Here is a 144,179-nt window from a genome sequence, read left to right as displayed (position 1 = left end):
TGTTCAAAACCTTGAAATTTATGTTTTATATATTCAAGAAAGTAACCAATCAATCAATCAATCAATCAATCAATACTGATCTGTATTTAGGGCAGTCGCCCAGGTGGCAGATTCCCTATCTGTTGTTTTCCTAGCTTTTTCAGAAATGATTTCAAAGAAATTGGAAATTTATTGAACATCTCCCTTGGTAAGTTATTCCAATCCCTAACTCCCCTTCCTATAAATGAATATTTGCCCCAGTTTGTCCTCTTGAATTCCAACTTTATCTTCATATTGTGATCTTTCCTACTTTTAAAAACGCCATTCAAACTTATTAGTCTACTAATGTCATTCCACGCCATCTCTCCGCTGACAGCTCGGAACATACCACTTAGTCGAGCAGCTCTCCTTCTTTCTCCCAATTCTTCCCAGCCCAAACTTTGCAACATTTTTGTAACGCTACTCTTTTGTCGGAACAAATCGAGCTGCCTTTCTTTGGATTTTTTCCAGTTCTTGAATCAGGTAATCCTGGTGAGGGTCCCATACACTGGAACCATACTCTAGTTGGGGTCTTACCAGAGACTTATATGCACTCTCCTTTGCATCCTTACTACAACCCCTAAACACCCTCATAACCATGTGCAAAGATCGGTACCCTTTATTTACAATCCCATTTATGTGATTACCCCAGTGAAGATCTTTCCTTATATTAACACCTAGATACTTACAATGATCCCCAAAAGGAACTTTCACCCCATCAACGCAGTAATTAAAACTGAGAGGACATTTCCTATTTGTGAAACTCACAACCTGACTTTTAGCGCCGTTTATCAACATACCATTGCCTGCTGTCCATCTCACAATATTTTCGAGGTCATGTTGCAGTTGCTCACAATCTTGTAACTTATTTATCACTCTATAGAGAATAACATCATCCGCAAAAAGCCTTACCTCCGATTCAACTCCTTTACTCATATCATTTATATATATAAGAAAACATTAAGGTCCGATATCACTGCCCTGAGGAACTCCCCTCTCAACTATTACAGGGTCAGACAAAGCTTCACCTACTCTAACTCTTTGAGATCTATTTTCTAGAAATATAGCAACCCATTCAGTCACTCTTTCGTCTAGTCCAATTGCACTCATTTTTGCCAGTAGTCTCCCATGATCCACCCTATCAAATGTCTTAGACAGGTCAATCGCGATACAGTCCATTTGACCTCCTGAATCCAAGATATCTGCTATACCTTGCTGGAATCCTACAAGTTGGGCTTCAGTGGAATAACCTTTCCTAAAACCAAACTGCCTTCTATCGAACCAGTTATTAGTTTCACAAACATGTCTAATATGTTAAAAAAGAATCCCTTCCCAAAGCTTACATAGAATGCGTGTCAAACTGACTTACCTGTAATTTTCAGCTTTATGTCTCTCACCCTTTCCTTTATACACAGGGGCTACTATAGCAACTCTCCATTCATCTGGTATAGCTCCTCCGACCAAACAATAATCAAATAAGTACTTCAGATATAGTACTATATCCCAACACATTGCCTTTAGTGTATCCCCAGAAATCTGATCAATTCCAGCCGCTTTTCTAGTTTTCAACTTTTGTATCTTATTGTAAATGTCATTGTTATCATATGTAAATTTCAATACTTCTTTAGTATTAGTCTCCTCCTCTATCTGGACACTACCCTTGTAACCAACAATCTTTACATACTGCTGACTGAATACTTCTGCCTTTTGAAGATCCTAACATACACACTCCCATTGTTCAATAATCATTCCAGGAATGTCTTTCTTGGAACCTGTTCTGCCTTAAAATACCTATACATACCCTTCCATTTTTCACTAAAATTTGTATGACTGCCAATTATGCTTGCCATCATGTTATCCTTAGCTGCCTTCTTTGCTAGATTCAATTTTGTAGTAAGTTCCTTCAATTTCTCCTTACTTCCACAGCCATTTCTAACTCTATTTCTTTCCAGTCTGCACCTCCTTCTTAGTCTCTTTATTTCTCTATTATAATAAGGTGGATCTTTACCATTCCTTACCACCCTTAAAGGTACAAACCTGTTTTCGCATTCCTCGACAATTTCTTTAAACCCATCCCAGAGTCTGTTTACATTTTTATTTACCGTTTTCCACCGATCATAGTTACTTTTTAGAAACTGCCTCATGCCTGCTTTATCAGCCATATGGTACTGCCTAACAGCCGTACTTTTAAGACCTTCCTTTCTACCACATTTAATTTTAACTACCACAAAAACAGCTTCATGATCTCCAATACCATCTATTACTTCAGTTTCATTATAGAGCTCATCTGGTTTTATCAGCACGATATCCAGGATATTTTTCCCTCTGGTTGGTTCCATCACTTTCTGAATCAGCTGTCTTTCCCATATTAACTTATTTGCCATTTGTTGATCATGCCTCCCGTTGTTCGCATTTTCTTCCCAATTTACATCTGGCAAATTCAGATCTCCCGCTACAATCACATTTCTTTCCATGTCGTTTCCCACATAGCTGACTATCCTATCAAATAATTCCGAATCCGCATCAGTGGTACCCTTTCCCGATCTGTACACTCCAAATATATCAAGTTGCCTGTTATCTTTAGAAATGAGCCTTACACCTAGAATTTCATGTGTCTCATCTTTAACTTTTTCGTAGCTTACAAATTCTTCTTTCACCAGAATGAACACTCCCCCTCCCACCTTTCCTATCCTATCTCTACGATACACACTCCAGTGCCGTGAGAAAATTTCTGCATCCATTATATCATTTCTCAGCCATGATTCAACTCCTATTACAATATCTGGTAAATATATATCTATTAAATTACTTAATTCTATTCCTTTCTTTACAATACTTCTACAGTTCAACACTAACAATTTTATGTCATCCCTACTTGATTTCCAGTTCCCTGTTCCCTTATCACCACTCCCTAGGCCATCCCGTTTCCCTGAATGTACCTCCCTATTACCCTTCCAAACAAATTTCCTAACTTATACGTACCACTGCGGTTTAAATGAAGGCCATCCGAGCGCAGATCCCTATCTCCTACCCACCCATTAGGATCTAGAAATTTCACTCCCAGTTTGCCACATACCCACTCCATAGTCTCATTTAAATCCCCAATCACCCTCCAGTCAGTATCCCTCCTACACAGTATTCCACTAATAACAATCTCCGCTTTCTTAAACTTCACCCGTGCTGCATTTACCAGATCCCACACATCTCCAACTATGTTGGTACTTATATCAGCTTGCCTTTCTGTCCTAATATTGGTCTATCATTCAGACTGGAGCCTACTCTTTTAAAATTATTGACATTTGTCAATATTAAATTGCTACTAAGTCTCATAAATTTGTAAAAATCGCATGGCTCAACAGCCCTGAAAGGCTTGGCCTTGGCCCTGCTCAGCCCAAAGGCCTGCAGATTACGATGCGTCTTTTGTTCGGCAGGACGAATCCTCTCAGCCGTTATTGTTGGCTTTCTATACCTGGGCCGCTATCTCAGCGTCAGATAGCTCGCAAATGTAATCACGCAAGCTGAGTGGACCTCGAACCAGCCATCAGATCTAGGTAAAAATCCCTGACTTGGCCGGGAATCGAACCCGGGACCTCCGGGTAAGAGGCAGGCATTATATCTCTTCACCACGGGGTCGGCCATAAATTTGTAAACATGAGGAGGTATCAGAAAGAAGGTTCAACAAATAACAAGAAAATCATACACATACCCCTTTGTGAAATAATAAATGTTTTAACTATTACTATCATCCTCGGTGTTCAAATCACCAACTAGGACTAGAATTAACTTATTTCTTGAATCTGTCTACACATTGTTACACTCATCCCTCGTGATGCAGCTATGATGTTTTGTAACTAAAGAATATACCGCATTTATATTAATAATTTTGTCCACATATACATTAGAAAATAATATTTTATACTTTAATAGAACTAGTTTAAAATAAACGCCATGTCCTATAAGATGATTACATATGCTATTATAACGTGCTCCAAATTTTTCAACTGTTCTACGTGATTCTACGTCTGCTACGCTTGACATGCTGCTACTAACCTGTGTGTGTGTGCTCTCTTCGCCCGTCCAGTTTGTACTGTTCGTGCTGCTTACCCTCCCCCCTTTCTTCCCCTACCGCCTCGCTGTGCAATGTGTACCGTCTGCTCTCGCCTTTTCTGGACGTTTCCATCGGAATATAAATAAGGCCTGCTCTGGGCTTGATCGGCGAGTTGGATGAAGACGACGACTTGTGTGGAGGGAGGACTTTATTTTACTTACGCTAACTGCTGGTCCGTGTGCAATGTTTCTTTTAAATGGTGTTTTATGTTCATGATTGAAGCTCAAGGACTGCTGCACGGGTGAGCGAACTTTAAATTTATTTTCCCTTGCCATACTTCACTTTCTTTTTAATGCTGCACTTCCTGATTTCATCATGCCATACTGGCTACAAATGACTGTTCACGCTAATAATATTGCTAGTCTGAGCTGTTGACAGTGGTGTTTTTTTTTTTTTTTTTTTTGCAACTGCATTACGATCTCTTTTCAAAATTTGACGTTCAATTACGTCAAGTGATTACTGTGATATGAACCACTGGATTCCAATAGACTTGGTGAACAAACGCAAGAATAGGACTAATTGTAATTTTATTAACGCCTAGCTTCTGTTTGAAAATTTGAATTTCATCAATGCTTGTAGGTTCTATTTTTCCTAATCCCTGTTGCCAGCCTTAGGTACTGTTCTCTTTCACGTCCTTCCCGTTTTCCCCACGTTCCTGTCCCGGGTTTTATCTTTTCTTCTACTTTTGCTATCGTACAGTGGCTTAATGCCTTTCAAAACTTTCTTAAAATTTTCGTATTAATGGGTAATATCTGTTTACCGTTTTGTAGGATACTCCCAATGTAAACTATTGTAAAATTCATCTTGCCTTGAGTCTGTTTTCTTTAAATTGAAATTAGTGTTGTTAAATGGTCGTCCCATATGTTTTTTGGAAATCAGAAGTATCTAATGTTTAAAATATTGTTGGATTCTTTATTATCTGTTTCACTTTCTTTGGCTTGTAAAAATCCTTCTTGGTGTTTGTGCTAATATATTATTGTTATGAAAAAACTGTTCCTTCTTTTTCCATGATTTTTATCACGCGCATTTCCATGTCCTATAATTATCTGTACTTACCTCGGGTTCCTCTGAAAAAATGGACACAGTAAAATGCTTCCCTATGCGCTCTGCTGAAATCCTTCACTTTGAAAATTGAAATCTGAGTACTTGTGCATGTATGGATTTTTCTGGAGAGTTGTAAATCTTTTTCCTGGCATGCCATCACTTGCATAGGTTGGTGTTTATGTTACTGCGTTAGTCGGACTAGTGTCCAAGTTCATGACTTAGTTCTATTCTTCTATGATCGTGTTTGTTTTGTTGGTATTTCGACTTACCATTTCCACTCTGGCGTATTGCGAGATTATTCTGAGTGTACCCAAATACGACATACACACCCATCCCCAAGCTACCCCATAAATAACGTCACATTATGCAGTATGGTTGCCTTGATGTATCAACGTATAGAAATATTACTTACGTTCCCTTCATCACAGTACAACAACATGTTAATTGTACTGTACTATTCAGCTGTGTAAGATTGTGGATTGAAATTCTGTGTATGAGATATGTACTCAATCAATCAATCAATCAACCAATCAATCAATCAATACTGATCTGCATTTAGGGCAGTCGCCCAGGTGGCAGATTCCCTATCTGTTGCTTTCCTAGCCTTTTCCGAAATGATTTCAAAGAAATTGGAAATTTATTGAACATCTCCCTTGGTAAGTTATTCCAATCCCTAACTCCCCTTCCTATAAATGAATATTTCCCCAGTTTGTCCTCTTGAATTCCAACTTTATCTTCATATTGTGATCTTTCTTACTTTTATAGACGCCGTTCAAACCTATTCGTCTACTAATGTCATTCCACGCCATCTCTCCGCTGACAGCTCGGAACATACCACTGAGTCGAGCAGCTCTTCTTCTTTCTCTCAATTCTTCCCAACCCAAACATTGCAACATTTTTGTAACGCTACTCTTTTGTCGGAAATCACCCAGAACAAATCGAGCTGCTTTTCTTTGGATTTTTTCCAGTTCTTGAATCAGGTAATCCTGGTGAGGGTCCCATACACTGGAACCATACTCTAGTTGGGGGTCTTACCAGAGACTTATATGCACTCTCCTTTACATCCTTACTACAACCCCTAAACACCCTCATAACCATGTGCAGAGATCGGTACCCTTTATTTACAATCCCATTTATGTGATTACCCCAATGAAGATCTTTCCTTATATTAACACCTAGATACTTACAATGATCCCCAAAAGGAACTTTCACCCCATCAACGCAGTAATTAAAACTGAGAGGACTTTTCCTATTTGTAAAACTCACAACCTGACTTTTAGCCCCGTTTATCAACATACCATTGCCTGCTGTCCATCTCACAATATTTTCGAGGTCACGTTGCAGTTGCTCACAATCTTGTAACTTATTTATCACTCTATAGAGAATAACATCATCCGCAAAAAGCCTTACCTCCGATTCCACTCCTTTACTCATATCATTTATATATATAAGAAAACATAAAGGTCCGATAACACTGCCCTGAGGAACTCCCCTCTCAACTATTACAGGGTCAGACAAAGCTTCAGTTACTCTAACTCTCTGAGATCTATTTTCTAGAAATATAGCAACCCATTCAGTCACTCTTTTGTCTAGTCCAATTGCACTCATTTTTGCCAGTAGTCTCGCATGATCCACCCTATCAAATGCTTTAGACATGTCAATCGCGATACAGTCCATTTGACCTCCAGAATCCAAGATATCTGCTATATCTTGCTGGAATCCTACAAGTTGAGTTTCAGTGGAATAACCTTTCCTAAAACCGAATTGCCTTCTATCGAACCAGTTATTAATTTCACAAACATGTCTAATATAATCAGAAAGAATGCCTTCCCAAAGCTTACATACAATGCATGTCAAACTTACTGGCCTGTAATTTTCAGCTTTATGTCTATCACCCTTTCCTTTATACACAGGGGCTACTATAGCAACTCTCCATTCATCTGGTATAGCTCCTTCGGCCAAACAATAATCAAATAAGTACTTCAGATATGGTACTATATCCCAACCCATTTTCTTTAGTATATCCCCAGAAATCTGATCAATTCCAGCCGCTTTTCTAGTTTTCAACTTTTGTATCATTGTAAATGTCATTGTTATCATACGCAAATTTTATTACTTCTTTGGCCTTAGTCTCTTCCTCTATCTCGACATTATCCTTGTAACCAACAATCTTTACATACTGCTGACTGAATACTTCTGCCTTTTGAAGATCCTCACATACACACTCCCCTTGTTCATTAATTATTCCTGGAATGTCCTTCTTGGAACCTGTTTCTGCCTTAAAATACCTGTACATACCCTTCCATTTTTCACAATTACATGGCCTCCAAAATACCAACTTGAGAGGAGGCGAAACTGCACTCCTAATACATTTCTTTAAAACCTACTCTCTTCAGTGGCTCTGTTTATTGCTCCTCTTTCTATTCTACATTTTTGCCTGGTTCTTCTCCTCACCAGCCAGAATGTGACTATAAATATGATGGGTAGTTGGGAAAGATTTAAACTACTGCAGTCTCTGACAGACATGGTATTGGAAGAGGAGTAGTTAAAAGTTTTTCCTGATGATCAGTACCAGTTACTTCCTTTAAAATATCACCGACTTTGAAATGTTTGTGGCATACCTGAAAAATAATGTATCACCGTGAGCGAAATTCGTGCATTTACAGAGTGATTCGGCCTACGCCAGCAGCTCTTGTAGGTGGTATGTTTTAATGCGTATAATAATAATAATAATAATAATAATAATAATAATAATAATAATAATAATAATAATAATAATAATAATAATAATAATAATAATAATAATTGTTACCGAGGTTTGGTGGATCAGCAGAGGTGAAAGAAGGTGCTGGGATGAATAGGTCTCGATATACGAAATTAAAGTTAATTTAAAATTTAACAAGGTTATATTTTCTTTTCAAGGTCAAGAAATAACAAATATAACAGGTACTTAGTAGCCTAGCAACAAATCGAGATTGTACAATTACAGTTGTTACAGGATTTGGGCTCCGAGAGCCAGACACATAATTCTTGAGCAATTAGCCCAACATTAGCCAAATACCAGGTTTGACAAAGGGGCAGAAAACCCCAATCATGCCCAGGAGCACTTGCTCCCTATTACTCAGTAAAGCCTGCTCGAGGCACACATAAACCGATTTAAGAAAGAGCAACCCGCTCTCAAAGTTCAAGCCTATCAAAGGCCACACCAAACTCCACCTTCAAGCTGACCTCCAAGCACATGAAAACAGGGGTAAAAATACCCAACCTACTGAGGCCTACTCAATAAAGAAACAGGACAATTACATGGCCTCCAAAATACCAACTTGAGAGGAGGCGAAACTGCACTCCTAATACATTTCTTTAAAACCTATTTGGCACTAGGCCGCTTATGCGAGGGCTAATCCCATACTAAAGAGGTGACTTACATAAGAAAATAATTTATATTACATTAGGAAGGGAAGAAACGGTTGTGAAATTACGTTCTCCTCAAAGCAATAGGAGTGGGAGCTCGAGAGGGTTAAGCACTCTCTATCCCAATATGTAGTTTAAAGAGATAGAATCTATACCAAGTGTCTTTTACATTTTAGAGGAAAGTTACATGGTAAAAGGTATCGAACCTGCCCCGAGAGTTAAACTGCTGAGCTAGCAAGAAAATAATTTATTAAAAGGCCATTGCCTTATTGATGAACTGCTGCCCGACGAAAGAGGCGCTTCCCGCCCCCTGCTACATAATTTACACAATGATATATGTTACTGAAGTGGCCCGGAGACCCAAAAATCAGCAGTTTATATACCCTCGTGGAACATTCGAGACCTTTCATGAATGATAACACCCGCCCACGAGCTTTTATTGGTTACCGAACACAGTTACAGATTAGGTTGGGGAAGAAAGCCCCGATTGGTCGAAAATTAATTTAAGAAATTCGGGATTGGCTAATTTCAAAACTGGCGGAACGAACGGATTAACATTGCCAACTCAAACAATGACAGAAAGAAATTTAACAAAGAGCAAACTTATGACTACAAAATTTCTTCAAAGAAAAGTTCCTTCACTTTGCACTAGGGTGCACAATTGTAGTTCTTAAATGGTGCCATCTAGAAGAGAATGTTCACACTTCTTGCTACAGAGAAAACAAATATAAATCGAAAAAGACACAGTTCAGAACACTTCAAAATTTATAGTAATGACATCTTCTGATAAACTTTAGAATTAACATGGTTGTTAGAGTTCAGGCTTCCTCCAGTAGAGGAGTTTATACTGGCGCAAAGTTTGAATTAGCGGAGCGGAGTTGTACCGCCCGGTATAATAATAATAATAATAATAATAATAATAATAATAATAATAATAATAATAATAATAATAATAATAATAATAATAATAATAATAATAATAATAATAATAATAATAATACCGTTTAAATAATGTATCCCATGATTGTGAGCTAACATAACCTTATATCATGGAATAGTATATATGCCTACATATCACCAGCTGTTGCGTCTAGTTAAATACGTCATAGGCCTATACTCATTATGATTGTGTGAGAATGTAATAATAATAATAGTTACTCACCATTGAGTTATTAGTAAATCTGTAGTCTTGTCATGGAATCGCACGTAAACATATCTGTCGCATAACCTCGTCTTTCGTAAACTGAATGCAGCACTTCGTTATCACTGTCGGAATTCTCCTTACAATTGAGTACGCAACACATCAGTACCATTACGTACAACGGTATTAGCAATTGACACCATTAAACGAATTAAAACTCTTCTAATTTCAGCGTTACATGGTCAAACTTATTGCTGTGTTATTACTGAAAAGATTCAAGCTTGCCTCCCTATGCTGACGTCACAGTATATTCCCACAACAGTTGTGAGGCCTTATATCTAGGAGGTGTTGCTTGGACACTATGAATGTCAAACACCTAGAGACCACCATTCGAGTAAGTCGAACAGCATACTCAATTGCGAAAAGAATCGTCGCCATAAGACCTATCTCTGTCGGTACGACGTAAAGCCCCTAGCAAAAAAAAATTGCGAAAAGAAATAGACCCTTCGTTGACCTACAGACTTATGTTGAACTTCAACAATTAAATGGTTTAAATATGGGACGAGTTCTTCATACAAATTTTAGTTTTGCTGATATTATTGAACACATATCACAAGAAATAAGAAATCAAATAGCAAAATCTATAACAGAAAATCAGAGGAGAATCAGTATTATGATTGACGAATCAACAAAAGTTAGTGCAAAATCTGTTTTAGTATTGTGTTTTTTCAAGATGGCGTCAGCGAAGGACTTAAGTGAAGATAGCTCACAGTTCTCTTGCGCAATAATCAGGAATAAGTGTGGCGTAAATAAGAAGCGAATGAAGGATTGTATCTATCACAAATAAATTCGGGCACAACTCTCAATAATATAATTGATTAGAAAAAATTTATTAAAACATTCTGTCTCAACTCAACTCTACACTCAACAACACATCGCGCCATTACTCAGCACATGCAAGAAAACGAAAAAACACTGTTTTAGTCACAGAGTAAATATAAATTTAGCACGGTTTCGATGTGAGAAGGTTGGCAACACAATCTCCGAATAAAACCATTGAATAATCAAAAACACTACCAGATATGAAAAATACTACACACACTACGAACTATTTTTCTCATCATGTCAAATTTTAAATGACACTCAATACAGAAGATAAAATTATTAATTCCAATACCTCACCTTGTCATAAAAATTTGACCACAAACACAAATAGGAAAAAATAAGCAACATACATAGATAAACATGTGGACACTAATCAACAAGTCCTAACAACTTCCTAAATTTAGAAATTCCCTCCCCTGACAATGCCTTTGTAAAAATGTCTGCCACGTTTTCATCTGATCGTACATACACAAACTTAACCAATCCCTTGACCACAATGTCCTTTACAAATAAATAGCAAACATCCATATGTTTAGTTTTTTCAGACACAACATGAGTTGAGCTCACATGTATAGCACCTTGATTATCACAAAGAATTAGAATTGGCACTTTAACGTAATTACAATCATCAAATTCATTGAAAAAATTATGCAACCACAACATTTCCTTTGTGCACATCACCATTGATACAAACTCAGCCTCCACAGTTGAAGTAGCAACAATCTGTTGTTTCTTACTAGACCATATAACTGGACAACCAGCAAATTTGCACACATATCCAGAAATAGATGTCCTGTCCTCAGAGTTAGCATAATCAGCATCACAATAAACACTCATTGAATCATCGCTAGCTCTGTAGCATAATTTCACACCTCTTGTTTTCTTCAGATATCTAAACCCCTTCTTTATTCTTTGCCAATCTTTTACGCTAGGGTTTTGAGAGTACTGGCTCAACTTGCAGACCGCAAACGATATGTCCGGTCTTGTATTGTTGGCTATATAAAGTAGATTGCCTACAGCCTTTTGATACAAAGTCTGATTACAACTATCAGCCTCCCCTGAAATCCTCTTGTCTCCTACATCCAACGGAGCAACACATCCTTTGGCATTTTCTAGGTTATACTCGTGTATCAGATTATCAATGTATTTGCACTGATCAACATACACCGCATCTTTGGTTACAGTCATAGACATTGATAAAAAAACTCTTAATTTGCCCCAGATCCTTGAAGTCTAGATAGCGACACAACTCTGACTTAAACCACTCCAAAACTTCAACAATACCAATAGCTATCATATCATCAACATACACTCCAACTAGTATATTTTTACCGAAGTACACACATGGTTCACAAACAGATCTTTTAAGACCGACTGACTTCAAAACACCATCAAAACAAATGTTCCAGTCCTTTGAACTTTGGTGTAAACCATACATGCTTTTCTTTAACTTGTAGACACAGTTGGGTTTTCTTTCAAAACCACTTGGTTGCTCCACAAACACTTCCTCCTTAATGTTACTCTTTAGAAATGCCGCATCTACATCATAATGTTCAATATTCCAACTTTTGATAACCGCAAGAGCAATCAAGATTCTGACAGTCTGACGCCTCAAAACAGGACTGTAAGTATCATTATAATCAACACCTTCTACCTGCTTATAACCTAAAGCTACAAGCCTAGCCCTGTAAATGTTCTCATTACAATCAAGTCCTTCTTTGATTCTGAACACCCATTTTGTCCCAATAATATTCTTTCCCTTTGGTCTCTCTACCAATTCCCAACACTTATTTTTCTCAAAATTACTTAGTTCCTTCTCCATTGCTGATTTCCATTTTTCACATTCAGGACCAGTCAAAGCTTCCTTGGCACTCTTTGGTAAACTGTCAGTTACAGCAGACACAACATGCAAATTACATCCCATGCAATCCACACACTCTTTTCTGTTTCTGATTCTCTGTGACCTACGTAGTTCAGGACTTATGGGTTCTCCCTGCACTTCAGTATTGATGTTATTCACACTGATTTCAGGACCTATCTCTGGCTCATCTATTACTTGCTCATCAGTTCTGCGTACCAAGTCAGATTCATTATCAGAGTCAAACAAACTTAAATCTACAACCAATGGTTTCTCACACGACTTAACAGGTAACACAATAGCAGGTCCTTCCTTAGTTTTCATGGGAAACACTCTTTCCTCAAATACTACATTTCTGGACAAAACAACACACTTGTTTTCCAAGTCCCACAGCCTATAACCTCTTCTATTGTCAGGATAGCCCAAAAAGACACATTCCTTTGCTCTAGACTCTAATTTCTCAGCTTTGTTATGATCCTCATATGCCCAGGCACGACATCCAAATACTCTCATTCTACAAATTTCCTCATCAGACAATTTTTTGTTAAACCACAACTCATAGGGCACACTGTTTTCAATAGCAGATGCTTTACACCTATTCTTAATGTAACAGGCAGTATATATCGCCTCACCCCAAAAATTCAAAGGCATGCCTGCATTTAATAACATGCACCGAACTAAAGTCAGACGCTGTTGATTCAGCCTCTCTGCCACTCCCATTTGCTGGTGTTCGCCTGGTAAAGACAGCCTGTGAACAATACCATTGTCAACAAAGAACTGTTTCAAGTCATTATTACAATATTCTCCTCCCCCATCTGTTTGAACACTTTTCAGTTTTTTATCTTGAATATTCTCAGCTCTTTTCTTGAATGTAATTATTTTTTCAGAAGCCTCACTTTTGTGCTTTAACACACTCACTTCACTGTATCTGGAATAGTCATCTGTCAAGGTTAGGAAATATTTCCCCCCTCCCAAGGTTTCAGGCTTTACATAACAAACATCAGAGTAAACAAGATCTAAGGGAGCTGGTGATTTTACTAGTCTATCTGGGAAATGAGCCCTTTTAGCTTTGCCTTTCATGCACACTTCACACTTCTCACTACCTTTCTGTTTGCTAATCAAATCACTGCCAGGCAAATTTTCAGCATGCCCAAAACGGCCATGCCATATTTCTCTTGTTACCATCTTGCAAGCAACTGCACACACAGATTCCTGTTCACCATCACTATCTTGACAGTCAGATTTCTCTAGTTCATACCAATCACATTTGATGATATACATGTCATCTTCTTCTCTTGCATAGGCACTGAACAATTCTTCATCTCCATTCACTTTGTCATAAGCAGTCAGCTTTCCATTGTCTATCTCAAAACGCACATTAGTTTTTTCAAGTTGCCTCACTGACAAGATATTATCAGATGCATCTGGAACCCACAGCACTTTGGTTAGTTTCAAAGTCCATCCACCACACTGATCACTTATTTTCAGTACTATGGACCCACTGCCTTTCACATCACATACGACACTTTTCTTTCCCACCTGCACTGAACCTGACACATTTCTTGTAAACTTGTTCAACAACTCACGGTGAGGTGTAATGTGATGGTTGCAACCATTGTCCACAATCCAAGTGTTTGCATCACTTGACTTTTCGTCCTGTTTACATTCTTTGTCCTCAGGTCCTCTCATCAAATGCACAGCATATTTCACTTTCACAGTGCTATTTCCAATCTTCTTTTCTTCTGTCTCTGGTTCTTTCTTCTCTTCATAAGTGGCAACTTTATTCTTGAATTCTCTCTGTGGCTTATTGTTGTCATGGGCATTCCCGTCTGAGCCCCTATTGTCACTTGTACTAGCTTCAGAGTTTCTACACTTAAACGAAGGATGTCCCTCCTTGCCGCAAGAGTAACAAATCACATTTCCTCTTGACTTGGCTTCTCTTACTTTTGGACACTCTCTTGCAAAATGCCCAAGTTGACCACAACAGTGACAGGATCTATCAGAAGAGCTGAATTTTTCACCAGAAAAATTGTGTTTCTTCTCAAAACCATGGAATTTTCCTTTGTTCTTCATAACATAGCTTCTCAATTCTTGATTTTTCTTCTCACGTTCATCCTTCTCTCTCTCTAGTCTATCTTCTTCCAGCAGCAATTTACTCTTCACATTTTCTGACGATAGTTTTTCTTCATTTAACTCCATCACATGGGCAATGTGTTTGTAATTTTTCTGCTTCAAACCTCTCAGCATGTAGGCCGCCAAGTCTTGATCATTGATGTTGGATCCATGATTTCTCAGTTTTTCCACCAATTGCTCAACTCGATTCAGATATTCCAAAACAGGTTCATCATGTTTCTTGATGCAGCTTGCCAGTTCGTCCATGGTACTCACAAATTGAAAAGGAGAAATCTTGAAATGGATTGCTTTAAGTCTGTTCCAGGCATGCTTTGCTCGTTCATGTCTGGTTACATAATTCAAGTAATAGTCCTCTACTAACTCCGTCAAGTAACTAAGTGCAGTGGCATTTAGGTCCTCTTCGTCTGCAGTTAAATCTTCATCATCATCATAACCAGGATCGATGGCAGTCCAGCATTTCTTTCTTATTAGGAAAGCCTTCACTCGCTTGCACCACACCACATAGTTTTTCGGCCCAAGTCTCTCAATCTTCGGCGTATCCGCAACTGATGCCATTTTTACTCACGACTTACTGACGCACTGGGCCCATAACCTATCAGAAATAAATTCGGGCACAACTCTCAATAATATAATTGATTAGAAAAAATTTATTAAAACATTCTGTCTCAACTCAACTCTACACTCAACAACACATCGCGCCATTACTCAGCACAAGCAAAAAAACAAAAAAAACACAGTTTTAGTCACAGAGTAAATATAAATTTAGCACGGTTTCGATGTGAGAAGGTTGGCAACACAATCTCCGAATAAAACAATTGAATAATCACAAACACTACCAGATATGAAAAATACTACACACACTACGAACTATTTTTCTCATCATGTCAAATTTTAAATGACACTCAATACAGAAGATAAAATTATTAATTCCAATAGTATCCAGTGTGAAAAGTGTTTAATTTGGTACCATTTTGAGTGTATATGTACTGCTGGTTTCGCTAAAAATGAAAATAATTGAACCTGTCTTAGCTGAGGTGAGAGCAATTTGAATAGCGGTAACAAACCTAGGCCTACAACGGTCAACCAATCGCTGGCGTCTCATTGCTTGGAGGATGGAGGTAATGATAATGTACTTGTAATTCTCTCTTTATTACAACAGTATTTACAAGCATTAAAATTGGAGAATGAGATTTTAAAGGAGAAGGTACGTTTACTGGAATCGAAAGTACCAGTACTAGTAATCACTCAGAACACAGGTGGCTCCGTGAATTCTAGCGCGTGGTGTCAAGTTGCTTCAGATTCTAGGAGGAAAAGTGTACAGTTAAATAAGGTCAACTTTGTAATTGACACCAAAAATAGATTTTCAGCCCTGAGGGAAGAAAGCGATACGCAAGGACTTAACCGTATGGTAAGCAGTCAAGCGTATAGCGCAAAATCCGTTACGAGAAGCGGCAAAGTTAGGCCTAAAATCCCACACAGTGCACCGGCGAAAGTGTCGAACATTCTTATATTTGGTGATAGCCAGGTGTGGGGAATTGCGGAGAAAATGAACAATAAAGATATTGCAGCATCGGCCGTCATCTATCCTGGGCCCCAATCAAGAAGGTATTGGAAAACACGGTACAGACAGCAAGAAATCTCAGACGTCGTGATGCAGTAATTATCATCGGCGGGACGAACGACGTAGCTCACAACGACGCTAAGTATGTCATTTCTCAACTTAAATGTACACATGGTAACCTGACTCACACTAACATCTTTGTAGTGAACGTGCCCCACAGGCAGGATTTGATTAGAGACTTGTGTGGGACCATTGAAGTGGACAAAGTTAATACAGATATGGTTAAAATTTGTAAACATTTTCGTAATACACAGATAATTGATAGCAGCAGTTTCGAGAGACACTGTTACATAAAGCATGGCCTTCGTCTAAACAATTCAGGTAAACGAGAGATAGCAAATATTGTTCTAGATTTTATTAATCTTAAGATATGTACTGTAAAAAAGGGAACTCCATTGAGTTATAATACTGACCAGGAAAACTAGTAGAAAGAGCCAGCGGTACTTCAAGCTGGCTCAGTCAACTAGAAAATGAAACCCAGAAAAGTAAGGAATTTCAAGTTACCCAATTGCAACAGTCAATTTGATATTGCTCTTGGTAAACTGTCAGAGTGTAGTAAATAAACAATTAAAATTCCGTACATTGATGGGATCTTACGAGACTAATGTGGTGATAGGAGTGGAATCGTGGTAGAGAGAAGGGGTGGGTGATAGAGAAGTATTTCCCGAAGGGTACACAGTCTACCGTAGAGACCGAGGAGATAAAAAGGGAGGGGTGTTTATTCTGGTGAAGGAAACTTATTGTTCACATGAATGGTATACCGATGAAAGAGATGAAATATTAGGGATAAAATTAGTTTGTGATAATATGAAGGAGGTGGGAATTATAGGAACATACAGGCATGGAAGAGAGGAAAGAGACATGAAAATATTTGAGAAAATAATAGATTATACTCATAAAAACAATAATAATGATATGGTAATAATTGGGGGAGATCTAAATTTGCCTGAAATTGAATGGAATGGAGCTGCAAGTGAAGCCCATGAACAGAAACTGGCAAATAAGTTAATTTGGGAGGGAGGATTTACACAGGAAGTACAAGAACCGACCCGTCTCAATAACTTACTAGATGTATTCTTTGTTAAACTGGGAAATTCTTGATAAAACTGAGGTAATTGAAGGAATAGGTGACAATAAGGCTGTAATAATGGATGAAGGACTGGTACCAAAAATGCTTAATAAGATGGTCACGCAACACAAGAAATAGTACAGAAAAAGTAAAGTAAAGTGAAAAAGAAACCAAAAGAGAATTATATGAATGGCATAATTTAAGAGGATAATGACCACAAAGGGAAATGGAAAAAGCTGTATTCATATATCAGGGATCAAACAGGAAAAGGAATCCAAATTCCTACAATGGTGGGAGAAGGGGGTGAACACTATTTAACAGATACTGAGAAAGCAAACCTATTTAGTGGGGAATTAGGAGATTCAGTAGATGATTGTCAGGAGTTGGAAACCGAAACAGAAGATAGACAGGGAGAGATACAGAGGGAAACAAGAAGCTTCTCATTCACAAATGAAGGTATTTTTAGAGAAATCCAACTGCATCAGCAAGGAAAAGCAGCAGGAAGTGATCAAATTACTGGGGAGGTGTTAAAGAAAATGGGGTGGTACATAGTGCCTTATTTAAAATTTCTCTTTGACTATGTCATAAATTATAGTGTAATACCAAAGGAATGGAAGGAATCTATAATAGTACCAATTTATAAAGGAAAGGGTGTTAAAAGGGAACCAGAGAACTACAGACCAATCAGCCTGACCAGTATAGTTTGTAAAATACTGGAGAGTTTAATATCAAAGTACATGAGAGGAATATGTGATGATAAAAATTGGTTCATGAGGAGCCAGTATGGATTTAGAAAGAAATTTTCTTGTGAGGCACAACTGGTGGGATTTCAGCAGGAGATATAAGATCAATTGGATTCAGGAGGCCAGTTAGATGGCATAGCCATAGATCTTTCCAAAGCCTTTGATAGAGTGGAACATGGAATATTATTAAAGAAATTGGAGGGAATAGGATTGGACGTGAGGGTTACACGTTGGATAAAACATTTCTAAATTCGAGGGTTCAGAAAGTCAAAGTAGGAAGTAATGTATCGCAGAAAGAGAAAGTTTGTAACGGAATTGCACAGGGTAGTATAATCGGTCCGTTACTTTTCTTAATATACGCAAATGATTTAGGGAATAATGTAACTTCAAAAATCAGATTGTATGCAGATGACATAATTGTTTATTGCGAAATAAATAACATTGAGGATTGTTCAGAATTACAAGGGGACCTTGACAGAATTCAACAATGACTTGAAGAGAATAATATGAAGGTTAGTGGAGGCAAATCAACTGTTACAACATTTACAAACAGGAGTTTTAAAACTGATTTTAAATATACTTTGGATGAGGTAGTTATCCCAAAAGATGGCAAGTGCAAATAATTAGGTGTGAGATTTGAAAGTAATTTGCACTGGAAGGGTCATGTTGATGACATTGTTGGGAAAGCATACAGATCGTTACATGTCATAATGAGGCTACTTAAAGGATGCAACAAAGAATTAAAAAGAAAAAGTTACTTAAGTATGGTTCGTCCATTATTGGAATCTGCAAACAATGTTTGGGATCCTCACCAAGAATACCTAATAATAGAAATATTATAAGTAGAATTTTGTAAACTATATAAAGCAGCAAGATTTGTAACAGGGGATTTCAGGGTTGTATCAAAAATGTTAAAGGAACCTGGGTGGGAAACTTTAAGTAAGAGAAGGGAGAAAACTAGACTTATAGGATTATATAGAGCCTATTCAGGAGAAGAAGCATGGGGAGATATCCGTGAGAGTCTTCGTTGGAAAATAATTATATCGGCAGGACTGACCACTAATATAAAATTAGAAGGAATTTTAGCAGAAGCGATTGGGGTAAATATTCATTCACTGGGAAGGGTGTGAAGGAGTGGAACAGTTTACAGGGGAGTGTTTGATCCTTTTCGAAAATCTGTACAGATATTCAATAAGAGAATAAACAGGAACAGAGAAATTAAATGAAATATTAGAGGGCATTCGACCAATGCAGGTTAATATAAATAAAAATTATGTGTGAATAAATTAATTCCATGCCCTGGTCTAAGGAGTTTGGACAGCCAAAGTAGGTGATTGCCTGTAGGGGTGAAGTACAGTGGGGACTTCGAGGGTCCTGGGACCGCTACGGTAGCTGTGAAGGCCCTTCAGGTACTCTGAGAAGTGGTGGCAAAAGGGGCTCTGGTTAAGGCGCAGCAGGTCGTTATGCTACTTAGGTTCCAGAATGGGTAAAAGAAAGTAAATAAATGCAATGTAAATTTTAATCTTGTACCAGTTGTATAGTATCATTTGAAGTAATTCCACATACTGTATATCAGTTGACTATATTTGTAAGTAGTACAGGAGATATTATAAGTAGAATTTTGTAAAATATATAAATTTATTAAGGATGAGTTGTGTGTTTAATAGAAAAATTTTTAGCGTAAATTGCATAATATCGTATTATAGGAAATTTTCTTCTTGTTAATTTAATATTTAGTGCTTGGCAATAATGTATTTTAGCGTACCATTGCCACCGAGGTGGACACCTCATTTAAAAATAAAGAGTTTTTGATTTTGATGTGCTCTTTCAGATAATTCTGAAGTTATTTCCTTTTTCTGGGTTTTGACAGAACTTGAATCAACTACAGCCAATGTTATTAATCGAGAAATATTGGAGAATCTTTCTTCATATGGGACGAATGAAAACTTTATGGCAGAACAAGTAGTTGGTCTAGCATGTAATGTAATGTTAGGTAGAAAAAATGGAGTTGTAGCACAAATTTTAAAGTTAATTCCAGATATAGTAATCTGGCACTGTTTAAACCATCGCTTGGAATTGGCCGTTTCTGATACAAGAAATGAAGTTAGAGGTGTTAACAATTTCCATTCTTTCTTTGACAAATTGTATTCTTTATACATAACGTCTCCCAAAAATCAAAGGGACCTCAACATTTGTGCTGCTTCACTGGAACAAAGAGTTAAGAAGATTGGAAAATTATTTGCAATAAGATGGGTAGCATCAAGCTGGAGAACTCTAAAAGCTGTCTGGGAAAACTATAGTGCACTAGTGAAACGTTTTAGTGAGGCCAAAAATGACCACCAGAGAGACTCCAAAGAAAGGGCAAAATTCCAAAGTCTAGAAAATATGTTAACATGTGTAGAATTTCTAGAAAATATTGCAATTATGTATGATGCTCTTGTTGAGTTAGCTGATTTGTCATCAGAGTTGCAGAAAAGAGAGACAAGTCTGACAGGGCCTCAAAATGCAATCACGCGCACTATGAAAGCGTTTGAATCTATGTGTAACTCAGTTTCTGGAGAATACAACAGAAAAGTTCTTAAAGCAGCAGAAAACTAAACGTTTAGAAACATAGGATTACATGGTTCTAAAAAATTTGTAAAATTTGACAGAAAGCAGTTTTTCAGAATTCTTGTGAATAATTTAAATAACAGGCTTATGGAAAATGTGTCCACATCATCTCATCTTGGTTCCAGCTCTAGTCAGTAGAGACATGAGAGAATTGCAAACGTTGGCCCTCCACTTCTACTTTGGATACCTGGTATGGTGATGAGAGTGTTGGCAAACTTTGTGACTTTTTTCATGTGTCAGACAAGAGGAGGTACATTAAGGCTTTTAGAAAGTATGTCGAGAACAAGGAAATTCCAGTGGAGCTGATGCCTTTAATCAAAACTGTACAGAGCATTCTCATTTCTTCAGCAGAAGCTGAAAGAGCTTTCAGTACCATGAATGAGATCCACGCCGAAAAGGGAAATAGGCTGCTGGTTGCACGATCAAGCGGACTTATTTTCATAGGCAGCGTTGGACTTCCTGTGCATATATTTAACCCACAACCATATGTCAAGTCATGGCTAAGAAAGGGGAGACGTTCAGCTGATGAAACAACTTGTCGGAAACATGAGGCCGCTGATTTGACACCCAATACGAGTCCATTTGAAAATTTCTGAATTAATCAGGTGAGTTCCTGTAAGTATATTGTCCCAACTAAATCACTGAAGATAGGTATTGAAGATAAGAAAAATCATAACAACATTTACGAAGCAATAACAATGATATAAAGAGCAATGGTAATAACTGGTAGCAAAATGGTTGTAAAAAAGAGAAAGGGTTATAAATAAAGTATTTCATACAACCATGATTGTAAAAAAAAGGAAATTTAAAGTGGTAACGGCACTTAAAAGTACAGAAATGAGGGATCACAGGAATCGTTGGTAGAATTCTAGGGAACGGAGGAAGTACAAAGCGAGGACGAAGTGAATATATAAAGAATTGCCAAGCCACCCCATTATAGTTATTGAACAGAAATGGTAAAGACAATGAATCCCTAGAATAAGGATTAGAATGAGCAACATTTGTTAAGATAATAATAAGAGTAACAGCTATGTAAACATAAATAATGAAGAATAGATAGACTATATCAATGGATTATTAGGGGTTCCGGATGAATGAAAAGTTAAAGAAAACATGGGATTGGTGCACTTAGACGTACGGAGAACACTGTACCCTTACTAGATGATGCAATATCTACGGGCGAAATACCGGGTAGTTAAAACTGGCCCGAGAAATATTTATTTATAAGACTGACGGAGAATTGACGCTTGTTAATAAAAAGGAGAAGTACCCATCATAGGAAATGCTGGAAACCATGATTACGTTGTACCAATCGGTTGCTGTCACATGTCTGTGCATGGGCATCTCATAATTTTTCAGTTGTTAGTAAGTTGCAGAAAACTGAAGGAGAACCAAAGAAACATTCACAGATTACTCAGGTATAGAAACAATTTGTAAGTTATAGATGGAGATATGAACATAGTGACAAATTTAAGATTTATTTCAGACAGGAGACGTTGGAAATTTTGAAGATAGGTACGAAAATAAGAAAAAGCATAACAACATTGTTGAAGCAATAACAATGGTAGGAAGAGCAATGTTAATAACTGGTCTTTGAGCTACGTGAAGGTAGGGGTTCCTTCCGCGATATTGCAGGAAGACTTGGCAGGGATATATCTACAGTGCATCGCTGATGGCAAAAACCTTCACGGAAAAGCACTATCTCAAGAAGATTGGAGTCGGCCGCACACGGGCCATTACAGAGTGTTAAGACCGCCGTATTAACCGCATTCCTGTGTTGGATGGTACAGCAACTACAGCAGCCATTACAGCTTCAGTTGGCCCCAGACTGATACAGCAAACTGTGTCACGAGTAGGTCGCTGTGTCATTACGTATGAGTGAGTGAGAAGATCAGACGGGTTTAGTAATCAGTTGAATGCAAGCCAAAGTGGTGCACACGATAAAACAGCGCGTTTTCATTGTCAAGTGTTATGCGAAGCACTATTCGTGGAAAACCTGTGCGGAACTGTTTACGCAAGAGTTTAAGACTGGAAATGTTTTGGCAAAACCTTCAGCCAAGTCTGCATTGAAAACGTATTGGCAAAATGGCACAAAACGGGCTAAGTAGTGAATAAAAACATTAACTATCCGAGAAACGTTCGAAAACTAGATATAATTGTTCGAGTCAAGAAACAAGGAATGCCTGGAACGGAGTCCGATGTAATCTCAACGCCGTTTATCTCTGCAAGTGGCAGTTAAGAGATCATCATGTCGTAACATTATAAAAAGGACTTGCATCTCTATCCTTACAAATGTACTGTTGTCCATGCGTTAGAGCGGCAAAACGAACCGTCGTCTGTTTAGTTCTGCCGGTGGCTTAAAGTCAAGTCTTTTAGATCCTCAGTTTTCATTCCTTCAGATGAGGTCTAGTACAGACTATCAGGGTATGAAAACTCACAGAACACGTGCCATTATGCATCAGAAAATCCCCAATATTACGTCGAAAAGCCGTTACATAATCCCAAGATTGGTGTGTGGTGCACAATGTGTGATATTAGCATCGTAACACGATTCTTTTACGAATCTGTTAATGCTGACCAGTATGACCAGACACCGTTTAGTTCATATTTGAATCACTTCACAGAATATGAACGACTGTATGGATATTTTCAGTGGGTCCGATGACCTTAGATATTAGGCCCTTTTGTACTCCAATACTCCTTACACAATGAAAGTGCTACAGAACATTGAAAACGCTACTGCTGTTATCCCTCAATCAGAGCTGCTACGCGTGTATCACAGTTTGCAGGCGTGCCAACTCCCACCCTTTAAGCGGGAGACCCTCTACGTTTGGTCCTTCCTCCCTCTCTCGTGATCGCAGAGACGAGAGAGCAGATTTAGTATTTCTGTATTTTTTAAATCCAAGGTTTTCCTCGTTCTTTAAGTAGCTGGAGAGAATTGATTTTCAGTGATAGGGTTGCCATACGTCCCGGAAAACCGGGATTGTCCCGGATTAGAGTGGTATAAATAATGTCCCGTCCGGCTGACTAAAAGTCCCGGATTTTTAAATAGTAATCCCTTAACTCCTAAAGGAAATACAATTCAAATGCCCGTCCAATCTCTTAAAACTTCGAGTAAATTGAATGGTCGAGACTCAAGAAGTATCCATTAAAATTTACCTTATCGATCTTATCCATGAAGTAGTCAAAGTAAACTATCTAATTATCGCTTCTTTCTACGTACTTCCGGTGTTACAGATTGTTTTCCATTAGAATACTGGAAAGAATCTTGTTCTATTCTATGTTCGAAGAAGAAGAATCTGTAGGAATCGATTAAATTCAGTGTGATATTCTGAGTGAGTGAATATTTAAAATTTTTAAGCATGGCATCGAAACGGAAAACAAAATTTAAAGATGAATACGCCAAAGATTTTCCTTTAATAAAACGAGGTAGAAGTGAATATGAGGCGGAATGTAAACTATGCAAGTAAGTTTCTTTTACTTTTTATATAACAAATAGAACAAATGATTGATGAAATAATTGTGTTTACGGTTTACCGTTTACCTGAAGTCAGACTTGGTAATTTAAAAATAATATTTTTATTTACAGTTGCTTTTTCGATTGCACATGGTTTCCCATTTTCACACCAGGCAAATGTGGGGGGCGGTACCTTAATTAAGGCCACGGCCGCTTCCTTCCAACTCCTAAGCCTTTCCTATCCCATCGTCGCCATAAGACCTATCTGTGTCGGTGCGACGTAAAGCCCCTAGAAAAAAAAATTGCACATGGGGGAAAAGTTACATCAAAGATCACGTAGGTACAGTGAAGCACAGGAATTATTTGCTAATATGTATTTGTCCGGTTTTGTGGCAGACAATTAAGGCAACCCTAGTTCGGTGAGCACTGGCAAGGCAGATGCAATAAGCTGGTGGTGTTCTTAAATATGGCAGAATTTCTAAAGTAATGCTTTTTATTTTGTCATTTCCACATAACAGTGCTGATTATGACTATTTTAGCACATTTACAAGGACAAAAACTCAATTCGGATCAAATCTTCCTGAAATAGGAATTCTGTAAAAAATTTAACCTTAAAATTAATTCAGCAAGGTCAGATCATTGAGCATAATTGTAGTTCAGACATTTATGAAGAGGCCTAAGTCAGTTTCAATGAAGAATCATGTGTTCTAAAGCGAAGATACATGCAGCATTTCAGTATTTATAAATTCATATGTAAATAAATAAGAGAAATTACGTAGCTGAGTAGTATAATATGTTAAATATGCTTCAAAGTTACGAAAATGATGTGTCGTAACTTGTCGGAATATGCAGTACAAATTTCTTGGTTTTTTGCTTTTGATAGTTGGCACATCTGAGTTTGATAAAACGAGCACAGTGCAGCATCATCGTCAACGGTGGCCATTCCCAGCATCATCTGTGATGTTCATTAACAAGGTTCAATCCCGCATCAGTCCTATGTAAATATTCTCCCTTCCAGTGTTAATTCGCCTACCTGTATTGGAAGCAATGAAAGACGGATAGAGGGGATAAATCAGGTGCTAGTAATGGAATAACTTTCTAATTTTGGAAAGAGCTATGTACTAACATGTAAATATTGGGAATTATAACAAAAATATTTAACATAATTTTTGACGGTGGAAGAAACCCCAGACTTTGGCAAGAAAGGGTAATATATCCCATATACCAAAGGAAGAGGGAGACATATAATACAAACAAATATATAGGCATTACTCTATTGGACACGTCCTGCAAAGGGGGATATTAGCGAAAGTGTTATAAAATGGGCGGAGGATTTCTCTGTACGCTCTGTAGACGGGTTTAGCAAAGGAATGAGAACTTCAGACAATCTATTTATCATCAAAATAATAATATATAAATACTTAAAGCTAAAACGTTGTAAACTCTATATTGCAGCTATACATTGACAGAAAGGTTTGATTCTGATAGCACAGATGCTGTCTTTACGAAATCAGAAAAAAGGGGTGCCAGTTAAAATGATTAATGTAATAAAAGAACTGTATTCAGAGGTTAAGTGCACGATTAAAGTGAAAGAAAGCATTGGGAGAGATATATTCCAACAGTGGATTAACGCAGAGTGTAAATTATCACATATATTGTTCATATTATTAATTATATTTGCGAAAATGAAAGAAATGAGGACTTGTCAAGCCCATAAATAAAAAAATGAACAATAGTTAAATTTCTGTCCGAATTTTCGCAGATATCCTTCACTTATTTTAAACATCACTTGGTATGCAAAGCTCACCAAAACTGCTGAATATTCTACAAAATAGAATTTGAAAATTAATATTAAGGAAACGAAAGTTATGTTATGTAAACCATCAATCACCACTGATCTGCATTTAGGTCAGTCGCCCAAGTGGCAGGCTTCCTACCTGTTGTTTACCTTGTACTTTCTTAATGGCAAATAATTCGTAAATTTATGGAACATTTATTGAAATAAAGTAGTAATAATACTGTAACTACATGATTTTGGTGTAAAAGTGAATCAAATTCAGGTACCTTCATATACAAGCAAGGGATAATATCTGGATATCCTTGGTCAGTATATTTCTTCCAATAGTTAATCTGATAAAAACATAGTTGATTTTTGTGTACATTATAATATTTCTTCCCAAAATTTGCGATAAGAACCTCCATTTGACCTGAAAGTAAGTTCAAAATTTAATGTAATTTATTATTCTCACTTCAAAATGAGTAGCTGGATCAAACTGGAAGTATAAAATTTTCAGTTTATTATTTTATTAATACAACTTCACCTATGAGGTCACGCCCGCCTAGGCGGGGACATGTTGGATGGTTGTGGCAAATGACGCCGAGTCTACTTCTTCACCGCATGAACCATGGCCCTGTACTCCAGGCAGCAGTGATGAGAGGCCGGATGGTCCCCCGCGCAATTGGCGCATATTAGCGCCTCCCAAGGTGCCCTCAGGCTGTGTGGCGTTGATCAGAACAGCGGCTGCAGCGTACCTAGAGCCCACAGCTACACTGTCGGTGGTCCCACTTCATACAGCTGAAACACTGAAAGAGCTGCAGAAGGTGACGTTTGGATCTCGCCTGATTGCCGCTTCATGTCGAGGTCCTCTCTTGATTGGCTCCTCGTTCGACTGCCCTCCTGGGAGCATTCCTGAATTGAGGCTTGGTGCCTTCCGCTTGTCGGCATTTGTCTTCTCCTTCCTGGTGCGGGGGCGACTTCTGTTTCCTGTCGGTGATCTCTTCTCGGCGGGGGGGTAGGCCTAGTCCTGGCTGTGGCCATCCTGCTAGCTTGGGGACCGTGTTGCAGAGGGTGACACCGCTGCATTGCCGGCTACTCCTTCCTGGCAGGCATCAGTTGCGTGCGTGGGCGTCTTATTGTCGTTCTTGTTCTGTGGGGCATATTGAGACATCTGCATGGTGAAAGAGACGCTGACAGGCTAGGGGGCGTAATTTTTCCATCGCCGTGCTGTCGTTCTTGGTCCTGGGTTTCGTCCTGGATAGCGCCAGGGTGATGGCCTTGTCTGGGTGGCCCGCGGCGGTGGCGGACTTTTCTGGTTGGTGGCCTTAGCCGTCTGCGTCCACTTCAAAATGCAGTGAAGTACGACCTGTGTCGAGCCATCGCGGCGCTCGGGTGCTTCGCTGTCCGCATCGGTTCTCGCAGTCATGGGTTCCAGGGCATCTGGGGGACAAGAAACCGTGCCCACGTGCTTATGCCTCTGTCTCCTGGTGGTCTGCGGGCGATGGTGGTCTTCGCCTTCTCCTCCAGCAGCGTCTAGGTAGCTGCCTCCTGTCTGCCAGTGTCTGCTTAGATTTCTCTCAATCCTGGTAGCTGGATGACCTGAAAGTAAGTAGAGAGGCTCCCCTCGTAGAAGCCGATGCGCCCTAGGTCCTGGGGCCGTATGATAATCGCCCAAACTAGAACGACCTCCATGAGATCCCACGGGTTCTCTCCTCCCCAATCCTCCTGTAGCGTATGTTGACGACCGCGGGACTCTTAGGTGAATCCTGGAATTGCTTTCACTTGCTTGTGCCAGGCTCCTCACTTCCATCTGTCCTAGCCGACCTCTCTTGGTCAACTGTTTTTTAAACTCCGATGGTATTACGTATGAAGGTCTTTCATTTATATGCCCTTCGTCATTCAAGTCTTTCTTTGGCCGCTGGTATTGCTCTATGTTCTTGCAATTCCACTAGAGTCCAGCGCCTGTCCACATATAAACACTGATCGATCACCATTATCCGTACATCTTTGTCCATGGACACTGGACGGCCTGGGCGAGGCAAATCGGCAGTTGATACTCTACCACGTTTGAACGTCACCGGCACGTCTCCACCCACCTTGCCACTGTTCTATAGGGCATGGCATGCACACCTAATGTTTCCCGCATTGGCGTTGGCGTGCATTACTGCCGCGGAGAACTGGTATTTTAATATACGATCTTTGCTCCTGCTTGTTAATTTCCATTTTGTGGCGCTCTCACTTACACACTGAACTTGGAGACATGCTTAGACCCACACTGTTGTGTACATACACCATCTAGTGGCATCATACGCAAATACATACCGTACGTTTCCAAATGTTCATCTTAGATTTTCCGTGTTGTCTCCTGTTCGCGAGAAAAAAATAGTTATGACTATGACTCGACCTACGTATATATATTTTATTGTATTCGCTCTATACCTGCAATTATACGCACAACACGAGGTAGGCATCCTTGGCTTGTTGACAACCAACAGCTGATGAGTACCTTAAGAAAACATGGCGGAAGTGTTGCAACTTTCCTCGGTCAGGAGTGCTGTATACACCTATCCAGCCAATTTATACTGTAGTATTGAGATCATCCCAAAAATTTTGTAACGTGACGCGACAAAATGTGTGACGGAAGTGTAACCATAACAACCGTGCAGACAGTAATGTAAGGTATGGACGATGGATGTTCAGGCAGTGTTACCTAGCTACCATGCAGGCTATGTCTTATACTATCATGGCTGGTTGCCATCTGAAATTAGCAGCTGTTGATGGATGGCCATTACCGAAAGATATATTTATGACCTTTTGATTTTCGCAAAGGGCAAAGTGGTTCCATTTTTTGTTATCCTCCCTTTCTCCTGTAAGTATTTTGCTTCCTGACATATTCTTGAGGTCAATTCGGGGCAACTATCCTCTGTTAACACAAATAAGCGGAAAGAATGGAAGGGGTTCCGAGACTTCAGAAATGGAGTTATCGGCCAAACAAAGTCATTGTCCACTAAGGGTGTGAAAATGAAAGACTCCTCAGGCCTCAATACTTAATACCGTCTGGGACGAAAAAGAACAAGAGTTGACCAAGGGGAGGTCAGATAGGATAGATGAAACCGAGGTTCCTGGCACAGATAATGGGAAGTAATGTCTGGACTCAGCTAAGGGCCCCGTGTTCGCCAACCGACTCTTCCAAGCTAAGAGTTCCTGGGGCTCCTTTCAGTCACCTCTTATGAACGGCAGGGAATACAACGGATGTTATTATTCCGCCCCCACCCACAGGCTTTTTTCCCCTGAACTCCTTTAAAGTTTGCCACTTATTTTTTACCTAATTGATATTCTATGTTTTACATGGTTGTTTTATAACATATCCTCTAAAAATCCGTCGACTCTTCATTAATTTCAGTTAGGGGTTAGTATCCATATACACCTGGGTGGCTGGTTCATGTTTTAACGGGCGAGTTGGCCGTGCAGTTAGCGGCACGGAGCTGTGAGCTCGCATCCGGGAGATAGTGAGTTCGAATCCCACTGTCGGCAACCCTGAAGATGATTTTCTGTAGTTTCCCATTTTCACACCAGGCAAATGCTGGGGCTCTGCCTTAATTAATGCCACGGCCGCTTCCTTCCCATTCCTAGGCCTTTCCTGTCCCATCGCCGTCATAAGACCTATCTGTGTCGGTGCGACGTAAAAGCAAATAGCGTTCATGTTTTATCCATCCATGTACTGAACACGGTGTGATCGAACAAGAACCGGTGTACTTTAAAACAATAATCACCACCACCACCATCACTTTCATGTTTTATCTTGGTTACGAATTGCACTGACTGACAGAGCAAATGCAACACCAAGAAGGAGGGGTCAGAACTTTATGCCAATTGCAGGGTAGACTGACGTCACTGAGGTATGCTCATGATGTGAAATGCGCCGCTGTGCTGCGCACGTAGCGAAAGATAAATGGGACACGGCGTTGGCGAATGGCCCACTTCGTACCGTGATTTCTCAGCCGACAGTCATTGTAGAACGTGTTATCGTGTGCCACAGGACACGTGTATAGCTAAGAATGCCAGGCCGCCGTCAACGGAGGCATTTCCAGCAGACAGACGACTTTACGAGGGGTATGGTGATCGGGCTGAGAAGGGCAGGTTGATCGCTTCGTCAAATCGCAGCCGATACCCATAGGGATGTGTCCACGGTGCAGCGCCTGTGGCGAAGATGGTTGGCGCAGGGACATGTGGCACGTGCGAGGGGTCCAGGCGCAGCCCGAGTGACGTCAGCACGCGAGGATTGGCGCATCCGCCGCCAAGCGGTGGCAGCCCCGCACCCCACGTCAACCGCCATTCTTCAGCATGTGCAAGACACCCTGGCTGTTCCAATATCGACCAGAACAATTTCCCGTCGATTGGTTGAAGGAGGCCTGCACTCCCGGTGTCCGCTCAGAAGACTACCATTGACTCCACAGCATAGACGTGTACGCCTGGCATGATGCCGGGCTAGAGCGACTTGGATGAGGGAATGGCGGAACGTCGTGTTCTCCGATGAGTCACGCTTCTGTTCTGTCAGTGATAGTCACCGCAGACGAGTGTGGCGTCGGCGTGGAGAAAGGTCAAATCCGGCAGTAACTGTGGAGCGCCCTACCGCTAGACAACGCGGCATCATGGTTTGGGGCGCTATTGCGTATGATTCCACGGCACCTCTAGTGCGTATTCAAGGCACGTTAAATGCCCACCGCTACGTGCAGCATGTGCTGCGGCCGGTGGCACTCCCGTACCTTCAGGGGCTGCCCAATGCTCTGTTTCAGCAGGATAATACCCGCCCACACACTGCTCGCATCTCCCAACAGGCTCTACGAGGTGTACAGATGCTTCCGTGGCCAGCGTACTCTCCGGATCTCTCACCAATCGAACACGTGTGGGATCTCATTGGACGCCGTTTACAAACTCTGCCCCAGCCTCGTACGGACGACCAACTGTGGCAAATGGTTGACAGAGAATGGAGAACCATCCCTCAGGACACCATCCGCACTCTTATTGACTCTGTACCTCGACGTGTTTCTGCGTGCATCGCCGCTCGCGGTGGTCCTACATCCTACTGAGTCGATGCCGTGCGCATTGTGTAACCTGCATATCGGTTTGAAATAAACATCAATTATTCGTCCGTGCCGTCTCTGTTTTTTCCCCAACTTTCATCCCTTTCGAACCACTCCTTCTTGGTGTAGCATTTGCTCTGTCAGTCAGTGTACGATAGCTGTCTGTTATCATTATGGAAAGGATTTTAAGGTGGAAAGTAGGGTCAGAAAGGGGGGGGGGGAGGAAATGTCTCTGAAAATTCATTCAAAAAGATGTTGATGAAATCACGTTATTAAGGTTTAAATCGGATACATGGATTGTCCCATTTACTGGGTTCTAATAATAAACTTGTTATACTGAATTACAACCGTTGTTGCCATTTCTTGATGGATGCAGTATTTTTGTATCCGTCTCTTGGCACAGGCTAGAGATGGGAGCGGAGCGAGTAATACCGATGAGTAATCCGGTTGTAGCGGTAGAGCGCACCACTGATCCCCTCCGCTTACAACTGCAAGTACTCGCGGAGGACCAGAGCATAGTGTAGCGCACGACACATGTTTAACAAGTGGAGACCACGACGTTAGGATCACGGATTATCTTCAAACTTTGTACACTTTTAGTAGTCCATTAGGGCAAATTAATGTTCAAATAGTAAGGCGTACTTAGACGTTTTCAAGAAAATGGCAAGGTAATTTTCTCGTCGATATGTACCGGTGCGTTGCGGTCACGAGCACGAGATGGTGACGGTCGAGCGATTAGCATTCAAGCTCCGTAATCGCTGGTTCACTGGATCGAGTCCCGCTCATCGCTTTTTTGTTTTTCAACACTGGTCATATTCTTTCATATATATTGCAGATCAGACCGTCCAGGTGCAAGCAGTTCCAGGTACCTTACCCGATTTCACTGTCAGGTATGAGGGATTTCGCAAATCACGACAAGCATACATTTTCAGGAAAACTTTATGCATTTAATCGTTTACTTGTTGATAATTATAAATGATATATATTTTTTGTAGTCCGCCCCTGTGGTGGAGTGGTTAGTGTGATTAGCTGCCACCCCCGGAGGCCCGAGTTCGATTCCTGGCTCTGCCACGAAATTTGAAAAGTGGTACGAGGGCTGGAACGGGTCCCACTCAGCCTCGGGAGGTCAACTGAGTAGAGGGGGTTCGATTCCCTCCTCAGCCATCCTGGAAGTTGTTTTCCGTGGTTTCCCATTTCTCCTTCGGGCAAATACCGGGATGTAGGCCCCTACCTAACGTAAGGCCACGGTCGCTTCCTTCCCTCTTCCGTGCCTATCGCTTCCAATCTTACCATCCCTCCACAAGGCCCCTGTTCGGCAAAGCAGGAGAGGCCGCCTGGGCGAAGTACTGGTCATCCTTCCCAGTAGTATCCCCGACCCAAAGTCTCGCGCTCCAGGACAATGCACTTGAGGCGGTAGAGGTGGGATCTCTCGCTGAGTCCGAGGGAAAACCGACCCTGGAGGGTAAACAGATTAAGAAAGGAGAAAGAAAGACAATTTTTGTAATGATAAACATTAGTAAAGAGCCAAATAACATTGGAAATCCAATAAAAGTTTATGCAAATACACCTTTTTTCATTATATTACCTTTGAATTGTAATATATATGAAAGAAAGAAAAAAACGACAAGCGGGACTCGAACCAGCGATTACGGATCTTGAACGCTAACCACTCGACCACCGCCGTTTCGTGCTGATGATCGCAACACACCGATAAATATTCGACGCGAAAACTTCTCTGCGATTTTCTCCAGAACGCCTTACAACTTACTACTTGCACATTATCTTGTCCTAATGGACTACTAAATGCGTACAACGTTTGAACTTGCTCCGTGATCCCAACGTCGTAGCCTCCCCGTGTAAGATTATTGCACTTGTATTCAGTCTATGCTTCTTAATTTGCGTCTATATCTCCTCCGCTTGTTGTGTTTTGTAGATAATGCAAAGTATATTAGAATATAATTGTGGTATTAGTTTTTAATTAATCCCATTTTACACGGTATTCATGTTTTAGAATATTTAAGGAACCGAATAAGTTTCTACAGAAATTAGTACCACAAATGCCACGAAAACCGTCTGATGCATGGCAGTTCTTGGAAATTACTGAAGATAAAACTCAGCAAAATGCAAATTTTGTGGCCACATTTACGCGACAGGTGGTGGCGTATCATATTTGTGGGATCATATCAAGAGGCATCACAACGATGAAATGAGCAGGTCGACTTCTCCAGCAGAAAACAACATTACTGTATTCAGCAAATAATTAGGTTTGTGAGAAAAGGGCAATGAATTTACGTTGTCATACCAATAACGTGTTTAAACGTGCCGCCACATTACATTCACTCGGTATTTCACTCGGCACAACCGGGTGATGACGTCACAACAACTGCTCCGGTCCGCACCGCTTCGTCACCACCTCTAACACAGGCCAGAGCAAAGTGTAGCTTCCATCAAAGTCCCAGTCTCTTCCATGGCTGTGGCAATATGGAAGCTGCTGGGGGTACGGGTGGTGCTGAGTAATGACATTTGGAGCACAACTAGTGTCGAGTGTTATGAAAGGTGTTGCTCATAGGATCAGTCGTGCTGCAATAGCACCTTCTGGCCCAGTGAGGAAAGCAATGGCAAACTTCCTCATCTTGCCTAGTATGCCTCATTTGGGCTCTCCATTGGTTTCTGTGGTTTCCCTATAACTGCATAGCCATTGGTGGTGCTATTTGAGGATCCAACCACCCTCTGGGCTGATGACCTAACAGACAGACTGAATTACACGCAACATTTCAATGTTTTTGATAGTAAGTCGCTGGCACTTTGAGATCAGTAGATCCTGATATAAACTTTGACTCGTCATCTACAGAAACCAATGGAGCATTCAGTGAAAGTTGCAAAGGTTTCCACATTTGGATTGTTCTTCAATTTTAATTCGAAATTATTATTTGGCAAATCCATCAAGGTTCTCCCTAACTCTCATGAACTTCTTCCAAGCTCTGAATTTACATCAGGCAAATACTTGTAGCCATCCACTACAAAACGTGTTCCAACTCTAGTTCTTTGTTTTGAGTAATTTTGGGCCTGTTTGATGGCTGCTGCGTCCACTGAGTCTGGAGCACATATGAAGCATTTGATTTTAACAAAATTTTCATCCAAGAAAACTTGCATCTTATCCAAGTACCCTGCTTTGTGGTGACAGGAAGCTGTGGAAGTTGAAACCCAGTCACGTCTTCGTGCAAAACTTGACGACTGTGACCCTGTACGAGAAACTTCTTCAGAACAGCAATGAAGTTATCTACCTCGTTGTAATTTTCCCTGATACTTTCGCATTCAGTGCAGTCCATGCTCAGTTCATGTCACATTGCTGAAATTGGGGAACGTGCTCTTCAGTTGTTAGAAAGCCGAAAGCTTGTAGGGTGATTGATCAGCTATCACAAGCCTGACTTTTTCGTTGTGTATGCCCCTGGTCACAGATTCATGCATGAGTCATTGCATGGTTGCAGGCATTTGTCTTCTTGAGTTGATAATCTAAAAAACATAGGTTTGATGATGATGATGATGATGCTTGTTGTTTAAAGGGGCCTAACATCGAGGTCATCGGCCCCTAAGCATAGGTTTCACCCATTCACCTGATAATAGAAATAACAACACACACAAAATATATCTGCAGGTCATCAGTAATTTCATATAAAATTCATTACATTTCATGCTTTCCGAATGCCTCTTCTTTTTCTTGAAAACGTTCTCATAAATTGGTTTTTATGTAGTTTTTTCTTAGAGTGTTCTAATCCGGTATTGCTTGCTGCTTGTTGTTTTAAGGGGCCTAACATCGAAGGTCATCGGCCCAATCCGGTATTAACCTTTGTGTGTGTATTTCTCTAAGTATGATTTGAATGCAGGATTGTTTACCTTGTGGACTGGAATTTCTGACTGGATTAACGCTATGGCAAGATCCGCATTACCAGGTGAGTTGACCGTGTGGTTAGGGGGGCGCCGCTGTGAGCTTGCATCCGGGAGATGTCGGCATGGCTGAAGGTGGTTTTTCGTAGTTTCCCATTTCCACACCAGGAAAATGCTGGGGTTGTACCAATTAAGGCTACGGTCGCTTCCTTCCCACTCCTAGCCCTTTCCTATCCCATTGTCGCCACAAGACGTATCTGTGTCGGTGCGACGTAAAGCAAGTTGTAAAAAAAGATCCGCACTGAACTCATGAAATGAACGCTGCTTTTCGGATCCTGAAGTGAAGGCGTGTATCAGAGTAGTTTGTTTAGGTCTTAACTTGCGAAGTTCAATTTTCTTTACATGTTTACCGTACTGGATGTGCTGGTTTATTGATGCTTGTCATCGTTTGCAACATTTGCTTCGCAGACGGCACATCGAAGAATGATGCTGCGGCCAGTATCCAGTAATCGGGAGATAGTGGGTTCGAACCCCACTGTCGGCAGCCCTGAAGATGGTTTTCCGTGGTTCCCCATTTTCACACCAGGCAAATGCTGGGGCTTTACCTTAATTAAGGCCACGGCCGCTTCCTTCCCATTCCTAGGCCTTTCCTATCCCATCGTCGCCATAAGAAATATCTGTGGCGGTGTGAAGCAAAAAAAAAATGATGCCATCTGTTGCGATAAATTGAATCTTGAATTCTTCTGAAAGTGCATGCAACTTCTTGTTCTTAACCTTCGGCATGATTTTGTGTTGTGAAAAATATATTCCGGTTCGGACTGGTAAAACACTATCTTGTAATAATAACTAATACGGCCAACAAGAGAGTACACAGTCGATGGGTCATGCCAGTACTAAATGGTAAATGCACTTAAACTGTTGCAGCTCAGTGTTTAAATTGTAATTTGATTTCACAGATGCAGGTTGACCATTCTTGCTTGGACATGAATTAAACTTACTGGTGGTTTCCATAAATTATATTTTAATATTTATTTATCGACTACTGTTGCCTTCGGATTAAACAAAATGTTAAAAATTTGTTCAAGAAAAGAAAAAAAGATTCTCCCCAAATTTTTAAAAATCCAGACAAAATTGTTGGGAAAAGGTGCAACAAATTGTGTTTATTTCGCTTAATTTCATACCAGGCGAGTTGGCCGAGCGATTAAGGGTGCGCGGCCGTGAGCTTGCATCCGGGAGGTAGTGGGTTTGAACCCCACTGTCGGCAGCCCTGAAAATGGTTTTCCGTTGTGTCCCATTTTTACACCAGGCAAGGGCGCCCATACCCGGGGGCAAGGTAGAGCTGCGGCCCCCCTCTAGCTCTCAGGGAAAGGCAAAAATCTAGTGTAGTCACGTGTTTTCCTTTCCAGAAAATGACTTAAAAGTCAGTATTACGTAAAAGCGGTAGTACCGTCCCCCACCAACAGGCAGGGGATACCGTGGGTTATTCTCCCGCAGAATAGAAATCGCCATTTATCTTCCAAAATATTAAAATTACTACGTACCCCCAGGTCTGGGCCCCCCTCTAGAAACTCTCATGTGGGCGCCCATGACCCAGGAAATGCTGCGTCAAGGCCACGGCCGCTTCCTTCCCATTCCTAGGCCTTTCCTATCTCTTGTCTCCGTAAGACCTATCTGTGTCGGTGCGACGTAAAACAAATAGCTTCATTTCATGTCCCCAGATACATACATTGACCTATCTCTATGAAAATAGCTATATTTTTGGAAAGGTGCTGCATCTTACAATCTTTTCACTATTGATCATTATACAATCTTTTTGGTACCGGTATCTGTTACCGTTACCGGGCACGATCCAAGTGTTTTTGTGGTTGTTGTTTAAGGGATGTATTTGCATTCACTAATATTTGAAATACAGAAGAAAATATTAGCTTTCTCCTTTCATTCCTGAATACTATTTTGTTATTGAAGAATAACTATTCTCTGAGTCTGTTTACGTGTAATTTTGGCCAGCCTGATGATGACAGTTTTGGCGGGTTTAGGAAGTTGCGGGAAGTTGTTTATAGAAGCTTAGTGGTTGTAAATTGGCTCCTTAGTTGATCGGTTTCTTTAATTTTGAGCTAGTGACAGTAAATCAAATGTCTATTCATGTTCGCAGATAGACGGGTGTGACTGTGTGTAATTAAACTTGGTTGGCATTGACAAAGTTATTAAAGGTGAATATGCTGGAAAATAGTTTGTTCTTTATTTATAAGAAGGGAAATCCTTGCATGTTTGCTTGCGAATCTGCAGAAATTAATACTTATACTACAAAGTAGTTGACTCGAACTGATGAGAGTATCCTAGTTTATGTACCGAACAATTTCAATGAAGTATATTTTTGCTGTTGTACGATCAGCTTTTATTGTTCAGGTTTATTTTTACGTCGAAGAATGTTGCAAGGAAAGGGATTAGATAGATGCCATTCGCAGACTCGCTAAATGTGAAAATGTACACCATAAAAGTCCTTGATGAAGAGGGAAAGGCCACTTTGTATAGCCCGTTTGTTGCCAATGGCAAGTTGAGTCCAGTGGTGCAAAAGCTTTTATGGATACTCTTGTGCCTAATAGGCGTATCTCCCTTTATTATTACAACTTTTATGGATAAGCATGTAGTCGGTAAGAATAGGAATTGTCAAGTGATTTCTAAACATTTGCAGTAATCTATGCGCAATGATGAACACACTGTAAATAAATACCGTACTCTTCAATAAATAAATAAATATATATTTCAACATTACAACAGCACATATTAATAATATTTAAAAGAAACAAAGTAAAAATCTATGAATGAGGTATTAGCAATAAGAACATAATTAGGAACTTAGATTCACGTGGACAAACGGATTGTACAGGTACTGACCTATTGAAAAGTTTTGATAGGGTAGATCATTGGAGAATGCTGACAAAAATGAGGGCTAGTGGACTGAACAAAATAGTAGTTGAATGGGTGGCTACATTTCTGGAAAGTAGAACTCTGAGAATTAACTTTAATTCTGTAACAGTTAAGAGGGGGATCCTCCAAGGCAGTTATGACTTGGCCTCATATTTTCTTCTGTCTCTCTGTTAGGTCATCAGCCCAGAGGCTGGTTGGATCCTCAAATAGCATCACCAAAGGTTATGCGGTTATAAGGAAACCGCAAAAACCAATGGCAGCACCAAAATGAGGCGTACTAGGCAAGATGAGGAGTGAGGTAGTTTACCATTGCTTTCCTCACTGGGTCAGAAAGTACTATTGCAGCACGACTGATCCTATGAGCAGCACCTTTCATAACACTCAGATGCACTAGTCGTGCTCTGAATGTCATTACTCAGCACTACCCATATCCCAGCAGCTTCCATATTGTCACAGCCATGGATGTTGACTGGAACTTTGTTGGAAGCTACACTTTACTCTGGCCTAGTGCCAAGAGATGGATGCAAAAGTAGTTTATCCATCAAGAAATGACAGCAGGAATTGGAATCTCATAGGGCTTATAAGGCTTTTTGCAGATGATATGCTATATAGAATAGTTTAATTAATGATGGGGTGAAAGTTTTCATGGGGATTACTGTAAGTACTGAGGTGTTTATTTAAGTAAAGATCTTCATTGGGGTAATGTCATTAACGAGGTTGTTAAGAAAGATTACAGATCTATTCACATGGTTATGAGAGTATGTAGGGTTTCTAGTAAGGGTGTAAAGGATAGGGCATATAAGTCTGTGGTAAGACCGCAGTTTGAGTATGGGACTCTCCGCAAGAGTACTTGATAAAGAAATGGAAAAGATCCAAGAAAGCAGCGCAATTTGTTCTGGGCGATTTCCGATAGGACAGTAGTGGTACAAAAATGTAGACTTGGGGCTGGGAAAGATTTTGAGTAACGGGACAAGCTTCTCTACTAAGCAGTATACCGGGCGAGTTGGCCGTGCGCGTAGAGGCGCGCGGCTGTGAAGCTTGCATCCGGGAGATAGTAGGTTCGAATCCCACTATCGGCAGCCCTGAAAATGGTTTTCCGTGGTTTCCCATTTTCACACCAGGCAAATGCTGGGGCTGTACCTTAATTAAGGCCACGGCCGCTTCCTTCCAACTCCTAGGCCTTTCCTATCCCATTGTCGCCATAAGACCTATCTGTGTCGGTGCGACGTAAAGCCCATAGCAAAACCAAAAAAACTAAGCAGTATGTCTGAGCCATCAGTCGAGGTGGCGTGGAATGACATTAGTAGATGAACGTGTATGAGTAGAGCTTTTAATCACAGGATCAATAGTTGACACCATTGTACCCAATACTACATTCAGCTGCATGCAGAATGACTGTCATTTGTTTACTTCTTGCTGCCTTCTCGCTGAGGACGCGAGTACGTGCTCGGTCAACAGTGCTGCCAACCTATTTAGTTGGGAACTGAGACTAGTAAGAAATTCATTGGACTGTGACCATGGAAAGGGGTTGTGGGGGCATAAGCCCCAAGTTAGGGCAACAAAGTGGCTTTTAGGTCTCTAGCATTCTGTAGGGCAATGAGAGTGCATTATGTTTCATCTACGGCGACAGCCGAAACCTGTTTACGAGTTCCTTACCCCTAGACGCAAGGGTGTTTGAATTTCTTAAGGCTGCTGCAGCCCTGTATCCACCACTGCATTAAGTTTCATATAAAATTATTGCTGTTATGTATTTCACATTGTTTTATTTACATGGTGTTTTTATTTGTGCTTTTATTCAACTGGGATTGGTAACGCAATCTAATTATCGTTGATGGCGATGACATCACATTCTTTTCACATTGGCCAATAGGTTTGCAAGCAGCTACTTTAGCAATGGACAATGGAGGTTGCTGCTCTTTATTAGGTTATAAAAGTAAAGGTAGTTTTGAGGACGGGATGGAGGGTTCTTATACATCGCAATAAATACATTTCTCTAAAAGGAATTCCAAGTTAGATATGCCTAATTTCCACTTCCTTGTAATATTACAAACTTTAGGTTGCATGATGTCAACTTATACTGGAAGAGGAATGAGGGATTGGAATCTTTTATAAAGGGAAATGTTTGATAAACTTCCAAGTTCTTTGAAATTGTTTAAAAAGATGTAGGCCAACAGTTGATAGGGAATATGCCGGCTGGGTGACAGCTCTAAATACATATCGTTATTGATTGATTGTGAGGATTTCAAACTTACCTTAACCCGCCAGTGCACGGATCATAAAAAGTTACATGAGTAAACGGGTTGGGTCTCACAGACCCATCATCATATTTCTTTTTTATAATATGCTAATATATTTTTATTTTCAGTATTCATTCCCTCCTATTCCGATAATATTATAAACACATTGCTGTCACAAAACCTTTGATGATCAACACTTACTTAACATTTTACAAAGCAATTCTCTAACCACTGCAAATTTACACACAATATTTTATTTCATCACAAAATTCAGAACTTATCAAGTCAAAATTTATGAAATCGTCATAACCTAATCTTCACTGGAACGTTCAAATTTCAGCTTTACATTCACTGCACACAAATACGGAGGGTTCAAGATACATTTACTTTCTGCACAAACAGCACGAGTGGCGGGTCTTTTCTGACTCTACAGTATGCACGACGTCCTCTTTTATTTTCTGTATTTTCTCGCCCTGCTTCTGCCGTCAAGCCAGATATCCTTCTTGCAGTATCGCGAATGCTCTTAGGAAGATATCTTGAGACACCTCTTTCTCTTATTTGTTCTTCAGTTAGAAGAAACAAGAGATCTGCAAAAAATTATTCCGTTCCTTGCGTCTGGAGAGTTAGTGTTGTTGGCTCTGAATATTAAATATTCGTTAAAGCCTGTAATATTCAGCAACGCATAGAAGACTAACATTGTCCAACTTATGGTGTTTCGAGCCGTCCTTTCGTCTACACAGGCTACACCACCCTTACCTGAATTATAGAATGTGACTATTACAGGCTTCCTCTTTCCTTCTATACTTTCCTCAGTTTTATCGTCGCTGTGCATCGACAAGAGGAAAACCATAGTAAATTTCATCATCTGATAATGGTTCCTCCAATAATGCGGCAACTCAATCCATATCACGTGGATTGCTGACATCATAACACTCCTTTTTCTTAGACCTACGAAGAAATGAACTCATTAGCCTAGGTCAACCCATTTTCAGTGTCACCTCTGTACTTAAAACCCAAGGAACTAAGGTGAAAGACAGCCAGGCTAGCTAAACCACGGATTTGGACAAGACGCTAAATAATAATCACCCTATAATCTTCTTTATGTACACGGTTAATATGGAAAGACTAAAATGCTCATGATAAAAAAAACTTGCACGACTGCACGGGTTGGGTCTCACAGGCCCACAGAGCACTTTAACATACCACTGCTCACGTACTAAAGCAATCACTTCCATGTTCGTCTGCAGGAATACTACACCGGTGATAAAAGGAAGGTAGCAGAAGCCGGACGTATGCAGCTATCACCGTCTATCAGAAAATGTTGGAAATACCAGCGCATGGGTCTCACAGACCCAACCCGTGCATTGGCGGGTTAAGGAGAATTGCATCCGTACGTGGAGATTGTTTCAGATATGATGAAATTCATCCTTGTCTTTTATCCTCCATCTTCAGTTCTAGCTTGTGACGTTGGCTGTTAATTGTCATTATCTGAATTCCAGTCTAATATCCAATTGTGTGAGGGGCATGCTTGATGGAGGGAAATCTGAATTTATGTTTGATGTGACAGTTTATTGAACACTTCAGAAATGCTATGAATTGCTGCGGCAAGAATTTTGCTGCAAAGGTGGTAGTTGTTCTTGTGAACATGTCCTACTTAGGACTAGGTCATGACTCCGAATGTAATGGTATAGACTACCACCCATCTGTGGGGGGGGGTGAGTTTGAAGTCTCCCTGAAGGAGTTTTTGTGTCGTGGTGCTCTGAATTGGATTTGAGTTTGTCTCTTCAGATGTAGGTAGTGGTGGTTGGAGGGTTGGGTGTTTGTGTGGCTGTTTCTTCTGTAGAGCAGGGCGGCTGTGTGTTTCAGTTGTTGTTATGGTAGGTGGTAGAGGGGTCTGGATGCTGCTATTTGTAGGGTGCAGATATTTCTACTCTCGGTTAGAAGGCTGGGTTAAATTGGGATATAATAATTGGTTTTTAGAAGTCTGTGACCGAACAAGTGGCTGCAAGGTTTGAGAGACATAGCTATCAGCTTACATTCGGGTGATAGTGGGTTCGTGCCCCACTGTCGGCAGCCCTGAAGATGTTTTTCCGTCATTTCCCATTTTCACAGCAAACACATGCTGGGGCTGTACCTTAATTAAGGCCATGGTTGCTTCCTTCCCACTCCTAGCCCTTTTCCTATCCCATTGTCACCATAAGACCTACCTCTGTTGGTGTGACTTAAAGCAAACTGTAAAAGTTGGAAAGTCTGTGAGAGTGCTACTTTTTGGAGAATGGAGGGGACTTACTAATTTGTGATGTTGACCACGAGTAAGTTATTCTGGGATTCCTCAGTAACAACGATATGGGAGTGAATGAAAGAGTACGGCACACCACGTCATGGGCACATGTCCTGGAGTTGTGAGGGGTAAAATTAGGAACCTGCATTTCGAGGATGTGTGAAATTAGGAGTTGCTTTTTTGCGTACTGGTACTTCTATGGATGCTCATAGTTTATAGGTTCTAGCAGGTTGGCTTGGGATTGTACCTGTGAAGGCTCTTGGTGATGGGAATCATATAGAGTATTTTGACTGGCTCTAGGTGAGGAAAGTCTGCTATTGACTAAGTTGACAAAGTATTGGAATTTGTAGGCAGTTATCTTGGTAGGCCATGGTGGCGTGATGAATGGAACATGGGGTGGGGTAGTTTTGTGACTATGCTGTTTGAGGTGTTGGGGTCCCAGCTACGTTAACCGAGTTGTGACAGGGTGAGCTTTTTGAGTGTTTGATGCCACAGACAAGCTTCAAGCCCAGGAGACAAAGTTGTCATGACAAATTGCTTTCTTCTTGGTTTTAATAGCTAGTTAGTACCTGGGTCTTCTCTGGTTGGTTGGAGACTAGTCTTCTGGTGGCAGCTGGAGATAAGCTGCTTGGCAGTGAGTGGATGGTGGACTGGTAGATATCAATTGTGGTCTGGCTTTCTTGGTGAATGCTGCCATCTGGAGCTAGGTGTGGACAACTGGGGCTTGTGGCTGCAGATTGATGAGCTTAATTTGCATTCTACCGGGCGGGTTGGCCGTGCGCGTAGAGGCGCGCGGCTGTGAGCTTGCATCCGGGAGATAGTAGGTTCGAATCCCACTATCGGCAGCTCTGAATATGGTTTTCCGTGGTTTCCCATTTTAACACCAGGCAAATGCTGGGGCTGTACCTTAATTAAGGCCACGGCCGCTTCCTTCCAACTCCTAGGCCTTTCCTATCCCATCGTCGCCATAAGACCTATCTGTGTCGGTGCGACGTAAAGCCCCTAGCAAAAAAAAAATTTGCATTCTGGGTTGTGTACTTGGCTGCTTGGCTTGCGCTGGTGGGTGCTCTTTCCCTTTCTGTGCTTGGTGAGAGAAATTAATCACTTGTTATGACCTCTACTAACCTCTACTACAAAAGTTTTCATTCCGAATTGTGAAAGGGTATAGCTGACCTCTTAGAGGGTAACGCCCTCTTTCAGGCCAGGGGGATTTTTGTCGATCTCTGGTATGGGAAAAGTGAGGGGGATTGACAGTCATGGCCTTTAAAAGGATTATTCCCAGTATTTGCCTAAGTGCAGGAGAATGGAAAATCATTCCTAGGACAGCTGATATGGGGACCAGTCTATCTGCTTTCTGAATGTAGAGCTATAAGGTTAGTTAAAGCTAGCTGCTGTTAAGCCAAAGCCTAGTTTGATTGGTGCTGTGACCTCTTGTTGCATCTGTAGTAATGGAAATGATAATGTATTTCGTGTGCATGTGTACAGGTCACTATTATCTCTGTTCAATAGATTAGTGTCAGTCGTATTAGTGATAATTATAATCTTTTGTGTCCCAGTATGATATGGCAATAATTCTTTCAAGTGATTCTGATAATTCCGTTAGAGACCTTCAAGTACATCACTTCTACATTAGTAGAAGTCTGCAGTCCAACGATAATCAATTTGTAATGGTTTATTTTATTGAACACTTGTGATACATTATTGTCACTGATCTGTGCTGCAATTACTTCTCCTGGCAGTTGGGCATAAAATACATTCACTATATCTCCTGCTGTAGGGATAACTGAAAGGACTGATTCCCAGGGGCATGGAGTGGGAACTTCAGGACTGGAGCTGAGTGTGGCCTTGTTCCTGCTTGTGCCTATCTGTTTACTTTCAGCTCTTCTATTTGATCTCCCCTTGGTCAACTCTTGTCTCTTGTGACTCTGATGGCATCCGTTGGGTTTTCATTGCCTTTTGAAGTCTTTTTATTTGTCATGCCATCCATGGCCCTTTTGTTCATTCTTCAAGAGGTAAGGTTTTTCCTATGGTTAGCCAGTCCTGCAGTGTACAGGTAGCAAGTCTGTCTCTTACTCAGAGACTCATGGTGCAATTCCTAGCAAAGTGAGGGATTTTTTTTTTCCTTGATCTGAGGACTGGTTTGAGGACCAATCTGTCATTGTGAGAACAGTTGAGGGTGGTGCTTTCGTTGACTGTTTGCACGTGGAAAGACGTAGATAAATGACGTTGAATTGTACCTGATGTAGCGTAGAGGAGAGATCTTTTATGCTTGGCAGGACCCACCATCTCACCCCTAGAAGTATTCTTATATAGAAAAATTAAAATGTAGACATTTAAAGTTAAAAACTTCATGATTGTTCCGTATTGAACATTAACTGAATTGCTACAATATGATACAATGTTAATATTTTGCCTGTGTTCAATATATTAGTTGTTTTAAGATCTTCGCTAATTGGCTGATGATGACACTTGAAATGTGTTGAAACCGGTCCCAATAAACAGGTTGTAACTACTTTTTACTACGGAGTATTGAAAGGTGGATCCTTCCCTATAATATTGTACATCTTCTTAAAATGTAGACTGCAAAAATTTACAAAAATACAACAATTTTCTGTTACTTTTTCTCATTTTGTTATTTTTGTTACATTTTAGCTGGACTCCAGGGGATGCTAGAGGCCCTAACCTGGTATCTTATGCCTCAAGACCCTCAAACCAATGGTTTTGTCCAGACCAACTGTCTAACCCAGGGATGGCGAACCTATGCCACGCGTGTCACCTGGTGACACGCGAACACGATTTCGGTGGCACACCACATGAACATAATAATATTTTATATATACGTCTTGCACTGCAGACAATACATATAAAATTTCACGTGTAAGAAATAAATATCGAAAATCTAAATACTAGTTCCATTCGGACGTGCAATATGGCAACACTGCTACACTGATAGGTCCGAAAGTCAAGTGAGATAGTGTCTTTTCTGGTGGTTTTGTATACGGACATCGCAAACATTTTTTCGGTGCCGAAAAGGTCAGAAACGTAACAAAGGTGGTGACTGTATTTTTCAAGAACTCTGGCCAAGGGAATTCGGACTGATAAAAAAATGTGTTGCCTGTGTTTGAAAACAATTGTATCCCCCACATTTAATGTAAAGTGCAACTTCGAGACTGATCATTCGAATATTTGTTCCATTTCAAATGAAGAAAGAAGAGAGTTCGTTTAACAAAATATCGAACATTGCACAAAACAAACTAATTCTTTTGCATTATCTTCCCGGCCAAGGAATAATATCAGTGCGGCTGCATAGTACAGCACGCATGGGAAATCGATTTCTGACGGTGAGTTGTTGAAACAAAGTTTCTTAGTGACGTCCGACACATTATTTGAAAACTTCCCTAACAAACAACTAATAATTAACAGAATTAAAGGAATGCCAGCCAGCTGAACTGCTGTCAAGAATAGAATATTAAAAATGAATGAAGAAGTTTCGGAGCAGTTGAAAGCTAACTTGGATAACTCCCACATGTATGCAGAATGTTTTGATGAAAGCAGAATGTGACCTTACAAAAAAGGATACCTGTTTTTATTTTATTTTAGATTTCGTTATGGAAATGTGATGAGGGAGAAATTAGTTTAATCGTTGAGCATACAAACTACAACATGGAATGATAATGAAGCTAATGGAGGAAGTTAAGTCCATTCGCAATATTAGTAACTATTTTTTTACAATTTGTTTTATGTCGCACCGACATAGATAGGTCTTGTGGCGAAAATGGGATTGGCGTACAAGTGGGAAGGAAACCGCCGTGGCCATAATTGAGGCACAGCCCCACGGAACATGCAATCAAATGTATTTACCAGATGTATGTATAATAAATAAATAAATGAATCTGTAAATGAATAAATAAATGACATATTATGAAAAATAATCGGGAATTTATAAAGGAAGTCCTGAGGCGGGGGTTGTAGGTTGTAGACATCCCCTAATGGAAAATAACAAGTGGCACAGTCAACAGATGATAGTAATAAACCAGACTTAAAATGGCACACTAGTTGGAAAAGGTTCGCCATCCCTGGTCTAACCAATCCAGGTCAATATTCAAACCAGACCAGTGAGAATAATGACCGAGGGAATTTGTTGCACTAACCGTACAATACCCTGTAATCTGTAGGCATTTGGGCTGATCAGCAGTTGCTTGGTAGGCCAAAGGCCATCAGAATTGTAGCGCCATGCAGTTTGTTTTTCCTGTGGTTGGTTTAAAAATGGGCAATTAATTCAAATTTTGTCCATTGTGTTTGCTGCTTTGCCATGCTGCCTCTTCATTCACAGGCATTGGTCACCTTCATTTATTACTTGCAGCATCTTCTGTGCCACACCATGTTGGATCTCTAACCTATCTTTTGCGAATGGTCAATGGAAGTTTTACGGAATTGGTGGATTCTCTGATGGTGATAGCAGGCCTGGTGTAGAAAGCCAGAATAATGACTTAGGGAATTCACTATACTGACTGAACACCACTTTGTAACCTTCAGGCCTTTGGACTGATCAGCAGTTGTTTGGTAGGCCAAGGCCCATCAGGATTTTAGCACCATGACATTTGTTTTTGTTTGTTTATTTTTCCTATGGTTAAAGTTAAGAGAGTATGATCACCTTCTTGTAATTACTGTATTCTTTGCGGCTTTGTGTATATTCATTGTCTAGAACAAAGGTAATGGTATGATCTATTCCATTGGCTGTAGATTTAAATGTCAGTATTTAGTTCAATGGCTCATGTCAGAAGTTTGTGTCTCCAGTTTTCTATATCTATATGAATCTGTTCAATATTACAGTGTAGAGTAATTCATAGTTAGTTGATGAATGTACCACCCCTATGATATATACATAACAAATGTAAATTCTGAATACTGACCTTGCAACTGCGAAGAGGTAAGAATATCCTTAGATCCTATCTTCTCAGGTTCACCTCGCTGATGTTGTAAGAATAAACAGACTACTGAATATTTCAGCAATATTTTAGTTGACGCAAGTGTAATAGACTGATATAACTTGAAAACAATATTCTTTAACCCATGGGTAAATAATGCCAATATCGAGCTAGAATTATTATTATTATTATTATTATTATTATTATTATTATTATTATTATTATTATTATTATTATTATTATTATTATTATAACTTGTGAGGTATGGCTATAAAGTGTTTACATCCACTTATTAGTACACTGACTGACAGAGCAAATGCAACACCAAGAAGGAGTGGTTCGAAAGGGATGAAAGTTGGGGAAAAAACAGAGACGGCACAGACAAATAATTGATGTTTATTTCAAACCGATATGCAGGTTACACAATGCGCACGGCATCGACTCAGTAGGATGTAGGACCACCGCGAGCGGCGATGCACGCAGAAACACGTCGAGGTACAGAGTCAATAAGAGTGCGGATGGTGTCCTGAGGGATGGTTCTCCATTCTCTGTCAACCATTTGCCACAGTTGGTCGTCCGTACGAGGCTGGGGCAGAGTTTGTAAACGGCGTCCAATGAGATCCCACACGTGTTCGATTGGTGAGAGATCCGGAGAGTACGCTGGCCACGGAAGCATCTGTACACCTCGTAGAGCCTGTTGGGAGATGCGAGCAGTGTGTGGGCGGGCATTATCCTGCTGAAACAGAGCATTGGGCAGCCCCTGAAGGTACGGGAGTGCCACCGGCCGCAGCACATGCTGCACGTAGCAGTGGGCATTTAACGTGCCTTGAATACGCACTAGAGGTGCCGTGGAATCATACGCAATAGCGCCCCAAACCATGATGTCGCGTTGTCTAGCGGTAGGGCGCTCCACAGTTACTGCCGGATTTGACCTTTCTCCACGCCGACGCCACACTCGTCTGCGGTGACTATCACTGACAGAACAGAAGCGTGACTCATCGGAGAACACGACGTTCCGCCATTCCCTCATCCAAGTCGCTCTAGCCCGGCACCATGCCAGGCGTGCACGTCTATGCTGTGGAGTCAATGGTAGTCTTCTGAGCGGACACCGGGAGTGCAGGCCTCCTTCAACCAATCGACGGGAAATTGTTCTGGTCGATATTGGAACAGCCAGGGTGTCTTGCACATGCTGAAGAATGGCGGTTGACGTGGCGTGCGGGGCTGCCACCGCTTGGCGGCGGATGCGCCGATCCTCGCGTGCTGACATCACTCGGGCTGCGCCTGGACCCCTCGCACGTGCCACATGTCCCTGCGCCAACCATCTTCGCCACAGGCGCTGCACCGTGGACACATCCCTATGGGTATCGGCTGCGATTTGACGAAGCGACCAACCTGCCCTTCTCAGCCCGATCACCATACCCCTCGTAAAGTCGTCTGTCTGCTGGAAATGCCTCCGTTGACGGCGGCCTGGCATTCTTAGCTATACACGTGTCCTGTGGCACACGACAACATGTTCTACAATGACTGTCGGCTGAGAAATCACGGTACGAAGTGTGCCATTCGCCAACGCCGTGTCCCATTTATCGTTCGCTACGTGTGCAGCACAGCGGCGCATTTCACATCATGAGCATACCTCAGTGACGTCAGTCTACCCTGCAATTGGCATAAAGTTCTGACCACTCCTTCTTGGTGTTGCATTTGCTCTGTCAGTCAGTGTATTATTATTTACATAGTTATGTACTTTTTTCTTTGTTAGTTGCTTCACGTCGCACCTACACAGATAGGTCTTATGGCGGCGATGGGATAGGAAAGGCCTAGGATTTGGAAGGAAGCGGCCGTGGCCTGAATTAAGGTCCAGCCCCAGCATTTGCTGCAGTCGCTTAAGTGCGGCCAGTATCCAGTATTCGGGAGATAGTGGGTTTGAACCCCACTGTCAGCAGCCCTGAAGGTGGTTTTCCGTGGTATCCCAGTTTCACACCAGGCAAATACTGGGGCTGTACCTTAATTAAGGCCACGGCCGCTTCCTTCCCACTCCTAGCCCTTTCCTGTCCTGTCGTCGCCATAAGACCTATCTGTGTCGGTGCAACGTAAAGCAACTTGCAAAAAAAAATTATGTATGGACTGTCATATTATTTGTGAGGTTATGTCATGAAACATGTGCTGCATATTAGTTTAATGTAAGAACCTGTAATTGATAGTATATAATTTATTATTACCTGTATCCATGATGTAAAATCACTTGTGCAACACACAGTAATATCCAGAACAACGCCATGTACGATGAGAACTATGTAGAACCTGCCTTACGTTGTAAGTTAAGTATGCTATTGGGCACTCTAGAATTTATGAGAAGATATGTTGTGTCATATCCTTCTAGAAGCCTGGCCAGGCAACATATATAAGAAGCAGTCTTGATGGTAAGAGGAGTTGGTTAGTTGGAGTGTTTTTGATGATTTGTGTTGAAGTCGTATTAGCTGTATGGTTGAAGTCAAGTATGTGAAGTGGTTTTGTTGAGTTGGTAGTTGACATGCATCTGGTGCAGTCTTCTTCTTAGTCTTCGTGATAGGCAGTTGTTCAAAATGGTGGTTTATTGATATGTGTGTGATAAATGTATACATTTGTAAATAAAATTATGGTAAACAACTGACAGCATTTTGTGTACATCTTTGTGAATACATCACAGTTTCTGCGCTACTCTTGAATTGCCCTGCTTAGTATTCTTTGACTTTGTTTTATTTCCATCTCTTGGACCATTGTATAAATGGGTTTTCGTTTGGATCTGACGCCCAATTAATTCTCAGTTCTGACAGTAGCAGACATCCAGCATGAGCCTTAAAAAATAAGTGATGATAACAATATATGTTGATATATTCTATGTGCTGATATCTTGTAAGTGATGTTATAAAGTAAATTATCCTTAGATCCTATGTTTTCAGGTTCATCTCACTGATGTAAGAATAAACAGACTACTGAATATTTCAGCAATATTTTAGTTTAATCAGTAGACAAATTGTGGAAATCCATGGAGATCAGTGACCTATCAGGTGAGAATGTCTTATAAGAAGATTCTTCTGAAGATTTGAACCTATGTGATTTTTTTCCTTTAGTTTGTTAGTAATTGCTGTTTATGATTCACTGCAAGGTCCCATTCAAAGTAAGAGAATATGTGTGCAAGTGAATTCATCTTGCATTATCTTTTTATCCTTCAGGTGTTGCTTCTTCTCCAAAATGAGTGAGTGTTCATTTTTGTACCATCTACTAGTAGTATCATGAAATTGACATTTTAGATTTAGCATACTACTTCATTTACTGGTGTATATCTTACACAATTTTCCTGAAAATTCAAGCCTGAAAGTCAAACTAACTTTTTGAAAGTAATGAAGCCTCACAATTTCACATAATAGATTGCATTTCATTATGTTCCATAACATGTTATTGAATATTAAGAAATGTATTGAACTTTTTAGGATACTATTCATAGCCAAATACACTCCCCTGCCATTTCTGCTTCCATTTCACTGTACAGAATAAGAAGAATATTAGCCTACTACCAACACTTGTCATGCAATACACAATTTTTAAAAATTTACTGGTACCTGAAACTTTTATTGAATATTAACGTAGTTCTTTCGGCCTCCAGAATGCTTTTCTTAATTTATTGTTTATTTATCCAAGAGAATCTTTTTGTTTTTGCCAGTAGCATACATTATACTCCATCGCATTAAATTCTCAGCACGATTGCTGTGTTGCTCTGCAAATTGAATCGCTGGAATTTTATAACGTGCTGTAAAACCTTTAAGTGAAGTCTTGCTAGAAAGCAAATTGCAGTGTCATAATATGCCGGCCTCAATTTTGTACCTTATGTCATGCACTTACTCTGTAATAGTATTTTGAAATTGCAGCGAGTTCAACGTTGTCACATTTCATCTAGCTTATTAGACCAGGGATTACCTAGGGTCCGGAATTACCTACTTGCCTTCCTCCAGACAAGGGGAGAAAGCTGCTGCGACTAAGATAAGTGGAGGATTGTGGGAGACAGTTCGACCTTGAGCTGAGGGCAGCCATGCGTGCTGCAGGATGTGCTTTGTTGTATTTATACTGAAACTAGAAGAAACACCGATGCAATATACAAGTGGGGATTATTTTCCCTCCCTCAGTTCCATATTAAAAATCAGGGTGCGTGATATTCGTGACAGCGAGATTTATGCGAGTAAATACGGTATTAGGACAATAATTCCTAGTCTCGGCAATTACTGAAATGAAATGGCATATGGCTTTTAGTGCCGGAATGTGTCAGAGGACTTCGGCTCGCCAGGTGCAGGTCTTTTAATATGACGCCCGTAGGCGACCTGCGCGTCGTGATGAGGGTGAAATGATGATGAAGACAACACATACACCCAGTCCCCGTGCCAGGGGAATAACCAAATAACCAATTATGGTAAAAATTCCAGACCCTGCCAGGAATCGAACCCGGGACCCCTGTGACCATAAGCCAGCATCCTAACCATTTAGCCATGGAGCCGGACACAGCAATTACTTATGCATGTGAAAAGCAGAATGAGTTTAATAGAAAATTGAGAAGGCAACTGTTGAGGCCATATAAGACTTGTTACAAAGAATCTTCGTAACTTTTAAGGGAAAATTTGTGAACTTGGTAAAGCATTTCTGGATAGCTGATGAAATTCAGATTCCCCCTGTGTCTGGATAAAGTTTGCTATTTTCTTGCTTTACACAAATATCTTCAGAAAAGTCTTCTAATACTGTTTACGAACAAAACACTGTTTTATTGTACTAATTTAATCTAGGATGACTCGGTCAATGCATGCACATGCATGCGCGCGCGCGCGCGCGGGGCAAATAATGACTTCTTCTTCCTGATACATTTCTGCTTATGCAGGTCGTTCACAGAGCCTCTTCCAATCTTCTCTTTTTTCCCCCACATTCTCTCATTCATCACTGTCTGCCACTGTAGTACTCTCCGATGTACGTCATCCTTCACCTGATCCCTCCATGTTGTTATGGCGTAGGGATATGGCGACTCCATCGCCCAGTGAGTCACCACTGCAATTAGCCTTCCAAGTATGGATGGGTAAACCATAAACCTTACCGACATGAGGAAATGCATATGAGGCACTGACCAGCTAGTACATAACAAAATACTAACGCAAAGATCCATGATAGGCCTAGCAAGCCAGTGGTAACGTATTATATCGCTTTCAACAATCAAACAAGCCGCAGATCAAGTGTAAAACAAAAAATGACTGTACTCCACTAATGAGGACCTGTTTTATAAAAGTCTCTTGTCCTCACAGCAGGTTGGCCGATATTTACTTGGAATGGGTGATCCCTCTGTAATCTTGATTGACAGATCTCGCCTTTCACTTGGCTTCGCAGGCACTGGTTGCTTCACACAACAGCTCAACAGCTTACTTGCAGTGTGTTCAAACACAGGCCTGTTGACTATCACAATGCACAACTACTGTTCACTTGGCTCACTCCAAACAAGGTCAATAACTCGCCACAATCAACTCACGTGATTTAACATTAACAACTCAACATTCCAACACTTCTCAGCAACAACTGCTCTAACATCGCATGATAAGTCTCTCAACATTACTATTCACGTTGAGTCTGCTTTTATATACCTGGTGATGGAGTTTTCTTATCTTCAGGGAGTAGCCAGAATAGGGACATTTTTGTTTTGCTTTCCAGAAAATCCACAGAGGCATCAGATGAAGAGCACAATACAAGGAATGTCACATACCTCAGGCTAGCTGGGAAGTCCCCGACGTGTCACACTCATTCCTTCCAGGAAATACCAAAGGGGGCTACAACAGGGCTTACAGCCGCATAAGTTTAAAACGATACTAATATCTTTCCTTGAGGCAAACAAATATCTCTTCAGAAAAATATTGCTAGGGCTATTCTTTGTAATATGTTTTCTTTGTTTCTGCATTCTCAGATTATTTTACAATCTTAAGTATCAGTATATACAGACATCCTTTTCTCAGCCTGATAATCCCTACATCACACTACTTTCTTCAGTTATATACCATTTAATTTGATTGCTTTTATTTTAAATTTTTATTGAAAAGACAATACTATGCAGGTTTAATATATATTTATTTGAAACACTAGGCTGAGTTTGTTATCCTTCATTTAAGAGAATGGCTGAACAGAATGACTTGGCAAAGCACTCTGATGAAAGCCTTTGGTGTATGGATTTGTAGAGTGTCTTTAAAAGAAAAGGATGTGCAGCCATATATTTTTAAATTATTAAAGAAAAATCTATTATTCTCATTGGTAATGAGGCTCACCACTACACTAAGGCCACCTGTACTGTGAAGAGAAATCCAAGGTTGAGAGCGCTGGGAGATGCGGCACGAGAGGAAGTGGAAGGAGAGAAGCATGCATGCACAGTCAGGCGTGTTCCTGGTCATCTTTACTTCAGCTTCTTCCAGTCTGTGTGATGTCGCTTAGCTGAGCAGAAGTTATTCTGTTGATAAATTCGACCATAATAGGTGCTGCTCAGACTTGTATAAACTCATTAAAATCTGCCTTGTCAATACACTTTCTATTAATGAACCTTACTTATTCATCACACATGTTTTGACAACAATAACAATTATCCTCATCAGCGAAGCTATTAAGCACAATTTTACTGTTTCTTCTGTAGCTCTTCCCGTATTTACCATCTGGATGTGATTTTGGAGAAATTTAAACACCATCTCTCCTTATATTTGTTGGCTTGAGTGATTTTGGAGAAATATTAAATATTTTTTGCTCCATGTTCTGATTTTTAACACCAAGATTGTGAGCTTCTTCCATTCCGGTAGTTAGTGAAGTGAGTTGAGCTTCTGTGTTATAATTTGTCATGGAAACCTGAAAGATTGTACCTATACCAGGTGACGGAAATTGCTTATTAAGAGCAGTTTCTTACTATTTATATATTGCACGTTGTAAATTTCATATTAGAGCCTGTATTGTCAAAGTATCAACTTGTGAAAATTTAGATTTTATAATTCCACCTTTACAATACTGTAATTGTCTTTATTAAAAAGACTACATAGTGTAATTTAATGTAGTCTTTTTAATAAAGACAATTACTACATAGTGTAATTTAATGTAGTCTTTTTAATAAAGACAATTACAGTATTGTAAAGGTGGAATTATAAAATATCAATTTTCACAAGTTGATTTATGTCATAATGAAGAACATCATGAAGTGTGTTTGCAGACTGTTGCAGAAATTGTAGCTAACTGGGATAATTTTAAGAATGTTATTGTTGGCGATCAAGTCATATCACTTTCCCATAAACAACCACTTTAGTATGAAAGTCTTATGTCTCCGGACGGTGAATATGCTGTTCGTGTTGACCTTCATTAAAGCCAATTGTTTATTGAATACAGTATTTGTTTAGAGTATATAACATTGAGACTAACCGTGCTGTTGATTATGGCAGTGGATTTGCAATTTACCGTTTAATGGCACGGTCGATGAAAGACATTAGAGTGTGAATGGATTTTATGTTAATTTGGAGAGCAATGTTGCTGTAAATAAATAAGTTAAATGTAAAAGAACAATGACCAGTCATATGATGGCTACATATAGGTGCAAAAGGATGAGAAATCAGAGACTAGACAAGGACAGTTTTAAAATCCAATATAAATCTGCCATTTCAGAAACACTTCCAGATATGTCATACAGTTGTTGGGTCCTTGAGAAATGATTGTAAATATTGTTCAGTATTGTACTGTTCAGCATTGCACTTCTCTTGTGAGAATACTATGCTTGGTTACTTTGGTCTTTGCTGTTGCAGTGGTAAAATTGATCTGCCTGAATATAAAATAATTGACGTGTTGAAACAATTATTCACTGGAGATGATGTGTCAACAAATTTCAGAGGAAATATTTGGCAAAAAAATAATGCTACGTCTTTCATTTCCTTCGGTGCTAATGTTACTGTGCCACCTGGATAAGGTCTCAAAACAATTAAACTAATTGACCATACATATAATAAAAATAGATTGCATAACACTTGAAAATAGTTTGATCTAATATTCAATATACACTCAAATAAGTCACTGTCGTGAGGATGTAACAAAACATTTGAAAATTCTCATGATCTGTTGGTATGCTTCAATAAATATAAACCACTGTGTTAAAAATCTATAAATAATTTGTTGAACACTTGTATATATATAAAAGCAATTGGTGAAAAATTAAGATAGAATAAATTGAATATACCTTATGGCTGATGATGGTCTAATATCAATAGGCCAAAACAAGTACCAGAATTAAAATAAATTGAAGTACTAATTTTATATTGTATTGATTAGGTGGATTACCTCATTTATCTACAATAATTATATTGTCATCAATATGGAACATGAAAACTATAAACTTTGATGATAGACAAATATTTGGCAAGATATTATGACAATGCACGAATATATTTTGTATGGGGTCGATGACCTTAGATGTTAGGCCCCTTTAAACAACAACCACCATCATCATCACCACTATATTTTGTATAGACTGTCAATTTGAGTTTTCCCTCCTGTGGAAAATGTCAGCCCTTAATGAACAGGTACTATTATTGAAAAGAATGAGATAGACTGAAATTCATTTACAATCAACAAATAAAACTGTGCCAATACCAATGTTGGTTTTACTGATACTCTACTTGTTAGAGCTGAAAATGAAATATTAAGAGCTGTTCGTGTTGTTATTTTGCCTTCCACTTTCATTGACAGTACCCGAAATATGTTGCAAAATGATCAGGATGGCAGTTGTAAGAAAATTTGGTAAGCCAGACCACTTCATTACTTTCACTTGTAACTCATCATGGCCTGTAATTGCTATTAGCCCTCACCCTTTTGAAACTATGAACAATAGACATGTCATTGCGAGCGTTTTTTATGCAGAAGTAAAGGAATTTGTATGTTTGAGGTACAAACTTTCTTATTACATATCTGAGTTCCAGAAGCAAGGTTTACCTCATACAGTATACACTTATTGGTATGTCATGTGCAATAGTTGTAAATTACGAGAATTCTCTGATATTAATAAGACAGTTTCTGCAGAAATACTAGATACCTACAATGCTACATTGTACAATTTAATAGACACACATGGCATGGACCTTGCAGCCTTCTCGATCTTAAGTCAATTTGCATGAAAGATGTAAGAAGGATTTTCCTAAGGAGTTTGTTCCAGAATCTAAAGAGAATGTATGCGACTACTCAAACATACCACTATTAAATTCACTCCATATTTGGGTGATAATTGTGACTAATTGTGAGACTCGCCCACTTCTTTTTATTCTTCATCCATTCCCTTTTCCGGATTCTCTATGGGTAGGGTAGTGTACCAAAGCCCTCCACCCTACTTTATCTTTCCACCATTCCTCTTCTAGTACTTTATTGCTATAGACTCCTCTATTTGCAATACAGTCCACAACAGAGCTCCTCCATCTCATTCTAGGCCGTCCCTTAGGCCTCTTTGAAGTCTCTGTATCCATGAATGTTCTCTTTGGTATTCTCTCTCCTGGTATTCTCATCATGTGTCCAAACACCATTTTAGCTTTGCTATATCAATCTCTTCTTGAAGTTTACACACTCACACGCTTCTCCTTGTTTCCTCATTTCGTATTCTATCTTGTCTTGTCTTTCCCTGTATGCTCCTCAAGAACCTCATTTCAGCTTGTTGTATCTTACTTAGGTTCTGCTTAGTCAACGTCCAGGCTGCTGAAGCATAGGTCAGTATAGGTTTATAATAGGATGAGTATAAAACATTCTTGCACTTCATTGGCACATATTTGTTCTATGCAATGTCTCACACACTGGTAGAAACTTGCAGAGTTCTATATTCTTAAATCAATTTCTCCATCCAAATTTCCATCTTGTGACATCATGCTGCCCAAATATTTAAAGTTTTTCATTACTTCAAGAGGTTCATTTCCTATTTTTATCACTCCCCTGGATTTTCTATTACCACTCGTCATGATTCAAGTCTTGCTTTTTGCAGTACTAATCTTCATTCCAAAATTTATCTCCTCATTCCATAAATCAACTTGTGTCTGTACTTCCTCTTCATTATCTCCCCAGCAAAGAGCATAGACTGTACTTGCTTGTCCATCATCTTCTGCTTGATATTGAGTAGAATTCTATCCATGATGATAATGAAGATTAAGGGAGACAATACACTTCCCTGTCTTAAGCCTGTCTCAACTCAGAACCATTCAGTTTGACCCACTTTGGTTCTAACACAGTTTTCGCAATATTGATACAATGCTATTACAATCTGCATTGTTTCATTCCCAATCTGTGCCTCTGTCAATATTTTCCATAGCAAATTCCTTGGGACACTGTCATATGCCTTTTCAATGTCTAGAAATGTTACTACCATGTCCTTTCCATATTCCCAATGCTTTTCTATTGCCGCAATGTAAATATTGGGTCAAATGTGGATCTGCCTCTTCCGAATCCATACTGGTGTTCTGCCAATTTTCCCTCTACTCTGTCTTTTATTCGTTTATCCAAGATTCTTTCAAGCATCTTAGCTGCATGAAGTATCAGTGTCACTCCTCTGTAGTTTTCACATTGCTTCCGGTCTCCTTTCTTAAATATTGGTATAATGACCCCTTTCGTCCACTGTTTTGGAACAGTCTTTTCTCTTCATATCACTCTGAAAAGTCTATACAACCACTGTAGACCAACTGCTCCTGCTGCTATTACCGCCCCACACTTGTATTATGAATTTTATTAATTTAAGTACTTACCTCTCGTAATAATGTTCCAAAAATGCTGGTAAACAGGTGTCAGAGCTCTCCAAAGAATTTCTCAAAATTTAGATACTTAATAAATAACGAATTAGAAAAACGGTAGAAACATGAGACTACTCTGTCCAGGCTGCGTACACATGCTGCAGATCTGGTATTTTGTTATCTGAAACACCCTGAAAATGATATAAATAGGAAGGATCATGCACTTAGGCTGCTAGAATAAATTTACTTGGTGGAATATTTTACACATATTAGAATAAAATAAAACAGTTGGAACATAAGAAAATTTTACTGTCTAGAAATACTGTATTACTGTAGTGACATGAACACTTTTGTTCCAGACCAAACACTTTTGTCTTGTGCACTTAGTTTCATGCCATTGTCCTTGGTTAGTATTTTCCTAGATGCAGTCTCCAGCCACGTTCTCAGTAGTGTTTCATGTCTTGATGCTGGGTTGAAATATTCCATTTCCTTGTAGTGAGAACACATTCACATTTTAAGGCAATCGCTCTTTGGCCATGACCTTGTTAATGCGGAGACATATTTTAATATATATTACGGTAGCCTATCTAATTGTACATGTTTCGAGAAAACTTAATTATCTTCTTCTGTTGATCAATTTGACCTCCATCACTTAAGGGAAATGTATAAAAACTCTATTGGTGAGGATTATTGAAATTCTATAGATACAAACACAGCTGATCAATTGTCTCTTAGAGATATTAATGAAACCCTGAAATCGCATGGTTTTTCTCTCCGAACACTCAACTTGCCAACTGTTACAGACTTGTACTCATTGAGCAAGCTAATAATGTGCCAATTTTCAGTTTTTGGCAGATACGGTGCTCATAGCAAACCAGAAACAACTTTTAATTATTAATGAAATCATTGACATGCTCCAACAAAACACATAAATGTAAAGATTGCATTTTACACCAGTGGTCCTAGGGGCACGATGCTTAACACAAAAGTATTTCAATTTTTAGGGCTTCATCTTCGATCTGTAGCATGAATAGGAATAATGACCACTGATATGTTGCCCAACAGTCAAACAATGCACAGTACAGTGACATAACATTCCTTTGGGGGGGGAATTATTGTTCTTGGTCGGCATCTCCGAAAACTATGAAAATGTAGTTGTAAAAACAAGTAACATTATTATTATTATTATTATTATTATTATTATTATTATTATTATTATTGTTATTATTATTATTATTAAGAATGATTTCGTAGAGTAGTACTGTTTCCACGCATTGAGTCTTTCTTGGAGGACTGATTCGCAGGTACCATTCCACCAGGCATGCTTTTTGCTTCTCTTGATTTCTGCAACGTCTTTGGCGGCCTCAACAAGGAGACTTTTGGCGTTGTTAAAGTCACAGTCATTTGGTCTAGCCTTCTCCTGGAACTCCTCAACCCTTTGCCAAAGTTTATCATTGTCGAAGCGTGTGATCTGTTTGGTTGTCTTCCTTGTGTTTGCGGGAATTGGTTTGAATTTGATAAGAGACATATAATGATCTGAGGCCACATTGATGCCTTTCTTTACCTTGACATTCATAATCTCAGGGCTGTTTCTCCTGGAGATTGCAACATGATCAATTTGGAACTCTCCGAGAGCTTGGACGGGAGAACGCCAAGTCATTTGCTTTCTGGGTAGATGGCGAAAGTGGGTCGACATGACCTGCAGGTTGTGATTTTCGCAAATGGACACCAGTCTTTTGCCGTTGGGATTGGTTCTTTTGTGAGCAGGGTAATTTCCTATAACTTTCTTGTACTTCTGTTCACGACCTAGTTGGGCATTGAAGTCACCCAAAAGAAGCTTGACATGGTGTTTGGGGATTTTGTTTAATTTTTCATCCAGTAGGTCCCAGAAATTATCAACTTCGTCTGGATCAGACTTGTTCTTATCGTTTGTAGGAGCATGTGCGTTAACTAGGGCATAGGTTTTGTTTGCGCATTTAATTGTGAGTATAGACAATCTGTCATTCACAGGTTCGAAATTTGCAACCGATTTAAGGATCTTGGTTCTAACAGCAAACGCGGTTCCAAGCATCACAGCTCCATTGAGGATTCCTCTTTGCGCTTTGCTCTTGAAAAATCGGTAGCCTTCGAATTCAAAAATCTCTTCATCTGGGTACCTTGTTTCCTGTAGGGCCATTATGGATATCTGATTTTCGTGAATAGCTTTGGTGAGGGTTTTCAGCTTGCCAGTTTGTGTAAGTGAATTTATGTTGAAAATTGCTAGAAAGGTTTTAGATTTTGGCCTGAGTTTTTGACTCTTCGGGGTACACTGAGACGCTCCGACTCGTCTCTTGCATGATGTCGAGTCTCCCCCAGAATTGCAAGTAATCAGCTTCATTTTCCGTATCAAAATCTAATCACTAAATTTTACACTAGTGAGATTCTTCCACCGTTTTGATACTTTATTTAGCCTTTTGGCAAATTTTTTATTTATATGTCAACAGTACATGTTTCGTTCCTTATTTAGGAACATCCTCAGCTGTTATAGTGGCTTAGGCGAATGGTTAAGATTTTAAGATTTCTCCCCCAGAATCCGAACGAGACTCGTGCGCCGTGGCGTTCACGACGAGGGATTTATCCGAAGATTTACCCCCTGGGGTATGTTTCTTGAAATGTTATGCCATCATGCTTTTTGACTTGACTTTGCTTTGGACGGGTACCCATCCTTTTACAACTAGGTTTGTTAGCCCTAGAGGTTGCCTCAAGATGTCTGGCTTCTGGTCATTTACCAGTCTTCGCTGTAACCCTGGCAAGGGACCAGTTTTTTTTTTCACGGTGGTGACTCTGCTGGCGGCAGAGCCAGCGACCTTCCCCAATTCCAATGGGACGCGCCTGATGGAGGTAACCGGTAAATCCCCGCACGGGGATATTTTATTATTATTATTATTATTATTATTATTGAGGGAGATTTCAGACAGGTGTTGCCTGTTGTGCTGCACTCTTCTCACTACATAATTATTCATAAATATATTAAATACTCTCCTCTTTGGCCCTTCTTCGAAATACACTGCTTACATATAAATAATTTATAACTGTCACGTTCTTCAGTTTGTCAAAACTGATTTAATAATTTACAGTATTCATAAATTAGTTTAGACACACTGAAGAAACTAACAGTTATAAATTGACTCGAGTTGAAACTGAAAGGAAATAGCTTCAAATATCACAATGAATCAAAGATACATAAAAACATGCAGGCAAAACCATAAGAAAGTGTATTTACTTATTTTTTGCAAAATATTTGTAACTGTAACAATCCTGTTGATGGTGAGGGATCAAATGTTGTATTAGCAGTCAGATGATGATATCTCGACTGACATTTATGGCAAAATATTAACTTCTTGGAAAGATGTCATAATTTTCTTGGAAGTTCCTGTTGTTACACCAACAAATGAACAAGGAATTAAATTAATTTGAAAGTCATTGAGCTTATACCTGGTAGTTTGAAAATATACACTAGCGTCGACAGATTAATTACTTAAGATCAAAGCCAGTTTCTTCCTTTTCCTGCAGAATTCTTGAATTCCTTGGAATAAGCACTTTCCCTCCACATATTCTTTCTCTGAAAATTGGAGTCATCATTATGCTTCTTAGAAATTTGTATATTTCCCAAGTGCTCCTAAATGTAACCACATTCATTGTAAGAAATATGTATGAAAATTGTTTGGGTTTGGAAAAATAAGTGGAGATAAAGCTGGGCAGGGAGCTCTTATCCCTCGAGTTGGTTTAATACCATCCGATAAAACACTTCCATTTTGTTTCAGGAGGCACCAGTTTCCAATTTGCTTGGCATTTTGTATTATGATCAATTAAAGCACAAGGGGAAACAATGGAACGTGTAGGTCTCTACCTTTGGTCAGTTTTCAGCCATATGGTCAGTTATGAGGGTGATTCCAAAAATAAGGTTCCCTATTTTTTTTATAAATACAGAACTGTTCATGGGGCTGTTGGTCACAATATTGTGAAGAGTGTTTCCCGCGCTCACATATAAACATGTGCACGCTACGCTAAGGCACTCAGTCTTGGCTTGGCAGCAGTTGAGAATGGAGCTCCCGTTGGATGTTACCACCAAGTGTGAAGTGCGCGCAGTTATTCGGGTTTTAACACAAAAGGTACTGAACCGATTTAAATCCATCACCAATTGACGGAAGTGTAAGGTGAGTCGTGCATGGATGTCAAAAATGTTCGTAAGTGGTGTAGAGAGTTTGGAGCTCGTCAGACTGAAATTCACTCATACGAACAAAGGAGCGGGAGACCGTCAATTTCCATCGAGACAGTTGTGAAGGTTGAGCAAATCATGTGTGAAGATCGTCGGATCACCCTGGATGATCTCTGCACTTTGGTTCCTGAGGTTTCCCTAAGTGTCGCTCACAGAATTTTAACGGAAACGTTGAAATACCGGAAGGTGTGCGCAAGATGGGTGCCACACTTGCTGATGACTTGATTCTTCCCATGCATTTCTTCAATGCTTTGCAGCCGAACAGGACAACTTTTTGGACTCAATTGTCACGGGTGATGAAACCTGGACGATCCACTTTACACCTGAGACCAAGCAACAATCACGCCAGTATGTGTTGCAGTGGCAAGAGTATGGTCTTTTGACACCCTTAAAGTTGCAATAGTGCTAAAAAATAATTGTACAAAGAATGTTGTATATAAGGAAATCCTTCACTAAATATTTGCCCCATTGACAGTCATGTTTTGATGGGTTTCAGATAGTTTTAATTTAATATTTTTAGGCGGTATAATTTACATGAGATACAACAATATACAATCAATACTGATCTGCATTTAGGGCAGTCGCCCAGGTGGCAGATTCCCTATCTGTTGCTTTCCTAGCCTTTTCCTAAATGATTTCAAAGAAATTGGAAATTTATTGAACATCTCCCTTGGTAAGTTATTCCAGTCACTAACTCCCCTTCCTATAAATGAATATTTGCCCCAGTTTGTCGTCTTGAATTCCAACTTTATCTTCATATTGTGATCTTTCCTACTTTTATAAACGCCATTCAAACTTATTAGTCTACTAATGTCATTCCATGCCAACTCTCCGCTGACAGCTCGGAATATACCACTGAGTCGAGCAGCTCTTCTTCTTTCTCTCAATTCTTCCCAACCCAAACATTGCAACATTTTTGTAATGCTACTCTTTTGTCGGAAATCACCCAGAACAAATCGAGCTGCTTTTCTTTGGATTTTTTTCCAGTTCTTGAATCAGGTGATCCTGGTGAGGGTCCCATACACTGGAACCATACTCTAGTTGGGGTCTTACCAGAGACTTATATGCCCTCTCCTTTACATCCTTACTACAACCCCTAAACACCCTCATAACCATGTGCAGAGATCTGTACCCTTATTTACAATCCCATTTATGTGATTACCCCAATGAAGATCTTTCCTTATATTAACACCTAGATACTTACAATGATCCCCAAAAGGAACTTTCACCCCATCAATGCAGTAATTAAAAACTGAGAGGACTTTCCCTATTTGTGAAACTCACAACCTGACTTTTAACCCTGTTTATCAACATACCATTGCCTGCTGTCCATCTCACAACGTTTTCGAGGTCACGTTGCAGTTGCTCACAATCTTGTAACTTATTTATCACTCTATAGAGAATAACATCATCCGCAAAAAGCCTTACCTCCGATTCCACTCCTTTACTCATATCATTTATATATATAAGAAAACATTAAGGTCCAATAATACTGCCTTGAGGAATTCCCCTCTTAATTATTACAGGGTCAGATAAAGCTTCACCTACTCTAATTCTCTGAGATCTATTTTCTAGAAATATAGCAACCCATTCAGTCACTCTTTTGTCTAGTCCAATTGCACTCATTTTTGCCAGTAGTCTCCCATGATCCACCCTATCAAATGCTTTAGACAGGTCAATCGCGATACAGTCCATTTGACCTCCAGAATCCAAGATATCTGCTATATCTTGCTGGAATCCTACAAGTTGAGCTTCAGTGGAATAACCTTTCCTAAAACTGAATTGCCTTCTATCGAACCAGTTATTAATTTCACAAACATGTCTAATATAATCAGAAAGAATGCCTTCCCAAAGCTTACATACAATGCACGTCAAACTTACTGGCCTGTAATTTTCAGCTTTATGTCTATCACCCTTTCCTTTATACACAGGGGCTACTATAGCAACTCTCCATTCATCTGGTATAGCTCCTCCGACCAAACAACAATCAGATAAGTACTTCAGATATGGTACTATATCCCAACCCATTGTCTTTAGTATATCCCCAGAAATGTGATCAATTCCAGCCGCTTTTCTAGTTTTCAACTTTTGTATCTTATTGTAAATGTCATTGTTATCATATGTAAATTTTATTACTTCTTTGGCCTTAGTCTCCTCCTCTATCTGGACATTATCCTTGTAACCAACAATCTTTACATACTGCTGACTGAATACTTCTGCCTTTTGAAGATCCTCACACACACACACTCCCCTTGTTCATTAATTATTCCTGAAATGTCCTTCTTGGAACCTGTTTCTGCCTTAAAATACTTATACATACCTTTTCATTTTTCACTAAAATTCGTATGACTGCCAATTATGCTTGCCATCATGTTATCCTTAGCTGCCTTCTTTGCTAGATTCAATTTTCTAGTAAGTTCTTTCAATTTCTCCTCAATAGAACATCTTTAAATAAATGTTAATTTCATATATCTGTGAATGATTTTCTAAACTATGTTTTAGTAATGAAGTTTCAATGTATAATATTTAAACATGCTAATGAACCCATAATATATTTTAAATGTGGTAATGGTCAGGTGTCATAAAATATTTTTGTTGTGACTCCGTTGCATAGTATTTATGGTAGCAACTGTATGTTGCATATTTGATCTAATGTTTTTCCATAGTTTTCCATTATCACACCACACAAATGCTGGTTGTACCTTAACTAAGGCCATGTCACTTCCTTCCCAATCCTAGCGTTTTCTCCCCCTGTGGGTGGGGGCGGTAGAATAACACCCACGGTATCCCCTGCCTGTCGTAAGAGGCGACTAAAGGGGGCCCCAGGGGCTCTGAACTCTGGAGCGTGGGTTGGTGACTATGGGGCCCCTAGCTGAGTCCTGGCATTGCTTACACTTACTTGTGCCAGGCTCCTCACTTTCATCTATCCTATCCGACCTCCCTTGGTCAACTCTTGTTCTTTTCCGACTCCGACGCTATTAGGTTTGCGAGGGCTAGGGTGTCTTTCATTTTCACGCCCTTCGTGGCCCTTTTCTTTCTTTGACCGATATCTCCATTTTTCGAAGTGTCGGATCCCTTCTATTTTTCTCTCTGATTAGTGTTATATAGAGGATGGTTGCCCAGTTGTACTTCCTCTTAAAACAATAATCACCACCACCACCACCTAGCATTTTCCTGCAGTCGCCATAAGACCTAACTGTTTCAGGGCGACGAAAAACAAACACCAAAAAAATATACTATTTGAACTGCAGTCCTCAACAACAGCTATCTTTATGTCCTCTACATAACATTGAATGCTGATTGGTTCTTTGCGGACTCACTGCTGTGTTGAGGCAAGAACAGAAGGTAATCGGCTACCTAACAGTGTTGATTACCAGGAAGACAGGCATGTAGGACAGATGTGTGTCGTGGGCTCAGTGCCCATTCCTTTTCCATTGGTATGTATGGAGTGAATGACTTGTATATTGTACAGAACTGTGTATGGAGCAGGTCCCGACTCTTTTTTTTTTTGTATAATTATGTAGGATTATTGATTGGATATACATTATTTTATTCTTTAGGTTTCAATTATGAGGTAGACCACTTTCTAAATTTTTTCAAATCCTCCTGTGTAAATTATTGTTCATACTGGTCTACCAGTTTTTAAATATTTTAATTTGTGTTAAGATTTCCTTCCCTCACTATTTTGGATTGTTTCTTGTGTTGAAGTTCTGCTTCAGTCTTGTGTCTTTATGATTTCATTTTTACTACTTTGTGATTAAGATTAACCTTTCCAAATTTTTATTATCTTGCTTAAAGTAATGTTTATGGCCCTTTAATTTCAACCTTGTTATGTGAAATGGTTGTTAATATTGTGACGTGTTGGCAGGGTAAATAAATTAGTACAGAACCTGGTAGCATCCTATTTCTAAAATTTATTAACACATTGCGGACCGGGTGCCCTTCACCCCATGCACAGCCCTGTTCCCGGCCACTTTCTAACTACCTCCAAGCTGGAGTGCATGCATTCAAATAAACTGTCAGAACTTCACTAGCTTTTGAAGGACTGCGGTGTATTTTTCTAGTGGCCTTCCTGAACAGCTGTTGAAATGCAGGGTATTTCTTGAAATCTATTTCGGCTCATAGTTTTCGGAAATATGGTTTTTTTTATTCGGGGATTGGTTGGCCAGTAATCTTTCAGACATTATTTCTTCACCTGCCCTATCAATATACACAGAGCAATATTTTTTTAATTTCCCTGCTAGTGACATTAGTCCACTTTTGTGTTTTAGGGGATACGTTACGAGAATGTGAATTCTTCTCATAGTATAAGTTTGTCTGTTCAGCTACATACTGAAAATTTCCTCACCAGACATAAGTCCTGCTACTTGTCCTATGTTTCCAGATTCATTAGGCCATGCCTTTATACCAGGAGCACCTTCAAAATCTTCTAGCCTAGGTTCACTGTTGTCCATAAACCAGTTGTCAGAAAACACTACATTATGTACAATATTTAGAATATTTACACCCGCAACACAATTATCAGACTCGTTCTGTGCTACGTGAGTTCCACACCTTGAAGATAAGGCTATATCCTCGTCATCACTTGAAACATTTCCGTTAGAAGATATTTCATCATCGAACTCTAAATAGTCAGCATCACTTAGACATTCGGAGCCTGTATCAGCACATAATTCGCGAATAATTTCATCTTTGTCTAAACACGTGCGATCCCTGAGCGCTGCCATCTTGCATGGCTCTTCGAACATTGTAAACATGTTGTCAAGAAATGCAAAGAAAATCTATGATATGAAAAATACTCGAAACAAATTCGACTATCGATTGTGTAAAACCATACATAACAGAGTTCTATCACCCTTGAACTCCAAATAGTTCCCGTATATCTCAAAAGATAGCACTAAAGTTCAGTCTGCTGGGTCTGCTGCTAACCCGAAATAACTCGGGACCGGTCCGCAACGCTCGGCTAGGCAAACACGAGTTTTCTCGGGACCGGTCCGCAATGTGTTAACTAAGCACTACAACTATACATTTACACACACCACATGATTGCTGAGCTTACAACAAATACAGTAGAGACAATACGCGACACTCAGCGAAATATCGAGGGACAGCTATTAGAGCTCTCTCGCGCGGGTAGACCTGAGAACTACTGATTCTGTCATAAAAGTACGTGTATTTGTGTATGAAGTTTTTGGTGTTTTATGCGTTTTCAGTGAATTCACATAATTAAATAGTAGCGTGTGTCATTCCTTGATATCTCCTCTCAGCATGATGGGAAAGGTATGTGCTGTGTTTGGCTGCAGTAACTATGAAGTAGAGAAGAATGCGCTGTCTTTCTTTCGCTTCTCTCATGACAAGAAAATGTAAGTGTCTAAGATGGAAATACTGAACTCAGGAAGTGTTAATCCTGGGGCAGGTTGTGCAAGTACCTTCATTTTATTCACATTAATGGCAAGACCAAAGCGATCATATGCAGCGTTTCGCCCTCGTGTACTAGGTTGGGCTCATCAGTTGGTACCTAGCACACCTACCAAGACGCTGGCTAGTGCATACCATGGAGGACCTGGGACCTGGGGGATGTTTTCATTCCCCTTCCCTGTGGGCCATCTAGAAGGTAACGCCTTCTCTCTGGCCAGGAGATTTGGTGGGGTTTGGAAGTTTGTTAGGGTTAGGAGATGGGTAATGGGGGAGAGATTATTGGAAATGTGAAGATTTGGCCTCTTGGCTAAGGGGTGTAGTCTGCCCTGTGCTTTTTATTGGAATATACAGTGTTTACATATATGGATATTACAGATTTTGTTTTACAGTTGTGATTACAATGGTGCTAAAAATATATTTAAAGTCTGGGAAAGATGTGCAGAGTAATATGGAGTGCTAGGATGTGGAATAATGAGGAGAAGTTCATAAGTGAGGTTAGAAGTAGATGGAGAAGTTTGGGGTTAGATGGTGTGGTTGGGTATTCGGGGCGGGGGGTAAATGTAGCAAGGAGGTGGACTAGTTAATGGTGGAGGGGCGGGCCGGGGACGTCTGGATGTGCTGGGACGGGTTATAGTGCGATTAGGGGAACGGGAGTGTTCCACTCGGTGATGGCGGCCGTGCAGGTGTAGTCCATGGTTAACTAGTTGCTGGACTACTTCATGGCTCGGAGGATGGAGACGCACTAGGAAGGTAGGCCCATCTGCGTTCCGGATCCTGAAGGCACGCTGTACGGGGATTCCTATTCTCCATAAGTCTTCTGCGATGTCTTCTGGTGGGATGCTGGGATCCACTCAGCGTATAACGCAGCTGTGAATGGTGCCATTGTCCTGTATTGTTGAGGGTGATGGTGGTCTTGCTGTGTCAGTAGTAGCAGTGGCAGTTTCCTCTCGAGGTGGATGCTAGGGTTCTTGCTGAGGGGTGGGAGGTACGGGGAGCCAGGAAGTCATGAGGGAGGATGGATACATCGTGACCATGGTGGTACTGGGAGCAGGAGAGGAGATTTGTGTAGTAGAGGTAGTGGTAGTCTGGGTAGTGGTTGTTGTAGGGGGGGAGGGGGCGGCGGCTGTTGTTGCTTGATTGATAAATCATAAATGAAAGAGAAGTTCCACCTAATCAATACTATTTTATTGTCACGTGTAGGACCGGTTTCGACCTCTCAAAAGGTCATCCTCAGCTACACTAGAATTGCATTTACATATTATGCCTCATATTGAGAGCTAATGACATACTCTAGAATTCAACGATTTTAAAGTGGTGATACCCATGTTGAGAATTCAATATTATATTATTATTGTTGCGGCGGTTCCTGTAGTAGCGCTGTCACATGTTGAGCTGGTGAGGTGTCCATTAATTAAGCTTGGATATGCTGCGGATGGTTCCGCGCCTGCGTGGAGCCTGTCCGCGCTGTATACACCGTATTTGCGTAGCTCTCTTTCAATTTCGAGATTAGAAATTGAGAGAGGAATGTCGTGGACTATGCAGGTATACATGGCGTCAGGCCTATATGCTTTTTTGTAGTCGGCTAGGTACGAATTAGAGTTGAGGCATCACCCGGCCAGCGAAAAGAGAGATGTTGATGTGTAGAATTGAGTAGTCCACACTAGGAGAGGTTACCTGTAAAAGAGGAGAGAGATGTCCCGTGGAGGCCACTGCGTAGGCTACTTGGAACCACCGGCAGTGCCAATGCACTGTGAGAGACATTGTCTCTACCGAAAATTGATGCCTGCTTGGCCATCAGATGATATAGATGTTGATTCCCATAAGGAATCTGAAATATTTGTCCTGAAGGAGTAAATTTATAATACCAATATAAATGGTCCGTTATTGGACATTATAAATTGGTAGGGATAGTTCGGGTCCCTGTGATTAGTCCACTTATATGAGGATCGCCATAGGTTTGCGTTGCCTGTAAATTGCACCGCAATGTGCGAAACACCATAGGTCTGTGTTATATGTGTGCATTGCACTACCTGTGAATAGTACCATAATGTGTGGAATACTGAGAGTCTACGCTACTTTTGATTAGTACCGTGACATTACACATAGCATGGTTCTACTTTCCTAGCGATAGTACCACTATGAGTGGCCGATGTCCTGGATTTTGGACCCGTTTCGACTACAAGCATAATCGCTTCAGCATCGTGCTATAGAAGCAGTCCCTTGGTCAGTAATACTATCGTTTTGTGCCAGCTATTGTGCATGTGAGACACTGTGGGTAGGTTCCACTGATCGTTTTAAATTCATCGTCCTCACACTTTGAATTATGGTCACTGGAGGACTTTGGACTTTTAATTTGTCATAACATTTCGTCTCATTTCGTACCATTAGGGGCCGATGACCTCGATGTTAGGCCCCTTTAAACAACAAGCATCATCATCATCATCTTAGTTCGTGAGCACATCTTCATTTCCTACAAAAGACTCCCATTATGCTGGTAAATCATTTTGTTACTTACTGTAAGTGCTGACCTGAATAGGAAGATCATATACACACTTTTCAGAGAAGTATATCCCATTTTTGCCGTTAAATATGAATATAATGTGGAAATATTTAATCTGGAATTTGTCCTCCATTTTGGTAGACCACAAATTGATGCATGCTGTATATGTGAGCCAAAAAAATGTACTGTATAATGTCCTCAAAGAAAGTGAGAGACTTTGCAGAGATAATAAAGAAATTCTGGCTTTGAGGTTTGAATAAATGCAGAATCTCCATTTACCAAGAACCTGTTCAAGATCTGTTTTATCTTCGGCAACTGACGACTGTTGTTGTTGTTGTTGTTGTTATTATTATTATTATTATTATTATTATTATTATTATTATTATTCTTTCGAATGGGCCACCAGAGGACCACGTGCCAATTTCAATTCCTCCTTCTTTGTTCTTTCCTTTTCTTCCAGTACGCTTTCATCTGTTCACTATGTTTCTTCAATACTTTTTCCCAAAAGCCTTCTCTATTATTTATTTCTTCTGTTATATTGTTTATTTCTAAATCCTTTCTTACTTCATTGACCCAGCTTGTCGTTGATTTCTTACTCCACAAATATCTGAAAATCTTACTGGTTAATCTACTATCTTGCATTCGATATAAATGTCCAAAAAACATAAGTCTCCTTTTCCTCATTACATCTGATATATTTTCTATTTTTTGATATATTTCAGCATTACTTCGTAATTTCCAACCTTCTGCTGTGTTTTGTGGGCCTAATATTTTCCTCATGATTCGCCTTTCTAGTATTTCTAGTTTATCTAAATTATAGTTTAATGCCAGACACTCGCTTGCATATAGGCATTCTGGCTTCACTACTGTGTTGTAATGCCTTATTTTTGCATTTTTGGATAGGCATCTTTTATTGTAGATATCTTTGGTGACACCATAAGCTCTCTCCATTTTATGTACCCTCTCCTCTACTGCAGATTTTTCTATACCATTTTCTTGGATTATTTCCCCTAGATATTTGAATTATTATTATTATTATTATTATTATTATTATTATTATTATTATTATTGTTGTTGTTGTTGTTGTTGTTGTTATTGCTATTCACAATTTATGTGACAATATAAGTAATATAGACTACTGATGTCTCCAACTCTGTTAAAGAGGTACATCTATTTTGTAATAACTGCCCAGCACAAACAAAAATCTCTGCTAAGCTTTAGTGGATACTGGAAAAGGTATTAAAAGAAAACAAAAAAACATCGAGTTATTCTGTCCAGTCAAGGGACACACTGTTTTGCCCTCAGATAGAGATTTTGGCACCGTGATGAGATCTTAGCGTGGAACTGACAGGGTTATGTAGAACTTGCCATAAGATCTAGTGCCAAAACAAAATTCTCTGTGGAAGTTATCTCAGCAGGTGAAATCTTAAACTTTAAGTCATGATGGAGCAGACTTTACAAAAAGACAACTCTTACAATAGAAAGTGTGACCTCACCAAGACACTCCAAAGTAGCTTTCATTCTCTCAACCTTTCATCATTTTATCCTCGCGGGTGCAACGTTTGTCACTATGCTTTATGATCAACGGTTTAAGCACCCTGACATTCAGATTAGGTATACTTGGAACTTCATGTGCAAATGTAACTATTCCTGCTGCTCAAGCTTGTCCAGATGACTTCATTCCAATCAACGCAAAAAAGGATAATGGACATAAAGACGTCAGGTGCATACATGGAACAAGAAAAGACGTCAGGTGCATACATGGAACAAGAGGAACCCGTCCTGGTGTTGTGGAATATTATTTTTCAGTCGCCAACAGAGGATGTACCACACGATAGAGATGAATGATTGGCATCGATACTGACAAGTTCTATGTTAACATATATTTTTTTTAATGTGTGCTAGTTAGACTTACTGTGCCACGTTTTGTTTCATTTGAAAAGTTTCATTGATTATCACAATTACTGTAATTACTATGGATCTTATAGAAATATACTGGTAATATGGTTTTTAAATTATGCAGGTCCTAACAAATGAGATGTCAGAATATGTATAGTTCCATGTATGGTTCAATGCTGTTCATAGACAGCTCAAACTTTTTCCAGAATTCCATGAACAAGGCGAGTATAGTACCACGAGCCCCAACCATTAGGCTGATAATCTCGGTTTCATTCAGCTGGTACTTGTGTTTGTGGAACAGTACGGTGGGCATGTAAATGCTCTGCTTCTCAAGGAGGACTTCAATAGGCTGGCTGACATGGTGCTCAAATTGGATGATCGGATCAATAATGAAGCCTTTCTTGTAATTATCTTTAACAGCAATTGTGTCATTTCATCTTGAACAGCCTGTCATAGACAAACCATGGACTTCATGTACATGGAAGTTTTTCCTGCAGAGATCTTTTGCAGTCAATGATCTTATCTTGTGGTGACGCGAGTTCCTCAGTTCTTTACCGTAGGGGCAAGAACCCAGAACAAGAGCCGGCGTTGCTTTTTCTCCAGTGCATCTATGACAGAGGTTTCGATCCTGAGTTCTGTCTGAAATAGTTCATACTGCAGAAATATTTGATGCCATCTTGATTGCTTCCTCCATACACTACAAGAAAGTCCTTGGTGATGCCTTAGCCAATTGTTGGCTGGAGTGTATACTTTTTATAGAACTGTACACTGATTCCCTTCTGAGACAAAGAGCACCAAATTGTCATTTCGCAGCTTCTTAGCAGATTTTTTAATGTATTTAGAAGGTCACTGCCTTTATTGGAGGATCTGTTGGTGTCTGTAATGTTGAGGGCTTGTAAACAATGCGTCGTTTTGGATGACAGACCCTGCATCTTTAAAATATAACTGTTGCTCGTTCGGCGAAGAGCGTTGCATGGGCTTATTTGTTGCAATGCACTTCCGAGGTTGCTTTAAAACGTCTGAGACCTTTAAATCTTGAATCAGAATACAGAGCACTATCAGACATATCCATTAGGTAACTGCAAAATTTCCTTTAAGGAGCTTTTTAACATTTTTTCAGCAGTTTTCAGGAAGCTAACTGGTACTTCAGCAGTCTGAAATACATATACAAGAGTAGGGCTGATTACTTTGTTCAAAACAATGAACTTTTGATCTGCCTTTAGCAAAGGTGAGGCTAACTTGTTATGCAAGATTATTAAGGAAGAGGCCACATCAAAGATGAGTATCATTAAAATTGAATTTCTTCTCTTTCTTTAATAGTTTTATCTTAAAATGTTCATGGATATTGAGCACTCTGTCTACGAGCTTTCGCTTCTCAATACATATGTCCACACATTTGTTGGCATTTATCTTTATCCCAATTTCCTGGAACAACGTGATAGCATTGCTTGTCAACTCGGGCTCCTTCCTTATTTTTGCCAGCAATAACTGTGTCTTTGGCAAAGCCCATAATACTAAGAGGGGACAATTCAGGAGAAACTGATTTGCCATATTTTTGGAGTGGTTTTTTTTTCTGTTATCTCATCAAAAATGAAATCGGCGGCCAGGTCATACAATGCTGGCAATAATGGTGATCCCTGCATAAGTCTTCTTAACAAGTGAATTGGCTTTGTTTTACCCTTAGTTGTTTTTATCTGTTACATTGTCACTCTCCATAAGGAAATGTCAAATTAAAACTGACAACTGGGAAACTACTGTACTTGATTGTCCAGTATGGCGCCATAATATCTTGGAAGGAACTCAGCACTTTGTGCAACATTATTGGAAAATAGAAACCGACAAATACAATGCTAGGAAATAACGGGAACTTCTGAAGAAAAAGAAAGAACACTATGCAGCTAGCCCCCAGTAGACCAAATATATTTCAACAATGCGGTAGAATCTGCAGCTCGAAGATAGGCCTCGACAGCCGTCTAAGAACCCACAACAACGCCGAGTTTTGAAGAAGACAGTCATAATTCATCAGCGAGTTATAGCCCATCAATGTCTGGCAGTCCATCTTTCAGTTTAGATGGAAATGGCTCAACAGCTAGTGTTAGGTTTCGAAACTGATGTCTGATGTTGTCGAAGGCTTTTGATATGTCTAGGAAGATCACGGTAACATGTTACTTATCTGTCTTTGCTCTCTTGAGGAGTCCTCTGAGAATAGAAGTATTTATAAGGCAGCCTGGCTGGTTGTTGAAGCCTCTTTTGTGTTCGCTGAAAGTTACAAAGGAACGCAAATCCTGATTTAATTCGTTTTTAATAATACGTCTAAATACCAAACAGATTTTTATTGGTCTCCAGTTTAACAGACATTCAGCATCACTTTTCCTATGTATCGCAAAGTACTAGCTCATTTTAGACACTAGGATATATTGCCTGTTGAAAGCTTTCGAATCACAATGATTGCTATTAATTTGCATACATTACAGTTAGTATTTTTTCATTTATTGCAAAAAGGCACTATATCCTGACTGGCTCTGATTAACAAATCAATGCAGTAATAATCAATGGAAATAAGGGGTCAGGATATGAATCATTACTGTTACCTCAGTGACACTAATCAAGGCTGCATGGTTAGGGTCACGTAGTTATCAGGTTGCATTCGGGAGATGGTGGGTTCGAACCCCGCTGTTGGAAGCCCTGAAGATGGTTTTCTGTGGTTTCCCATTTTCACACCAGGCACATTAATTAATGCCACAGTTGGTTCCTCCCCACTCCTAGCCCTTTCCTATCACATCATTGCTATAAGACCTGTCTGTGTCAGAGCAACATGGAGCAAACTTTTAAAAAATTGAGGGTCATTTTTGCAAAATTTGCTTTGTAATTTTTTTTTTCAGGAAAGACAAAAAGTGTTTTCCTAGATTGGCTTTATAGTTATAAACTTTTTTTATTAATTTTATAATTAGGACTTATTAAAGGGTGATCTTTGGGCTTTATTTAATTTAATAATTATTGTACACTGTATGAGGGTTCAAATGTCAACAGTTGTTTCAAAACTTGCTTTCTATTTTGTAAAGAAATTATTAGTAATTTTAGTAAAATTGGAGTTTCCAGGTTTTTCCATGAATTAAACCTATTTTTTCACAATGTATTACAGTACACAATTCCTGCAAATTCTGGCATGTGCACTCTTATGAATATGAATTAATTCTGAAAAGAAATGTTTCCTTGTATAATTTATTTACATGAACATTTTATCCACCTTTCACTCAAAATTCTTCTACATCAGAGTCTTCAAAATAATGTAAACATTGTCTTTGGCATATACACGCTTTATGAATATAAGACACCAAAAAGGAAAGGAAAATATCATTCTTGTTTTATAAAATATTTATCATCACCAACGCCTCACCCACTTTTCATTCAACTTCTTCTATGTTAGAATATTCCTCAGGCGTGTTAAATTTAATTAATGACTGCACAACTTCTATAGCAGTAGAATCATAAAGCTTCTTTTACTGACCAGAGAAGTCCAACTACTAATAATCTTGTTGAATCCGAGGTTATAAGGGAGTTTACAGTCGGAAGATGATTTTTGAGAATGATGATAGTAATGATACTGATTATAATGAAAGTGCAGATGTTGACCAACGACAAGTACGGGGCTTTTACAAGAGAGACTTCGTCTCAGCAGTGAAAATGATATGAACAAAAGCAGGTGGGAACTAACAACCAACATTATTGCATACTCAATAGTACCATTGTCATATAAATTTTAAACTAAATCCATGCTCTTATAAAGAGTAACATTTTCAAAGATTACTGCAAGTTTTGCTGTAACTTTTACTGGTTATTACTGCAGCAAAAAGCAAGTTGTATAAAAACAGGTTGCAGCATCCTATAGAAGGCTTCAATCTGAAAGTAAATTTCCATTTTTTTGCAGAAAGCAAGTTTTGCAAAAGTGGTCCTCAATTTCTCTGAAATGACCAGTTTTTATTCTTCTTCTGTTCAGTTTTCACAAAACCATATCAGATTTACATAGGGCCATTCTAGAAGAAACGATTCAGTTGCACTGTCAGCTGATAATACCAACGCAAACTTTGAAAAAATCAACTGAGCAGGAAAGAACTATGTTTTCTCCATGAAAAATCAAATCTAAATACATTAAAACAAATTAGGTTTGGGCTGTCACGCATATTCTGCATAATAGTATTCAAAGTGCAAGTGACTTGTTACCGGTGGGTAACTGTCGTGTGTAATGTATTTTCATATTTTAACATATATATACACTGTCCATATGGTGAGTTTGCAAGAATTTAGTGATTTTGCAGTTATTCAATACAAACAAATTCTTGGACAGTAAAAAAACACATGGTTTTTGTAGGCACTGGCAGTTGACAGGATCATTTCTACATTACTGCTGTTCAAAATATGTTAATATTTTTTGATAATAACAATGAGTATGGTGTGAAAATTAGCCTCTCGAAGACTAAATTGATGTCAGTAGGTAAGAAATTCAACAGAATTGAATGTCAGATTGGTGATACAAAGCTAGAACAGGTCGATAATTTCAAGTATTTAGGTTGTGTGTTCTCCCAGGATGGTAATATAGTAAGTGAGATTGAATCAAGGTGTAGTAAAGCTAATGCAGTGAGCTCGCAGTTGCGATCAGCAGTATTCTGTAAGAAGGAAGTTAGCTCCCAGACGAAACTATCTTTACATCGGTCTGTTTTCAGACCAACTTTGCTTTACGGGAGCGAAAGCTGGGTGGACTCAGGATATCTTATTCATAAGTTAGAAGTAACAGACATGAAAGTAGCAAGAATGATTGTTGGTACAAACAGGTGGGAACAATGGCAGGAGGGTACTCGGAATGATGAGATAAAGGCTAACTTAGGAATGAACTCGATGGATGAAGCTGTGCGCATAAGCCGGCTTCGGTGGTGGGGTCTCGTGAGGCGAATGGAGGAGGATAGGTTACCTAGGAGAATAATGGACTCTGTTATGGAGGGTAAGAGAAGTAGAGGGAGACCAAGACAACGATGGTTAGACTCGGTTTCTAACGATTTAAAGATAATAGGTATAGAACTAAATGAGGCTACAACACTAGTTGCCAATCGAGGATTGTGGCGACGTTTAGTAAATTCTCAGAGGTTTGCAGACTGAACGCTGAAAGGCATAACAGTCTATAATGATAATGTATGTATGTATGTATGTATGTATGTATGTATGTATGTATGTATGTATGTATGTATGTAACACTTCTCTAGAACTGATAGAAAATCTGACACCTGGGTAACAGCCCTAAATGCAGATCAGTGGTGACTGATATGACTTCTGTTTTTCAGAATCAGTTAAAAATGTACATCATTTGCAAAAAATGTACGCCATTTGAAAGTGAAAGAATGGCAGCAGTTGAACTTCTCTCTGTATTTCATACACTTATTGACAAGATTTGAGATAGGCAAAATGGAACATCATCTACCCTGAGAAGTGGAGCCGTTACTCTATACACGTCAAGAAGAAGCAATATTATGGAACTAGCATTTCACTGGCAATGTGCTGTGTTCTATTAGGTACATCGCAAAGTGGGTCACAAAAAATTCTTGATGAAGATCTTGCGGCTTTATCCTGGCATCATTTAACCTCAAAAGACATTAAATTGACTGCAGCTAAATCATTATTGGTTGTTTTAAACATTTCTGTCCTTCATATAGACAATGACCTGTACTGTCCGACTCGGCTGTATGGTCAGCGTACTGGCTTTTGGTTCAGAGGGTCCCGGGTTCGATTCCCAGCCGGGTTGGGAATTTTAACCTTCATTGGTTAATTCCACTGGCCTGGGGGCTGGGTGTTTGTGCTATCCACAACATACCTGCAATGCACACACCACACATAACACTATCCTCCACCACATTAACACGCAGTTACCTACACATGGCAGATGCCGCCCACCCTTGTCGGTGGGTCTGCCTTACAAGGGCTGCACTCGGCTAGAAACAGCCACACAAAATTATATTATGACCTGTACTTCCTTTGAGCAGTGTAAATGCATAGAAAAAGTAATAGAATCCAAGTGCCTATTATGAAATTGCAGTTCCAATGATGATGATTTGTTTGTGGAAAATTACTGGGTACAAATGTTCATGAAATTTCACAAGGAAGGAATCTCTGCTTTTAGCATTCTCATCTGCAGTAGAATTTGCCATTACTCGTGCTGGAACCAGTACTTCCAAGATGTGTGGTTTTTCAATTATGAATTTGTTATGGACATACGATTGTAGCAGAAATGCCGCACTCTGTTAGGGATGTGTGACGCTTCTTTTTTTCAATTGATCATACTTCGACAAAAGGTTACTTCAGCAAATCCATGATTGGAGCAAATACTTCTACACAAGGACACAGTGTGATGAAAATGGAGTAGGAACGTGTCAGTATTGTAAGTTATTTGTTTATAACACCCTCTCCTCCGCGACTGGATAACTTCACACCATCCAGAATCAACATTTTCTAACTTTTCTTTTAGCCCAGCACTCCTTCATATGCGACAAGTGAGTGTGTTTTTGTTGCATTGGTCATGTATGTTCGCAAGTCTTCCTCTCTTCTTCCTCGAAACCCCATGTGAGTGATCTTTCTGATTTCATTTTGATTGTATAGATTTGTTGATCCTAGTTCTTTCAGATCTTTTTCTGTCTGTTTATACCAAGTCAGTCAAGTAGCCATATTCTTTTAAAATGTGTGGTTTTTGTGAGTTAGTCTGTTGAGACCATTATCTTGTAACTGCCCCATAAAATTTGATTCTTCGCATGCACATTGTGCCTGTGATTTTGGAAATGATTTTACATATTTCTGCATTAAGCTTTCGATATTGTACTCCATTATTGAAAGTGAAAAGATGACAGTGGTTGAACTTATGTCTGTGCTTGATAGGCATATTGACAGGATTGCCTTGATTGAAATTTCAGGTTTTTCATTTTTATGATCTGCACTGTAATACAAGGAAGTTAACAAATGTATTTTCCCCCTTTTATTTCGCATACTTTAAAGATGAAAGTAAAGTGTCCTAGTATTTCAATTTTTTTAAAATAATGTATCTTAGATTTAAGGAAGATCGAATTTTCACACCCGCAGTATAATCAAAATCGACTTTCAATCTATTAGGTCATGTTATACATACATAATACGTGTTGAAAAGATGTTAAGTACAGAATAAAAACGGCCAACCGGTCACCAGTGGGATCCGAACCCACAATCTCCTGATTTGCATTGGTTGCTCTACCAATTGAGGTATGGTGGCCTAGGTCATATTTGTTCTGCTGGAAAGGACCCAGGCTACAGGTCTGGCACTACTGCCATCACACTGTAGAGTGTGTGCAAGTCGCCCATTGTAGGCCAAGTCAATGAATATTGAATTTTCACGACCACATTTAAATCACAATTGACTCTCAACCTATTAGGTCATGTTATACGTACATAGTACGTGTTGAAGAGGTGTTAAGTACAGAACAAAAATGGCCAACTGGACACCAGTGGGATCTGAACCCACAACCTCCCAATTTCGCATTGGTTGCTGGTTGGCCATTTTTGTTCTGTACTTAACATCTCTTCAACATGCACTATGTACGTATAACACGACCTAATAGGTTGAAAGTCGATTTTGATTATCCTAAATTTATTTAAGGTAAGAATGTACATAATAGCAAACAAAATATTTCCATCGCGATGTCACCATGGTAACTAATGCACTTCAACAGAAATAAACATCAATTTTAGAAAGTACAATTTTGTAAACAAATGGCAAATTTGTCTTTGAATTGCATAGCATTGTCCGTGTCTTTGGACATCAAGCAAATTGTAAAAGAAAAAAAAAACACTTCTAGATGGCTGCTTCCTGCCTTGACACACTGTCAAGAAACCATTCTGACTTGGCTGTGTAATTTACTTATACTCAGTAAGTTTTGTCTGTATTGAACTGAACATTTCATTACTGGGTTTTCTTTTCAGGTGATAAAATTATGGAGGCTCCAAGTGTGGTGACAATAGCTGACGATACGGAGTTAATGGATGCTGACTTGGAATCGCTGACATCAGCGTACAGTGACAAATGCATGGAAATAGAAGCAGCAGCGTTAGATACTGTGTGCGGACTCCAAGTGCCACTGCTTTACCCTCTGAAGGCTCTCACGAGAGGAGATTGTTGGCTCCTTATGGTGAGTATTTTTGACGTTCTATGTGGAGTGGAAAAAACATAGTTTAAATGTTGCACAGTTGGTATTTGCTCAGTCTAGTTTATCAAAATTCATTTTGTTATTTAAGTGATTCAGAAAATTATTTTCAGGTTTAAGGGATTCCTAGACAGAACATATATTATTCAGTGTTGATATTTTGTTATCTTTGTGCAAAATATCTTCATGACCGTCTCACTATGTTTGAGAGCCGGAGTATGCAATTTGCTTTTTTTTTTTCTTTCTTTTTTTTCACGTTGCACTGACACAGATAGGTCGTATGGCGATGATGGGACAGGAAAGGGCTAGGAGTGGGAAGGAAGCGGTCGTGCCCTTAATTAAGGTACAGCCCCAGCATTTGCCTGGTGTGAAAATGGGAAACCACGGAAAACCATCTTTAGGGCTGCCAGCAGTGGGGTTCAAACCTACTATCTCCCGAATACTGGATACTGGCCGCACTTAAGCGACTGCAGCTATCGAGCTCGGTATGCAATTTGTGCGAGGTGTGGTTTTAGGAACACCCCCCTCCCTAATCATAGATAATACATTTCATATTATTTCATATTGAAAAGCAATATAATGTAAAACAAGAGCTATTCAATACTATTTATTGTAACCTAACAAAAGTTACATATATATGAAACTAGTTTTGGTCTTGCTAGAGACCATCATCAGTCAAAATCATTAAAGTTAAGGCAAGTCATGAATTATAGTAGATCATCATCATCATCGATTTTCTGCTCCAGCAAGCCAGGTGCGGATGTTTACGAGCCTCTTCCAGTTCGTCCTGTCCATCGAAGACAGAAGATTCTTCAAGTGCTAGTAGGCATTTTAAGTGTTTGACTTAGTCTGTTGTGAAGTACATTCTTCAAATTGGAAGAAAACTTTGAGAACTAACACAAGACGTGTGATCGTGTGAATGTTCATCATTCAACTCTTGTTTTGCACCGAATATCAACAACATACTCTTGTTACATAAATTTTAAATTTTATCTATTATTTGTTCTGGGTGACTTCCAACAAAAGAATAGCGTTACAAAAATGTTGCAAAGTTTGGGCTGGGAAGAACTGGGAGAAGGAAGATGAGCTGCTCGATTGAGTGGTATGTTCCAAGCTGTCAACGGACAAATGGCATGGAATGACATTAATAGACGAATAAGTTTGAGTGGCGTCTTTAAAAGTAGGAAAGATCACAATATGAAAGTAAAGTTGGAATTCAAGAGGACAAATTGGGGCAAATATTCATTTGTAGGAAGGGGAGTTAGGCATTGGAATAACTTATCAAGGGAGATGTTCAATAAATTTTAATGTCATTGAAATCATTTAAGAAAAGTCTAGGAAAACAACAGATGGGGAATCTGCCACCTGGGCGACTGCCCTAAGTGCAGATCAGTATTGATTGATTGATTGATTGATTGATTGATTGATTGATTGATTGATTGATTGATTGATTGACCATTCTTTCAGAGTGCTGCGTACCCATGCCTCGACAGCTGTGTCCAGTTCTGCAAAATTCACAAAACTATGACCACACAGAGGTTTCTTCATGTTCCCGAACATGTGACAATCACTTGGTGCCAAGTCGGAAGAGTATGGTGGGTGTGACAGCACCGTGAATCCCAGCCGACTTCATGGCTAGGCTTGTGACGTGATTACCACGAGCCACAAACAAAACAACAATCGATGCAATGGAAGCATAGGGGCGGTCCACTACCAAAGAAATGTCAAACAGTGCCATCACTACTACACTTATGTAAATAAATATAAATAATTAATATTTAGTATTGACTAGGCGCTTAGTTTGAATGGCACGATGTAAGCACTTAAGGGTTGCCACATGCTGCACTGTAATCGTGGCCCCAAATTCCAGTCAGTCAATGAGGATGATGCCACTTTGTGCCCAGAACACTGTCACCATTCGCTTGCCAACTGATGGCACTGCAAATATGTAGGTGGATGGTCCGCCTAGTCAATACTAAATATTAATTATTTATATTTATTTACATAAGTGTAGTAGTGATGGCACTGTTCGACATTTCTTTGGTAGTGGACCGCCCCTATGCTTCCATTGCATCGATTGTTGTTTTGTTTGTGGCTCGTGGTAATCACGTCACAAGCCTAGCCATGAAGTCAGCTGGATCTTGATCACGGCGTTGCAAAAGTTCTCTACACACATGCACACGCCTCTGCTTTTCGTCTGCAGACAAGAGTCTATGCACCCACATGGATGACACCTTCCCCAACTGTAAATGGCCTTGCATGTTCCGCTGCAGGGTGTTTTGGCTAATTCCTGTGGCTGCCTCCATTTCCGTAAATGTGATGCATTAGTTTCCTTGGATTGCCTGTTCAACCCGGGCAATGTTGGTTGGTGTTGACACTGTCACATTCCTTCCAGAACTGGTTCCTATGTCCACTGATGTGCGCCTTGTTTTCCAGCCTTCCACCCAGTTGTAAACTGTTTTCCGTGATGGTGCATGTTCTCCACAGACTGCCACCAAGCGCCGATGAATTTCCGCAGTGGTCATGCCTTCTTTCCATAGGAACGAAGTCGTATAGCGCTGTCCCTGATGGTTGCTTTCCATGTTGTCTGCTCCTATGCTGACAGTGTTGTTATGAAATGGCTATGACAAGTGCATTCGTTGGCCCCTGTGCGTGTGCTGTTACCAAACGGTGGAACAAGACCCTAGTTACATATCACCACCTTCAAAAGTGAAATGTGAACCATACCCGGATGTACAAAAAATAAAGTGTAAAATAATATGGTATGTCCCTCGTACATTCTTCACGCATGCAGGGTTGCATATCTTGTAGGTCCTTGTGCATGCTGGACTCTTCAAACCTTGAATGACGTCACAAAGACATGATAGATGAGCAACTTCGTCACTAGGATCTTGTTAGTTATGGTTCAGATCAGAACAAGTGAATTTTTTTTAATGAAATCCCGTATTGATGGTTCAGATTCAATGTAAAACTGGAAGTTCCTTGACTGAGATCTCGATATAAAGTTGCAGGAAACTCCAAGGTTGTTTTAATTTATACATACTAAATACATTATTATTTTCATGATAAAAACTTAAATGAAGAAAGTTATAATATTTCATACAAAATTCATGGCTTTTTTCATATTACTTGGACTCAGAACTTCCTCGGTCATTTTGAGTAGCTTGTTGGAGATAAATGTACAGGTCTGTGAGTATAGAACATACAGAACTGCATTAGTTCACTAATACTTAAGGTTACCTTATTGTTTTTTACATGGAGGTCACTGTATACTTCTGTGAAACTATTCTTCTGTGTTTGAACCTCATTGCTGCTCCTGGTTTGAAAATTTACTTCTCTTAGGTAATTTTTAACAGAGAAATAGCACATTAATTGTTTGAAATCTTGTTTCAGAACAAATATCAAGAGCGTTTTAATGTTCTTGAAAAGGCAGTGTTTCTTACGGGCCTTACGGATTACGTGACTTGTGCCTGTAACAATACTGAAATGTACGATGCCTTTCGTAAGAACTCATGTAAGAACAGTATTCCAAGTTTGTTGAAACGTCTTCAGAGTCATTGGTGCAGATTCTTCCTCAGATTAAGGAAAGGAGGTAATTATCTTTTAGGTATATTTATAGATGAATTTGAAACAGCAACAAATATTATCTTGCACTAAATAAGATCAAAATTATACATTGCATATAAAACTCACTACAGATCATTATGCTTCTGAGTGTAGTCTGTAAGGTGATCACTGAACACCTCAGTGATGTTTTACATTTATCTTAGACAAGGAGAAGGTAATTTTGTTACCCTCAGTATTGCAAAATTAAACAGAGTTTAATTTTGAAAACAATCAGTGCCAAAAAATTGAACCTTCCTTAACCCTGAATCATGGATGTGAGGTCTGTGTGACTGTGATAGATAGATAGATAGATAGATAGATAGATAGATAGATAGATAGATAGATAGATAGATAGATAGATAGATAGATAGATAGATAAACAAGTGCCAATCTCCATTTATTCCAGGGTTTTATTACCTTCCCCTCATAGGCTGATTTGCCAGCTATGTTTTCTTGCAGCAGTGTCTCTGATGCTGTGCTAATAATGTTTTGTAGCATTCCGTGTGGCTGGATGTCCACGTTTATAGCTTTCAGTCAGTCAGTAGTATTCTGTGTAACAATACAAGCCAATGTGCAGGTACTTCAGGAACTGTTCAAATAAGTTATGTAAATGATGAAGGAACAATTATAGAGTGAATTGAAGAGGATATGAGTGAGAAGATGTGAAGGAGAAGATGTTGATAATGAAGTAGAAAGTGAACATAACGTTGACAACAAGAGAGAAAGTGAAGAAGATGGAGAAACTGAAGCTTCATCATGTTTTAAATATTTTTATGGGTTACGGTGAAGTCCTTAATGGCTGCTTCGGCGGAGAAGGTGACCTTTGGAATGGCGCAGCAGGCAGATGAGGCAATAGTTGAAGAGAACCAACGACCTAGATGGCAGAGGAAGGTTAATACCACAATGGCAGATAGGCTGGATGAGTTGTCTTCAGGCAGTCAGTGTCTGTACTCCATGTTAGGAGCGGCTGCAGGGGCATCTGTTCTCTATGTTAGGAGCGGCCTAGTTGATATGAGGAAGGACACGGGAACCCACCTCATTACCTTTCCCAAGACAATCCAATGGCTTTGCTCAATTCTAAATGTTCGCACTTACTATTAAATATAATTCCAGAGTTTCAAGTCCCCCAATCGGATCTCCGGGGGGGGGGGGGCAGGGTTGAGAGAAGCCTTGAATTAAAGATATTCGCTTCGCAGAGAGATATTATGTGGAACCTGGAATGCTCTCAAGATGGCGGCAGTGAAGAAGTGCATGTGAGAGAGCTCCGTAAACCACCTAGCAAATCAGCAAGTTTAACTACAATTCGCGTGAACTAGACCAAGTTACATAACAAAATAACACTCAGTGATTACATACATTCATTCACAATGTCTCTAAAGTCATTGAACAAGCAGATTTCTTCATTCGAAGAAAAGCTAAATGACATCCAAGCTCGCTTTGAGAAGGCAACGCGTGCCACCAACAACAGTGATACCAACCCCGGCGATGATTCCCTAGACGCACTCGCCCTTGAGTTCCAGTCTTTCAGAGCTCCTGTCACCGAGGAGCTCAAGGAGGTGAAGTCTGAACTTACCAAAATGCATCACCAGATCTCCAAACAGGACGACCTAATCGATGAAGCAGAGCAGTACAGCAGGAGAAACTGCCTATTACTCCATGGGGTGGCAGAAGCTCCAAATGAGGACGTCTATGATAAGGTGTTCGGTGTTGTGAAATCCCACCTAGGGATAGACTTGACATTGGACAATTTAGATCGCTGTCACAGGATTGGTAAACCAAGGAGAACTACAGCTGAGGTAGTGACAGGAGGGAAAAGGCCCATCATAATAAAGTTCACGCGATATCACAAACGTGACCGTATCTGGCATGCAAAGAAATCGCTGAAGGGATCGGGTATACTGATAACAGAATCGCTAACAGCAACGAGAAAGGACATACTAAACGCCGCGCGTGACCACTTTGATCAGAAATCTGTATGGACTAAGGATGGACGTATCATTATTCTAAGCGCTGATGGGAAGAAAATTCAAGTGACCACACGAGCTGACCTTAACCCTTTATTGCATGAATTATTTTTCGTTTTCGTTTGGTGAAGAAAATTTCAAGCTTCAATGTTCAACTTACGTTCAGTGTTTTAGATTTACCAGCAATTCTTAACTGGGGCTAATAGCTTAACACTCGTATGTGATGTGAATTGCCATAACAGGGTATATATACGTTTTTTCACGATTTCACGCTAAGCTATGTATATTATGTAAAAAAAAACAAGGCATCACTGGTATATGTCTTTAAATGACTGTACAGTTAAAGGTGTGCCGGAAAACTACCTCTGTCCACAATCTGTATCCATTTATACAGGTGTAAAGTTGTATGTTGCCTGAGGGCAACAGTATGCAGTAAAGGGTTAACAATGTTATTCAAGCAGTTAGGGAGTGAAACAGTGTGAAGTAACGACAATGTGGATTAGTTTAAGTTTGTATTATAGTGTTTTATTATTGAGTGTGAATGTGATTGAGTGCATGAAAAGCCGGCGCAATATCAGAGGAAATACGCAGGTAAGAAGCATGTATTCTTCTTGGTATTCTGCTTTGTGTGATGAGTACTGTTATAACCACTGCCAGCTATGGACCTGACTGTCCCCCTACCCCTAACCTCTCCTATCTGAGAACGGAGACATCCCGCTGCCAGAGCTCATTAGTGAAAGTATTTCACTGCATTCATTTAAATTCTCAATCCCTACCTGCTCACCATGAGGAGCTAACAGCTCTCATTGAAAACAGCAATGTACACGTAGCTTGTATCAGTGAGAGCTGGTTACGCGCAACTTTCCCTAGTAGAATGGTACATATAACGGGCTATAATATTTACAGGCATGACCGAATAAATAAAAGAGGTGGAGGAGTAGCCTTGTACTGTAGAGATGATATTAAATGTAAAATCGTATGCACATCTGCCCACTGTGCCCACCCGAGACCTGAGTTCATTTTTGCCGAGATCACTGTGAGAACAGTTAAAGCCCTAATAGGAGTTGTTTATCGGCCACCACGGGTAGGTCACCTCTCAGACATTGAAGACATCCTGCAGAGACTATCATCTGCTTATGAACATATTTTAATATTTGGAGACTTCAATACTAATTTACTGGAACAGGCTGGAGATACAAAGCAACTCTTAAGTATTTTCCAGGTGTGTGACATGACAATACTTCCACTAAAACCGACAAATCATACCTCATCTTCACCTACACTAATTGACTTAATGGTCACTAACAACCCACAGAAAATAGTGTCACATGGACAAATTCCTACCCCTAGCATATCGACACATGACTTAATATACTTGTCTTACTCACTCAAAGTACCGAAGTATAAGTCCAGATACATCACATTCAGAGACATTAAACATATAAACTTAGATCATCTGAGAGTTGACTCCCTGAATAGTCCTTGGGATGACGTAAAAAATATAAATGGTATCGATAAGAAAGTTGAAACTTTAAGTTCACTTATACTTGGTCTCCTTGATAAACATGCACCTAAGCGTACGGCCAAAGTCTCCTGACCTCCTTCTCCATGGCTGACCGATGACATTAAACAAATTATGTCTCACCGTGACGCGTTACACCGGCTCTACAGACGCACACACTCTTCCAGTGCGCTTGAACAGTATCGGACACTTCGGAATAGAATTAAAGTAATAATTCTAAATAAGAAATTTTCTTTTTACAATCACCTGGCTGGAAATTTAAATGTGTCAAACACTTGGAAACAACTTCGTTCCATTGGAATTGGGAAAGCTTTGCCCCAGCCATGTAATCCAGACATCTCTCTGGAGAGATTGAATGCTCATTTTTCTGAAATAAAAATTAAACCGGAAATACACACAATATCACAGACTATAAAATCTCTTCTGAACCAGCCACCACCAAATAGGCCATTCTTTGAATTTCGCGAAGTCACAGAGATTGACGGGAAACGCAAGGTATTATCAATCACATCATCTGCTATAGGACCTGATGAAATACCCATACTCATAATACAACACATCATTGACATTATTCTTCCCGCCATTACTCATATATACAACACGTGCCTCACAAGTGGCCTCTTTCCAAAAATGCCATTATAAATCCTGTTCCCAAAACTTCTTCACCTGTACTTATAACAGATTATCGACCTGTTTGCATACTTTCATCTCTCTCCAAGCCTCTTGAACGCATAGTACACGTGCAATTAACAGACTATTTAAATAAATACAAACTACTTGACCCTTTACAATCGGGTTTCAAAAAGGGACACAGTACGGCCACTGCCCTGCTGAAAGTTACAGACGACATGAGACGTGCTATGGACGAAAGGCAGGTGACGTTACTTACACTTCTTGCTTTTAGCAGCGTTTTTGACACAGTAAATATAGACGTACTGGTTGCTAAATTGAAATCGCTTCACCTTGGACAGACAGCTCTAGAATTCTTTCTCTCATATCTTACGGAATGAAAACAACACGTAATTCTTCAGAATAGGTCATCCGAATGGGTAATGAAATATTCAGGAGTACCACAAGGCTCTGTACTTGGACCTCTTCTCTTTGTTATCCATATTAACGATATATCGACACGGCTAAGACACTGTAAATACCACTTTTATGCTGACGATCTACAGATCTATTATCATTCCAAAATTTCAGACATCAATCAAGCAATAGGTTGTATGAACTCTGACTTAAATAATATCTGTGCATACGCTCATGAAAACTGTATTTTAATTAATCCATCAAAATCTAAAGCTATTATTGTTGGGCAGACGAAACAAATCAGTGCGGCAAAAAACAAAAACATTCCTCCACTAACTTTATCTGGTAAAATTATTCCGTACGAAAACTCGGTAAGAAATCTTGGTGTAATTATAAACGAGAATCTTAACTGGGGAGAGCACATTACAAATATCTGTAGAAAAGTGTATGCGTCCCTTCACCCACTAAAATATCATCAAAATATGCTGCCACTAAACATGAGAATTAGGCATATAAATACTCTTATCCTCCCTATATTTTCCTACTGTGACGTAGTACTAATTGATGCCATGAGAGAACAACTAAACTGATTACAACGTGCTATGAACTCATGTATTAAATTTATATTTTCCTTATGCTATGATGTTCATGTTACCCCTTATTATCGACAACTTTCCCTTCTAAAATTTGAACAATATAGAAACCTCCACGTGGCAGTATTAATCTTTCGAGTATTAAAAGAGAATATCCCATACTACTTATCTTCACAACTCAATTTCCTATCCTCTTTCCACCAGCATAACACACGCTCCGGCAGTACACTTGCTATCCCTCTCAGCAGGTCTGCAGCATTTAGCCGTTCCTTTGTTGCAAATGGAGCTAGAATATGGAATTCTCTCCCCCACAACATTAGAGCCATAAAATCATTAAATTCCTTCAAGTTGTCTTGCCATGAGTATCTCCTCGATGTGTGCCGCCAGGCTGAATGAATCTGGTAGAGTGAATATGTGTATGAATGTACGTTTACTGTGCTTATGGTATTTTGTGTCATTCAGCTTTTAATTTGTAACGATAGTTTTAAGACATGACTAAGAATTTTATAGAGTTTATGTTATTTTGTTTCATAGTTTGTAATGGTAGTTTTAAGATAAGATTATGAATATTGCTCTCAGATGTACATTGTTAATGAAGTGTGGTCAAGTGTAAGAGAGGACCATGAATCCTAACTTCGCCACTACAAATAAAGGCAAATCTATTATTAATAATAATAATAATAATAATAATAATAATAATAATACATGGCATGAAGATCTTGGGACTATGTGGGACACACTGGAAAGGTACTGGGCATTTCACCACTACCATTGGTAACACAGTCTATTTCTCCGGACATAATCATCAAATACAAAGTATGTCACAAGTGTTATTATTATTTTTTTAAATATCCACCTATTCAATGCAAAGAGATCTTTTTTAAGAATTAAATATTATTATAAAATGTTAAGGGACATGTTTCGCCCATATTAAGGGCATCATCAGCCTCAAACTCAAACCTGTATGGTGAAAAAATCAGGATCCTGATTGTTCTTACAAGTCGTAAGAAGAGGATATCAATATAGGTGTTAGTCTAAACAAAAAAAATTATTAGAATGTCCTTCGTTAAACCGTAGTAACAAGCAGCATGTCACAAGTTCACAAGATTATACTTTCCGGAGCGTTGAGTCAATGTGCCCAAAAACCTGTTGAGGGTAGAGCAATAATCAGCTCAATCTTTATAATGAAATAGAAATGTTTTTCCTTGATAACTCCTGTTGGAGGATAAGAAAGAGTAAAGCTGATAGACTGTTAAAGACGTTCAATTTGTATGTTAAGATAAGACAACAGTCTTCTTAAGTAGCTGTTCAGCTGTCTGTAGTCTTACTTAACTGGCTTGAAGGTGTGAAAGTCAGATGTGTTATGATAAGAGAACCGTCTTCTTTACGTAGTTGTAGGAGCAAGGAAAAGTATTCGGCTGTCTATAATTGTATTTATCTTGCTTGAAGGAGCGAAAGTCGAAGATATATTGACGTTGATAGAGTTTTTTGGTGTGAAGTCTGTAACAAGAGGAGAGTGAATGCTTAGGAAAGGTATTTTTGAAGAGAATGTGGGTTTTAAAAAAGAAAACATGGAGAATGTATAAAACACTTACCCTTTCGTCTGTAAAGACGTAAATTAGTTATGGAAAGGTTAGTTGAAGAAAAACAACGTTATGTGTATGTTCATTTATTTCTTTAACTGTTATGGTGCTAATCAGTTGCTATGGTAGCGTTGAATGACTGACACTTGTGCTTCTAGTATTGTATCGATGGAGATTGGCGGAGGAGGGTGTGGTGGAGGGGAGAGAGTGGGCGGGGCGTTAAGTTTATGTGTTGTTGGTTGCGAGAAATTTGCGTGGTCGGACAGGGAGGGAGTCGTGTTGGGTTGCGGGAGAATTGCGGGGGCGGACAAGAAGGGAGTCAAGTTAGTTAAAGTAGTGGAGGTTCTAGAAGATGTTAATTTAAGATTTTTGAGAATGTAGTTATGTTTTGGATTTAGAGTTTGCAATAATTTGGGTAAACTTTCGTATAATGGATTCTTGACTTCAATCAAATCATTGAGGTTTAGATTTTTGTTGTAGTATTGGTCCAAAAATATATAGATGGTTTCATGTTCAATCATCAACCTTCCTTTGTCTACTCTTTTAATAATTGTGAGGTCTTGTTCTATCGTTGTGAAGTGATGTCCTGTTTCTTTTATATGGGAGCTCATAACTGAAAATTTATTGTGCTTAATGGCATTATAGTGTTCTAAGTATCTAGTTTGAAAACTCTGGCCTGTTTGACCAATATAAGAGACGTTTCATTGCGTTCAGGTGAGCCTGTATATGCCTGAGCCTGAGTAAATGTTTTTGCTTGAATTGACTGTGTTGTGATTTAAAAATAATTTTTGGTTAGTGTTTGTTGTTCTAAAAGCTATACTGGTATTTTTGTTTTTTATTGGGTTCAAGACTTGGTGAAAGTTTGGATTGTTGTAGGTGAAGGTAACGAATTTGGATTTTTAGGGTTTGTCTGGGGTGAGGTTTGTTGTTAATTTGAATTTGACCGTATTTATTAAACGGTTAATCATTTCAGGTTTATATCCATTGATTTTTGCTAAATCCTTTATATAATTTAGTTCTGTTTCAAGGTTCTCGGGTGTTAGAGGGATAGACAGCCGAATACTTTTCCTTGCTCCTACAACTACGTAAAGATGACTGTTATCTTATCATAACACATTTGACTTTCACACCTTCAAGCCAGTTAAATAAGACTACAGACAGCTGAACAGCTACTTAAGAAGACTGTTGTCTTATCTTAACATACGAATTTAACGTCTTTAACAGTCTATCAGCTTTACTCTTTCTTATCCTCCAACAGGAGTTATCACGGAAACATTATAAAGATTGAGCTGATTATTGTTCTACCCTCAACAGGTTTTTGGGCACATTGACTCAACGCTCCGGAAAGTATAATCTTGTGAGCTTGTGACATGCGGCTTGTTACTACGATTTAACGAAGGACATTTTAATAATTTTTTTTGTTTAAACTAACGCCTATATTGATATCCTCTTTTTACGACTTGTAAGAACAATCAGGATCCTGATTTTTCACCATACAGGTTTGAGTTGAGGCTGATGATGCCCTTAATATGGGCTAAATATGTCCCTTAACATTTTATAATAATATTTAATTTTTAACGACTTGTAACATACTTTGTATTTACGTACATTTCAATACGGACCTAACATGAGAATTATAACGTGTAATAATCATCAAAGTCGAAATGGTGTAGCAGTCGTCATTCCACAGAAGTTATGTAGCGCAGTCATTGGATACTATCCAGTTAATGATAGAATTATTTCCATCAAGATAAATTCAACACCTTGTAAATTAAATATTGTACAGGTGTATGCACCAACATCTGCTGCCCCTGAAGATGAGATAGATGAATTCTACGGTCAATTAGAATGCTTTATTGATAACATTCCTCAAAGAGAAGTTCTCATCATTCAAGGTGACTTCGGTGCTAAGATTGGTGACACGTCATCCGATAACCACCTTAGTGTACGTGTTGGTCCACATGGGCTTGGGACTAGAAATGATGGAGGAGGGCGTCTTCTGCAGTTGTGTATAGATAAGGAAATGGTTGTTACCAATACACTCTTTCAACATCACCCTCGCCGCCGATATACGTGGATATCCCCTGGAGACAGGGTACGAAATCAAATTGATTTTATCCTGATCAGAAGTCGTTGGAAGTCATCTGTTTTAAACAGCAGAAGTTACCCTGGTGCTGAATCTGTTTCAGACCATATCCGCGTCATCATGAGAATGCGACTAAAACTCAAAACCACAACAAAGGTACGGGAAATAAAATTTGATGATAGAGCTCTATGTAACTTCGGCGAGGCTATTCGTCCCAAACTACAGTCATTAGGAATAAATCCCACTGACACTGCAGATTCGGTATGGAACAACTTGAAGACTGCTGTGAGTAGTGCAAGCAAGGAAATACATGGGCAGAATTCATTTCCTAGGAAGCCGTGGTTAAGCGCCAAAACTTTGAGCCTAATAGAGGAAAGGAAACAGCTAAAAAGAAACAATTATGAAACTGATGAATATTTAAAAATGCACGCATCACTATCTCGGAAAATTCAAAAGCAGTGCAGACTTGATAAGGCAAATCAGATTCATGAAATCTGTGAAGAGATTGAACTGCATAAGCAGCACTGTCAACCTCGTGATCTCTTTATGAAGGTAAAGAAAATTACCCGCGACTTCAAGCCCTGTTTATGGGTTGTGGAAGATGAAAATGGTTCCTTCATTGGAGAGAAACAACTGGCCATTGAAAGGTGAAAAAAGATACTGTGAAAATCTATATGCAGATGCGACCACCAGGAATGTTTGCAAAAGGTACAACCCTAATCAATCTAACTCCGAACCAGAGCCTTCAATATTGAGGAAAGAAGTAGAAGATGCAAATAAACACCTCAAGAATCATAAAGCACCAGGAAGTGGTGGCATCAGTGGGGAAATGATTAAGGAAATGGGAGAAGAAGGGGTACATTTAATGCACTTCATCTGTAACAAGATATGGGACAGTGGTGTATGGCCACAAGACTGGCTCATTTCCATCTTCATTCCACTTCACAAAAAAGGATCAACAAGGAACTGCGGAAATTATCGAATCATCTCACTAATATCACATGCAAGTAAAATGTTATTGCATTTCATAAATGAACGTTTGAATCCTTACATTAGATATCAGCTCCCGTCAGAACAGGCTGGCTTTGTCAAGGGAAGAGGAACTAGAGAACAGATTCTAAATATACGTCAGTTGGTTGAAAAGGCACATGAATTCAACATTCCTTTGTTTCTGTGCTTCATTGACTACCAAAAGGCCTTCGATTGTGTTTTGTGGCCGAAGTTGTGTTGTGTTCTAGAGGAAATGGGAATTCCATCTCATCTCATTTCTCTTATAAAAGGCTTATACGATAACAACTTGGCCAAAGTCAGAGTTGTTGGTGATCTATCATCAAGTTTCAAAGTCTCCAAAGGTGTGAGACAAAGATGTATCTTATCACCTCAATTGTTTAACATCTGTGATGAATATATCATGGGGCATACCCTCGACAGTTGGGAAGGAGGATTTTCGATTGGTGGGAAGAGAATTAATAACCTCAGTTTTGCACACGACACCATACAGGAGCTTATTGAGATAATGGATCGTGTACAACAGCAAAGTCACAGACTTGGCATGGAAATTAATTGGAGCAAGACAAAACTAATGATTGTCAACAAAGGTGCAGTGATTCAGCTGCCACAGCACCTGAGCAATCTCCAAAGAGTCCGTCAGTTTCCTTATCTTGGTTCAATAATCGAGGGTAAAAGTAGCTGCGAAAAAGAAATCAAACGTCGCATCATTCTAGGATGTACAGCTATGGCAAAATTAAAGATGATCTGGCAAGATAGAGCCATATCTATGGATACAAAGAAAAGATTAGTCCATTTGCTTGTGTTCTCGATCTTCCTGTATGGATGCGAAACTTGGACCATAAAAGCTAAAGACATGAACCGAATCAACGCCTTTGAAATGTGGTGTTGGAGAAGGACGTTGCGAATACCGTGGACAGCCAGGCGAACAAATGATTGTCATCCAGGAAATTGGAATACAAGAAAGTTGTGTATCAGAGAATCCTGCAATTCTTTGGTCACATTATGAGAAGATAGGATGACAACCTGGAAAAATTAATTGTCCAAGGAAAAGTTTCTGGCACAAGGACATGAGGACGGGTTGCAGAAAGATGGATTGATCAAGTAAGAGAGATCATGGACTTACCATGGAGAGTTACTGTCCGGAAAACGCAAGTATGTACAGAATGGTATCAGCTTATAAAAGAAACAACAAAGTACTTGGGTCACGATACTCAGTCATGAGTGGAACGACTGGAGGGAGAGAGAGAGATACAAATGATCATCTTCAGAGCCACTTGTGTGTACTTCTCGTCACATGGAGTGCACAAGGAAAATATGCATTGAAAGGCAGAGTACGGTAATTGTGTTGTGTCCTTTGCATAGGAAAGAAGCTACAAGTTCAATGCTTGCAATTGTGATTATAGGAAATGATCCCTCTTGAGTTGGTTTGAAGTTTAGTGAACTATGTTAATACTCAAGTTAGGGTACATTTTAGTTGTTACTGTGAAATTTCTGCCAATTTATTCAAAATTTTGCATATGTTGAATTTCAGTAATTGAATTGTGAAAGTGTCTGCTGACCAACTAATGAAAAAAGTTATGTTATTAAGTAGTTTCAGGTATGATTATCTTATGATTTACACATGGAGTTCAGAATGGAGAAATGTATCTATTTCAGATACTCTGAACATACTGAAAAATATGTTAGGGAAAAGAAAAATGCACCAAAGGAATACACAACTGAAATCAACAACATTCTAAAAATTTCACAAACCAAAATTACTTCATAACAATGCTACATCCAGCCTGTATTCCCATTGGGCTCACCTACATGTCTTTAATGATCAGACTACTGAAAGTAAAGTAGACTTCCATTTGTCACCGAAACATCTCGTGAGCCTATATAAGGGTGTGAGCGCTCAGTAGAAATGTGTACTAGCTACAGTGGTTGAAATGAACATATTGACAAGACCTCAGTGAAGCTGAAAGGAGCATGATTATTAATCTCCACAGATATGGCCATTCCATCCTTGAGATTTGTGGCAAGTTTGAGATACTACGTTCAGCAATGAGTGATGGTATGGAAATGCCAGGGAGTTTTAAGAAAACAACAGATGGGACCATCGATGCTTTTGCCATGTGATGAAGTCAAAAACTGGCAAACTTCAATAGAAACTGTGGCCACAGACTTTTGATTGACATATGAATGAGATGCAAGAAGTTGTACTATTCGCTGGGAGGTGTTTGCACTTGGACTGCATGGGCAAGCTGCGGCACATAAATGAAGGATCACTAAACTCAACATCTTTTAAATTCTAGTCAGTGGGTAAATTTTACATTTAAATTATTTATTTGTTTCTTCCCGTACCATTAGGGGCTAATGACCTAGATGTTAAGCCCCTTTAAACAACAAGTATCATCATAACTAAACTTAACACTTGCCGCTGATTGCAGTAGTGCAAAACACATTGCTTGTGGACTCTAGAATAGTGAAAGAGCATTGCGTGGGACAAATCATGCTACACGTTGCTGAAGTCCAGGGGACATGTATGGGCCTGAGGAATGAGAGGTGAGCATTACAAGAGTGCATTGTTCCCACTGTGAAATTTGGCAGAAAAGCCATTTTAGTATGGGCATGTTTTTCATAGTTTGATCTTGGTCCGCTGGTTTTAGTTCCATGAAGTATGCGTTCCAAAGCCTAACAAGCAATATTGGGCAATTCTAGGCTACTACCCTCTGGCGACATTTTGGAACTGGCCCTTTTCATTTTCAACATGACAGTGTACCCATTCATAAAGCAAATGCCATAACCAAGTGCTTTGTCAAAATAGGAGTGAATGGAATTGAATGTCTGGTCCTTAAGCCCTGATCTATACCCAACTGAGCATCTCAGGGATGAGTTACAGCGCCGGTTAACAGCCAGACCAGACTGCCCCAAAATGGCTATAGAACTATTTGCCATATTGCAGGAGGAAGGGTACAAAATAACTTACAGGATTATGACTGACTGCAAAAAGACTTTGATGAAGTTGTAAAACGGACAGCACACGATGATGGTTGTGAGTTTCACGAAGAGTAAAAGTCCTCTCAACTTTAAATACTGTGTTGATGGGGTGAAAGATCACTGTAATAAACACCTGGGTGTTAATATAAGGGAAGGTCTTCATTGGGGTAATCACATAAATGAGGTTATAAATAAAGGTTACAAATATCTTCATGTGGTTATCCGAAATCCGGGTTATCCAAAATGCCTTCAAAATCGCAAATTTAAAAAAAAGACAGCAGGTGCTATACTGCATGGAAATAATTGCGAGAACAAGAGTGCTGGGCTGTGGCTGGTGGAGAGGTCAGCGCTCGACCTTTAGTTGATTCCCCAGCCACCGACTCCCCAGTCCATTGACAGCTGATGATAGTTTTAGAGCACAATAGGTTCACTTAAGTTAAGAATTTATGTCACTATTTCATTCCCCCACACATGATGCTCACTACTGTGCACTGTTCAGCTCTCCAAGCTGACAGGTTAAGAAACTTCTGGCTTGGTGAGAAAAGCAACGGGAAACTATCTCACTCTTGATTTTCCTTGTACACCTCTTCAGTGACACCTAGACCATCTGTGACAGCTGATGGTTGAGCTGTTGAGGATCCAACCAACCCTCACACTGACTACTCAACAGGCTATCATGTTGACCTGTCAGGTGCTCCTATTAGCTGGCAGACCTTGTACCTCCTCATGATCCGTGTGTCCAGAGTGTCTGAGGGCCTGAACAATGGCTGTTCAGATTTTGTAGTGCCTCACATTCTGTAGTATAGTACCCAGATTTTATTTCTGCTGCTGTGTGATCATTGAATTTCTAAAAATAGTGAAAGATCTAGTTGCTGTCAGCACTTCTATTCATATTCATATGACATTTCTCCACACTGTGGGACTCTGGAATAGCAGAAGTGCTGACAGCAGCTAGACCTTCCACTTCCTTGCATTCGGGAGATAATGGGTTCAAACCCCACTGTTGGCAGCCCTGAAGATTTATTTATGTGGTTTCCTATTTTAACAACAAAGCAAATGTTTGGGTCTGTTCCGTAATCAAGGCCGCAGCTGCTTCCTTTCCACTCCTAGCTCTTTCCTGTCCCATTGTTTCCATAAGACCTGTCTGTGTCGGTGCGACATAAAGCCATTCGATTTCACTTCCTTAGGAATGGAGTGGTCACGCAGTGCAGAGGACAGTAGATCATCATGAGAGTAAGACCCCAAGACATGGGAAGGGGTTTCTAACTCACTGTGACACGCTGCATGTTAAACCCTCACGGTGCACAGTCCAGTGATTTGCTGGAGGATATTTGCTAATGAGGGAAGCACCTTCCTTTTTTTTTTTAAGCTGATACCACACTTCCGGATGTAAAATTCTAAATTCCCATGGAGGGAATTAGATATTTTTCACCAATAGAGCATGTCAAAAACATATCAGAAGTTCACCTGCATACACCCAGCGTCAGTGGGTAGGGTCTGACACATCCCACTCTGACGAGTCTAGTGTCAGACCTAAGACGAAACGCTGGTTAATAGAGCAAACGCCTGAAAAGCCTTACATCTGATATGATGTTGATACCACACTTTTCGTACTTCAGATTTCTCAGTTTATTTCCTACTTTCCTAGGATCCAGGAATCTGTCCTTATGACTGATCAAAGCATTATCAAGATTCAAACTAAGCATCAGTAAACATTTATTTCTTCTATAAGGTTTCTGGTTCCCAGGATATAGGTGTTACGATTATTAAGTAGGATTCCTAGGGTGTTGATTTACTGAAGAGTTGCTTCCTACTGTGCACAGAAAAGCCCAAGACCCTTGTACTTTCTATGGCTGTGTATCATACTACCAGGAAGATCAGATAGAAGCTGGAGAATTTCCTCAAATGTGTGTCTAACCATTCTGTTGTGCGTCGTGAAGGAATTTCTTTGGAATTTTGTCAGGGGTTACCACCTAGAAAGGGTACACTAACGTAGGACAAGCTGAACCATTCTGAACCCATGAACAGCGGAGAGGATGAAAGAGGCTTGAGCGTATACTACATAGTTCTTTCATTGTCTTATGCAAGTCTAAAGTTTTTCCGTCCCGGAATTTCACTCTAAGATATTGGATAGTTTCATTGGTTCTATTCCTCTGATTTCACCTTCATAGGTTGGAAGACTCTCCCCCTTGTGAGCTGGCCATTGATGATACTAATGGACACAGATTCTTTTGTATTGATGTCTAAACCAATCTCTTTCAATCTGAGTATTGACATCTTAGATCCTTTGCAGAAAATTTGTCTTTGCCGATGACCAAGGACTGTGAGAGGTTTTAGCCCAGCCACCAAGGAATAACCATACTCAACAGCTACAAACTCTTCAAAGAAAATGAAAATCCACAGCCTGTTTCCAGTCATGCGACTGGGTGAGGAATGGAATGAAGAGGCCCCCATTTAGCGGCGAGGATAGGATTTGTGCTGGCTGTCAATGCCAGTCGCACACTTCTGGGGCAATGATTAATGACAGATGAAATGAAATTATATTTGAGAGTGTTGCGGGAATGAAAGATGACCAGGAAAACCAGAGTGCACAGAGAAAAACCTGTCCCACCTCCACTTTTTCCAGCACAAATTTCACTTGCAGTGACTGGGATTTGAACCGCGGAACTCAGTGTTGAGAGGCCGGTGCGTTGCCGCCTGAGCCACGGAGACTCTAACTATTCAAAGAGCTCGTTTAAAATATGATCAGTTGTAAGGTGTTAAGCGACAGAAAGGTTTGCTTCAGTCTGAATGATGTTCCCTTCCTGCAACTGCACGATCAACTCTACAAGCTTTGTTGGAGTGGAAGAATTCCCATGTGTCTTTCTTATGTGTAAGTTACTTGTCCAGTGTTATCAAATTCTTTTCTGATATCAAGAAAGACTATTGTAGCATCAGTTTTGTCCTATTTTGCAGCTCTAAGAATCAATTGCAGTAATGCAATATTTTTTATTGTTCCGGAGGATGTAGTGAACCATAAAGGATCCATTCAATTATCCTCTTTAATAATGCACTAATACTTATAGACCTCCCGTTTGAAGAATCTGTTTCATCTTCTGATTTTTAAATCAAAACAGTCTAGCCTTCAGAAAGCAAGGGAGAACATATGTTGTGATCGTCTCTCAGCTACAATGGCAATTATTTCAGAGACGCAGTCATCTTTAACCACCCACATTAATAGTGGTCACAACCAGGTTAAGTATCTACAGCAATATTTTTAGAGACGTTAATGACTTCCTTTGATACTGTGAGCTGGTAGATTTTGTCCAAAACACCACCATCTGTAGTGTTTGTATACTGAATACAGGCAAGAGAAATGGCCTTCATTATCAGATATAGGTATTCTGCAAGGAATTGCATAATTATTTACTAGATTATTCAGAATGTTTTCTTTTCTTTATTTACAGATATGTCGATTGCTCAAATGACAAGTTTATTGAATCTTCTTAAGCAGTCAATTGCCCGCCTGGCAGAAAATCAAAGAGCGTTCTTCACAGGTGCTCTAGCAATTGGAGAAAAGGCACTTATAAAGCTAACAGAAACACCACTTCAAGGATTAAAGGTGAAACAAGAGAAGGTAACAGCAGCCCAAGGAATAAAGCCAAAACAAGAGAAGGTAACAGCAGCTCAAGGAATAAAGCCAAAACAAGAGAAGGTAACAGCAGCTCAAGGAATAAAGCCTAAACAAGAGAATGTTTCGACTAACAAACATTTGCAGAAAAATAAGCCAACCAAAAACAAAGTAAGTGTGGAAAAAAATGCTTCTCATAAGAAGGAGGAAATCAAAGAAAATCTGAATGAAGGTACAAAAACTGTAAAAACAGGAAAAACAAAGCCTATAAAACCAGTATTAATCAATAAACAGAAGTCTTTCAGCAAATTAAAGAACAGTAACTCTCCAAAGAAATCACAACCTGCTTCAGATGTGAGGAAAGGTGAAGAAGTACCAGTATTACAAACAATGAACAAATCAAATGAAATAGGAAAATTAGACCAAGAAAGACTGAAGAAGAGAAAATCAGCATCCACGTTAGAGAAATACATCTTAAAACCATGTGAGGTAAGTAAAATATAATTGTCTATTGAAGTGTGGGTTTTGTTAATATTCATGCTTAAAATTGTTATGATTAGATAAGTCAGAAGATGATGATGATGATGCTTGTTGTTTTAAGGGGCCTAACATCGAAGGTCATCAGCCCCAAGTCTTCAGAAGGATATTTACTAATTAGTATAACATATTGACATACTTAGGGATTACTTTTATGATGTTCCAGGTTTTAATTTGAGAATCTGTTTATTTATGAAATAAGAGTTTTGTCTGTACATTGCTTAGAATTTAAAAATAATGGTATTTCTGTATCGGTTATGTCCACAATAACAAGGAAATACACTTCTTAATTTTTATAACTGAGGTTATATAGAATTAAATTTCCAATAATTTATGTCTTATACATTTTTACCGTACTGGCTATGATAACAGAGATATTATTATATTTGTATTTATGTTACTAAGCCACAAGAAAATGGGTAAAAAGAATTTAATGAAAATCTGTATGTAGAGTTGGGGAAATGAAAAGCTACAGTCCAGGCTGTAAATAATTTTATTCGCCCTGGATGAAATGGTAGTTTAGGAGAAGGCACCTAACTTTTAATTTTTAAATACCTATGTTATTGGTCCAATCAAAAAGTACTACATAACCAAAGTTGTAGAGAATACAATTTCCTATTATTTATGTGGTGATATTGGTATGATGGTATGATAAGAGTGGTATTTGAGAGTCGGAAGAAAACTAAATGTGAAGGCCTACAATATGAAAGCTCATAAAATTGATCAACAATAACATTACCTTGACTCTTGTTTGTTGTGATGTGGTTTGTGTCTTATGCTGCCACTCATCTTCGATAAATGGGATTACTGCTGCGTACAGAGTATAAACAGCCTGCCTGAATATTGGTGGGAAGTAGCTGGAGAATTAGATAACTTTCTTCTTTAGCATGCTATTCCTCTGGTTCATACGTTTTCTGATACTACTGGTACGTAACACACAGGTCCATGATAGTATTCCAGCTATTTGATCCGTACTCCGAGGTGCTGATTGGAATGAGCAGTGTGCACACTTAACGGAATAATGGCAGAGTAGTGTTCATGGCTATTTGCATCCTGGTCATTCCAGTTCTGGAACTTTGTACTGTTAGATTGGCAGCGTAGTAGGCTACTGTTCGTTAAAAGTGAGGAAATGTGCGGTTTTTCATTTGATCAAGTATTTCATATGATAACATTGCTTTTAATCGCAACATTCCTACTGTCATTGTAATGACCTATGTTTATTTCAGTTGGGGAAACCACTAAGACAGTCTTTCTGAGAATGTAAAAAGGCAGGTGGAGAGTGTCAGCCATTACAGTGAAAACTCCCCAACTTGATTGTGACTGATGGTAGGTAAGAAGGCCTACCATTACTATGAAAATTCCCTAACCCAGTCTTCACATGAGGAAGGATGTATGGTGACTTCCCCGTTGCGTTTCTGGGGTAATATTAAGAGCTATAAGTCTTACTCACAGTGTGTACACTACCTAACATAGATTTCTGTATACAGTGTAGAATTCTGTAGTGAAGCACGGGTACATCAGCTAGTCGTAATATATTTGTTCTTTTATGTAAAGGGCCCCATACACGCGCAGACTTAGTCGGAGGTAAGTCTGCGCAAACCAATCTCTTCAGACATGTCTCTGTGTATGGCCGATAAGTCTGCCGACAAAAAGTCCGCAGGCAAGTCTCTGACATTCTGGCGCTGCTTGAATTCAGCTGGAGACTTTGCAACGAAAGCGCTATCTCAGAGTTGCGGCAGTAAATCTAAACGTGGTAACCTACAAATATGAAAACTGAAATAATTTTTTGAGCGTCTTCTTCGTGCAGAGCGCTACATTATGTCGAAATAACAACTCATCTTCTATACCGACTATCTAATTAATTTGAAATAATAACATTAAGTTATTTATTAGACCACCTAATCAATACAAAATCTTCTAGGATGATTTACATAAATTTGTTAGTTAATAGTGGGACATGTTTCGCCTTTCCTGAAGGCATCATCAGCCATAGTCTTAACCTTAAATTAAAAATAAGCGTCTAAATAACATGTAGTAGTGAAATGAATTTTTAAAAAATCTTGAAGAGATTTGAAGTAAAATAACATTAAAAATAACAATGATGGTTTGAAAATACAATGTGATGAGATACAATAGTGGAAGTGTTAACAAAATTAACATAGAAGGCTGCTAAAATAAGTACAATGGATAAAACAACAGATTGTTATACAACAAGTAGTAAGATTGCATAAAAGTAAAGTTGATAGTCATGGCGGTTATAATTAGATGATGGCGAAAAATCTTATATAATCAAAGTAAAGAGGAGAGAATAAAAGTCAAAGTTAGTCGAGAGATCCAAAGTTCATCATGATCTTGAAGATAAAAGACGAAAGTCAGATGCATATGGTGAAGTTGTAGAACACGTTGAGGATATGAAGTAGGTGAATAGAAGTTGAAGAACAGTTTCAAATAGGATCACTATGGACCATCTCAAAATTTGAAGTGATGTTCAAATGTTGTAAATTGTGAGTTTGTAGATATTCTAGTTGAAAAAGCATATAAAAGTGGAATCTGTAAATGGAAGCAAGAAAAGTAGAGTTAATTGTGTGAAAAGATATTTGAAAAATATTGAAGTAGAATCGTATGCACTTACCATTTGATGGTGACAAAGATAGCTTGTAATATTATGAGTTAGAAGAATTTGCAACCGTAGACTTCTTGCTACGTGTGTTATAACTGAAGTTTTGTGCTGGAGGGGGATCTGTTTGCGTTGACGTAACTATTGGAGGGGGGCTGCTATTGGTGGGAGGGAAGGAAGAGAGTGTATTACTGCGCGTGTTGTAACGGTGTAAGGCTATTGGAGGGAGCGATGTTCCGGTGGGCGTGGCTATGGGTTTATTGGTTGTATTTGAATTAGAGGTACTAGCGGCGGGGGGAAGGGAGGGGGGTATATTAGCTGTAGGGGAGGTGGGAACTCAAATCTCTTCAAGATTTTTTAAAAATTCATTTCACTACTACATGTTATTTAGACGCTTATTTTTAATTTAAGGTTAAGACTATGGCTGATGATGCCTTCAGGAAAGGCGAAACATGTCCCACTATTAACTAACAAATTTATGTAAATCATCCTAGAAGATTTTGTATTGATTAGGTGGTCTAATAAATAACTTAATGTTATTATTTCAATCTAATATCATCAATACGGACCAAAAATGATATTTATTACATGTAATATCTAATTAATTTCGATCCGTATATATTTTTCAACCATCCGAAGTGCATAATCTTAAACAGAAAACAGTTGAGCGTGTCGTATTCAACCTCCTCGGTAAATAATCATTTAGTCTGAGCGTGTGTGGGCAACTGCATACTTCCGACTTACCTCCCAGAGGCAAGTCTGTGCAGGTAAGTATTCCAGAAGTCTGTGCGTGTATGGGGTCCTTAAAATAGACCCTCTTATATTTAGTCACTTATGTGACTGGGATATAGCAGTACACACAAAAATTAGAAAGGTAGCATAATCTGAGGAAGAAATGAAAAATCATTATTGTAACTTCGAAAGAATTGTAAAATAAAGAAAGATATATGATTTGAAGACATAATAATCAGCTTTTTGGCTTTTGCCTTATCAGAAAAGAAGGTGAAATCCTTCACGTTTCGCAGAGAACTTAGCTCCGTGTCTTCAGAATTAAATTTCGTCTGTTCACAAGCAAGACTTCTCTAGTAATAAAGGTTTGAATTTAAGAATGTTTTACCGTTGGTCTGTAGTGAGTGGTACTCTCGTTCGTCACTAGATGGCGGGTTCACTGTGCACTAGCCTTCCGAGTGGGAGGTGGTGACATCATCCTAGCTCCACTGGAGATGTTTCTTGTTCCATCGTATTTGCGTGCGAAGAAAACAGCAAGGTCGCCGGATGAATCAAGGATGAATGTGGTAGAAGAAATAAAAAAGTGCAACGAAACAGTGACAGAACAGAACTGAAGATGGAAAGAAAAGTGTGTAGCAGAAAAGTGAGAAAAATGGGTGTGGGACAGGCAGAGGAGTGGAGAGGGAGGGGGAAGAAGGACGTACTAGGCCTACAGTAAGGTTGAAGACACCACAGGAGTGAAAAGAAGTAAGAATAATACCGTAACAGGTGTTTGCAGATTATGAAAGTATGACCCATAGCACATAGCCTAGAGTGAACCATCAAGTGATGAGAAGAGTTGAATTTGAAAAACACCAAAATGAAATAAGAATAGTGATGGGGCAGGGAAGAGAACTACCTATGTAAATTCTTAATGGCTGGCAACCACGTATTACTTAATGATAGCCAATGCTCCTGTTGAAATTGTTAGGATATTTACGTATTTCCACAGCTTCCTGTATAATCCTAGACCTGTAGTGACAATCGTTGCGAGAAAGACCAGCTGACGATACATCGACAATGGTCACACTGGCTAAAAAGACCAGCTGGCAATATTTTGTCAATGAAATAAAAGGATATCTGCAGGCCAAATATTTTAACACATGACTAATCATCTTTATCTTCATTACCTGTTTCCAGCTTCCCGGATCAGATTGTGAATCAAGGACCTCCATCGCTACCTGTCACTCCACCACTCTTCTCCTTTTTTAAGTACATCTTCTGGTTTTCCTCCCTTCCTCTCTATGCAGTCCACACTGGATCTGTCCACCTCTTTCGGGGTCTTCCTCGTGGTCTCTTTCCTGTTAAATTCTCTGAAAAAGCTTCTTTTTGGCACTCTCCCTTCTCAATAAACAAAGCAAATAATAAGATCCACTTTTTCAATACTATATATTACGTGAAATTTTTTTACATTTCTGTTAAATCATCATGTTTAGGAACTTTTGGTACTGGTTTCGACAAAACTATATGTCATCATCAGCCTAGGATAAATTATACAAAGACAATAAAATACATTGATCGTGACCCTTATAATAATATCATAACAGTAAAATTAGAAATATACATATTAAAACTAAAGTAATATTTACATGTTAGTCATTATTACAATAGTGGTCGATTTTTATAAAAGTGTACATCTTAGTAATTGTATTTAAAAATGACATGGTAAAAGAAATGTTGGTTTTTGCAGTAAAATATAATGATCAGCTTCTGATCTGTCGTATTTTAATCTGTTGAGCAGTCTGATTAATTTTTAAAGAGGCGTTGTAGCTATGTTTGACAAGTTAATCAAAAGCTGATCATTATATTTTACTGCAAAAACCAACATTTCTTTTAACATGTCATTCTTTTTAAATACAATTACTAAGATGTACACCTTATAAAAATTGACCACTATTGTATTAATGACTATCAGCTTATACATGTAAATATTACTTTAGTTTTAATATGTATATTTCTAATTTTACTATTATGATATTATTATAAGGGTCACGATCAATGTATTTTATTGTCTTTGTATAGTTTATCCTAGGCTGATGATGACATATAGTTTTGTCGAAACCGGTACCAAAATTTCAAAAACGTGATGATTTAACAGAAATGTAAAAAAAAAAAAATTTCACGTAATATATAGTATTGAAAAGGTGGATCTTACTATTTGCTTTGTTTATTGTGAATCTTGATTCAATACAGAACCCGAAGAATGAAAAAAAATTTTAACGTTAATTAAACTCTCTCTTCTCCCATTCTCATCATATGCCCATACCACATTAGCTTTGTTGTTTCTATCCTGTCTTGAAAATTCAAGATTCCTGTCCTTTTCCTTATCTGTTCATTTCTAATTCTATCCTTTCTGGTCTTGTGCTCGATACCTTTTGGGAATTTCATCTCCGCTGCCTGTATTCTACTCTCTTCTCGTTTTGTTGTAGTCCACGATCCAGCTGCATAGGTTAGTATGGGTTCATAATAGGTTGAATACTTTCTTACATTTCTTTGGGACATCTTGGTTCCACAAAATACCCCTTACACTCTGGTAGAAGCTGTTTGATTGTTGTATTCTTCTGTGATCACACTTCCCAAGTACTTGAAACTTTTAACCACTTCCAGAATTTTATCATTCAGTTTTATCTTTCCTCTTCCTTCCTTCCTTCCTTCCTTCCTTCCTTCCTTCCTTCCTTCCTTCCTTCCTTCCTTCCTTCCTTCCTTCCTTCCTTCCCTCCCCTTGTCATCACTATTGTTTTACCTCTCTCTGTGCTTACTTTCATCCCAAATTTTTTTATCTCTTAATTCCATACATCTACTTGTTTTTGCACTTCCGTTTCATCACCACCCCATATCACTATATCATCTGCAAACAACATGGCTTTTGTTGCCTGTCTTCCCAAAATTTGTTTAATGTTCTTATGAATTTCATCCATGACTATGATGAATAGTATGTCGGAGACCAGTTTCAACTTTAAACCCTTTTATTTTTCCTATACTAGTCTTCACACTGCTAACACAATTTTTGTACATAGCTTTTATCATTTGCACTTCCACTCTGTTAACTTGTTTTCTTCTTAATGTGTCCCATACCAACTGTCTGGGTACACTGTCATAAGCCTTCTCATTGTCAATAAATGTCATCACTTTGTCTTTTCCAAACTCCCATCTTTTCTCCATCATGTTTTAATGTAAAGATCAGGTCAAACGTTGATCTGTCCTTCCTAAAACCACACTGTTCTTCCATTTCTCCTTTTAGCTTCCTCCTCAGTCTTCCTTCCAATACTCTCTCAAATATCTTACCTACGTGGGCAATAAGGGTCATCCCTCTGTAGTTATTTCATTCCTTTTTATCACCTTTTTTAAATATCAGGATAATTAAACCCTTTCCTCACTCTTCTGGGATCTCTCTCTTCCTCCAGATTATTCTAATTAATCTGTACAGCCACTGTAGCCCTATTGGTCCTGCTGCTTTTATCATTTCCGTAGTTACCTCATCCACTCCTGCTGCTTTACCGCTCTTTATCTTTTGTATGGCTTCCTCTGTTTCTAATATCGATATCTCCTTTTCTTGTTCTTCTTTCCTCATTGTTTCTTCTTGCTCCTTCTCATCTACCCGTTCACTGTATTTAGCAATTCTGAGATGTATTCTTCCCTTTTAGTATGTCATCTCTTTGTGTCAATATCTGCTCTGTTTAATTTTTTACAAACTTTGTATCTTCCCTATTTCGTAACCTCTTCTTCACCAAACCATACAAAACCTTTTTACTTCCCTTTATATCTTCCTGTAAAGTTCTGTAAAACTTTCCCAGCTCTTCCGTTTCTCTTCTTGTACTTTTTCTTACATACCTTTTTGGCTTCTTTATATTTCTGCCAATTCTCTGTACCATTGCTGTCTATCCACTTTCTCCAAGTCATTTGTTTCTTATTAACACATGACTAATATGACGATATATTAAGTGCCTTGATGATCTTTTGGGACTGTTAGAATAAAGTTTGAGCACGAGAGTCAAAACACGAAATAAACACCAACAAGTCGAGTTCAGCACATCTAGTGCCGAGTGCCAGCCCACGCTCACCAGCGCGCACTAACCTTATCGCCGAGTTATGCAGTCAGCTGTTGCTTTTTTAAACATAAACCACATGTTGCAGCAAAACCTAGTGCACTCCTCTCAGTTTTATTGTTTTTTATTTGTTTGCTTATTTATGGTATCTTCTTTCCAAGAGGATAATTATTTTGAGTGTCGATTTCCATTTCGAGTGATACACCGTCGTCTTTGTAAATAATGAGTGTTTCTCATAAATGTATGGCAAGTAGCGAATTCAAGGCAGAACTCGATAAGAACTCAGACGATGACTTGTTAGATGATTTATCAGATTTCTCTGATGATTACTGATTTAGACCCGTGTTTCAATCCAAATCAGCCTTTGACATCCGGATTACAACGCAAGAATGCTGCTCGCAGTGCGTACCAAGACAGTTGTCGTAGGTACGACATCCTAACTGGTGTAAAACCTTCAATTATTATCTTTAATATATTTAATTATATTTTATTAAATGCTAAATTATCTTGTATAAATGTATTATAGATTTGTATAACCTCAAAATCTATATAGTCGAAAGCGGTAGAAAACTCTATAATGTTCGTATATTAGATTTATTCTACTATAATTTGATATATATGAAGGGTTCTGGAAACTTACTCCAAGGTTTATTATCCAGATGCATGTAGAGACATTAAGGAATGTTGGAGAAATTTCCATGTATTGGTAAACAGTAACGAAAGTTCAAGTACTCCATTCGACTAGCTGGTTGATTGATGTTTCGAGTGTGTTCCATTAGTGTGTTGTAAGAACCCTTCCAGAAATCAATAATTCTAGGCGGTTGTTCGAACAGTATATATATCAAGCTGTCAGTCAGTGAGTGAGAAGAGGTCGGACTCGAAGGCAAGTGTTGGACTCTTGAGTGACTGTTGGGCTCCGAGGTGGAGTCAGCGAGTTCAAGAGAGCATATGTTATAGTGCGCGAGTCAGCGTTATTGATATCTGTACTTGTCAGAATCAACTTCAGGGTACTCCGCTATTAAGTGTTGTAGTGTCACTTGCTAGTGTGTGTAACTGTGTGTTGTGACTTACAGTGACAATAAAGTAATTTACACAAGGAAGTGAATGTGTTCTTGTGTGATATTTATTCCCGCCACCCGCATTTGAGAACGAGACAGTGTTGGTAGTGCAGTACAATTATCTCGACGAGCAGCATACAATAAAATATTGGAAGAAAGTGGCATTCAATATATTTTCCAGAATGACATAGAAATACATAAAGAAAACTGTACTAAACATGATTTCAGAGTCATGCCTTGTCTCAATAATTGATGATTTGTCTGAGGAGTGGTTCCAGGAGAAGAGGAAATCAACATCCGTTCGAAAAAGATCAAGAACTGTGTGTACCAGTTGCTAAGAAAGATGCTATGGTGTGTGCATTGCAGAACATACTTGTAAATAAGTTTTGTAAGTGTGGAAAACAACTGGAAACATTTTGAAACATTATTGGGTTTCAGTGTGTTACATTGTAAGTGTGTGTTCATGTTATTCAGAGGTTCTGGATTTGTATTTACAAAGTGTAGGCAAACAATGTGTGCTTACAGCTGTGCTGTGGGTTTTTTTTGTTTTTACTTTGGATCAAATCGACATAAAAATATTTTGTTAATTAATTTCTTTCCGAACTCCAAAAAAGAAATTGTGATAATACGGAAATGAAGTATGGAACGTAAATAATACATTTAAATGTAGCAAAGGCTTTTCAGTCTGTCAAACACATAGCAAATACAATGTAAATTAAAACACTAAAAGCATATCTGTAAAACACACACTAACATACAAAGAATGACATGTTTCGTTCTACAAGAACATCCTCAGATTCTATCAAATCACTTAAAATAAGCTTATATATGTACAGTATTATATATTGAATATACCGAATCCTATTAGGTTTATACATTGAAAATAAATCGTGTACAGTAGTATGTATTCCACATCTCTCCTTAAATCGATGTAATCATCCAAAAAGGAGCTTGAAAATTTTCAACATTTAATTTCTTTGAAAATTCTTGTGTCTTTTTAACAATAATATTGTTCCTGAAGCAGGCACACTAGCAGCACGCTGTTTCTGAAACCAAATCAACATACATTTCTCAAGATCTACAAACTTTCCACTGTGCATGCGTACGAGTTTCTGTCCGCTGGGACCAGCTTTTGAAGCACTGTGTTCTAACTTTGTTTTATGGGCAATAATGGTGGTTATTGTGGAATATCGAATGTTGAGAAGTCTTGCAGTGTTTAATTTTGAATCATTAGGATGCTGTTGCACTTCTTCAATTACATGTAAACTTTCTTCAATAGACCTTTTGTTTTTTTATTGAACTTACTTTTTATACTGCACCTTTCACATCACTACTTTTAACCACAGCTGGCACTGACTGTCGGGAGTGTTGGGTCTGCCACAAGATGGTCATGCAAAACTCATTTACTTTGCATAACACAAGTTCTCACCCTGGAATGTACAGCACTGTATAATATTGAACAGCAAGAACAATCGACTTGTTTCACACAAAATCATTGATTTGGATAACTTACATATAAATGAGATTAAACAGCTCACTGGGAATAAAATGTATGCCACTCAAATACAAAAATGTATAAATGAAATAACTTAAAAATGGGATTATTATGCATGTAAAAACCATAGTACAATTATTGACATAGCATACAAATGAAAAAGAAAAAAAAAGTACAAGTGAGAAAGGTATGAATGGGGTTTCTCTGTACTCTAATTTTCCTGTTCATACCAGAAACTCATTTCAGATGCTGAACATATTAATGAAGGGCAATCCCTTGTTTATGAAATGAAGCAATGCATTAGATTTGAATATTCTTCAGTCATTGGCATGCCTTGATTAACTCAGGCCATTTCTTTGATACTGGTACATACAGTAAGTGAAGTGATTGGTGATATAATGCTGAAGGAAGAGGCAAGTGTTCATTCTGGTTTGCAGCAATATGTTGCTGAATTGAGTGGAATTTTTACAAGTGAGGGGAAGCTTATTCTGTCAAAAATGTGGAAAATCTATAAATGCAAATCAGCAATATTAAGTCGTGCAGCAGATAGTAAACATAGAATGGCCGCTTCACGTGCAACCTTTAGGTAAGTTCTTTTAGGTGAAGCAATTCCACTTCATATTCCCCATTTTCAGAAATTCTGAATATAATGCAGATTTATGCAAAACTTCCCTTATATCTGATATTCCTTTATATAAATTGGGAAGTCCCGAGTTTCGCAATAAGACCGGGCTCCGGACGACCCTGTGGCACCACCGAGATGGAGGACCGCCGTATTCGGTGTATGGCTGTGGCGCAGCGGACTGCGTCTGCAGCAACAATTCGAGTGGCAGTTGGCACCACATTGACGCAGCGAACTGTTCGAAATCTTGCCCCCAGCCAGACGCCCTGCGGCGTGCATTCCACTTACCCTAAACCAACGCCGCCTGCGACTTCAGTGGTGTCAAGCGTAAGGTCATTGGAGGATGGGGTGGAGGTCCGTTGTGTTTTCCGATGAAAGCCGGTTCTGCCTTGGTGCTAGTGATGGCTGTGTGTTGGTTAGAAGGAGGCCAGATGAGCGCTTGCACTCCACCGCTCTGCGGCGTCGACACTCTGGACCTACACCGGGAGTTGCTGAATTGAGTGGAATTTTTACAAGTGAGGGGAAGCTTATTCTGTCAAAAATGTGGAAAATCTATAAATGCAAATCAGCAATATTAAGTCGTGCAGCAGATAGTAAACATAGAATGGCCACTTCACGTGCAACCTTTAGGTAAGTTCTTTTAGGTGAAGCAATTCCACTTCATATTCCCCATTTTCAGAAATTCTGAATATAATGCAGATTTATGCAAAACTTCCCTTATATTTGATATTCCTTTATATAAATTGGGAAGTCCCGAGTTTAGAAAGTTTCTTACAAAATACATACATTTTGAAATGCAAAAACATTAAGAAAAATCATGCTGGATTGTGAAAATAAAAAAGTATGGGTAAGCATATACTCCAGTGGGAGAAAATGGGAAACATTGTTACATGTGTGCTAGAAAATAATGAAATTGTTTCCAAGTAGTGTTTGCTGTTAGCGTGTAGAGCAGTGTTGGCATTGAATCATGTAACGATGGTTTGCTTATTTAATGAATCTCTGCAGTTATGGCTAAACAGGGTCAATTTGATATTTTTTTCTTATTTAACTGCTTCCTTTATTTACTGGATCACCTGACTTCATTCGACTGCATTTATTTAGTTTTGTTTTATATTGATTTATTTTCATCCTGTACTCCATCCCTAAGTGTGTTCATTAAGTCATTTCTGGTGATCCTCTTGTAATGTTCTCTTACCTTCCGCCATCAATTCACCATGGCACACATTTCTAACCTTACTTTCTTCCCCGGATCTGTACACTTCTACTTACGCTACACACGTCATCAACTACTTGTACGTTCTTAAACTTTCCGGTCTCTCTTTCCCCTCTCGCCCGTACAATTAAGTCGGTTTACATCACACTCTGCCGACTATAAATTTTCGGCCATCACTTCATTCCTTGTCTGTGTGCATCGGATCAGCTCGGGACTGGAGCCTATTTCCACTCCATCTACATGACGTCCCTTTACTTAATTCTACTTGAAGATTCATTATTGACCCAGGTAGGGGGCGAGACCTTTTTAACTTTCTGGGTAAGCTGGTTCTTCCCAATTCAGTTGTTTCTTATAAAGTTTTATTCTACATTGTCACTATTCCTGAAGTGTTAGATGATCCTGGGGACCCTAATCCATGGACTGGTAAAGTTTTCTGCTCTCCTTTATTTTTTTTAAATCTTCGATTTGTGCCTTCAGCCTAAATGCATACTCTTAGGGCTTTGCCTGTCGTGGCGATGCGCTGAACTTAGTGAGCTCTGTTCTTCCTTTTTTTTTTTACTGTTAGAACATCTGTATTATGTGTAATCAAGTTGCCTGGACTGTTGTGTCATGGCTACTCTTATAAACAGTGTGTGACATTTCTCTTTTGAAAATGTTCGGATCTTATTGTTTGAAGAAGGAAAGGTTACTCCTCTGGTTATCGATCTTTCGTGTTTTCAGGTACCTAGGCCTTGTTATTCTATCATTCTTATTGTTAAATTTTTAAATTGTAAATTTTCTTTAAAGATATGCTAGCCTTTAGATTATTACTTCTAAACCTATCATTTGATTAAATTTATTTTTCAATCGTTTATGTATCACAGTTCCAACTGTTCTTAATGTCCTTAATTTCTGATTTAAAAAAATTATTGTTCCATGTTAAAAACACTTACGATTGTTATTAATTAAATTTAATACTCGTTGAAACACTTCTTTCATTCCTTTGTACATTCACGGATCCCCCCCTGATACCAAACGGCCCTAGAAATAGTTATGTTTCCACTCCTTTCTCTTGAATATTCCTGCAATTATCCATCTATTTTATCGTATACTTGTTTGTATGACATATCAAATATCACCATAGTACCTCACTCTATAGACTTAGATTTTCTTTCTTTATTCATGTCAGAACATGCAGAATGGAAGCATAGAAAAAGAACGTATTCTGTTCGGCAGTAAACGCCCAGTAGATATGTATGGTTTTGAAGGCTGGATGCTCAGCCCTTTGCTGAAGAGGTGGATTGAAGGTTTCAAAATATACTTGTACAGAAGAATGCTTTGAATTCCTGAGTAGAAAGGCAGACCCCTGAGGACGTCTTCAATTTGTTCAATAAGAAACAAAGAGCTTCTAACAACGAAAACGAAAGCTCAGGTACATAGGACATATTCTGAGAGGTGAACGATATAAACTTCTCCAACTCATCATCGAGGGGAAAACAGAAGGAAAACGATCTGTGGCGTGGCGGAGAATTTGCTGGCTTAAATACCTGCGGCACCGAAATGGATGAATTTTCATTGAAATATTTCGAGCCACTGTTTTGCAAGTTATCATAATCAATTGGCTTGGCTACCTTTGTAGGGAGAGAGCATCCTAAGAAGAAGAAGAAGAAGAATGTTCAGAGAAATCTAATACAAATCTAAGTGTGAGACACTAAATTACACCATGAGACACTAAACTACACTAGGTCAGTCCAGTATTTCACTATTTCCAGGGCCTTATCTGTACCCTAGGTTAAATGTTTCTGGGGGCAAGTTACAGGAGCCAAAGGGCATTGAGTAAGATGGCTCATAGTCTGATTTTCTGCATGTGTACGTAATACAGTATCATTATTGCCAAAATATCCCTGATTCTGCAAATTTCCTTTCAAAGCCTGTTAAGGGCTTTCCAGAGTTTCTTGCTCTTCCAGTTGTAACCGTACAGACAGCTCCATAGTTTGATAGCTCCATAGTTCTGTGTTGGTTCCCTCTGAGCTTTTATTAAGAACTGGAGTACTTGGGAAGGAGCTTCAAGATATTAGTCTTGCATGTGCTGGAATATATCCATACAGAGGGTGCTTTTCATTGTTATGTTCATAGTTTTCTCCCGGTGTGCTACAACTTGCCTTCTAAGCAAAGATGGATGTTGACCTTGGCAGCGTGCAAAAATTCTGCACAACTCATACAGTCATATCTACCAATTCATTATGGACAATGTGAAAAATTTATGTTAAATCTGAAAAATGTAGCTCTATCTAAGGAATAAGGGATCAAGGTACGACTAAAATTCCCTGGAGCGAAGTTGCGGATCTCTTCATGATGGGATCCGAAGAACGTCTTGTCCATTTGGCGGTACGACTTACAGTTAGCCACCAAAAACCTCGAAACGATAGTTAGCACCATCATGAAAATTGCTTCCACATTTCGATAATTTCTGGAGGTAAAAAGTTAAACATTGCAACTCTTTCGAATTTCTCCGTCGGTTGCAAGCCAAGAGTTGTAACTGCGCCAAATTTATATTTTCTGGCGTACTGAAACATATCAACCACAATTTAGATTAGGGAAAGGGAAGTAAAAATAACAAAAAATCAACATTTGGAACTTTTCCACAGGTTACAGCTTAATAGCTACCATATTGCCAACTTTCAAGTTTCTAGCTCGTGCCGAAATGGGTAAACATTTAAATCGTCCAGTGATCCAAACGGTTTTATATACCTAATATAGAGCCAGGCAATGTGCACGCTAAATAGTGGAGACTTTCATTTGGAAATCTATTGCGACCAAACGGTATGTCATATCGAGGTATGGATTGCGCCCTAGAAGACCCATTTAGTTGCCTACATTACTGTCTTAGCCATCTTCTCGTACCTCGACCATTTATACTGTAATGGTCATAGCGTCCGCCATGTCAACTGGCAGTGGGCCCAGCCCGGCACCGTATAGACCCACCCCTTACGGTTCAACTGCGCCAGTCACTAGCAGCGCTTAAGTGCTAGGCCAGCCCCACTCGCTTCCGCTCGCGGTCCCGTAGCAGAGGAGTATGGAAATGACTCCACAATTAATCTGGAGTGTTCCATCTCGCAGGTATATAAGAGAGGAACGACCTGCCTGGAGTTAGTGAGAGTTAGACTGAGTTAGAAGTTGGTGTGGTTCAGTCGTGAACGACTGTCAGTGTAGTGAAGTATGTGAACTGCCATGATTATCGGACTAGTGTGCTACAGTGCGGACTGTCGGCGAAGGAGAGAACGTGTAGCCGTGCGACGCGGGACCTTGTGTGTGAGTGTAAAACTGTGTAGTGTGAGAACAAGTGAGAAACGAAGGGAGAGAGAGTACGCGAACTGCGTAAGTGTGTGTTATGAGCAAAAGTTGTGTGTAGTCTTGTGTAGTTTAGTGACTAGCTCATAAATCTTAGTATTGAAGCTACCAGTCTAGTGTTAATTGATCCTACTACCCCGCCAACTCGTTACAATACCATACCAGAGGTAAACATTTCGATTCATATCAAAATTCGTCCTCTTTTTACAAGTTATAAAATTATTTTTGCCAACATAGCAGACAGCTACAGTCTTGAAACTTGGCAGGCTGGACGACGACGAAATGACCTACAATTTTGGTTATTTGAGGTTTTGCTGTAACTCCCTGGGCTTCACCGTAAATTGCTTAAGAATCATACATTATGCTGAAATTAGATTAGTGTTTCCACATATTCCTTCCATTTTCCCATACATTCAAGGCAGCTAGGATAATGATAGTTGCTCTACATATGGCCAATGGTCGTGCCTGGAAGCGTGCTGAATTTCATGCATCTATCTGTTTTATGAGTGTGTGAATCAGTAAAATAAATTATGGAAATTTAACAAAATTGACCAAAACCGGGAAAACGATGCTCAATCTAAGGTAGAAGGAGTCAAGATATGACTCACAAGTTATAAAATTATTTTTGCCAACATAGCAGACAGCTACAGTCTTGAAACTCGGCAGGCTGGATGACGATCAAATGACCTACAATTTTGGTCGTAGGACCAGAGTTGTAGATCTCATTTTAGGTAACGAAAGTTCAATCCGTTTATTGATAGCGATTACCGTTGAGCCGCAAGATAGCTCGAAACGAAAGTCTGCACCGTCATTAAATTTGGCTTAAAACAGTGGACGCCGTTTATTGTAATCACGGATAATGTTACCAACTGTATTATATAATCACTTTTATGAAGTCCCATACGGACAAATACGGAAACATTCAAAATCCTCCGTTTATTGTGATCATGAATTTGGCTTATGTTATCACATTATTTTGTTTTCAAGGATTTTGTTCTGAAGCATGTGAGTAGAGTGCATACAAAGATAACGCTCCCAACTTTTTAAAACCCGTTTTTACACTGCGCTTGTCTTGGAAGAAACGAGAAAATCTAATGTACAAACGAACGCATGGGGAGCAGAAGTACACTGATTCTGTCGCTGCTGAGAGGTGGATAGAAGAGTGGCCTAAAATTGCTTCTGAATTCCCTCCCGAGTGTGTGCATAATTCTGATGAGACTGCACTGTATTATCGCGCCTTGCCTGAACACACTTGTTCAAAAATGAAAGTGCTAAAGGCTGTAAAACGAGTAACAGTTATGTTGTGCGAGTATGTCTGGTGAAAAGAAAAAACTGTTAGGGATTGGGAAAAGTATGAACCTACGTTGCTTTAAAGGCATCAATAAGTTTCCAGTGGACTATCATTCGAACTGACGTGGGATAATAGGCTGGACCATAAAATAGTTTAGATGGTTGACAACTGTGCAGCACACATTGTGAATTGTGAGCTCAAGAACATCAATGCGGTTTTCTTACCGGCGAGTACGACTTCATTCATTTAACCATGCGATCAAGGAATCATTCACCATGAAAGCGTATTATTGCTATGAAATGCGCACAAGAATCTTAGAAAACAGAGGACTCACATAAAACTAGTGCCAATGTCCTTTCCAAAACAACCAGCATTCTCGATGCCTTGCATCTTCTAGCCGTGTTATGGGATATTGTCTCAGCGCATTCAAATAAGGAACTGTTTCCGGCATGGGGGATTTTAAAGAGAGTTACCAGAAGTAGAGGAGAATGTTGAACTTTGTCCAACAGGCTTAACGGAAGGTGAATTTTAGGAATGGGTGAACAATGATGAGGGCATCATTACTGATGCAAAACAGACAGAGGACGACAATGTGAGGCATTTACTTCTGCAGAATTAGATATGAGAGGTAAAGAAGGAGCAGAAGATAGTGATGCTGATGATGACGATGTTGCCGAAACTTCCCGAACACCAATGAATGCTGAAATGCGACAGGCGCTAGATATCTTGCGACGAAGTAATCAGCTTAAGTCAGTGGACTTCCAAAAACATTATGAATATGAAATATTAATTAATGGACTTTTCAGAAACAACCAGAAGCAAACAACAATTAGAGACTATTTTACATAGCTGTAAACAGTTAACTGTATTGCAGTGCTGTGTACTGGTGTCTGTTTCATTGTAGTGCATGTAGGTTATGAATAAATATACTAGGCTACCTATGAATTTTTATTTTTCGACTACTGTTATCAGTCGGTTAATGTTAAATTATCTGCGTCCCAGAGTGATCATAATAAGCGGTGTCCACTGTATTTCAAATTTGCCAGGCTGAGTGGCTCGGACGGTTGAGGCGCTGGCCTTCTGACCCCAACTTGGCAGGTTCGATCCTGGCTCAGTCCGGTGGTATTTGAAGGTGCTCAAATACGTCAGTACCGGGCGAGTTGGCCGTGCGCGTTGAGGCGCGTGGCTGTGAGCTTGCATCCGGGAGATAGTAGGTTCGAATCCCACTATCGGCAGCCCTGAAGATGGTTTTCCGTGGTTTCCCATTTTCACACCAGGTAAATGCTGGGGCTGTACCTTAAACAAGGCCACGGCCGCTTCCTTCCAACTCCTTGGCCTTTCCTATCCCATCGTCGCCATAAGACCTATCTGTGTCGGAGCGACGTAAAGCCCCTAGCAAAAAAAAAATACGTCAGCCTCGTGTCGGTAGATTTACTGGCACGTAAAAGAACTCCTGAGGGACTAAATTCCGGCACGTCGGCCGCCATTTTGTTTGGGGGGGGGGCAAAATTTAATACATTGAATTTTTTGGAATTTTTCCATTGGTTGCAGGCTAATAGCTATCACATTGCCAAATTTCAAGTTTCTAGCTCACCTGGAAGTGGACAAACATTAATGTCAGTCAGTCAGTTAGCCTTCTGGCTTTATATAATAGGGATAAGATAGAGCCAGGCAATGTGCACGCTAAATAGTGCAGACTTTCATTTGGAAATTTATTGCGGCCAAACGGTACGTCATATCAAAGTACGGATTGTGACAGCAGACGACCCTTTTAGTCGCTTACATTACTGTCTTAGGCATTTTCTCGTATCTCGCCTATTTATACCATAGAAAGAGGTGAATGTTTCGATCCATGTCAAATTTCGTCCGCTTTTCACAAGTTGAAAAATGATTTTGCCAACTTAGCAGACAGCTACAGTCTTGAAATTTGGCAGACTGGACGACAATGAAACGACCTACAATTTTGGTTATTTGAGGTTTTGCCGTATCTCCCTGGGCTTCACCATAAATTGCTTAAGAAGCATACATTATGCTGAAATTAGATTAGTGTTTCCACATATTCCTTCCGTTTTCCCATACATTCAAGGCAGCTAGAATAGTGATGGTCGCTCTACATATGGCCAATGGTCATGCCTGGGAGCGTGCTGAATTTCGTGCATCTATCTGTTTTATGAGTGTGTGAATCAGTAAAATAAATTATGGAAATTTAACAAAATTGACCAAAACTGGGGAAACGATGCTCAATCTAAGGTAGAAGGAGTCAAGATATGACAAAAAGTCGTAGGACCGAAGTTGTAGATCTCCTCATTTTAGGAAACGAAAGTTCAATCCGTTTATTGATAACGATTACCGTTGAGCCGCAAGATAGCTCGAAACGAAAGTCTGCACCGTCATTAAATTTGGCTTAATATTTCGAATTTTTTAGTGGGTAAAATGTTAAATATTTGAACTTCTAATAACGTCTACGTCGGTTACAGGCTGGGAGCTAGAGCTTTGCCAAATTTTAATTTTGTATGGCACTGTATCATGGCGTCTGCCATTTTGTTTGGGGGGTGGAGGGCAAAAGTTAATAATTTGAATTTTTTTGGAATTTTTCCATAGGTTGCAGGCTAATAGCTATCACATTGCCAAATTTCAAGTTTCTAGCTCACCTGGAAGTGGGCAAACATTAATGTCAGTCAGTCAGTGAGTCGGTTAGCCTTCTGGCTCTATATAATAGGGTTTAGCGTGCATGGCTGACATCGTACAGGGCAGGTGCATTTCCCAGCTGAGAAACACAAAGAGAAAGCAGGTGTCTGCAGAGTTTGTGGATGTGCTCTCCACCTTGAACTGACCAGCTTGCATACTATGTTATTACGTGCAGCTACCTTCTGTTTTGTGTTTAGGCAATGGTTATTGACCAAGTATTATTTCAAGGTATTTTGGGTGAGTGCTATGTTCCAACATGGCACCTTCCCAGGAAATTTCATGTTGTCTTCTCGCCTCTTTGTTCTTGAGTTGGACTGCACATACTTGAGGTTTGCAAGGGTTAGGCTTCTGATTGTTCAGAAAGTAGTAGTTTGAGATTTCTAGCTACTAGACCTTCTTAAACTTCCTTGAAACTGTCTTGTCAGTGCGAGGTTGTCAGCATAAAGAAACCTTTCTGTATGAAATACCCTTTTTTTATGCACAGATCTCTCAGTTCTTATTTTTTCTCCTTGAGATTTTGATTTCCAATTGTTATGTACCATCGAGTAGACTCTGTGGTACAGGTCATGTAGTTGTAAGTTTACATTTGAGAGATGGTTGTTTTAAACCCATCATCTGTAGCCCTGCTTTTTCATGATTTCCCATTTTCACACCTGGCAAATGCCTAGGTTGTGCCTTAATTAAGGCCACAACCATTTTCTTCCCAGTTCTAGCTATGCTTCTGTATAAGCAGTTTTGTGTTTGGCACCAAATGGCACAAGTAGTGTGTTTTATCCTTTGCATTATTTTCTTCCAGACATTGACATTCAGCTCATGGAATTACTAGTACCTTCTTTGTATATATGTTACCATTGGGAAATTGGGAAATCCTGTGTATTATTGTGTGTATATGTTGTACCTGTCTTGCATGTGAAATTACTGTTGTAGTATTTTTTTTCTGTATAAATGGAAGTTGCTGATGGAAACCAAATAGCTAATTTTAGTGCACCTGAGGGCTATTTACAGATAAAGGTTATGCTGTGTTTGATTGTCTTAATTGTGTATGTTTGTGCAGGCATACTGGGGGCAAAATTTAACTTACTTTTTATGTCAATGAAGCATATTTAGGTTTTCTAGTAGCAGTATAAGACAAAAGCAGTCAGTGTTATGAAAGGCTCTGAAGTGACCGTTTTATTCCACTTTTTAGAATAAAGTCAAAAAACAGCACCTACATGCTTTTGTATCATGCATTCGCAGTAAGTAATGTAGCATTCTGAAATTGCAGCAAGCACTGGCCTGTAAGTAGGAAAGAGTCTAATGGAAGATTCGTACTGTGGACTAGTTTATTTGAGCGGCTGGTCATTTTGACTATATTTTTTAGTAACTGGGGGATATAATTATACTACAAATTTAAGAAAATATTTTGAAAACTTAATCTCATATTTTCCACCTTTTAAGCACATAATTTTTTGAGCCCTAATGATGTTAAAAACTAGTTTTATTAGAAACTGAGCTCAACTAGATTAAGATAAAGATGTTAAAAAACTGTCCTAGAAGCTGAGCCTAACTATCACCAAATACCAGCTAGAGACTGTTATTGTGCGATGTCTTAAATGCCATATTTGAAGGAGATTACCTGCTCTGAGAAAATGCGATGGGCTAACAAGAACTTGGTAATTGCAATGTCTATAATGCTCTTTGTTGTTTTATGATCTGTGTGCTAAGCATGAGCTATTCATTACCAATACTTACGTTCCAACTGCTAAACCATTACAAGACTGCGTGTGTGCACTTGCACTCTTAAGTATTGCTATATCCTCGACTCAATCAATAACAAACACTCGAAAACAAGTAGGTTGATCTTCCAAACAGAACTCCTCTTCATCTTTGAGTCCGTAGGTGACTGAACAGCCCAATACGGGAGGCACAGAATTTGCCACAGAGATGGCAGATAGTCCTAGGTGGAGCAGCCCTTGTTCTTCAGTTTAGTTCTTTTTTCTTCTTCCGTTGCCTCTTATTGTTCGCTATTCACCTACAGTTTTCTTCAAAAAGTAGTGTGCCACAATGAACTAATCGCTAGGATGAACAGTTGAGGGCTAAGATCTCCCAGTTGTTAACATCAGTGTGGCACATCTTTAAATTGCTTTCTTTCACCTCTCAGACAATGTTTACCCACTGTTAACGCAGAATAAAACGCTTGGGAATGCAATTATCGGGCATGCGTATTACATGCCCCTTTCTCGTAGTTGCCGTCTTTAAACCATGGCTTCTATACTGGTGGTCTGTGCCTCTTCAAGTACGCTGACATTTGTGCGTCCATCTTGTCAGGTTATATACAAAATTCTCCTTAACCATCGCTGTGATATTGTTCCAACTTTTTAATATGCCATCTGTAACATGTCCAGGAAGCAGATCCATATTGTAAGCTGGGAACCACAACTGAATTTACACAAGGATGTTTGTTGCAACATTGACATCATGATTGTCAAATACTCGGGATCGTAGTTTGGCGAAGGATGCTCCAGCACGGTTGATTGGATTTCCAAATCTATATTTGCGCTTGATGAGAGGATGCTGCCAAGGTAAGGAAACAAGTTTACTACTTGAAGGCTTACTTCGTCGATGGAGACATTGATCTGTCTATATCCGTCTCCAGGGGGTGGTTGATAGAGAATCTGTGTGTGATAAGAATGAAATATGAAATGATGAAATATAGATGACTGTTGGACAGACCTCAAACTTCTGATCAGACAGAGGTTTGATACAACCAGACTTTCAGGTCCGTACATTATGTACTTTCAAAATGTGATCTCTGGCAAGCTGGCAAGCAATACAACTTACACAAAAGATGTAGAACAAGAATGGTTGATGACCATAAAGATTATTATTGAGTTAACTGAAAGACTGGTTTGAGGACAGTGTTGAAGAAATTTGGAGTCTCATAAATGCCAAAAAGGGAAGCCCACTTATCCCTTCTTCATAATTTGTCTTCCAAAATGAAGGGTAAATTTCAGATCTTACAGACAAAGTGGAATCAGGAACAATGGGTGGCAATGAAAAGATTGGTAACTTCAAAGGCTCTCTGATGGACAAGACCTGCAGAACTTCTATGTAGGAATAAAAGGAGCTGTATGGGCCAACAGCAACCTTAAGAAAGACTGACAATACAATACTACCATCCTTACTGATAACAAGAATATTCCAGAGTGGTGCAAGGAAACACTTCTTTGCTCCTAAATCAAAGCTCCACTGCTGCTAATGTCATTCTCTACAACTGCCAACGTACCAGGAGTTTACTTAAGCACTCGAAGACTGAAACCCATAAAGGCACCTGGACCAGACATCTCGTATAAGTTAATTTACCTTGTAAGAGAAGATTCATGTTCATTCTCTTTATCTGGGAAAGCTATAAAGAGCTTGGTGTCCTCAAAAGCTATCTTTAAGAGGAGTGATCTTAGTATATCTGGTAAATTCCTATTATCTACAGCAGGTAAAATTATTTCAAGAATTTTATTTCAGCCTTCTCCAGATTGTTCTGAGAGGGTTCTTCCCACATCTCAGTGTGATTTTCAAGCCTTCAGAGGCACCTTTTTTGTTTAATATTATTTGTTCTATGTTTTTGTTACAGAATAAGATGCCGTTGCCTATTGCACAGCCAGATATACAAGTTGTGGACATAAAAGATGATGATGGTGATAGTATCATTGCTGATAAAGGTAAAGTCTCTTTATTTTTACAATTTTGGTTCATCGAAAGTGGAGTCTTGAACTGTGATTTGTATTAATTGGAAGTACAGTACTGCATAACAAATCCAGCTAATAACATTACCCTTGTTTCCTCTTTGTGAGAGAGAGTTTAAGGTCAGATTCAATACTTGAGAAATCTTTTCTGTACAAAGTGAACAGTTTCTTCCTCATAGCTGTTATTACAAGGGGAGATCAAATATAAATGGTTTTTTTTTAAATTCATTTATTGAAAAACACAAGGAAATTACAGTTTATTTTTCCATATAGTTTCCTGCTTTGGAAATCCATTTGTCCTTGCATATGGGCAGCTTTTTGATGCCCTCATCATAAAAAGAACAGGGTCTTGTCACCAGCCAGTTGCACACGAAGTCTTCCACACTCGTCATCTTCAAATCTCTGCCCTCCTAGAGCTTCTTTAAGCGCTCCTAACAAATGGAAATCACCGGGCTTTAAGTCCGGGCTGTAAGGAGGATGATCAAGTGTAGTCCAGTGCATTTCCTGTAGCTTGGAGACAGAGCTGCAGTATGGGGCCGCACATTGACGTGGAGGAGGATGACCTGACGAATCGATTGGTCTCGTCTTTTGCAGTGATATGCAACCCTCGCCTTGTTCAACAGCTTGCAGTAGTAAGCAGCATTGATTGTGCGTCGCTCATGCAAAAAATCAATCAGTAAAATGCCTCACCGATCGAAAAAAAACAGTTGCAAGAACCTTGCCAGCTGACATTTGAGTCTTGGCTTTCACTGATGCTGCGTCCCCTTTCCTCTGCCACTCCTTACTGGCTTGTTTGGATTCGGGAGTGTAGTGGTGGACCCATGTTTCGTTGCAGGTGACGATCCAATTCAAAAACACATCACCTTCTCCCGTAAACCTTACTGAAAGCCTCTGACAGACCTCCAAATGTTTCAACTTCACATTTTCGGTCAAAAGGCGAGGAACCCATCGGAACACACTTTACGGAACTGTAGGTCATTTGTGATGATTGCTTGACAGCTCCCATAACTGATTCCGACTTGTTCTGCAATTTCTGATACCATCTCCAATGGTTGTCAGTAATGTCTTTAACCGCACAAATGTTTTTGTCTGTAATGCTGGTCCGAGGGCGGTGATTATGTTGCTGATTTTACACTCGTTCTCGTCCTTCCTTGAACTTTTTATTCTGGGCAGACACGCGTCCATGACACTGTTTGATCACTGAACTGTGCAAATTTCCACCGCTGTAACTACTTCACGAGCAAGAAATTATATAATTATGCGTTGCGCAGTGAAAGGGTGGACCTGTTGCTGACGAAACAGCGGGAAATATCTAACAGCACACTCTCGCCACTCCTAACGGTCCCACCTAAGCACAGCAGAAGCGCGGGGCCAGTCCTTCCAACTGTTGATGTTCAGAAACAAAAATCCTGTTTATATTTGATCGACCTTCGTAGGTTTGTTTTAGAACTAATCGCGTGGCATGGTTTGTTAGCCATGTGCCTCTAATCCTCAAGGTTGCATGATGGAATCGTGGTGCAGTTAGCTGGCATTGCAAGAGGCCCATGTCATTAGATTTGCTGGAAGGTTAAAGAACCTGTCAGCAGAGTCAAATTCTGGCTCTCTTCAATATCTATTGTTGGTTGGGTCATCAGTCAATAGACTGGTTTGGTGCTGATCTCCATGCTACCCTAATCTTTTCATTTATATGTAAATATTACATCCTACGTCTATTTTAATCTGTTTGTCATGACTTGGACTTCTCCTACAGTTCTTATTGCCCAAACTTCCCTCAAAAACTAATTAAACAGGTCCTTGGTGTCTTAAGATGTGCCTTATCATTCATTCTATCTCTTCTTCTGGTCAAATTTTGCCAAATAATGCCAATTTGGTTCAGTATCTCTTCATTTGTGATTTGATCTATCCCACCTTCAGCATTCTACTGCAACACCAGATTTCAAAAACTTCTATTCTCTTTCTTTCTGTGGTAGTTATTGTCCATGTTTCACTTCTGTACAATGCCACAATCCAAATGAAAGTCTTCAAAAATGCCTTTTTAATTTCTATATCAATGTTTGAAGTGAGCAAATTTCTTTTGTGTAAGAAAGGCCTTCCTTGCTTGTGCTAGTCTGTATTTTATATTGTCCTTAGTTCTACCATTGTTAGTTATTCTACTACCCAAGTAACAATATTAATGTTCAATTTTTTTCACCATTATACTTTTATAAGATAGTGGCTAAAGAAGCCAGATCAGTTTTTAAGTTACTGCATCTTCAACTTGTCAAACGTGTGGCACATGTTGGCTGCTATATCGCTGTTCGATTTCTTTCTTCCCATTGAAATTGTTATTATGTTTAGAAATTTCTGCTTGCAAACATATGGGACAGATAAACTTCCATGTTATTTGCTTTACGTCCCACTAACTACTTTTACGGTCTTCGGAGACGCCGAGGTGCCGGAATTTAGTCCCGCAGGAGTTCTTTTACGTGCCAGTAAATCTACCGACACGAGGCTGTCGTATTTGAGCACCTTCAAATACCACCGGACTGAGCCAGGATCGAACCTGCCAAGTTGGGGTCAGAAGGCCAGCGCCTTAACCGTCTGAGCCACTCAGCCCAGCACAGATAAACTTGAGCCTGGATTATCATACTCAAAACAGCTACAGTATTAAGTCAGGCTGATGCAGGAGCAGGGAACAGTAAGGGAAAGCACAGCCAAGCAGCAATGACCAACTGGTACCAACTGCCTGAGCACAACAAAAGTCAGGACTGCACAGAGCATACTTCATCACTGTCATATTTATTGCAAGCTCTTAGCCACAGCTTATATATATGAAAACATTTATAGCGTGTTTGGCTAGAAGGAAGATTCTTCCTGCTCTTCTTTTCAACGGTTGTCTCATGACAGGTGAAAGGAAGGAACAGAAATTTCTTAGTTCCAAAATTTTGTAAATCTTAAAATGACCAAATGTTGATAGGTTGTGTATGTACTCATGTGCAGTAGATAAGGGATCTTTGAGATCCACGGCAAAATGTGTGGTACGGGGGTAATATGTGCACTAAAAGTTGCCATGGCATGTGAGAGTGATGTATGATATTCAGAAAAACCAGACATAACCATGTGTGATGTCCCTCTGCTAGTGGCATACAGAACGTCAGTAGAGGGTGTTATGACGTTGCATGGCAATACAGGATGCACAATGGCTCCCTATACTGTGGATCAGACTGTCCAGCATGGCCTGCGGTAACGTGTTCTGTTGCTGGACAAGCACAGTTTGGAGGTCAACAGTGGTCCCTGGTAGCAGTGTTAGGACTGCAATCCTTCTGCCTAGAACATCCCATGTGTGTTTAATCGGATTTAAGTCCAGGGTGTAAGCTGGTCTTTCTAGGCATGTGATATCCTCATGTTGCAAATACTTTTCCACCAGGCCAGCCCTGTGTGGGCGAGCATTGTCGTCCATCAGACAGAGCCCAGGTCCATATGGACCATGATTAAGTCCCTCATATTGTAGCAGGATGTAATTCCTATATACTGTGCATATCACATTACCTCTAGAAAAGATGGCATACATGCTCCTAACATGATGCCTCCCCAGACAAGAACACTGACGCCACCATATCGGTCCTTTTCCACAATATTGGCAGGATTGTAACTTGTCCGAGGAGTGCGTCGGATGAACAGACAATGAGAATTACTCTCCAGGTTAAACCACGAATCATCCATAAACAGGACACTACCCCAGTGTTCCGCTGTCCAAACACAGTGGGCAAGACACCATATTCGATGAGCCATATGGTGCCTTTGTGTGAGGGCAATACATCTGGCAGGTTGGCAGGTACATGCAGAGCAATATCTCAAAGCCGACAATACATACTTTGATGGGAGATACAAATACACTTGTGTCTGTAAGTTAAGGGATCTTCAAGATCCATGAGTAAACCTTGTGTTATGGCCATAATGTGCAGACTAAATTGTGGCAGGGCAACACGGAAACACGTGACATACATGGCACTCTCAGTATGAGACCAATTAGTGTGCCAGAAACATTCTGTGTGGTCTGCTGCGAGGTCTCGAGACAGTGTAGGTGCTGTACTGGTTGGACGACTTTGGGCACTTGAAGACAAGATAATGATTATCCTGACATTAGGTTGTAGTATGCAGTCGACCTTACCCGTATTTACATGTAATTAAGCTCATAATAGAACCGTATTGAAGATAGTATATTAAAATTATAAAATCCTTTTATTTACATCAACCTATTCGATACAATACAATACAATACACTCATTGAATTATGAAATATTCATGAAGTGTCTTACATAATGGGACATGTTTCGTTCGGCATAGCGAACATCATCAGCCATTAATGTACAAAGACTAGGTCAGCGCCCTGAGTTTAAAAATGATCAAATAATGTCCTCATATTAAAAGAATAACAATGTCGTAATAAAAAGGTGATAATATAACATTAGACTTAGATTGTAACAAATATGTACAGATTAACAGCGAGAATTTGTCATGGAATGCAATGAACGTAACGACGATCTTGAATATAGAGAGTTCTAGCAATCCTTAGGTATATAGAGCAGCTTATGGCACAAAATTGGAGTTTGGAATCTGAAATGAGAGAAAAAAGGGGGAATGAAGTTATGTTATAACGGAAAAAATGAAGAAGGGGAAAAGAAAATTGAAGAGGAAGGGGTCGTTACTCTTTAATGTGTCCATTATTGGTGTTCTACGTTACATACAATTTTAGTTTTACTGCTAGCGCGTGAATATTGACTAGTGTAACTTGTATTTCCTTCTGGCATCAAGATTATCTCTCTTATAGAATTCGCAACTATTGGAGTTCACGTCATATATCAACCTCAGTTTCGTTGTTATGCGCCTTTTGACTGGTTCAATTTGGACTCGTGATATTCATTGAACTCTGTTTCAACTCTTGTTTTTACATAATTTGAAGGAACTCCATCCTCAATAATTAATCCATGCTTCATGCATTGATGTATATTTTAATGTCCACAATATCTATTTTTTTAATTTAACAACTCCGTGATTGTCTTTAACTTCACAGGTTACCATCGTTCATTGCATTCCACGACAAATTCTCGCTGTTAATCTGTACATATTTGTTACAATCTAAGTCTAATGTTATATTATCACTTTTTTATTACGACATTGTTATTCTTTTAATATGAGGATATTATTTGATCATTTTTAAACTCAGGGCCCTGACCTAGTCTTTGTACATTAACGGCTGATGATGTTCGCTATGCCGAACGAAACATGTCCCATTATTTAAGACACTTCATGAATATTTCATAATTCAATGAGTATATTGTATTGTATTGAATAGGTGGTTGTAAATAAAAGGATTTTATAATTTTAACTTACCCGTATTGCCGTTGAATGTTTCCTCTCTCCTGTAATCTTCTCCACAGCTGTGAAATGACTCTTCTGGTGACATTCAAATCTCCCGACCAACCTTGCCCTGAATGTGGTCGGCCTCTTAATCAGCTGTGCATAGTGTCATTCAGATTTGTTTGCTGTGTCATCCTCCTTCCCTACAATTCTAATACTCCATGCCAAACGCACACAACACGCAGTGAGAATTGCTGTTGTTGATACCTCTGTCCACACAGACTGATTCTGGCACTCTAATTGGTCTCATACCGAGAGTGCCATGTATGTCACGTGTTTCTGTGTTGCCCTGCCGCAATTTAGTTTGCACATTATGGTCATAACACAATGTTTACTCATGGATCTTGAAGTTCCCTTAACGTACAGACACAAGTGTATTTGCAAGTACATTGCTGGCATGACTAGCATAGTTTTGCACGGAAGAGGGAAAGCTTAGAATCCAAGGCAGAAACGGGAGACGCATGTTGCTATTCCTGTAGCTGCAAATTGCCTTGAAGGTCATTAATCCTTAACCTTCACCCCTAACTGCCTTGAACTCTAGATGGGAAGAGTCTCTCTACTCTCCAACACATTATAGTAGACTGCTGCTGCTGAGTGAGTCGGCTGCATGGTACAAGCCACTTTAACTGTGAGCTTGCATTCAGGAGATGGTGGGCTATACTATTTTTAAAGCCAAAGTTGCTTCCTGCCCTGTTTTAGCCCTTCCCTATCCATTGGCAAAATCCTATCTGAGTTAGTGCAATGTTAAACTACAAGAAAAAAGACTGGTGTTCACTAACCATTAAGTTGAAGTATTAGTATTGAAAATATAGATCAAAGTCCTTCGTTGTCTTTGTGATATTAAACAAAATATTTAGTAAACTGGTGTTGTGTTCTGGGCTATTAGGCTGTGTCTATCACTGTCTGACAGTCAAATGGCATTAACCTCCTCTTATACTGTATATGTGAAGCTATGAACATTCACTCCGCATTCCAGAATTATGGAGAAATGATACCAGAGCTGAACTGAGTTCTAGTCGATGGAATGCTTCTCTATTTTAAGCACCTCTCTATGGGAACATGGAACTGGCAGGTGGTAACCAGTATATCAGTTTCCTTGAATTTTGTATTGTGGTCCAAGTGATTGAGAGCATGCTTTCTCATCAGGACTGAAGATCTCTCAAGATCTCTGTGAGTATTGATGCCTGCCCTCCTGATGAAAATGGGAAGCAGAAATTAGCTCATTGGGGCTGAGATGAAACAGTGTAGAATTTTGATGAGAGAGCCCATGTATTTGAAGACAGAAATTTGAGGAACTGGATGGGGAGGGTCCACGGAAAATGAATGGCGGTTGGTTTGCGTGGATGCTGATAGGGTGGAAGGAGTCTTCGGATGTATGGTTGTTTTGTCATCTGTTAAAAAAGTAATCACTGGCATATTAGTTTTTTTAGGTATTCTTCTTCTTTCTTCATTTTGGCCTACTAAGGACCACCTCAGTCCAACTGTCTCCTTTTTCGAGCTTTAACTGCCACCCAATGCTCCTGCATTCGTCTCCGGTGTTGTTCTTTTCTCTCTTGGGTACATAATACACAATAATAATAATAATTATTATTATTTTAAAAACTTAAATTTTTACTTTTTCCCTTCAGTTTAATGCCACAAAGAAGGATAATTGCAAGAGGGTGATCGGTTTTATCCCTACAATAAGTAAAATTATTTCAAGAATAAAATTTTACTGTATCCACCTATTCAACACAATTTCACAGTTTATAGTGATTAAATTATCCCTACATACGGGTTAACTCCAATCTTTCTTCAGATAAAAACTGGCAGGAAACCTGACTGACCAGAGTTTTGCAAATTTAGGGCAGGCTAAATGGATGATCAAACATTCTATACATGAATTTTGAAAATTAGTAATTCCCATTATCACTTTGATGAAAAATGCATAAAAATGAAAGTTTTTCAGTCTTTCAAAACAAAATGTAACCTTTAGAACAATATAACATACCTGTAAAAAATAAAAATAAAAACCAATGAACTGACACTGAAAAAAAAATTGCTTCCTTCATAACAAAATATCATGGTATGTGTTAGTTTACATGTTCCTTTCTCTATAAATGAGATGATTCTTCACCTAATTTCTCTCCAGTACATACCACAATTACATAACCAAGCCATCGGTCTTGAGAATAAATATAAGACTCTGTGGTGCATTATTATTGTTTCTATTAGTTAAACTTTGATTTCAAAACCTTTTAAGATAGTAATTTTTAAATTAAATTTAAACAGTATCGAGGCAGTTTTGAAACTTGTGTATTGGTCCTCTCAATCCTCTTTGGTAAAATCATTGAGATCTAAAAACCTAAGATGAACTTCCCATGTTTGAAACTAAGATGTCTAATTTATGAAATACTGGGAGAGTTGGCTGTGTGATTAGGGGCGCGTGGCTGTGAGCTTGCATCTGGGAGATAGTGGGTTTGAATCCCACTGTCGACAGCCCTGAAGATGATTTTCCGTGGTTTCCCATTTTCACACCAGGCAAATGCTGGGGCTGTACCTTAATTAAGGCCACGGCCACTTCATTCAAACTCCTAGGCCTTTCCTGTCCCATCGTCGCTATAAGACCGTAAAGCCACTAGCAAAAAAAAAAATTATGAAATCTTTTTAAGATGAAGAGATTTGAAGTTTTAATGCTAAATGATCAACCTAAAGTGAATTTTATTGTAATTTAATAGGTGGTGACCTTCAAGCTTTCTCTGTTAATTATTCATTGCTCATTTTGTTCCATTTCTAGGATCTGAGTTGAACACTAAACCAGAAAACCTAGTACTGGATGGTCCTTCACATGTTTCCAAGTTGGATCAGTCTTCTGAAAGCAAACTGGACAAGGATAGGGGCTATTTGGCAAATGGAAAAATAAATGCTTTCAAACTCATGATGGAGCCAAAAAGGCCTAGAATTGAAGAAAAGAAACCAGAAAGTGTGAAAATAAATGCCTTTAAACTTCTGATGCAAGCAAAGAGGCCCAGGTTAAATGAAGGTGTATCACCATGTAAAGTGCATGCAAAGTTGCCCACAGGAAGATCTAAGTTGAAAAAAATACCTCAAGTAAAGTGTAAATGACAATGGTAAAAATGACATTCAGAGGGTGGTTCTATGCACCACTGGCAAATTATAATATAATGTATGTATTTATATTTAAACTTAACATTAAGAATAGAAGTGACTGCTTGGTGTGTGATTTCTAATGATCATAAAATGTAAGCAAAGTAGACAGTGCAGTCAAAATGGGAAACAAGAAAATAGAGGGGAATAGGGATATTATATTGTTTGAAAATTGAAAGACTTGCTTATGATCTAATGGGTAACATAAAAATGAAATACTTCTACTGTTCAATAAGAATTAGAGCTTGGTACGAGATGACACAACAAGATTGCTTCTCATACCAAGCTCTAGTCACCCTTCCTCTCTAATTTTCATTTCCCACCTTTTTAATACACACCTCAACAAAAACTTGGAATAATGCCATAAATGTGCACTGCAGCAAATTTTCAGTTGTACGGTATTTTACCAGAATGAGACCAAATTCTCTCTACATCATTTTAAGATTCAAGTTAACTTTGCCGTATTGGAACAAGAGCTAGTTGAATTCTGTAAGTTGATATTCAAACTTTTTGTTGAGATGTGTATATTATTTACTCTGTAAAATATTTTTGAATGATAGGCATAAAAGAAAAAAATTACTTTAATATAAGGAAAATACATTTTTTTCTCTTTGTTTCAATGGCTAGTTTCAGGAATGATATTCACATTCACGATCCGTAATCTAAATATTTTGCCTGACCAGATTATAAAACTACCAATAAAAAGTGGTCCTATCTTTCCAATATTTTACTTCTCAATAAAGAACATACTATAGCTTCCTTTTGGTCATTTGTTTAATTTTCAAGAAGCTATCTTCATAGTATGACTGATTGATTGATGATTCAAGTTTTCTGTTATAAATTTAATTCTTCATATATTCCAGTCAATTTCTCCTGATTCTAATTTTCTACATTTACAGTGTTTCCTGTAATCATCACATTTTTAAAGCTGTCCTTTTGTTGATTGAAAATATGCAGTATGACCATTATCAAGTCATATGTAGGAGGAACAAGAAAAGGACCATAAAATAGGATGAACATAAAGGCAGATCTGTGTGTGAAGATGGAGAAACAGAAAGGGGAGGCAAGGATACAAGCTGGGAAGCAGAAGCATGCTCATCAGAAGAACTGGGATTGATGAGGAGAGAGCCCATATATTTATAGATGGCAGTGTATGATGATGAATTGGGGATTGTCTTATTGTGTTTTTCACTTTCTGTTGTTCCTGTGCCTTTGTGTTCATCCTATTTTTAGAGCTCTGCGTGGGTATACAGAATATTATTTGCATCCACACTTCCTTCATCCGCATCCGTGAATGGTTATCTGCAGATATTGTAAAAATAATATTTAACTACAGTATATTACACCCAAGGTATTGAAACGGATAGATCTATTAACATAATACAATAGCCCTATTACCTGGCACCAGAACCCCAATGTCACAGGTTTAGGAGGAAATTTCTCCTGCAACAACTGCCAGACGTATTGACCTTTGTTCCTTCCTTTCATTAATTGCGGGCAAGAGCCAGTTAGGCTTAGGTCTCAAGGCTCTTGTATAATATATCACCATTCTCCCATACCATTCTCAAGGGTTGTCAAACCACAAGCAAGAGTACTGGTATGCCTGAGTGAAAATCAATAAACGAAATTGTCAGCAATATTATGCACACTGCTATACAGTTTGCATCCACCAAGACACTAACTTTGCGGATATTCGCATCCGTGCAGGGCTCCACCTATTTTGTGTTCCTTTTCTTGTTCCTACTATATACAGTATGACTTGATTTGACACTTGTTTGTTCTTATCCAATACCTGTATTATCCCTGTGTGATCATTATGTGAAGAATAAATCAAAACTGTAATTATTGGTCACATCATTTATCAGTAATCAGCTTCCATGTAATGGGAGAGTGTACAAACAAGCACGAAGAATGTCTTTGAAATTTTAGAACCTTGGCTCAAATAGTTGCTTACATCTCACATTGATAAGCAGAGAAGCTTGCTTTATAAATCAATGAAGCTTTATTGATTGATTTTTGTACTTAGTTTCAGTAGTTTGAAATAATTATATACTTTTCAATATATTCTAAAATAGAACTATTAGATCTTTGTTTACAATTTTTACAAGCTATCAAAGTATGAACATGGCTTCCTCTAAATGTTATTGGTGTCACAAAGTGCTTAATTATTATCATATCGTCGCCGTAAGACCTATCTGCGTTGGCGCGACGTAAAGCCCCTAGCAGAAAAAAAAAATTATTATCATAATTATTTGGAAGAAATAATAGTAGATGGCATTTCAGGTGATAAAAATACAATGCCGATTGATTCAGTAACCGAGGAGATGAGGAAATTTTTAGGCCTATGGTTGCTTACAGGTATTATAAACAAATCTACTTTAGAAATGTATTGGTCTGTCTCAGATTTTTAAACAATTCTTGATCATGATAAACAGAAATATCCATGCAATATGCTGTGAAATTTTAAAGCCCTGATCAGTTCATCTGTTAAGAAAGGTAATACCTTTACGTATTTCAGTCTTTCAAAACTAATACAAGATATACTAGAAAATACCTAGAAATGAAAAAATGTAATTCGAGGTATCTTGTAGCATTTGTAAATTTTGTATTAGTTTCAAAGACTGGAAAGCTTGAAGGTTGTATTAGCTAAGTCAAAACTGAAAAGCAAATGGCTTCCACTTTAACAGAATATAAAGAAATGTGTATCCATTATGCAAGGGAGTCCAATCAGGCAGTGAAATTCAATATTCTTCTGCTTTACATTCTTCATAGCCAGCCTAAAAGTATCTAGCTTAATTAGCAGATAGAATGTGAATCTCTTAGAGTATTTCTTTAATTATGTGGTTTGTTCTTATTGTCACTAAAGTATCAGGCATTTGATTAAACCACAGAAAGATCATTAGTCAGCAAATTCTTATCACAACATGGTTGGTGAAATTTTGTTAGGATGGCAAATGTTAGTGTTTTAGATGTGTATTACAATAATCACCATCAAGCAGCCAATTTCATATGCTTCACATGAAGTAAAGAGAGTTACAAGCTTATTGATTATATTTTAAATAATTAATTTGATTGGATATGTGTGTGTGTTGAAATAGTGTGTGTTGTGTATTGTGTGTGGATTACTCTCGGATTTTCTTCCAGTCTCAGTTCTATACTTGCAGTGATGGTGCATCAAGACAACTATTTTCTGAACTGTATTATCACATCCTTCCTTCAGAGTTCTTTACACTGTACATTTAAGAATACAAATAGTTGAAAAACTTCTGAATCTCTTCCTGCTTTCTTTTAATGTGGATCAGTTCAGCTTATTTTTTATTCTGTTGAATGAAGGTTGAAACTGAAATAGTGTTCTGATAGATTATAGTGAAGTAGTGTTGACACAGTGCATTGGTTGCTTTTTTTTAGTAGTGGTAAGTATTCATTTTCTTGACACACAGCATACATTCAAGGTTCTATAGTTCTATTAAATCAACATGAGTGTTCTGACAGCTCGCATCACGTGGCGCCGAGCAAAATAGCGGGAGCACTGTATTGCCACATGATCCGACTACAGTCACTACAGTCACGATCAAAGCTTCTCGCTCTGCGCTAGGTGCTGCGGAAAATAATATCCACGTATGGGAATCATGAGAGCATTAGAATAACATTAAATATTGTTGCTATTATTCCATCGTGGCTCAGCAGTAATTTTATCAGCTTAAATATCCTAAGACATACTCCTCATTCCCCTTCCTCACAGGTTTTCATCAGTCTGTCTCCGGTTGATTGATTTCATTTTGAGGTAGATTTCAGCAACAGAATGGCACTTTGACTGGCATGCTCAGCATCCTGGTTTCAAATTCGGGTGAGGATGGGAGAAATATCTAAGAGTCTTTTTTGTATATATGAAGAGAATCAGTCAAATCCTGCAACAGGCGTCAGCACAATTTAAGATGCCAGGTATAATTGAAATGAGAGCTGTGATAGGTAAAAGTATGTTGTTGTTGTTGTTGTTGTTGTTTCGAATGCATTTAAACTTACTCTCATTAGTCACAAGACATCCTTTTATAGAAATCCAAAACAGGCGGGTGGGGGATCCAAACACCTCGTATTCTAACCTCAGTTTGTGATTCTTAATTTCCAAAATCTCGCATGCTTTGTCCAAAATTTCCAGTACCGTTAATGCTTATTAACACGAACATGAACACAATAGCGCTATAAATATTTAGCTGTTTTCAAAAACACACAATACAGATAATGAATGCTATCACTCAAAGCACACAATGTTATGTAGTCAAGCCACATGTGCTTTCGTATACTAATTGGCAACGTGAAATTTGGACCGGCTGCATCATGAAGCTTTAAGACTAGGGGGTGGGAAAAGGGCAAGCGCGTGCCTACCTGGTATTGGCTTAAACGGGAGGTGTGTACCAGTAACCGTAGTAACTGCCAGCTCTTACTGTACTACCACACGGAAGCTGTCACAACACACACGTTTTAATAGAACTATAGTCGTAAATAGAGAGATGGGAACAAGAAAAGTAACACATATTAGGATGAACAGAATGGCAGACCAGTGTAGGAGGAGGGAGCAACAGAAAGAGGACCCAAGGACAAACTCAAAAGAACTCTGACAACCTCCACATCATCATACACTGCAGTCTTCACATAAATAGGCTTTCTCCTCATCAATCTCGGTTCTTCTGCATCCATCTCTTCTTAGCCTCCGATGAGCTTATTTCTGCTTCCCAGCTTCATCAGGTGGGTGGGCATTGACACTTGTTCGTTCCTTTCCAATACTTCTGTTATCCTGTTAGGATCGTTTTCTCCTTTTCTGTTTGTCCTGTGTTCCTAATCTTTCACCACCTGTATTTAATCTTTGTCTTAAGTTTCTTCCGTTTTCCTGTACCGTAAGATTTTTTGTGAAGTATTTGATCCGGGTGTACAGGTCCCATATGTGGAAGGGATATGTTCACTTTCTGTGAATGTGATGGTAGCGGTGCTTGTGCCTGGTGCTATGTGCAACTTCTTTCTTCTTCTCGAGGAAACTGTTGCTTCTCAAGGACAGTGTTTTTAAGCCCATCTGCACTTTGTTTCCAACCAAACAGAATTTTCCACCATGCCACTTTGAAGGGGTTGAGTCAGGTGTGTACTGTTGGCACACCAAAGCTATGTTGTTCCTCTGACATGCCTGTAATACATTGTTATATGGTACGAAAGATTGTTGCAGATGATTACCTTCTTACCTTTGAGTTTTTTAAGTCTTGGTGCATCAAACCACCCACTAGTGCTGTTAGTGTATCGACATCCTGCAGGACCATTTTCTGTCCACAAGTCCCTCATGCAGCCAAACCGATAAATATCATAAGATGGAAGGAGTTCTACAGCACTTCTGCAAAACATTAGCAAAATACTTGACTTAGAGGAGTTGCACATCCTTTCAGGGTACTTAACTCCACGCTTAACAATCACTCTCTTCTGACCGGGGTTGTCGATGAGGTTCGATTCATCAGAGTTCCAAATATTTTCAGGGGGGACATCTTTCACAACGTCGCCTAAATTTGCACTGTAGTTCCATACAGTATCTTCATTTACTGCAGCCCTGCTGCGCTTAATATTACTGGCAAATCTACAGCTCAGTTGAGGATGACATTGGAGAAATCCAGAAACCCATTCGTTTCCAGGAAGATTATCAACAAACTTAACAACCCGTCTTCCATTTTGGTTCAAATATATTCTCATAATGTACCGTAAATTGAAAGAATCCAATTGAAATCCAAAAGCACTCATGCTCTGTATACAGCCAACAAATGAAGAAGCTGCTTCCTCTTCGCTGAATATTGGAGGCTAACCAGGCTTATTTCCGAGTTTATTAGTAGTAGTTCTTCTTGGGATGCTGAATTGCTGTTCAGCTTTTCTTTGAGACGGCTGACCACTTCTAACAGCTGCTAAACACTTTTGCTGAATTTCCTCAGAATAATCTGCATACTTTCTTGCACCCACAGTTCTTGTGTACTTCCTCGGCATACCTTAAACAACAAAACAACAGAGACAAATAAATATTACTCCTGTGAAAACCTCTTGGGGATTCTTTGCTCCTTTCTTGTTGTGGTGCAAAGTATCCCCATGACAACATGAAGATGCACCTCAAATAAAAATAGTTTACTTGTAAATGAGAAGTCTGTGGAAATCATGAATTTCATTTCTGAAAAGGCCATTATTCAGTGAAAATAATTCACACACAATTGCTTCTGTAGTGCAGAAGATGGCTTCGCTGCAAATAGATCTTTTCCTGAGAAAATGTGAGCACAAAACATGCCAATATTCCACACCAGAAGTGAGTTACAAGTAATAGCAGGAAGTCAAGGAGAACCTAGAAAGGGACTTGTTTGGGAAACCAACGGCATTAAAAAAAAAAAAAAAAAATCATCACTCTGTGGTTATTGCGTCATACACCAGATATCACCAAAAGATTTTCCGAACATGGTGCAAATTATCCACCCTCCCCAGAGCAAAGCCATTTGTTTGTATAGTACTTACCTGTCGTTCTTTGTATCCTACACTTCCCACATGAAGACCTGTCAAGATGGCCGATCAATGAGTGCTGATGCACACCCTTCTGATGAAGCTGGGAAGCCGGAATGACCATGTCGGGGACTGAAAAAATATGGATGTGGATGAACAGAGATTGATGAGGAGAGAGCCTATATATTTGAAGATGTGGAGATTGTCCTAATCTTTTTTGAGTTTTCATGTTTGCCCTTGTGTCATCTTTCTGTTGCCCCCTTTTCCCATATTGATGTACCATTGTGTCGGTCCTATTATGTATTCTTTTTTTTGGGTGTTCCTATCTATATATGTCTTGATTTGACACTTGTTTGTTCCTTTCCTATACTTACCCAAGATTCTAGGTTTTACAGGCCTTTGGTGTAGTCACCAGTATTGCGAGTTCCCAGCCATGCAGAAGCCTTAGGATACCATTAGCACTGCCTAATCTCTGAGTGGTACGAAGAGAGCAATTGATTGCCTTCAGAACGTCTTCCATCTATTCCTCTGGATTAGGTCAAAGTCGCGGGTACTAAAATCCAGAGAGTATGGGGGGGTGGGGGTGGCAGAGCACTTCCCAGCCCCAGCAATTGATCGAATTAGACACCACTCCTGCTGCATGCGCCTTTGCATTTTCGTACAGAATAATGGGTGGATTATGCATCAAGCGCTGCTCACAGATTGTTTTGCAGAAATAAATGGTAGTATTCATCATTAACAATCTGCCTTGCGGGAAAGTATGCTTTACAATAACACAATCCTAATTGTAGGCAAGAATCACCGTAAATTTCACATTGATCGGTGTCTGCCAAACTGTTGTTCTTAGTGCATCTGGACCACAAGCATCTTGCAGTCCTAGGTGACACTGTCATACATTACAAACTCTAGCACCTTCATTTTTTATCCAGTTCCTCTGCTGTTGTTTCAAAAACGTTGCAACTGTATTCTGTGACTACTCGTTCACAACAGCTCTGTTCCTGCTATCATGGTGTGTGTTCATTTGCTCGGAGGGAGGGTAGGCATTTAACCTACCTGTGTTATAAATGACATTGCCTCGCTCCATTTCTCGGCAGCAATACAGCCTTGTTGCCACTATTAAAAAAATCAACCTGTATATAAATCAGTTCTCATATCTCTCAATTGTAAAGTTTATTTTTCACCAGCATGCTGTTAGATATAATACAAGTTTTTGCCAACCAATAATGGCTGCCAACATCACTTGCTGTACATGTAGAAGAAATATTAATCTTATTGAAACAATATATAATAACAGCAATGTTATTACCCTTGAATATTGTACAGATTGTCTCAAATGAAGTATAAACTGTGAGTAATCATTATTTATTACTTTGAAATACTGTTACTGGCAGAAAATTGTGGAGTTAATTTCTATGAAAATTTAGCCTAACTTTATACATACTTTTGGATTCCAGTTTTTATTGTGCAATTATTAATTTTATAATAAATTTGTTGTTGAAACTCTACAGTTTTTGTATGAATATTCATTTTATTATCTTGGTGTGCCCTAGGTGAGAAAAATTGAAGAATTTAGTGAGCTGTTTGACTAATTTGAACATGAATTATGTCTAATGATGTTCTCATACTCTGTACAGATCATAACGATAATTTTAGTCTAGGTGCCAAAACAAGTGGTGAGCATGCTAAAAGCCAGGTCCCATATGCTGAGGAAATAAAGGATTTAATTTTTTTATAATGTGTCAAAGGCAGAAAACTTCAACAACACTGATCAAAAGTGAAGTGCGTTAATTTTTCAGAATGATTCTCGTATATTCAAAAAGCAAAAAACTTGAAAAATACTAAGGACCTCCAGTTCATTTCTAATGTGGTCATGGGAAAGAAAGTTAGGAAGAATATGTGTAAATACTATCCGTGCACGTTCTCCATGAGCAGTAGGCTCCCTAGTCCTCACTTGTTGGTTATTGGGTTATTGTATGCGGAGCGTGCAACATTGAAATTTGAAATGCGCTTTGACCACCCCAACATCTCGTGGTTTTGCTACAAAGTTTTCAGTCTTGTTATGCTTTCCATGCTGGTGCATTGTGCTCTGATGTTAATCACTTGTTTACTCTAGTTCATTTGAAGTGATTAGTGAATTGGATAATAACTATGGCTGAAACAACATCACAACCTCAGCACCAAGTGGGATAGAGCGGTCAGCTCTAAACCTAGTCACCTTTGGCCCGAACAGTTAACCTGGTTGTCATTTTTAATGTAGGCTACCAAGCGAGTTGGGTGTGCGGTTAGGGTCGCACAGCAGTGACCTTGCATTCGGGAGATAGTGGGTTTGAACTCCACTTTTGGCAGTCCTGAAATGGTTTTCTGTGGTTTCCTTTGCTATCCAGTCATTGCCATAAGATCTTATCTGTGTCAGTGCAACGTAAAACAATTTTTTTTAAATAAATTAATGTAGGATGAGTGAACTGCATGTCCATGTGTCTCTCCAGAAGTGAAAATATATTTTCTAAATGTTTCGACTTCCTGGCTGGGAATCGAACCTGTGTCGTTCAAGGTGAACCAAGCATGTCTTTACCGCCTTGGCAACACCAGAAAATAGACAAAAATAGATAATTCTTCTTTCCTATGCCCAAGTGTAGTTATCCCTTTCAGGGTTGGTGGATACAAAGGGAGTACTCATTTCTTTGGTGTACCAAATCTAGAGGTATATTTCTGTTCCAAAGAAGTCTTTCGCAGGATCTCCTCCATGTGTATTTTAGTTTTTTTACGCTTCTTGCAGGTGGTTCTTTGATACTTACTGCGCTCTGCACAACATGATTTTTGCCTCTGCATTGGTGTGTCCAAACCATCTCAACTGTTTTGTCTATTTTATTGCAGAGACTCCCATTGAGTCATGAATGTGATCAGTTTTGATCCTATCTTCCTGTGTCATGCTCATTGACCAACAAAGCATTCTCATTTTGGTAATGTGCATTACCCACCTGGCCCATGTGTTTGCACTGTACAGCGTTACTGGTCTGATCACAGTGCTATAAACCTTGCCTTTGATTTTTGCAGACATTCTTTTATCACACATGATGCTGATCACTGATCAGCACTTTAGTCAACAGACATACATTTTGTGTCAAACATGAGCATCCCCTGTTGCATAGCTGTTGATCACAGATCCAAGGTACCTTAATTCATCTACCAAATTTAAAGGCCCATCATCCAGGAAGACTGTACATTATGGACTGATGTGGATTGGAAAAGATGGTGTACATATACTCAGTTTTTGTCATGCTCAGTCTGTGACTCTCAACTGCTTGTCTCCATCTCTCAACCCGCTCTCTTATTTCACTATCAAGACTAGGTCGTCCATATACAAAATGCTGCAAGGTAACTCGTGCATGAGATGTTGTTTGGGCCAATAACCTAGCTGTTAGGCCCCTTTAAACAACAAATAAATAAGGTATTTGTTCAGATAGTTAATGACCAAATCAAATAAAAATGGACGGAGGACTAATCCCTGGTGAATGCCAACCTTCACAGGGAAACTATTGGACTTCCCAGGTCTGCTCTTGTCCTTAGAGAATTGCATTTCGTTGGTGGTGTTCACTGCATTTACCTGCCAGTTTGGCACATACTGGCTTTGTAAAGCTTTCCAAACCAATTCTCTGGGAACTCGATCATATCCTTTTTCTAGATCAAGAAACACTGCTCTCTTCTTATTTGTTACAATTTGAACTGCCTGGATGACATCTGTAGTTGACCTTCCTCAAAAAAATACAACTGTTCACCATGAATTTGGACTAGTTTTTGTATCCAGTTTACCAATATTCATTTCCAGATCTTCAGTGTGTGAGCATTAATTTAATTCCTCAATACTTTCCACATTCCTTGAAATCATCCTTATTCTTGAAAATCAGTACCAGGAAACTTTCATGAAGCTGCAATGAAAGGGAGTCGCCTACTGGCAGCTTGTTGAACAGTCATTGCAGCCACAAATATCCATCTTTACCACATTTTTCGGACAATTCTGCAGATATGTCGTCAGGGCCAAATGCACACCACTGTTTCATCATCAACACCACTTCTTTCACTGCTGTTTTAGTTGCCTGATGAACTGGTCCTTTTGTAGGGTCAGATTCCTGTACTTCTTGATGGGAAAAATCCCTCATTCAAAAGCACTTCAAGGGATAAATGACAATGTCATAGGGGCGTGCACGAACAAGATAAATATCAAAAGAGCAAAAATACCAGATAAATAAGATAAACGCATCAAGGATATGGAATAGAGGAAGCAGGGAAGGGAGCTGGTACCTACCCATATAACGGAGAGAGGATGGGATCCAGGAAGTTACGTAGCAAACACGCCAAGAAAATGACACCAAGGTTTTCAAAATTTAAAGTAAAATATAATAAATAAATCTTTCAATACACTACAATTCAAAGCCTTTAAATAAAATTTAAATAACTTGAAACGAATAAATAAACAAGCAATTAGGACAACATTAAAGAGTAAAAAGAAATTTTGGAAATAAATGAATTAGAGAAAATAGGGAAAAACAATTCATTGTTAAATAAAGGTACCATTCTTTCCCCAAAAATATATATACATATAGGGGCCATACACTGATGCATCAGTAGAACTATATAATTACCATGGTAAGCACATTTTTTGAGACTATTAAAATTAAATGAAACATTAACTTTTAAGCTCGAAAAGGAAGAAATAGTTTTGTAAATCGAGGACTCCGAAGTAAATGGGCCACCACAAATCCAGACATGAAGGACACACCACCGTACATGACCAATAATATCAGTCCACAATTACTGACATAATGTCGCAACAACAAACTCGCACCGCGATTAAAAAAAAAAAAAAAATTGCCCAAGATCAAAATAATTTACAATCTCAACACCATGGATAACCAGCCCAATAATTAAGCCACAGAAACATCTCTAAAATAGCAAGAGCAGATCACTTCACATAACCCAAAACACCAAAGCAAACCAACGGTATCAGAAGAAAATAGATTCATAGTAGTATTCACGGGGCAGAACACACGATACAGTCATCGCGGCAGAGACAATACACATTCTCTCGCCAATAATAAAATTGCGTAACTATCAAGCATGAAAAGATAAAGACAACAATTCCCAAACCAAAGATAAGGCACCATATCCTTCACTCCAGGGCTGTCCAACCCTCGACTTACAGACGTTACTTGTATTGTTGAAAGTGAGATAACATTAATGCGATATTACACCAACAATATAGTATTATCATTTTAAAAGCCCCCAAAGGGGAAAGGAAATAACCTGACCAAACTCAAATAAAATATTCTCTAAGAAATGAAAGTATTAACCATCTTATAAAAATATTACTAATAATAATGTTAATAGAATTTTAAAGAAAATTATAGAGACAAGTGTAAGTGCAGTGTTAGGTCAATTACGGGCACACGATAGCCAAAACATGCGACAAGAAGCACGAATCGCCCAAG

At 39.2% G+C, this 144,179-nt stretch overlaps 1 protein-coding gene across 4 annotated transcripts; it reads left to right on the top strand.

The window, feature by feature from the left end:
• Positions 1 to 39,286: 39,286 nt before the first annotated feature.
• On the top strand, positions 39,287 to 140,497 carry LOC136872012 (neurofilament heavy polypeptide). 4 transcript variants are annotated; one of them, XM_068227286.1, is made up of 8 exons: positions 45,575 to 45,631; positions 50,155 to 50,262; positions 80,052 to 80,257; positions 83,666 to 83,864; positions 100,092 to 100,300; positions 100,340 to 100,744; positions 123,528 to 123,615; positions 131,816 to 140,497. In XM_068227286.1, exons 2-8 carry the CDS (start codon positions 50,241 to 50,243, stop codon positions 132,142 to 132,144), a joined length of 1,458 nt encoding a protein of 485 aa, XP_068083387.1. In that variant the 5' UTR covers positions 45,575 to 45,631; positions 50,155 to 50,240; the 3' UTR covers positions 132,145 to 140,497. The 4 variants fall into 4 exon arrangements, with proteins under 4 accessions (XP_068083386.1, XP_068083387.1, XP_068083385.1 ...); XM_068227285.1 differs by lacking the exon at positions 45,575 to 45,631 and adding an exon at positions 39,287 to 39,346 and having other exon boundaries at positions 100,092 to 100,744; XM_068227284.1 differs by having other exon boundaries at positions 100,092 to 100,744.
• The last annotated feature ends 3,682 nt before the right edge of the window (positions 140,498 to 144,179 follow it).

This window comes from Anabrus simplex, chromosome 4, assembly GCF_040414725.1.
Source record: "Anabrus simplex isolate iqAnaSimp1 chromosome 4, ASM4041472v1, whole genome shotgun sequence".
NCBI lineage: Eukaryota > Metazoa > Arthropoda > Insecta > Orthoptera > Tettigoniidae > Anabrus > Anabrus simplex.
The sequence above is the reverse complement of the archived record's forward strand: the minus strand, read 5'-3'. Positions and strand labels throughout refer to the sequence as shown.

Bases quoted from the DNA above. Each gene is read 5' to 3' on its own strand.
- LOC136872012 (XM_068227285.1), top strand. From the start codon at position 50,241: ATGGAGATCAGTGACCTATCAG. The intron at 100,745-123,527 runs GTAAGTAAAATA...TTTTTGTTACAG, and splicing joins ACATCTTAAAACCATGTGAG to AATAAGATGCCGTTGCCTAT. The intron at 123,616-131,815 runs GTAAAGTCTCTT...TTCCATTTCTAG, and splicing joins TAGTATCATTGCTGATAAAG to GATCTGAGTTGAACACTAAA.